This window comes from Spinacia oleracea, chromosome 1, assembly GCF_020520425.1.
Source record: "Spinacia oleracea cultivar Varoflay chromosome 1, BTI_SOV_V1, whole genome shotgun sequence".
NCBI lineage: Eukaryota > Viridiplantae > Streptophyta > Magnoliopsida > Caryophyllales > Amaranthaceae > Spinacia > Spinacia oleracea.
In genome coordinates, this window is record NC_079487.1 from 83418853 (window position 1) to 83563031 (window position 144179).

The following is a 144179-nucleotide window of genomic DNA, read 5'->3' on the forward strand; positions in this document are numbered from 1 at the left end:
AAAATAATATTGTAAGGTGAAGGACAATCAATTACACAAAACCTCACATGTTGGTTGACTCCTTGAGCATAGACGGACAAGGTGACTTCTCCAAAGGTAGTTTTTTCTTCACCACTTAACCCTACTAGGACTGTCGACATCTTGGTGACATCTTTATTTGGGTTCAGTCCCATCTCCTTAAGTGCTTCCAACATCATAACATTTGTGGAGCTTCCGTTGTTGACAAGGATTCTCCTGATCATATAGTTCCCGACGGGGATGGATATTACTAGCCTGTCATGATGTCTGTCAGAGATGTTTTTCGCGTCCGACTCATCGAAGGATATTGGGGTCACATATTCCGATGCTGCTGCTCTTGTGGGTCTATCTATTTCATTTTCTCGGGCATGCCTCTGATCTAGGGGAAAACTAAGTCGTTACTAGTCTCTCCTAATCAAACAAATTACCTAAACTAACCACTAAACACAAGTAAAGCGGTAAGCAAGGGTCGGAATCCACAAGGACTAAGGTGCGCTAATTTATGCTAATCGAACAACAAGCTAGGCCGGAATAGGGTTGGAAAAGTCAACTAACCAACTAAAACTAAACAAACTACCAAAGGACAAACATGGTCAAGGAATGGGATCAAACACCAACAATAATGAAACAAGTATACGAGCAACAATTAAGAATGATGATGAATGTAACACTCCGACAATTCTCTCTTTTCTAAAATACCCTTTTAATATAAAACGTAGAGAATTATCAAGGCATTATCGCCCGTGTGAAAACGTGTCAGCTTAATTTTGCAGCGGAAAACTTAAAAATAACTTTTGATTTATAAATAATCAACTACAGAGTTAACTCTAAAACCAATCAACGAAAACAAAGTCAATGTAGCTAATTCAACAAGTTTAAAGTCCAATTCAACAAACCAAAGTCAACTTAGCAAATCGAAACTAAATACAAGCTCTCTAGTCCCGAACCCAATGATGCATCATCTTCAAACCTGTAGATGGCAACGCTTATTGATCCTTAGAGACTGCTCACCAAAATGGGTCATCACAGGATCAATAAGGCATATCCATGATCAACACACACAAACAAAGCGCGTAATCAGCAAAGCTGAGTACTATATACTAAATTAGTGAATAAACATTCGTAGCATGATACTAATAAAACATAAGTAAAGACGACCCAAACATATTACTTGAAAACTACACTTGACTAGACTAGACCTTTATATCATTAATATTATTTTAATTGAAGTAGGCAATGGACTGAGTTGTCCAACCCAGAGGTCTTCACTAAGGAAGACGAGGTACAGGCGCGACTCCGTAACCTCAGTGACCTGCGATATCGAGGAACTTTTTGAATAAAATAGAACACGGTGTTCAATCCGGTCCCAGAAATGACCATGGGCTACCACCATGAACCCCAAATCATGTTTGTCCGTCACTTCAGACGTGCACAGTCTAAAGCTATTGCTATTCAGTTTCACTTTACATGATTTACCAATTAATACTTTGTTATGACTCGACAATCACAGAATCATAGAATCAACAAGTATTCACAACTGTTTTTATCTTGGAATTAGGTAAGCGATCACAAAGTTATTAATCAAGAACCCATTCCAATTAATTCAACCTTTCCTTTACCAATGGCTAACCACCTCTATATAGGTGTAAAGGATCAACTTACTAAACAAAGTCCTCGGCCCTCATAAAGTAGTGAAATTCTTAAAAAGGGAACAACGATCAATCGATCTAAACCAATACATGAAATAATTTAATGTTCCCAACCAACATGCTTGCATCAATCATCCACGCTAACATGTTATAATTCTCATAATAAAATCCATGTTCAACACATTCATCCAATATCATTAAACATGTAAATTTCAACATAACCAAGTTCAAAGGCATAACATAACCAAGTTCAAAGACATAACAACATGGTTTCAACATAAGCACACATCCCCAAGCACACAGGTATATACGTACCTGTGTAAACAAACTACGAGACCACTTTAATAATTCAAAAGTCGCCTACAGAGAATTCTCCGCCTAAAACAACCAAGAAGGATTCCCAATCAACTTCTAATCATTCACAACTATAATAAAGCATTTTAAATACATCCTAAACATATTTAGAACTTTCCCCAATATCAAAACTTGAATATTAAACCTCCTATCATAGTGATTATTACACTAATTATCACAAATCGTCGTAAACTCCAATAAGCATGCCCTTTACAAATTTCCAGCAATATAAGATAATTTAAAACTACTCCAAAATATATTCAACATTCTTAAAATCATAAAAATAATAACTTTAATAATCTATAATCATTCTACCATAATTTTAAAATTATTAAAACCTTAAAATTCATGTTTCAAATAATTAAAACCTTTATTTCAATCAAATTGTATAATCTGAAAATTAATAATTTAATTATGCAAAACATAAAATCTGAATTTCATAATTAACTCATAAAATCTATAATTTAATTCAAGAAAAACATGAATTATATTAATAAAATATAAATTAAAACATTGATTATTTTTAAGGGTTTGAGAAATAACCAAAAGTGAGAATGAGAGAAGAGCTGGCCGGCGGCGCAGAGGTGTGGTGGTTGCTGAACGACGGCCGAACGGCGGTAGTGCTGTGCGGAAAAGGCAAGGGAACAATTAAAAGGGGAGGAGTAAGCAGCAAGGGTCAAGAACGAAAATAAGGAAAAAGACAACGAAAAAGGAAAGGAGATACCCGACGGAGGAGGGCTGACGGCTGAGTCGCACACGATGGTGCGTGGCTGGGCGTAGGTGGCGAACTTTGGTGACTGCGCGAAAACAGAAGTACGAGTGAGGGGAGCAAGCAACGAAACAAAAGAGAGAAAAAGACGAAAGAGAGAAGGAGGAGAACAAGGAGTACCGACGGCGGAGGAGGACTGGTGGCCGTGTAGGCTGGTGGTCCGACGGCGGTCGGTGTTTGGCGGCTGCGCAGCAACAACAAGGGGAGCAGTCGAATTGTCGAGGAAAGAGGAAGGGTTTTGTTTTCTCGTTTTGTACTTTACGTGAAAGTGAAGTAGAAGGGAGCTAGGAGAGGAGAGTTGTGTTTTATTATTTTGGGCTTCACCCAATTGGGCTAGAATTAGGATTTAATTTTAGAACTTGAATCCAAAATCGATTAGGATTGTTTTCCAAGTTTGAACGTGTTTTCGTAATTCAAATTCTTTTCAACATAAAATTCCAAAATTATTTTAATTTCATAAATCGTTGAAATATTTAAAACGTATAAAAATAAATATTCGTTAATTACATATTTATTTCTAAAATTCGTAAATTCTATTTAAATATAATTAACTATACGTTGAAATATATTAATAAAATGTATAAAATTACGGGGGATTACAATCTACCCCTCTTAAAAGAAGTTTCGTCCCGAAATTTGACATGAAAATGCCCACATTTTTCAAAAGTTTTCAACTTATTCTTACAGGAGAAGTACTTGTGCCCCTCATGTGCACTTTTTTTCCAACTTAAAGTTGCTTGTGTTACTCATGAACACCTTTTTCTTGCATCAACATGTATAGTTTGCTAAAAATAAGCATAAAATGCATAAAATCACCATAAAAATAGGTAAAAAGCGCGAATTTCTATCGCATTCTACCCCTCTTAAAGAAAACGAGTTACGCCCTCGTAACTCACCTCAGAAAATAACTCTGGATATATTTCCTTCAACGAATTCTGCCCCTCAATACTATATTTTCACTCAAATCATTCTAGCAAATGAACTTCTACACTTTTTCCACACAATGCCTCAACATGTGACATCGTAATGCTCAAATGGTAACTATTGATGCACGAAAATTCAATCAAATCTAGATGGTCTCCCACTGCCCTTTAAAGTCAATAGCACAAGCTCTCAACATATCTTCCATGGTTTGGTTAGTCCTCTCAGGTTGACCATCGGTTGCAGGGTGGAAAGCAGTGCTCATTTTCAATGTGTTCTCCAAGATTCAATTGGATCTTATTGCCAAAATTTCAGACTTTTATGGTCGGTAAGGATCTTACATGTTGTCCCATAAAGATAATGTCTCCAAATCTTCAAAGCCAATCACAATTACAACTAGCTCTAGGTCATGGGTAGGGTAATTAGCCTCGTAAGGTTTCAACTAACGCGACAACAAGTTATGTTGTTGGAGCAGTGGTTCTGTCTAACATGCATAGGTCATGGGGACCTTGAGGTGCATGGTTCAAACCCTTTTAAAATCTGGAAAGCTTCTTCACACTTCTAACTTCACTCGAATTTCGATTCATTTTTCAACAAGTTGGTCATTGGTTTTGCTTTCTTCCAGCAGTCTTTCACAACCTCCTATAACGGTCATCTAGGCCTAGAAAACTTCAGATATCGTACACGTTCTAGGAATAGGTCACTCACTTACGGCTTGGATCTCACGTAGTGACCCCAAAATGCTATTTTCTCCAAGCGAAACTCACTCTTAGAAAACTTGGCATACCATTGATTCTTTATAAGCGTCTCCAATATAATCCTTAAGTTTTCAATGCTCTTTTCATTATTTGAATAAATCAGGATACCATCAATAACAACAACAAACATATTTAGGAATTCGTAGACAACCCTATTCCTCAAATCCATACTATGCCAGGTGCATTGGTTACCCAGAAGGCATTACTGCAAACCCATAATGACCATAACGAGTCCTAATGAGGTCTTAAGTATATTCTTATCAGCTATCCTCAATTGGTGATCTTCGAACAAAAATCAATTTTCGAGAACACACTCGCCCCATTCAATTGATCAAATAGGTCATATATCCTAGTCAAAGGGTACTTGTTCTTGATGGTAACATTGTTTAGCTTCCTAAAATCGATGCACAAGTCCATTCTCTTACCTTTCTCCTTAACAAACAACACCAGAGCTCCCCACGGTGATGCGCTAGGCCTAAAATAACCAGAGCATGGCGTGCTTAGATGAATCATAGGCTATAATTATCTGTTTATTTGATAAGTTGAACTCTGAAACCAAGAAATACCTCTGGACATAATAAGGATGACAACTCTTACCTTATGTTCATGAGCAAGCATCAAGCGACAAAGGAATTAGGAAATGCACACTTGTCCTTAAGGACAAGTGGGAGACTGAAGGAAATAATGCCCTTGGTCCAAATATGCATTCAATGTTAAGTCTAATAAATGCGGTTCAATATTAATTAATTATACAAGGTAATAAATTCAGTGAGATCAAGTGAACTGTATGCCTAGCTAGAGGTCGCTTCAGTTCAAGTAGAATTAATAATATTAATCCACAGCTTACTCTTGACTGAACCCGTAGGGTCACACAAATAGTACGTGAACGGATCAAGTATTTAAGTGAATTAAATACTCCATTTATGGATATTCGGAATCGACGGATCTCGGTTCTAGTGGGAGCTGAAATCGTCAAAAGGCAAATTATGAATACTCCGAAAACGATGATATTGCCGGAAACGGAAATATGGATCGTATCGGAAATATAAATATTGTCCAAGTCGTAGATGTTGCCGGAAACGGAAACATGGTACGTATCGGAAAATATTATCGGAAATGGAAATATTGTCGGAATCGGAAATATTGCCGGAAACGGAAATATTGTCGGAATTGGAAATATTATCGGAATCGGAAAATAATTACGGAATCGGAAATATTAAATATTTATTCGAAACGGAAATTAATTCTGGAATCGGAAATATTAAATATTGTTCGAATCGGAAATGAATTCCGGAATCGGAAAATTAATCGGAAGCGCGTCGTACGAAATAAACATCGGACGAGCTTGCTAGACACAAGGCCCGGCACGAAGCCAGGCCTGCGCCTAGCGAAGCTCGCGCACAGCAAGGCGAGCTAGCAGCCCGCCAAGGCACGCAAGGCCCAGCCAAGCAACACGCAAGGCCAGTCCCAGCGTGTGGCAAGGCCAGCAAGCTGGCGCGACCCTTGTGGGCTGCGTTGCAGCTGCTGGGCTGAGCCACCCCACTGCGCGCGCGGGCATGCCCTTCGTGGGTTGTTTGTGCGTGTTGGTGTGTTCGTGCAAGTTACGAGTCCTTAAGCTTCTAGGATTTATCCGATTATACTATTTTCCTAAAAATACATGATTAAAAACCACCATAAATTTTGTTAAAATTGAAAAGTTTTAAAATTTTATGACCTAGATTTGAATCCATGAAAATAATGTAATCGAAAATTAATTTGAATAATAAATTTTCGATTTTTCGCCCTAAATTTATGAAATTAATATGATTTATTAATTCGTCTATAAATTTAAATTATAAAGTTTTAATTTTTATAAAATCCGCTCACGAATCTTGCACGCACAAAGCAATGGACACTAAGTGTTACCCTTAAGGGGTGTTGTATAGTGTGGGAATGCGACGACGAGCAAGGGAGCTCGTCACCCATGCGGTACGAATGCAGCGAGTAAGCGCGTGGCACGAGAGCACAAGGCAGCAACACTGCCTTGCGTCAAGTGCTGCGACGAGTGGGCGGATGGGGCGAGAGGCAAGGCACCAAGCGAGCAAGCATGCTGCGCGCGCGGGCAGCGAGGGATGCCTCGCCCAGCGAGCGCTGCCACGCCACAGCGAGCGAGCTGCTGCTGCGCGTAGGCATGGCTCGGCTTGCTGTGTCTACGCGTGGCTGCTCGTGCCTTGCTATGTCATCAATCGAGTGGGGCGTTGCTGCTACATGGACTCGACGGGTCATGGGTGCGAGCCCATGGCCTCGTCTTGACCCGATTGGTTCGTTTTAATTTAATTTTGATTTTCAGTTGAAAAACGATTTTAATTAAATTTAAAATTCGTAATTTAATTTTTTTCTCGGAATTTAATTTTGAATAATTTAATTATTATAAATTTTATTTATACTAATTATTTTACTAAAATTAAAACCTTGATTAAATTTAAATTAATTAATTTAATTCAACGAAAATAAATTAAAGGATTTAATTAATATTTTATATGAGCTTTAAATTTTAATTAATTTTGTATGTTTCAAGTTGGACTAGGAAATACAATTTTATGTTTAAAATTAGTAAAACATGTAAAATTCTTGGTTTTAGTGGGAGCGTTTTAGTCATAAACTCTTGATTAGGTCTACATTCCTTTAAGGTTAAAACAACTCGATTAGAATTAATAAGGATTGAATAATTTGTAGATTATTAGAAGCCTTGATTAATTGCTCAAATATTTATGTGATGCATAATATTTTCTACTAACCAACTATGTGGGCCATTAATTGATAAATGAATGGGTGAATGGTATATTGTTAATGTACTGTTTTGCAGGTTATGGAAAGTGACTAGTATGGCCCAAATAGGATAGAAAATATGGTCTGCGTACCATTAATTTGAATGTAAAATTGGTCTAATGCACCAAAGTTTTTAATTTAAATATGGTCTGCTTACCATCAAATAGTTGTAATTAGTTTCAATTATAGCTTATCCTATTTGAAGAAAATGTCTCTTCCCATGGTGAAATTCAAGACGGAGTTTCCAATCCATTTTCAAGATGGAGTTTGAATTTGAAGCTTCAAGATGAAGTCGGGTCATACTAGATCACATTTATATCTTATGCATGCTTTAAGTTATTTATTGCTTTAAATATGTCTTAATTATGCATGAGATTGAGGCTTGATTATGTTACCTGATTAAGGATTTTAGTTCACTTAAAATCTAACCAACATAGTAAGAGCCTTAAGTTCCAAACTTTAAAAATTGAGTTAAAAGGTGCCATGCCAAAACAACACTTACTTGGATAACCTTTACATCAATCTTAGTAATAGTTTTCCGCCATAGCGAGGTGTTACTTATTGATCCTAAAGGGGTAAGGTACACAAATGATTGTGAGTACATGTTAGTTTTGGTGAAACTCAACGATATAAGTAAGGAGTCCTTTTATGTCGTTGCAAACGGGATAGGTTTACCTAATAAGTTCTTAGACGTACCTATCAACCAAGAGTAGTTTTTAGACTATTAGCAAAGGATTTGCTTACCTAAAATATTTTAGAATTGAGTCTAAATACATAATGTGCTTAATTCTTCAATGATTTAAGGATCTTGGAATCATTTTATTCACACCTACCGGAACAATAAATTCGAATAAAATGCCAATAACTTGTTTAAATTGCATGATTGCTTTAATTTTCAAGCTATTATATTACTCATGATAAATGTTTAGACTTTGCATGCTTCAATGTATGTTTTAAATATTGTTTATAATTAAATATCTTGCACTGCAGTAAATCCTTTTAGAAAGGTAACAGTAAATTTCCTCGATTGGTAGTGAATTCAAGAACGATTCACAGAAATGAGAAAGTGAGCAATTTAAAATGTACGTTTCTTTTAGCGACTTTTATGGTTGTTTTCGAGTATCAAAGTCGAATGGCTAACCGATTGGTTCTTATGAATTCAAAATACAATGTAGTTTTGAGATCATAAAGCATTGAGTTTAAACGCTCAGCTTTACCAATGGTAAATGACCTAATATCTTTTATCCATTTAATTCTCGAATGAGTCTAGTCCCTAGACATTCGAATAGATCGATGCTTAGAGAACTTAGAAGCTTCTGGTAAGATCATCTAGTTGAAACAAAATATTCAATATAAATGGTAAGAACCTTGTTTGAGTAACATTAAACATGTCTAACAAAGTATAAAAGTCAACACTAAAGAATGACTATAAGAAAGGGTACAAGAAATAGGAAAAACAAGGAACAAGTGAAAGGAACCAACCATTCCGTTTCTACCTATAAGTTTATGTTTAAAGAAAAGTGACCTAGCAATCAAACTTCCTTGGTATCATATACCGCCTGAGGTTCTTACTTCGATAATAACTCAAACAATGGAAGCTAGGCTACACTAATGGCCTTCAAGTGGGAAATGAAGCATGGCAATGCTACATTAGTTGTAGGGTCATCTAGTTTTTTTTAAGTCATTTCAAAGCTGGAACTTAATGGTTATTTTGTTCCATAATCAGCATACCTAAATTTCTGTTTTCAAACACAGAAAGACTCACATTCAAAAAAAACAATGTTTGTTTGTTTATTTGAATGAAATGGTCAATTACGGGTTGAGTCAATATGCTTGATTAAAACAAACAACTCTTTAACAATAAGAACTTTACTAGGTTCAAATCAATCCCTTGATTTGAGTTCCACTAACCCTTTAGCATTGTTGCTTAGACCATATCAACAAGTTAACATTCCAAAGCTCTATTTTGATGGACTTTTGAAAGTTGATTGATGTCTAGATCATTCAAGACAAAGCAAGTCTTACTTGTTGAAAGTAACAAAAGATATGAACTATTGTTAGAACCCCTAGACAATAGAGTTCAAAGCTAAAGAAAGATTTTATGACTTTATTATTTCACCTAGATTTGAGTGAATATTGGTTTATTTAGTCAATGTGATATAAGTTTGAATCTGTTTGGCTAGTTCAAAGATTCAGAAGTATAAAATCCACATGGCAAGAAATCACAAAGATCTAGGTTTGATCATGACGATGATTACTTTAAGACCAAAAATGATCATCAATGATTGTGTGTTGTAATTTCACGATCTAGCTCCATAAGATATGACATATCTAAGTTGGAATGATCGAAGTCAATTAGTCCTTGATTCGATCAATGATGAATCATAAAGACTTTTCCTATAAGTTCTAAAACAAAATGCTCAACTACCACCAAACTAAACCAAATTCGTCAAAGCTATTGAAAAGTAATTTCAGAATATCTTTTCAATAATATATATCTAAAGAGTTCCTAAACTCAGTGGGAGCTTAGTGTTTGTTATTCAACAAACTAAGGCCCAAGTATAAATATATGTTTCATTGTGATATATTCAAATGAGACACAAGGGTATTGTTTCTACAACGAATTTTTGAGAACATAATGTTTGTTTGCTCGAAATAATGTCCTTTTGGAGATTTGTTTCCAAAATGACAAGTGGGAGAAAATAGACCTCGAAAGTCTTCGAGGCAAACAACAAACATAAAACAGAGATTCCGGAGGTTTTTAGAAGTTCTTCATAAAATCCGAACACTTATTCTTTAAGGACTTTAGAAGTGGCTTTAAAGAATAGACATCTCTTAGAAGACTTTACAAGTGCTTCAAGGAGAACAGAATATTCAAAGGACTTTCAGGTGTCTGTTGATATTCTATTGTTTGATGTTCTATACCCAAGTAGACATAGAGTTCAAGTCAGTGAAACTATGAGATTCTTCTATTGGATAGTGAAGAAACATGGAGTTCAGGTCACTGAAGCTATGAGATTCTTCTATTAGATAGTGAAGAAAACTACAACTTGCAATCAAACTATTATCATGTAGATTAATGAGTTTGTGACTTGTAAGAAAGCTATGAAGAAACCTAGATTCCCTAAAATGGTTAGAGGCCATATATAGACTCAAATGTTTTAGATGGTTAAAGGCCATAAAACATAACCAATGTTTTGATGACAAAATTGAATTTTTTTTGATTTGCAAGAATAGGTTAACACCTATTGGTTGCAAATTGGTTTTAAGGATAAAAACCATCAAACATGGAATTGTGTTCACACACAAAGCTAGATTAGTTGCTAAAAGGTTACAAGCAAATTCATGGCGTGGATTGTGTTCAAACCTCATGCATAATCGTAATGCTCAAGTCTATAAATCAAGCAATGATTACTTATTGGTACATATGGCAATTGGATGACAAAACGTATTCCTGAATCAAATGTTGGAATAAACAATGTACATGGTATGTCATAGGATTTGTGGATCCAAATAAATACTTGAAAAGGAAAGCTAGCTTATGAAATCTAACTACAAATTTAAGCAAGCAATTGGGAATTGGAACTATATTTTAGTGAAGCTAATAAGTATTTTAGTTTCATAAAATGTACATGATTCTTATAGATATATAAGAAGTTTAGTGGGAGTACGTAAAACTTAATTGGTCCTATGTGTATCACACACATATCTCTCTATTGTGAAATAACATTCAAATGCTAATGACTTAGATTTGAAATTATTCATCAATGATGGACCAAGGCGAAACTTAGTACATACTGGGTATTAAGATCTATTTACAAAGATCTTATGATATCCTTTTAGATTAAGTAATGGCATTTACTAAATCAAACACGAAAGACTCCATTGGAGATATTCGACCCATGTGAATAAATCTAAGTAATGAATGTTTGAACTATGTATAAGAATTTACTAAGTTAAACATCAAAGGATCTAAGTGAGATTCTTCCCCTATATTATATGTTAAAGAATTTAGTTGGATTCAGTATCTACCGAAACTGAATGAGCTAAAGTTACATTAATAGAATTCAATTGGGAATTATTCTGCAAAAGAATTTATCATGTATGATATAATATGAGGATCGCCAAAATGTATCGTATGGCTTTAGGCATGAGGAGCACATACCAATCTCTATTGGTCTAAGTAAAGATCAACTAGATTGAGATCAAGAAAAACTTATGGTACTTGAAAAGGTACATAGGATTAGTTCTTGATTCAAGGAAATAAAGATATGCTAAATATTGATGCTATACGTATAAACACTGGCAAAGGATCAAGAAATATCCCTTTGGAGTTAACCATTGGCAAGAACGAGCTATACGCATTGTGTTTTGAAATGGCATCATGGATTAAAGACAATGAGTTGTTGCGTGGGAAATTAAATATAAATTTCTATGTTCTAAGATTCAGCTGAGAAGTCTGCCGCATGTCCGTGAACTGCTTGGATAAGTAAATCCAAACAAAGCATCACTAGCAACCTAAACAGTTGAAGTAAAAGTAATTATTGCCTAAGAAGAAATAAAACAGAGTTGTTTATGTTAAAGAGTTCTTCACTAAACTTGGGTGGATCACATGTCTGCTGACTTGATGGTTCTTCATTGCAAAATGCGTAGAACCACTATTGTAGCAAGAAAGACTAGATCACAAAATAAACATACTCAAAAGATCTTATCATCATATCTCAAAGAAAATTCGATGAAAAGGATATTAAGATTGGCAAAGCATGATAACTAAACCTATGCAACAAGTGAGAAGCAACACTCACATTGTAGCACTGGAAATCAAGCATAGCTTTGAATTCCATGAACTGTTTAAAAGATGGGTTTGAGGCCCATGGTTGTAAAACATTAGGGTTGAACATTTATCATATATGAAATGTATTTTCATATTGCATTTAATCTTGGTTTAGTATTAAATGATGAGTCCCTTCAAATTTGACGATATATTCAAGATAGACTGTCAGGACCAGTCCTGTGACTAAGAAATGTCTATCAAGTGAAATTGAATATCAAAAGTTGAAAAAGGTCCCTGGTCGGAAGATTTCTATAAAGGTGGACGCATAGAAAACGCTAGACGACTAGAATGCAAGATGACTAGTAGTTCCATTTCATGAACTATGTGGACATGGCAATGTCGCAATCATTTGCATAGATACTTACTTTGAGAAGACTAGTATCGGACAGACCTATGAAACTTTACTGTAAGAGATGAAAATATGTCATAAGTAAATTTCATTACATTATTAAACACTAATCCTCAATACCTGAGTGATTTGAGGTTACTTGTTTGAGAACTGGTTACTTTGACGTTGTCAACGGTCGCACCGTAAAAGGAGGCTATAGCGGCAACGCTCGGGTAATCACCTATCAAACTAAGTCTAACCTCAAGATCTTAAGATTGGGATTGTCCTCCCATAAATTGGGATGAGAAGCAAAAGGTGTACAAGGCCACTCGGAGAGTTAGAAACTGTAAAATGCATGGCCGTGCTCATATGAATCATAGGCTATGATTATCTGTTTGTTTGATCAGTTGAACTCTGAAACCGAGAAATACCTATGGACATAATAAGGATGACAACTCTTACCTTATGTTCATGAGCAAGAATCGAGCGACAAAGGAATTAGGAAATGCACACTTGTCCCTAAGGACAAGTGGGAGACTGAAGGAAATAATGCCCTTGGTCCAAGTATGCATTCAATGTTAAGTCTAATAAATGCGGTTCAGTATTAATTAATTATACAAGGTAATAAATTCAGTGAGATCAAGTGAACTGTATGCCTAGCTAGAGGTCGCTTCAGTTCAAGTGGAATTAATAATATTAATCCATAACTTACTCTTGACTGAACCCGTAGGGTCATACAAATAGTACGTGAACGGATCAAGTATTTAAGTGAATTAAATACTCCATTTATGGATATTCAGAATCGACGGATCTCAGTTCCACTGGGAGCTGAAATCGTCAAAAGGAAAATTATGAATACTCCGGAAACGATGATATTGCCGGAAACGGAAATATGGATCGTATCGGAAATATAAATATTATCCAAGTCGTAGATGTTGCCGGAAACGGAAACATGGTACGTGTCGGAAAATATTATCGGAAATGGAAATATTGCCGGAATCGGAAATATTACCGGAAACGGAAATATGTCGGAATCGGAAATATTATCCGAAACGGAAAATAATTCCGGAATCGGAAATATTAATATTTGTTCGAAACGGAAATTAATTTTGGAATCAGAAATATTAAATATTGTTCGAATCGGAAATGAATTATGGAATCGGAAAATTAATTGGAAGCGCGTGTACGAAATAAACATCGGACGAGCTTGCTAGACGCAAGGCCCAGCATGAAGCCAGGCCTACGCCTAGCGAAGCCCGCGCACAGCAAGGCGAGCCAGCAGCCCGCCAAGGCACGCAAGGCCCAGCCAAGCAGCACGCAAGGTCAGGCCCAGCGTGTGGCAAGGCCAGCAAGTTGGCGCCCCCCTTGTGGGCTGCGTTGCAGCTGCTGGGCCGAGCCAGCCCACCGCGCGCGCGGGCATGCCCTTCGTGGGTTGTTCGTGCGTGTTGGTGTGTTCGTGCAAGTTACGAATCCTTAAGCTTCTAGAATTTATCCGATTATACTATTTTCCTAAAACTACTAGAATTTATTGTTAAGTTAAACACTAAATTAATAGATTTAATTAGTATCTAATTCTAATAAGATTAGATAAATTGAATCCTAGTAGGTTTCTAGTTCCGATGATCCTACCCTATAAATAGGTGATGGCAATCACAATTTATAATACATCAATTCAAGTATTCATATAGTTTTAAGGTTAAAACTAAAGTTAATAATTTGCCACAAATTATAATCGAATAAATATAAAACCTTAGGCTAAATTCTAGTTAATTGAATCTAAGGCGGATCCGAACGTGCTGTGGACTATCTATAGAGGGACTACACTTGGAGTCCTAAACTTGTTCTTGTTCGGTTCGGGAGCAGCTAGGGAAGGCACGCTTTGAATGTATGCATCCTAAATTATGCTAATTGTTATGTGGCAATTAATTTGGATTTCTGGCTTTATGGTTTTTCCGCATGAAATATATGTTTTATATTTGTCATAACCTAACACATTTCTAGCATGATACTAATAAAGCATAAGTAAAGACGACCCAAACATATTAACTTGAAAACTACACTTGACTAGACTAGATCTTTATATCATTAATATTATTTTAATTGAAGTAGTCAATGGACCGAGTTGTCCAACCCAGAACTCTTCACTAAGGAAGACGAGGTACGGGCGCGACTCCCTAACCTCAGTGACCTGCGATATCGAGGAACTTTTTGAATAAAATATAACACGGTGATCAATCCGGTCCCAGAAAAGGCTATGGGCTACCACCATGAGCCCCAACTCCTGTTTGTCTGTCACTTCAGACGTGCACAGTCTAAAGCTATTGCTATTCAGTTTCACTTTACAAGATTTACCAATTAATACTTTGTTATGACTCGACAATCACAGAATCATAGAATCAACAAGTATTCACAACTGTTTTTACCTTGGAATTAGGTAAGCGATCATAAAGCTATTAATTAAGAACCCATTCCAATTAATTCAACCTTTCCTTTAACAATGGTTAACCACCTCTATATAGGTGTAAAAGATCAACTTACTAAACAAAGTCCTCGTCCCTCATAAAGTAGTGAAATGCTTAAAAACGGAAGAACGATCAATCGATCTAAACCAATATATATGAAATAATATAATGTTCCCAACCAACATGCTTGCATTAATCATCCACGCTAACATGTTATAATTCTCATAATAAAATCCATGTTCAACACGTTCATCCAACAAAATAAACATGTAATTTCAACATAACCAAGTTCAAAGGCATAACATAACCACGTTCAAAGACATAACAACATGGTTTCAACATAAGCACGCATCCCCAAGCACACAGGTATGTACGTACCTGTGTAAACAAACTGCGAGACCACTTTAATAATTCAAAAGTCGCCTACAGAGAATTCTCCGCCTAAAACAACCAACAAGGATTCCCAATCAACTTCTAATCATTCACAACTATAATAAAGCATTCTAAATACATCCTAAACATATTTAGAACATTCCCCAATATCAAAACTTGAATATTAAACCTCCTATCATAGTGATTATTACACTAATGATCACAAATCGTCGTAAACTCCAATAAGCATGCCCTTTACAAATTTCCAGCAATATAAGATAATTTAAAACTACTCCAAAATATACTCAACATGCTTAAAATCATAAAAATAATAACTTTAATACTCTATAATCATCCTACCATGATTTTAAAATTATTATAACCTTAAAATTCATGTTTCAAATAATTAAAACCTTTATTTCAATCAAATTGTATAATCTAAAAATTAATAATTTAATTATGCAAAACATAAAATCAGAATTTCATAATTAACTCATAAAATCTATAATTTAATTCAAGAAAAGCATGAATTATATTAATAAAAATATAAATTAAAACATTAATTATTTTTAAGGGTTTGAGAAATAACCAAAAGTGAGAATGAGAGAAGAGCTGGCTGGCGGCGTAGAGATGTGGTGGTTGCTGAACGACGGTCGAACGGCGGTAGTGCTGTGCGGCAAAGGCAAGGGCACGATTAAAAGGGGAGGAGTAAGCAGCAAGGATCAAGAACGAAAATAAGGAAAAAGACAACGAAACAGGAAAGGAGATACCCGGCGGAGGAGGGCTGACGACTGAGTCGCACACGGTGGTGCGTGGCTGGGCGTAGGTGGCGAACTTTGGTGGCTGCGCGAAAACAGAAGTACGAGTGAGGGGAGCAAGAAACGAAACAAAAGAGAGAAAAAGACGAAAGAGAGAAGGAGGAGAACAAGGAGTACCGACGGCGGAGGAGGACTGGTGGCCGTGTAGGCTGGTGGTCCGGCGGCGGTCGGTGTTTGGCGGCTGCGCAGCAGCAACAATGGGAGCAGTCGAATTGTCGGGGAAGGAGGAAGGGTTTTGTTTTCTTGTTTTGTACTTTACGTGAAAGTGAAGCAGAAGGGAGGAGAGGAGAGTTGTGTTTTATTATTTTGGGCTTCACCCAAATGGGCTAGAATTAGGATTTAATTTTAGAACTTGAATTCAAAACCGATTAGGATTGTTTTCCAAGTTTGAATGTGTTTTCGTAATTCAAATTCTTTTCAACATAAAATTCTACAATTATTTTAATTTCACAAATCGTTGAAATATTTAAAACGTATAAAAATAAATATTTGTTAATTACATATTTATTTCTAAAATTCGTAAATTCTATTTAAATAAAATTAACTATACGTTAACATATATTAATAAAATGTATAAAATTACGGGGGATTACACATAAGCAAAGTATGAATGATGCGTTAGTTAGAAATAGATCTCCAAATGACTCCCGCCTTGGATCAATTCTTAGAATAGTCAAATGCGAACTCCCGTCCTACACACAACTATCCTTAGGTCACGGTTAAGCAAAAACCAAACAATAGTCAACTTAAGTCATGATCCCTCGATTTTCCTAAAGTCTACTACCCCAAAATCTAAGTCATACACAAGTAGCTAATTTGCATACAACAAAGTTTGAGTATGCTTAAACAAACAATAATTTAATCATGCAACATCACCAAATTCAAACTCATTTACCCAAATCAATCATGGTTAGGTTTTTACCCAAACCCTAACCAATAAACTACTTTTTATTTTGAAGGTAAAAATTAGTTCATTGATAAAATAGTCATACGACATCTACAATAGAAATCAAAACTAACAAATACAAAACAATTTGGATAAAACAAAATTCTAATCCGGCAAAACCACGATCGTTGTAGATGAGATCTGACAATGATGACTACCCTCTTTCACATCGTTGTTTGATACAGCCTTCCACGAGGGGGTCTTTCGATCTGTTGTAGCTTTGGTATTGATTTAAATCTGATTCAATTGATTGTAGACGTAAGAATGACATCCGTTGTAACCCCACAAAAATCTTCATCAACATAAAAATATGAAATTTAAAGACTTTAATAACTAATAACATGATACTAAGCAAAAACAACAACAAATTTAAAGATTAAATTATAAAACTAAATATGAAACTAATCTAATCAAGAAACATATAAAACAATAAATAAGACAATAAATGAAGAGAGAAGAGTAAAGAAAATCTCATTGATTAAATGATGGAAATCTCCAAATCATCAAGTTCCCCATCTTTGATGCTTCAAAATTCAATTTCAACCCATGTTTCTCTCACTTTCTCTCTCCAAAAACTAATTAAAACCCTAGAAAACTAATTATCTACCTTTTTGAGTCTTGACCCAAAATTTGATATTTATATTAAAGCCTAAAATGAAACTAAAAAAAAGAAAATAAAAAATAAAAACTAAAATCTGAAAACAATTAAAAAGAAACAAGGAAATGAAAAGAAGAAAAGAAAAGGAAAAAGGAAAAGAAAAAAAAAGGATAGAATAAAAAAGGAAAATAAAATAAAAGAATAAATAAAACCAAGCAAACTCCCCCAAATTCACGAGGAATCAGGCCCCTTCCTTCTTCGTTTCGTCGTTGTTCCTCATCCCCTTCAATTCCTTCGTCTTCTTCGCTCTCCTCCTTCATAGCTCCCCTTTCGCTGCTATCTCATCAACAATCATCCTTTGCCATCGTCTCCAACCACCATCAATCATCATCGACTCCTCTTTTTTCGCCCTCACTCCTCCTGCGAACTCCCTCCTTCGCACTCCCCCACCGAACTCCTCATCATCATAAATCATCACAACCGCTGGATCTTCATCAATCAAGAACATCAACTCGCAATCGATGGCCCCAATTCGCTGCTCAAATAATCGTCCATCAAATCGCAGCGTTCAATCGAATAGAATCACGGAAGTCGAATTTCATTAATCCGTACAGAAATTTCGCGCTCGAATGTTCGACCAAACTCAATGGAGGTTCGGTCGGACCTTAGACTTGCAGGAACTCTAAATTTCGGGTTCGACCGAACTAATATACGGGTCCGACCGAACCAATAGGCTCTGCTCTTTCTCTGTTTTGCCCTGCTTTATGATCGATTTTGGTGCGATTTATGGGCTGATGTGTGGTTGGTTGGTGTTGTTTCTTGTGGTGGAGATGATGCACGGTGGCGGTGGTAGGAGGTGCAGCTCGCAACTGCCTGTTGCTTTTGGTGTTGTGTGTTGGAGGAGATGAGATGAGATGAGGAGGGAGTGAAAAGCTTGGTGTTGCGGTGAATGAGAAATGGTGGTGTATGGTGGCTGAGAGAGAAGGTGAAGGGATCGGGCATTGGTGTTGTTTCTGCTGTAGCAGAGAGGAGATGAAGATGGATGGTGAGGGTGAGACGCGTGAGTGTGGTGTAGGATAGGATAGGAGATGGTGGTGTAGGTTAAGTTGGCTTCCCTTGTTTTGTTATTCTCAAAGCCAAAGTTGACTTTGTGTTGATCATGTATAATGTAATTGGCTCGGCCTTGTATCCCAAAACAAAACACGCTCACCTTCATAATTACAATAAAATATGAGGTGACAAAATAACAACATTAAAATAATAATAAATAATAATAATAATAATAATAATAATAATAAAAATAATAATAATAATAATAAACTAGAAATAGAAAATTAATAACTAAACTAAACTAAACTAATTACTCTATAAAATTATAAAAACAAACAAGTTATGAAAAAAAGGCCTAAAATCTAATAAAAAATCGATAAAAATATTAGCTAAGCTATTAAATAATAAAATTAAAAATAAAGTCTAAAAGGGATAAAAATAGATAAAAATATAAGAAAATGACCTAGAAAGTACCTAAAACTACCCCTAGGAGTGACATAAATGTCACTCATCAAACTCCCCGAAGCTAAGCTTTTGTTTGTCCTCAAGCAAAATAAGATAAAAAAAATGGGGAGAGGATGAGATGTATTCAAACAAAACGAAAATAAAGAAAATCAAGGGTGAGAATATACACTAACTCATTGTCGTAGGAATCACGGTTGCATTTAAGCACATGCAACAAGCTCTTTAAACCCCTAAATCTCTCTAGAGGGCGAGTGAGATCTCGCAAGGGTTTCCAACAAGTTTAACCCATAACTCTTATTAAGCACAATTAAGATGTTTCGCCTAAAGTCATCTCATCAAGCATGGTTCACAAAACACGGTCGATTCAAATAATGTTTCAAAGCATAACCATCATCAAGATGCATCCATGAATTAGGAATATAGGGGATAGACCGATAGACTAATCTAAGGTGCAAGAGAATCACAATCAAAGCATCGAATCATCAATTAGGTCCACTAAGGCATCAAAAAGTCAAAAATTATTCTCAAATGGATAAATATGATCACGACCACCTAAAATGCACATTGACTCCCCCAAACTTGACTTTTGCTAAGAGAATCTTGGATTGTAAGATTAAGGAACTTGAGTAATGGGTCTAGAGTCTCGATTCTTGAGCCGCAATGACATTCATCATCACTAGGGAAAACTTTACTTAATAAATCTTCAAACTCCCACTCAATCATCTAAACTAACCCACTTTCTCAAGGACTTGTGGTATTTGCTACTTATTGACTTTTTTTTTCTTTTTGTAAACTTTAATAGGCTTATTATGCCTTGTGGGCTCATTGGCGCATTTATTGACTCGGACTTGACACTTTGGCTTTCGCCTTGTGGGCACATTGGCTCCACTTATTGGAGTTGAAACATTAAACACAATCTTTTTGTTCTTTTTACAATTCTTTTAACTCTTAGCATAGCTTATTAGAGGGAATGAAGTGCACCAAAGGGAATTAAGGTAGCAAAGAACATCCAAAAGAGAACAAAATTAACTCTTTTCAAACCAAAGATTATCAGTTAGAATCGTCGAAAACTTTTTCAAGTAGAGACACAAGCAACAAAGATTAAGCTATCCATAATCGCCCTAACTCACACATGCAAATTTCCAACGGAAATACATCTACTCCATTATCCAAATGACAAGCAAGGGAATCCACATTAAAAATCATCGAGATTCTTTCTTTGGACAAGCAAATTATTTTTAGTACTTTTATTCAATCACTTGAGAGTTTTTTTTGGATTTTCAAAACTTTTTTGGATGTTTTTCAAAAGTTTGAAAGAAAAGATAAATAAAAAAGAAAAAAGTAAAGAAAATATATTTGGATTTTGAATTTTATTAAAGAAAATAAAATAAAGAAACGAAAAAAATGAAGCCTCCCCCAAGCTAGCGAAAAGCTATCCCCCCAAGCTAGAATTAAGCATTGTCCTCAATGCTTGAAACAAAGACTCAAGGGAAGGTAGGTGGGGAAAGAAAACACGCATTCAACCAATATACATTTTTCCGCAAATCACAACACATTAGAGAAAGAGAAATGGAGGCAACCAAATCGACATTTCAACCATCCAACCTCATGCTCCAAAAAGTCATATGCCAATCAACCCATGGATTGACGAAAAAGGGAGAGGAAGGACACTACCGGATAGTAGGTGGGTGTAAATACCCGCAATTGATCCAATTTCTCCATTTGAAATCAACTTTATCCAAATTTGTGCTTTGCTTCCCTTATGCAATCGAGAATGAGTGCTTATTCCACTTAAGTACCTAAAACAAGATCAAGAATTGAAAAGAAACATAAGTAAGAACAAAAAATAAAGAAAATGAAAGCAATAAAGCACGGGTTACTTCCCGAGAAAGGCTTGTTTAAGGTCCCAAGCACTGAAGGAAATAATGCCCTTGGTCCAAGTATGCATTCTATGTTAAGTCTAATAAATGCGGTTCAGTATTAATTAACAAGTTAATAATTCAGTGAGATCAAGTGAGCTGAATGCCTAGCTAGAGGCCGCTTCAGTTCAAGTGGAATTAATGATATTAATCCACAGCTTACTCTTGACTGAACCCGTAGGGTCACACAAATAGTACGTAAACGGATCAAGTATTTAATGGCATTAAATACTCCATCTATGGATATTCAGAATCGACGGATCTTGGTTTCAGTGGGAGCTGAGATCGTCACAGGCAAGAAATGAATACTCCGGAAACGATGATATTGCCGGAAACGGAAATATGGATCGTATCGGAAATATAAATATTATCCAAGTCGTAGATGTTGCCGGAAACGGAAACATGGTACGTATCGGGAAATATTATCGGAAATGGAAATATTGCCGGAATCGGAAATATTGCCGGAAACGGAAATATTGTCAGAATCGGAAATATTATCGGAATCGGAAAATAATTCCGGAAACGGAAATATTAAATATTTGTTCGAAACGGAAATTAATTCCGGAATCGAAAATATTAAATATTGTTCGTATCGAAAATATATTCCGGAATCGGGAATTTAATCGGAAGCGTATCGTACGAATAAGCATCGGACGAGGCCTGCCGGACGAGGGCCCAGCACGAAGCCAGGCCATCGCCCAGCAAGCCAAGCACGCCACACGAACAGCCAAGGCCACGCCAGGCCCAGCGCAAGGCCAGGCCCAGCAGGCCGTGGCAGCGCGCACAGCGCGCGCAGCGCGCGCAGCTGCGAGCAGTGGGCTGCGAGCATTGCTGCAGCTCGCGTGGGCTTGTAGCTCGCGTGGGCCGTGCGGCCGTGTGGACTGTGCGCGGGCATGGCCTGCACGCTTGCGGGTCATGCTCGCGTAAGTGTTTGTGTTCGCATACGAAACCTAAAACGTGCAGAATTCGTTTAATGATTAAATTCCTAATTCTATTTGATAAATTAATTAAATAAGAGTTTTATTATAATTCTAATTTAATTAATTCGTATCCTAATAGGATTCCAATTCTCTTTCCATACCCCTATAAATATGTGGCCTGGGTTCACAATTTATATCGAGTTATTCAAGTATTCAAAGTGAGTTTTTGAGAGAAAAATTCAGTCACACATCTTGCTCAAAAGTGCCGAAAATTTATAGTACCTTAGGGGCGATTCTAGTTGGTCAATCTTAAGGCGGATCCGGACGTGCTGTGGACTATCTACGGAGGGACGACACTTGGAGTCCTAAAGACTTGTTCTTGTTCGGTTCGGGCGCAGCTAGGGAAGGCACGCAACAAAGAGTATGCATCTAAACTATGCTAAATGATTATGTGTAAATAATATGTATTCCTGGCTTAATGGTTGTTTCCGCATGATTTATGAATTGTCATATGTATCATAACCTAACAGTGGTATCACGAGCCTCTTATTATTTTCATAATCTAAATTGCATAAACATGGTTAAATATTACAAATTTGCAAGAATTAAAAGGGGTGATTAATTTTCGTAATTGTTAATTAATTGCAAATTGCGTTTATTTAATTATACGTACGCAGTATTTCGGCAGTTTCTTCGTTACTCATCCAAATCGAGTGATTTTTGTGTCAATTCCGCATGTAAAAGGCATTCTAAAATTTTGACAAAATTAGTATTTTTCTGCCGAACCCAGAATTCTCAAATTCGAAGCCTAACTATGACTTTTCGAAGGTTTTAGTTTTTCGAATGCAAAATTTCGTAAATTTAAGATGTTAAATTAAATATTTGCGATTCTTGTTGATAAATCTTGAATTTTTGATTGACCTACTGTATACGTTTAACAAGTTTGAATGCCTAGCCTTGTTAATTATGCAATCTAATTTGTAATTATGATTAATTAGTTGAAAATTAGAATAATTTAGAATTAATTTGATTTTCATAATTAATTATAATTTAATTAGAAACCTATGATTAAAAACCACCATAAAAATTGTAAATTTATGATAAATTTTAAATTTTTATGACCTAGGCTTGAATCCATGATAATCGGAAATCAATTGAATAATAAATTTTCGATTTTTCGCCCTAAAATTATGAAATTAATATTAATTTATTAATTTGTCATTAATTTTAAATATAAATTTTAAATTTTATGCGATTCGTTCATATAGCTTGCACGCAGAAAGCAATGGACGCTTCGTGTTACCCTTAAGGGGTGTTGTATAGTGCGGGAATGCGACGACGAGCAAGGGAGCTCGTCGCCCGTGCGGCACGAATGCAATGAGCAAGGGCATGGTGCACGAGCACAAGGCAGCAGCCCTGCCTTGTGTCGTGGGCCACGAGCTATGGACGAATGGGCATGGGCGAAGGCAAGGCACGGCAGTCGCGTGTGGGCAGCAAGCGAGCTGCGCCACAACGCGCACTGCCTCGCGCAAGCGCGCGCAGCCTCGCGCGCAGCGAGCGCAAGCTCGCGTGCCACGAGCGCTGCGCCCAGCGTCGATCGCGCGCAGCGAGCAATTGCTCGCGCATAGCGAGCGATGGCTCGCGCACAGCGAGCGATGGCTCGCGCACAGCGAGCGATGGCTCGCGCACAGCGAGCGATGGCTCGCGTGCATCGAGCGCTGGAGCGCGCGCAGCAAGCACTGGCAAGCGCGCACAGCGAGCGATGGCTCGCGTGCATCGAGCACTGGCGCGCGCGCAGCGAGCACCAACTTGTGCGATGGCTTGCGATGGGTAGATGCAGCAGCTATGCGACGAGCGCATGGGCTGCGCGCACATGGCCAGCGATGGCTGTGTGCGTGTGGCCCATGGGCGTGCGATGCGTAGGGTGTTTGCATTACGATTAGATCGTTTTGAATGTTTAATTTGAAATTTTCAGTTTACGTAATTTTAATTAATTTTAAAATTAATAATTTAAATTATTTTCTTGGATTTTAATTTTGAATATTGTAATTATAATAAATTTTATTTATTCTAATTATTTTACTAAAATTAAAATCATGAATTAATTTAAATACGACTGAAATCAAATTAAAATTTTTGGATTCAATTATAAATTTATATGGGCTTTAAATTTTAATTAAATTTGTATGTTTCCGGTTAGACTTGAAATACATTTTTATGTTTAAAATTAGTAAAGCATATGAATTTATTGGTTTAAGTGGGAGCGCTTTTTAGTCATAAACTCTTGATTAGGTCTACGAATCCTTAAGGTTAAAACAACTTGATTAGAATTAATAAGGACTGAATAATTGGTAGATTATTGGTGCCCTTGATTAATTGCTGCAAATGTTTACGTGATGCATAATGTGTTTTACTAACCAGCTATGTGGGCCATTCATGATAATGAATGGGTGAATGGTATATATTGTATATGTACTGTTTTGCAGGTTATGAAGTGACTAGTATGGCCCAAATAGGATAGAAAATATGGTCTGCGTACCATTAATTTGAATGTAATTGGTCTAAAGTACCAAAGTTGTTTTTCAATTCAAATATGGTCTGCGTACCATCAAATAGTTGTAATTAGTTTTAATTATAGCTTATCCTATTTGAAGAAAATGGTGCCTCCCACGGAGATTTTCAAGACGGACTTTGAAGTCAAAGCTTCAAGATGAAGTCGGGCCATACTAGATCACATTTATCTTATGCATGCTTTAAGTTATTTATTGCTTTAAATATGTCTTAATTATGCATAAGATTGTGGCTTGATTATGTTGTATGATTAAGGATTTTAGTTCACTTAAAATCTAACCAACATAGTAAGAGCCTTAAGTTCCAAACTTAAAAATTGAGTTAAAAGGTGCCATGCCAAAATATACACTTGCTTGGATATCCTTTACATCAATCTAGTAATAGTTTTCGCTCAGCGAGGTGTTACTTATTGGTCCTAAAGGGGCAAGGTACACAAATAATTGTGAGTACATGTTAGTTTTGGTGAAACTCAACGATATAAGTAAGGAGTCCTTTTATGTCGTGGCAAAATCGATAGGTTTACCTAATAAGTTCTTAGACGTACCTATCAACCAAGAATAGTTTCTAGACTATTAGGAAAAGGCTTTTGCTTACCTAAGATGTTTTAGGATTAAGTCGACAAACTGTGCTTAGTTCTTCAATGATTTTAGGATCTTGGAATCATTTTATTCACACCTGCCGGAACACATAACTTGAATAAAATGCTTAATAAACATTGAATTATGCATGTATGCTAGAATTTAAGTTTATTAAGAGAAACTGTGAATGGTTATTTATTTGTTTATTCTTTTCAATTGTAGTTTTTAATATGGCAAACAACAATTCATTCAACATTCGATCAATTCTCGAAGAGGAGAAGTTGAACGGGAAAAACTTCCTTGACTGGCAAAGGAACTTGCAAATAGTTCTTATGCAGGAAGAAAAGGAGTATGTCTTAGATGAGGCGATGCCCGAAGCCGCAGGCGACGGGGTCACTCAGGCAGCCCTCAATCGTTGGATTGATGCCAACAAGGATGTGAAATGTCTAATGCTCGCCACCATGAGTGCGGATCTGCAGAAAACGTTCATCAACTCAGATGCTTTCACAATCATCAGTGAGTTGAAGAACATGTTCCAAGATCTGGCTCGAGTCGAAAGATTCGAGACTCATAGGCAAATTCTTGAGACCAAGCTTAAGAAAGGCGAGCCCGTAAGTCCACATGTTCTCAAAATGATTGGACTCATTGAGAATATGAGTCGGCTGGATCAGCAATTTTCTCAGGAAATGGCTATAGACACCATCCTCCATTCTCTTCATAGCGGGTATGATCAGTTCAAACTGAACTACAGTATGAATAGTCTGGACAAAACGCTCACTGAGCTTCACGGTATGTTGAAGACCGCTGAAAAAACGCTCAAAAGTGATAAGCAGGATGTGCTTATGGTGCGTGGGGGCAAGTTCAAGAAATCTGGAAAGAAGAGGAATGCTAAGAAAGGTGGCAACAAGGCCAACCCAACTAAGCAAACTGGCGCCAAATCTGTAAAGAGGAAGGTCAGTCAACCCACTTCTGAATCCGAATGCTTCTACTGCAAGAAGAAGGGGCATTGGAAGAGAGATTGCTTGAAGCTAAAGGAAGATTAGAAGAACGGAACAGTCGTTCCATCTTCAGGTATTTTCGTTATAGACTGTATACTTGCTAATTCAACTTCTTGGGTATTAGATACAGGTTGTGGCTCACACTTATGTTCCAATCCACGGGGACTAAGAAGAAGTAGAAAGTTAAGCAAGGGTGAAGTCGACCTACGAGTGGGAAATGGAGCACGGATTGCTGCATTAGCTGTAGGAACTTACTTTTTGTCGTTGCCCTCCGGGCTAGTTTTGGAACTGGAAGAATGTTTCCATGTTCCAAGTCTTACTAAAAACATCATTTCAGTTTCTTGCTTAGATGCTAAGGGATTTTCCTTTTTAATAAAAGACAATAGTTGTTCGTTTTATTTTAAAGAGATGTTTTATGGATATGCTAGATTAGTCAATGGACTTTATTTATTAGATCACGACAAACAAGTATATAACATAAATACCAAAAAGGCCAAAAAGGATGATTCAGATCTCACCTATCTGTGGCATTGTCGATTAGGCCATATAAACTTGAAACGCTTAGAAAGACTTCAAAAGGAAGGAATTCTAGAACCATTTGACTTAGAGGATTATGGTAAATGCGAATCATGTTTACTTGGCAAAATGACGAAGCAACCTTTCTCTAAAGTTGGAGAAAGAGCAAATGAACTATTGGGTTTAATCCATACAGATGTATGTGGACCAATGAGTACAAATGCTAGAGGTGGTTTCAGCTACTTTATCACTTTCACTGATGACTTCAGTAGATATGGTTATGTCTACCTAATGAAGCATAAGTCTGAATCCTTTGACAAATTCAAGGAATTTCAGAGTGAAGTAGAGAATCAATTAGGCAAGAAGATTAAGGCACTGCGGTCTGATAGAGGCGGTGAATATCTGAGCTATGAATTTGATGACCATCTGAAAGAATGTGGAATTCTATCAGAATTGACTCCTCCTGGAACACCACAATGGAACGGTGTGTCGGAACGGAGGAACAGAACCTTGCTAGACATGGTCAGGTCAATGATGGGTCAAGCCGAACTTCCATTAGAATTTTGGGGACATGCACTAAATACAGCTGCACTCACTATAAATAGAGCTCCGTCTAAAGCTGTCGAAAAGACTCCATACGAATTATGGTTTGGAAAGCCTCCAAATGTGTCTTTTCTTAAGATTTGGGGATGTGAAGTATACGTCAAACGATTAATTTCAGACAAACTTCATCCAAAATCTGACAAATGTATCCTTGTGGGCTATCCAAAGGAAACAAAGGGGTATTACTTCTACAATACATCTGAGAACAAGGTTTTTGTTGCTCGAGATGGTGTCTTTTTGGAGAAAGATCACATTTCCAAAATGACAAGTGGGAGAAAAGTAGACCTCGAAGAAATTCGAGTCGAACAACAAACTCTAGAGAATGCTCAAGATGACATTCAGGATGAAGCTCAGAGATCTTTAGAAGAATCTGGTGAGAATCATGGTCAATCTAGAAATGTTACCCCGCGTAGATCGCAAAGATATAGAACTCAAGGGAAGGTAGGTGGGGAAAGAAAACACGCATTCAACCAATATACATTTTTCCGCAAATCACAACACATTAGAGAAAGAGAAATGGAGGCAACCCAATCGACATTTCAACCATCCAACCTCATGCTCCAAAAAGTCATATGCCAATCAACCCATGGATTGACGAAAAAGGGAGAGGAAGGACACTACCGGATAGTAGGTGGGTGTAAATACCCGCAATTGATCCAATTTCTCCATTTGAAATCAACTTTATCCAAATTTGTGCTTTGCTTCCCTTATGCAATCGAGAATGAGTGCTTATTCCACTTAAGTACCTAAAACAAGATCAAGAATTGAAAAGAAACATAAGTAAGAACAAAAAATAAAGAAAATGAAAGCAATAAAGCACGGGTTACTTCCCGAGAAAGGCTTGTTTAAGGTCCCAAGCACTGAAGGAAATAATGCCCTTGGTCCAAGTATGCATTCTATGTTAAGTCTAATAAATGCGGTTCAGTATTAATTAAAAAGTTAATAATTCAGTGAGATCAAGTGAGCTGAATGCCTAGCTAGAGGCCGCTTCAGTTCAAGTGGAATTAATGATATTAATCCACAGCTTACTCTTGACTGAACCCGTAGGGTCACACAAATAGTACGTAAACGGATCAAGTATTTAATGGCATTAAATACTCCATCTATGGATATTCGGAATCGACGGATCTTGGTTTCAGTGGGAGCTGAGATCGTCACAGGCAAGAAATGAATACTCCGGAAACGATGATATTGCCGGAAACGGAAATATGGATCGTATCGGAAATATAAATATTATCCAAGTCGTAGATGTTGCCGGAAACGGAAACATGGTACGTATCGGGAAATATTATCGGAAATTGAAATATTGCCGGAATCGGAAATATTGCCGGAAACGGAAATATTGTCAGAATCGGAAATATTATCGGAATCGGAAAATAATTCCGGAAACGGAAATATTAAATATTTGTTCGAAACAGAAATTAATTCCGGAATCGAAAATATTAAATATTGTTCGTATCGGAAATATATTCCGGAATCGGGAATTTAATCGGAAGCGTATCGTACGAATAAGCATCGGACGAGGCCTGCCGGACGAGGGCCCAGCACGAAGCCAGGCCATCGCCCAGCAAGCCAAGCACGCCACACGAACAGCCAAGGCCACGCCAGGCCCAGCGCAAGGCCAGGCCCAGCAGGCCGTGGCAGCGCGCACAGCGCGCGCAGCGCGTGCAGCTGCGAGCAGTGGGCTGCGAGCATTGCTGCAGCTCGCGTGGGCTTGTAGCTCGCGTGGGCCGTGCGGCCGTGTGGGCTGTGCGCGGGCATGGCCTGCACGCTTGCGGGTCATGCTCGCGTAAGTGTTTGTGTTCGCATACGAAACCTAAAACGTGCAGAATTCGTTTAATGATTAAATTCCTAATTCTATTTGATAAATTAATTAAATAAGAGTTTTATTATAATTCTAATTTAATTAATTCGTATCCTAATAGGATTCCAATTCTCTTTCCATACCCCTATAAATATGTGGCCTGGGTTCACAATTTATATCGAGTTATTCAAGTATTCAAAGTGAGTTTTTGAGAGAAAAATTCAGTCACACATCTTGCTCAAAAGTGCCGAAAATTTATAGTACCTTAGGGGCGATTCTAGTTGGTCAATCTTAAGGCGGATCCGGACGTGCTGTGGACTATCTACGGAGGGACGACACTTGGAGTCCTAAAGACTTGTTCTTGTTCGGTTCGGGCGCAGCTAGGGAAGGCACGCAACAAAGAGTATGCATCTAAACTATGCTAAATGATTATGTGTAAATAATATGTATTCCTGGCTTAATGGTTGTTTCCGCATGATTTATGAATTGTCATATGTATCATAACCTAACAAGCACGACCTTTCATTGGCACACATTTCAAGAGTTTGTCAAATTCATTGGCACACATTTCAAGGAATAAAATATATGCAATGCTTAAAAAATAGCATGCACAAAGATTAGTGTCATTCTATGCCAACAAGGAGAAGGAAGCCGAAAAGAAGTAGGATCAAAAGGGAAAACAAGAAAATAAGAAGAAGAAAAATCAAAAGAATTAGAAAAAGAAGAAATAATCGGAAAACTCTCCTCTACAAACTCTTTTTGGGGGGCAATCTCACTCTTTTCCTTAAACATAATTGAATTGGGAACTTTTAGGACAATGGAGGCAAGATTATCATCTAATGGAGATGGTTTGAGAAAAGAAAAAGGGTTTGAGATGGGAAATGAAGGGACTAGGCCAAGATTTCTTGAAAATGGGACATAAGGGGGAGGGGTAGAAACAAGGGCTTCACAAACAACTTCTCCCGCATCACAAGACTCCAAAACATAAGCTTTCCGACCAAAGGGTCCTCAATCAAGGATTTTTCCTCCAAATCACCATTATTCGCCTCAAAAACATCCTCAACCACCAAATAAGATGTCTTACTTTCACATTGACCAAAGAATTCACTCAAAGAAGAGGGGGTACGAGAGGATGGATGCTCTAAAGATAGCGGAAAGGGAGTGAAATTAAGGTCACTTGAGATAGGAATAAGAGACTCAAAAATTTGATAATCGATCAACAAAGACTCATTATTCTCTACACCATCAACTAACCAATCCCCAAAAGAGGCTACCTCACTCTCCTCAATGGCATACTCCTCATCTTCATTATCCCAACAATCATCAACAAGATTTAGACTACTATTTCCCAATGGGTTTTCATTCTCAACATTCATCAAATCATCATCCATAATATCAAAATGATCTATGGGTTTCCGAATAGAAAATAATAAATGTTTAAACCAAATGCTTACCAATTTGTGGGCCTCTAACCCCAAAATCAAGCATTTAATGTTTTACAGATATAGGTCTTTCACCCAATACTTTAAACATTCATAGAACTCAAACTTGATTCCATTTCTGCATATGAGTGTTGTATCTCATTCGATGCAGAGGTTTAGTTTATCATACTTTGCTATTCTTAGCATCATTTCTATCGAAAGCCTTTCGATGTAAGATGAAAATATCTTTGAATATGTTTGTAGAATGATCTAGTCTTTCATCGTTGTTAGAATGATTCTCATATTCAAAATAGAAAATCATCCAGATAACAGACTTGTGATCAACCTGCGTTCATTGAAGAACTCCCACTAGAAACAATTCCCTTTTATTGCTTCTTAGCCAATAATGAATTCATTTCAATCCTGTAGAGTTGCAAATGATGCTTCCCTTTTGGAATACTCCAACCAGTGCACAGAGATGTGGGAGATACATCTTTCAACTGAGAACTTGGAAACTAATAATTGATTCAGTTTCCCATGCATCACATATGGTTTATAACCTATGTTACCAACTTTTAATCACGACGCCTAATTGCCCGTGTATGTTTGTGGTTTGCCTAACAACAAGATCCAACGTTTGTTTAGGATATGCATGTAGCATCAAAACTTTAGTTCATCTTCACTTCCTCTTATCAAGTGCTTATCCTACATGTTCAAATGTGTTGGATGTTCTTGATATTATTCCAATGATCTTTGATTTAGATCAAGAGATATTGGTACAAACTCGTCACAATCCAATGTTCATGAGTTATCTTGGCGATCTTTATATCACATCATACATGATTGATTGTAATGCAAAAACCATTCGCATTTTAAAATCTATCCATGTAACTTTTAGCTTATTCTGTTTCAAGAGATACTGAATCTTGCTAAAATCTTGGCATTGCCATGTGATATAAGATGAAGGTTCCTCTTCAAGGTCCTTCATGTTTAACTTTAGTAATAACAGCCTAGCTTTATACTTAGTTAAAGCATTCATTACTTAGACTTACTCATATGGGCTGAGAGTCTCTTTTGAGTCTCCCATTTGTGTTTGATTTATTAATGACTTTTACAGAATCTAAACAACGCTTAGATCTTATCCAATAGATCTTTAACCCACTATGTTCTAAGTTTCGTCATGGTTCTAATATTGACAAATACTTTCAAATCTATCCATTTAGAATTTGAATGTCATTTTCAATTGAGAGATATGTATCTCATATGTACAACCAATAAACTTGACTTAGCTCCCACTAAACTCCTCATCTACAAGATGATCCATATTTATCATAAAGCTATGATTGCTCAACAACCTTGTTTAAAATACGGTCCAATTCCCACTTGCATGCTTTAATCTACGAATAGATTTCTTAATATTTCTCTTTTATCTAGCATCCAAAACTTTTACTTTGTGTGACATACACAATTCCTTTCTACAAGTCCAATTGAGGAAGGTGTTTTCATTTTCCAATTGCCATATCGCCATATGCAATGATTGCTAGATTTATCCAAAATAGTTCAAGCATTACGACTTGGTGAAAAAGATTTCAACATTATCAACGCCGTCAAGTTGTTTATAATCTTTAACCACCAATCTAGCTTTTCTTTTGTATGTGTATACAATATCATCTTTGTATGTTTTGAAAACATGTTTGCAACCAATGGGAGTGAACCCTTTATGCAAATCAACCAAATCAAAGACTTGATTCTTAAGATGAATATATTTCGGATTTAATGGCCTCAAACCATTTTATATGGCCTCGAACCATAATAATGTTTCTGATGGCCTCAAACCATACTTTGGAATTTTTAATTCGTCGTAGCTAACCCGTAACTCGTATATTCTTGAAGCACTTCCGAAGTCTTCATAGTCTTCATTCCTCAAGATATCTATGTATCTATCTTGGTTGAATTCTATTCCTTATATGATTTACCTAGGTTTGAACATCAAACGTTTGTGTCTATAAAGACATTACTCAAGTCCTTTGAGTATTAGGATTCTCTTGAAGTACTTCCAAAATCTTCCTGAAGCTCTTCCAAAGGCTTCTAAGTACCGAGCTAGGGGTGCAAATGAGCCGAGCCGGTCAATAAACTACTCGGGCTCGGGCTCATTTAAAGCTCGTTCATGTTTGTTCATTTATTAAACGAGCCGACCTTGAACAACATTTTAAGCTCACTTAATAAATGAGCTTGAACATGAACATAGGTATGCTCGTTCATTTAAGTTCATGAACAACTCTTTCATTTATGTTCATGAACAACTCGTTCATTTATGTTCATGAACAACTTCGTCTAGTTATGTTATGTATCATATTTTACCATATATACGTTTTTCAAATATAAATATAAATCATGTTTTTGACTTTTAAAATCTATAATAGAATAAAAATATTTTGAAATAAAATTTAATTGCTAAATTAGTGCTATTTGACTCTTTCTAAATTATTATTTTGTTTATCAAATAAAGTAATGTACTTTAATCTTTATTATTAGATATGATTATAATTTGTTAGATTTTCAAGTGGTTATACTCTAAAGCTCGTTTAAGAAAGCTCGTTCATGAAAAAACCTCGTTTATAAACTCGGCTCGATTAATAAATGAGTCGTTCACGAACAGTTCGCGAACACAAAATCTTTTAAATGAACCGAGCTTGAACAGATTTTTGAGCTCGGTTAAAAGATCGGGCTCTAGCTCGAGCTCACATAAGTTAAATGAACATGGTAAAGCTCGGCTCGGCTCGTTTTCACCCTTATACGGAGCTTTTCCAAGATTCTTAAGTATTCTACATTTGTTTGTTGCTTGACTCGAAGTGACTCGAAGTTCTTTTGAGGTCACTTCGAGGTCATTTTTCTCCCACTTGCCTTTTTGGAAATATGATGGTTTCCTAAAAGACATTATCTAGAGCAACAACCATATGTTCTCAGATTTGTGGTAGAACCAATACCTTTGTTTCTACGAGTCGCTCATAAAGAAACATATATCTATTCTTGAGTTTATTTTATGTAAACACTAACTCCCACTGGGTTTGACAACCCTAGATATATATACTGAAAAGATGTACTGAACCGAAGTTCAATCCTTATGACATCTTATCCTTAGCTTTGGCAACTTTTTTTAGTGTGATAGTCACTTGAGAGTATCATTTAGAAACCATATAAGAAAATAGTCGTGATTATCGTTAATCGAATAAATTCCGATTTCTCCATTTGGACATACCATATTCTTATGGAGATTCGATTGTTATAATGCCATATAAACAATCTTGATAATCATTCTTGGCTCATGCAAACATCACATTGAACCAGCCTAGATGTTACAAAATTCTTTCCAAGTTGATTTTATAGCCTTTTGTAAATAGCATTGAAGCATTTCACATATTTCACCTTGAGTAAATATAGCCATATTTTCTCAAATTCTTGTGAAATAGGTAAGTCATAAAATCCATCTTTTGCCCATGAACATAATTGTCTAGACTCTTCTAACAATAGTCCATTTCGATGTCATGTTCAACAAGCAAGACCCACGTGACTTAAATTAACCAACTTTCAGAAATCCATGCCATGGAATCTTAGAATGTTATCTTGTTCATATGGTCGTATAACCTTGCCAAAGATATGTGGAACACAAATCAAAATATTTGATTTGATCCTTCTGAAGTTTGAGTGTGAAGAGATTTGTTTGTTTATTAATCAATCATATGACTCAACCCTTAAATGACCATTTCATTCAAATAAACACTCAACGAATGTTTTTGTTCACTTTGAATGTGAGTCTTTCTGTTGTCCAAACAGAAATTGTTTATGATGATTAATGGAAAATAATTCCATTAAGTTCCAGCCTTTAGAAGGACTTTAAAACAAACATAATGACCCTACAGCTAATGTAGCACGACTTTGCTTCATTTCCCACTTGTAGGTCAATAACCAGACTTAGCTCCAGGAATTTGAGTTCTTAACAAGAGTTAGAGCCTCAAGCGGTAATCTAATACCATGGAGTTTATTTGCTAAGTCGTTTCTCTTTAACGCAAACTTTTAGGTAGATATTGAATCTTGAATTCATTTATTTTGTTCCCGTTTCGTATCCTTTCGAGCACTTTTGTTATAGTCCTAAAGATTTTACTCTTTGCTTGATCTTCTTACTTTGTTATGCCTACAAAGTCCCTTTATTTTATTCACTTTGAATGACCGCATCCAATGAGTCTAGTTCATTATTGAATCAAAAGAAAATTGGTTGTTAACCATTGGTGATATGAGCCTTTAACTCAATACTTCATTGTTCCAAAACTACCTAGTATTTTGAATATATGAGGTTCAATTGGTCTACCATTCAAGTTTTATCTTGAAAACAACCATGAAGATCACTATAAGAAAAATAGCACCCAAGATACCCTCTCATTCTCCTTTCCTTTGAGAATTGCTCTCAAAATTAGTTACCAATCGATCGAGGGAATATTGCAGTTCTATTATCCGAACGCAATAAGGTTGAAGACTTACAATTCTACAAAATGAACTAGCAAAGGAAACATTTATCATACTTTAATAACTTGAAATAAAAGCATTCACGCAATCATTAAAGCTATTAAACATTTCATTCATGCAATAAAACAAGGTCCATAATGAATGAAACAAATCCAAGACCCCAAAAGTCTTAAATCCTTAAGCATGCTTTGGCTTGTCTTAAGTATTTTAAGGTTCTAGGTAAGTAAAAACCAATTGCTATGAATCTCCAAATTAGTCTTGGTTAATAAATTAATACCATAATTTATCCCTTTGCCACAATATGTACCAACATTGTTTGAGTTGCAACCACAATCAACGTGCTCCTTTGGGATGTCTTACCATCTAAGTATACTAAAATAGCACCTCTCTTTGGCGGAAACCTACTACCTTAGGTCCTTAGATTTTTGTAAGTGCTTGATTTGGAAGGCAATTATAAACTCAATATTACTTTGGACCTAGTCGTTTCTATGTTGGTTTGATTATTTAGTGAACTAAATCTAATCAAACATACAAACAACATTCATGCATAATATACATTCATTCAATATATATAAGTGCATAAATAACTTTTGGTGAACTAGTATGGCCCAAAACTTGGTCTTGAAGCATCCAATCTTCCTTTCACCTTGTTAGCTTGGCATCGTGTTGAACTTCATTCAGAAGCTAACTTAAAGTTCTAAATATCCTAGAAGAACTTGAAATAATAACTTAATTACATCAAAACTTCAATGGTACACATGCCATATTTAAAACTTTACATTCGAAGATAAAACGGTACGCATACCGTATTTAACTATCCTAGATTGGCCATACTAGTCACCTTCAATACTTGCAATACATAAAATAATTTATGTGCATTCATCCTTCGTGCCCTAAAACGAATGGCCCAAATAAATATGCAAGTATTTACATGATTTATTTAAAAATCACGTTCACGTAAAACGCGTCCTAAACGATTAATCAATTCCAAATTATTAATCCTTAGAATTATTCTAATCAAAATTTAATTTAATTAAAGTAATGGTGACCTACAAAAAATAATTAGAATTAATTATTTTAAATAATTTCATTAAATGGCTCCAACTTAAACCAATATTTTAATTTGGAAAATTTGTCAGAAAGGACCTTTTAAAACACAAAAATTGTGAGAAAGGACCTTTTAAAAAAAAAGTTGTGAAAGAAGGCCCAATTGAGATTTTTTGTTGTGAATCAGGACCAAACGTGATTTTCCGGTAGTCAACCACTACTTTCCGGCGTTGACTGGCGCGTGACAAGCACGTGTTTGACTTTTTAACAATTTTTTTTTAAAAAAAAAAATCTTACCTCCAAATTTATCCCCCACCCCCAACAACTTATTAAACTTTAAAAAAAAATAAAATATCGGCTCTCTCTCTCTCTTGCTGAAAACCTGCTCTGCCTCTTCCCCCATTTTCTTCTTCCTTCCAAGCTCGAATTTCTGCTCCTCAATTGAAATTAATCAAATTCACGCAACCCAATTGTTATTCGGCCCTTTTCGTACGATGTAATACTAAAAACCCCAATTTTTTGGCTCTCATTTCTCCAATTTTTGGAATCTTGAAATTAGGGTTTTCGGGGAGGTTCCACGGTCGTGGTTCTGGCGGAGGCGGAGGGGGGAAATCGAAATTTCTTAAATAAGTGGCGTGGATTTTGTCGACTTAAATTCAGAGCGAAGATCGAACATGAGCTTTTCTCTAATTACCTCAATTTGGTTATCCACCTCGCCGCGGCGGATCGATGGCAGCGGTGGGGATCGAAACAACGCGTTGCGACGTTTGCGGTCGGCGGCGACGGAATCGAAAACAGCATCATTAGAGGAAGAAGGATTGTTGTTGTTGGAGAGTTTGGCACAACGAAGGAGGAATAGGAAGCTGTAGAGTAGCGCAGGAAAGAGAAAATCGAGTTTGTTTGTTTTTTGTTTTTTTTTTTGGTTGTTTCTGGGTAGTTAGGGTAGTAAAGGGTGGGGGGATAAATTTGGAGGGAAGATTAAAAAAAATTGTTAAAAAGTCAAACACGTGCTTGTCACGCGCCAGTCAACGCCGGAAAGTAGTGGTTGACTACCGGAAAATCACGTTTGGTCCTGATTCACAACAAAAAATCTCAATTGGGCCTTCTTTCACAACTTTTTTTTTAAAAGGTCCTTTCTCACAATTTTTGTGTTTTAAAAGGTCCTTTATGACAAATTTTCCTTTTAATTTGGACTTTATAATTTTAAGTATTTAAACCCGCGGCCCGGCCCAAGTCAAATAAAATAAAATAATCAAATATTCCATCGTTAGGCCCTTCGTGCAAAAATAAGCCCAAAGCCAAAAATTTGGGCCTTCAAATAAAACGAAGCAAAATTGCACAATCGGATGCATCGTGGGCTAGGCAAAGCACCCAACCCAATGACGCGCAGTGCAATCTCACATACGCACCAACGCCTAGGCATGAAGCCCAGCGCACATGCACGAAGGCTAGCAGCACATAGGCATGCGCCCAGCCTGCTGCTTGCTTGTATTTCCATCGCTGCGCTAAGCCCATGAAGCATCGCACAAGGCGCGCTTCTGCTCCATCGCTACACTCACCCAGCGTGCATCCCTTGCGTGTTGTATGCTACGAGCTTGCCCAGCCACTTGCACACTTCCACACACGGCAGGCAGCAAGCCAAGCCTCATGCGCGTGCCAGCGCTGGCTTGTTGCCCTGCCCTTGTCTCGTTGCCTTGTGTGTGCTCAAAGCGAGGCACGAAGCGAAGCCACACGCACACACCGCACATGGACAACAGCCATCGAGTGGCTCGCTCGTCCAATGAACATCAAAATCCAATTCAATGTTACGAAACAAATTTTGCACGATTAAATTTTCATAATTTCAACAATTCCAATTGTTTTAGATTACGAAAAATAATTAAAATGAGCGATTTATGTAATTTCAAACAATCCAATTAATGAAATATAATAAATCTAGGCTAAAAAATATTCAAATTTAACGAACGATCAATATCAACAAAAATTTGAATAATTTTGATAATCCAATCCAAAAGTTTTAAATCGTTCTAAACATTTAAATTTCAGATTTTTATCAAATTTGGTTTAGGTGATCTATTAAAATTAACGAATCCAATCAAAATTTTAATCCATGAATTTTTAATTTTGCCATTTAAACATGAAATCATATTCCCCTTTCCACCTAAATAAAATTTCACATCTAAATAATTAACAAAATCGATTTACGATCTAAAATTCATTAAATTAGGGAAAAATTAAATTAGGGTTTATACTTTATAATTATGGCCGAATGTTTTTTACCATAATTCCAAAATATACCCAAGGACAGTAGGGAAAAATTTCAATTAATTCCTAGTTGTTTAGGTCGAGTAATTAATTGAAAAAGTTTTCAAATTTGTTAATTTAATTCATTAATTAACAAAAACGCCCAAAAACTCAAACTTCGAGGACTGTTTTTGCAATTCTGTTCTCATGAATTGATCTTAAAACGCCATTTTCAATCAGATTAGGGTCAGAAAAATTGAATTTCCGACATTTTACGAATTCAGAATACTTTCTACGATCTATCAAATAATCCAGAAAATTTCGAAAAATTCACGAAAAAATCAGAAAATTTCGACATTAATCACAAACATAATAACATGCCAATAAGTACTTTAAATACATGTTTCTCATGATACAACTATAGGGATTTACAGTTAAATACATTAACATAGCAGAATAATCCCCAAAGCCAGGAATCATGTATAAAGTACAGATCAAGCAGACTTACATTTGTAGCGTGTCCCTAGATTCAACGTATCATGAACACGAACAAGAACTCCAGATGTCGTTCCTCTACTTGGTTCACCGACACGTTCAGATCCGTCTTGAGATCGATGGCTTAGAATTGAAGTCACTCAAGATATTTGTTTTTTTGGAAGAACACTCTAATGGAGGCACAGAGAGAATTAGGGTTTCTCTCTTGCCTTAGGTTAGAATAATCTAGTTTCATTGGGTTAGGAAAACATCTAGAATAGGTTATTAAAATAACCTTTCTAATGGACCAAGCTAACCGGCCAAGCACAAGGCTCAACCGACCAGCAAGGCCCACGAGGAGTGCGAGCAAACGCAGCTAGCTTGCTGCTGGGCCGCGGGCCACAACGCAGCAGCTGCTGCCCTTTTGTGCACGCATCCAAGTAGCCAAGGCCATGGGCCAGCGCTGCATTCATGCGTGTTGCGCCCATGGGCCTTACGCCTCATTTGCTTGGCCCGTGGGTTTGCTTTCGTGTTTGCGATTAAATTATCCTTCGACAATTTATTTATCTTTTCGTACTTGACGATCCATCATCTTACGATACGATTATTCGTTTCGCCTAGCTTACGAATATACGCAACACGATATACGATTTCACAATCCAATGTTAAATCGTATAATTATGTTTTCCGAACTAATTTTCTGAAAAGCTATTAAATGAATTTCCGATTCATTTAATCCGGTGATCTGTTACATGCCAATGCTGTGACCTTATAGGTTCAGTCAAGAGTAAGATGTGAGCCTAATTAGGATTAGAACTCACTGATCGGAAGCATTGCTCCAGCCAGCTGTTCCGATCACTTGATCTCGCTGAATTAATTGTTCGTAATTAATCTGAATCTTGGTATTAGACTAATGCACGTTGAGTGAAGGACATATTTCCTTCATTGTCAACCCGTGCCTATATGTGTTCTCTTTCCCCAAATGAATCTATGTTAGATCTGAAACATATATATAGAACTTATATTTTGGAATGTTATATGAGAATATCATAAAGTAAATTATATAACCTTGAAATATTGCTGCTATGGCTTTCACCTCGAGTTATGAATTTCTTATGAATATGTATTATGTATTTGAACTGTTTGCGAGGATATTATGAAGCAACGTTATATGACTTTGGCAATGTTGTGGTAATAACTTTCACATTGAGTTATGGTTTTATATGTATCACGAGTTTCACCCTGTGTTATAAATTATGATTTGGGATAACTAACATTTGGAGAAATGCTTGAGTCATTGTTATGAGTAATTGTCGGATAAGGTTATGGTTTAACATGATTAAGAGGATGAAGATAATTAGATGATTGTGAGTTAAATTATGTTGATGTGATTGTGAATTTGGATATTTGTGAGATAATTTAGTAAGTAAGGTCTCAGGTTATCACAAATAATGTTATGTTATATTGTTTCTTAAATTATTGTTTGAACGATAAGGATTTCATTTTCAAAAGAATTACAAATGCTTTATCATGTAACTGTTTTCCAAGTGTGTTGAATACGTGAAGTTGCTTTTAAAGCAAAACATCAAAACAAAAACTAAAGTTATTTTGAGCCATCTATCAAATGTATTTTAGGTTGGATAATGTGTACTCAGATTTTTGTTGATTTTGTTCTTTGAACCTGTCCTCGTGCGGGCAGAGATATATCTTGCAGGATTAGATGATACAGTTTAAGTTAGATGATACAGTTTAAGTTAATAGCTAGACGATGCTGAGTTGTTAATGCGCTGCTTATTTGCTTCAAGGAGTAGGTTGCTTAGAAGATGTGTCTTGTTATTTAAGGTTCGCTATTTAAGTGGGCTGTAATTTATATTCCTTTGAGAAGTTCACATGTTATTGTTATGGTCCCGTAATTCTTGTTATTACACATTTAGGTTGTGGGTTGTTGGTTTGAGTTGAGTTTGATTAATTAAAGGCTAAGTGTGATAAGCAAGTAGCTCGTTTAGAGCGGGCTATTACATTATTTACCTACATGACCAATATATGTTAATTGAGTTGGTGGATAACACATCTTATGACTTGGAGATCATATGAGAGCCTCATCAAGTGTGAAATACTTGGGGCTATAATTTGTTCGAAAATATGCTAAATATTTTAGGTAATAATAAGGATAAATTGTTTTTTATACCACCTAAAAATATCGAAAAATTATTTTTTACTACCTAAAAAACTAAAACTTATATTTTACCACATAAAAAAAAAGTGTAACGCTAAAAGCCGCCCCATATTACTCAAACCTGCCCTACTATTTACTCATATACCCTCCTTTATTTACCTCCTCATTCAACATTTACCCTATTTCCTTCCCACCCCAATTCGGACCACCACCAGCCAACACCCCCGTCCACCGCCGCCGCCACGTCGCCAGCAACAAAATGCATAGTAATGTTTACATGGCCGAGTCTAACAACGGAACGTCGAATTGACAAGAGTTGTTTTTTTTTTGTCCGGAAATTTTTTAGAAATTTATGCATTTTTTTAGCTTGTACCATGTACAGGCCTATGAATTTTAAGCTTGTACCATGGTACGCTTATGAGTTTTTAGCTTCAACCATGGTATAGACTTATGCTGTTTAAGCTCGTACCATGGACAGAGCTTAAAATTCAAAAGTCTACGCCATAGTACGAGCTTAAACTGCATAAGTCTATACCATTTTCGAAGCTAAAAATTCATAAGTCTATAAATTCTTTATCCCAGTAGATTAAATCAAATTCAACAAGAAATCAAAACCTTAAATAATATAGAATTATGCATATTAAGCTCACACCATGGCGTAGACTTATGAATTTTAAGCTCCGTCTATGGTACGAGCTTAAACTGCATAAGTCTATACAATGGTCGAAGTTAAAAGCTCATAAATCTAGTCTGTACCATAGTTAAAAAAGCATAAGTTTCTGAAATTTTTTCCGGAAAAAAAAGTCGACGTTCCACCGGTAGACTCGGCCATGTAAACATTACTACGCATTTTTTTGCCGGTAATGTGGTGGAGACGGTGGTGGCGGTGGTGCTTGTCGTCGGTGGTCGACGGAGGTGGTAAGGCAAGAGGGTAAATGAGGATAGTAAATGTTGAATGGGGTAAATAAAGGAGGGTATATGAGTAAAATAGTGAGACGGTTTTTAGTAATATGAGGCGGTAAATAGTAAGCCCCCCAAAAAAATTAAGACTTGTTTTTACCACCCGAAAACAGAAAAATAGATGAAACCTTTATGTGGGACACACTAATTCAATATTCCTCCATTTTTAACACTCCCTCTTCCAATTTCATTTACTCCTTCACCTTTCTCTCTTATTGTTATTCAATTTTGTCAATTTTGTGAATTAGTTGAAGGAAAAATTATGTGAATTAATGGAAAATGAGGAAACAGGGAAAGTGAAGTAAGTTAAATAAATGAAATCATGGAATAAGAGAAAATATCAAATATATTACCCCTATTACTCCCTGCGTCCTGGAATACTTGACCTGTTTTCCTTATCGGGCCGTCCCTTAATACTTGACCTGTTTCTAAAAATGGAAATATTCTAACAATATTATATTATTTCTCACTCCACCCCTATTAACCCACCTACCCCCTACTCCATACAAAAAATAATTAAAAATTCAACCCCTACTCTCCCCAACCCCACCTCTTAACCCACCTCCCACTAACTACATTAAAATAATACTCCACTATTAACTATTACCTATTAAATTAAATAAGTCAATTCAAGTCCTTTAAACTTTGTGCCTGTCAAACCGGGTCGAGTATTCCGGGACGGAGGGAGTAGTAAATAAAACGCTAAGTAGTGGTTCTTGAGTCGATGAGATTGACTCATCTATTCAATGTTTGTAAAGTCTCCAAGAAGATCATGACATTATCTCAAATTTAGACTCGTAATAGTCTTTTTAGAATATACTGTGTAATATTTCATCTAAATTTTCATAATTTAGACTCGTAATAGTCTTTTTAGAGTATGTCCAATCACATAATAATTTCATCTAAATTTTCATTTTCAGGTAATAAAAAGTAAGTTTTAATATTTTTAGATTAAATACAAGTTTTATTTAGTTAGATGGTACTCAGTACAAAAATAATTTTTTAGTTAGTAAAAAATAATTTTTCGAAATGAATTTGACAGAAGAAAAAAAATACTTCGTTGATGATTGCTTCGTCAACACGCATACAGCACCAAGAAAGATGACATGTAGCAGGTGAATGGGGTTTAACAAAGACATACACGTGGCCGTATTTACATGCACTCTCTCAATATTACCACGTCATCATAATAAACTATTTTACTAAATTCCACGTGGCACTCAATTGTATGCGAGGCGCTTATTTTCTTCTTTGAAAACCTTAGTGGCATTCCAGTAATATCTACTTTCTTTCAGAGGCAATTAAATCACCCAAAAAAGAAAAAGATAAATAAAAACTTTCCCAAAAATGCATAGTTTTAATTTCTAAAAATATCAATATTTCAGCTAACTACTCCATAAAACATTTCCATCAAAACAAAAAAAAACTATTCTATAAAACGTGTCCCCACTTTTTTATTTAAATCACTGCCGTTCGTTGTTTTCTCTCTCCAATCGCCTGATGAAGAATCAGGCGGTTCATATTTTTTTTAGTCAATTTCATTTCCAAAAAAAGCACAATTTTTTTATTTTTTATTTCCAAATCTAAACCCCCAATTTACTTTCTCCCTCCTACTTTCATTTTCCCTCTTTCTCTCTCCTATGTGACCCAAAATGAAACCCTAGCTACGTTGTATCTTGAAAAGAAAAAAAATCCCTAATTTCTTGCTAAATTCGTTAAATCAAATTGGGGCTTCCGCCGGAAAAAAGCTTAGATTTAAACCCTAATTCAACAATAACGTTGATCGCTGGAGATTTTATCAAGTGTGAAATGAATTTTAAGGTACGATGTTGTTAATTTTTGTTGTAAAATCTTCGCATGCGGTTGTTTTTGTCTGATTTTTCGTATAATTAGGTTTTTTAAAGGGCTAGATCTCAACTTGGAATTTGTTTGATATTTTTTTTTTTGAAATGTTGATAGTTTAATTTAATTTGATGATGATGGTAATGGTGTTGCATATTTTTGGTGAAAATTTGTGGTCTCAGATCTGATTAGTTTGTACGGACATGAATGGTGGACATGTAGGTTGGGGATTTTGGGTTATAAATAGTAGACTGATTGCATGTTAATGGAAGATAGAGCAGAAAAGGTTCATGGTACTGAAAATGCTGAGAAGTCTATGTCATTGGATGTGCAAAGGGTATATAATCAGAGGCCCTGGGTTTCCGCTGGTAAAAAGCGTGGTTCCGGAAATGGGGGTGGTAGTAGTGGTAGTGGTTTGAAACGTAAGCTTGATCCTGATGATCAAAATGAAACTAGGAAAAAGAGTAAAAAGGAGGTGTTGTTGAGTAGTTTGTCGCCTGGGAAGAAGAATAAGAAGAGTGCCGGGGAAGTTTGTAAGAGTCGCTTGAACTCTGCTTCTGTTGACTCGGGCAAGCCGGAGTCACGGGAGGGTTCGAGAGTGGATGGTGGCAGTGTTAGTTATGGTGGTATTTCTCTTAACTTGAATGGTAATGTTAATATACCCAAGCGCCCTCGAGATTTGGTTCGGAGAAAGAAGGTTGAGGTTGATCTTGTGTCGAAGCAGGGGGGGACATCAAGTAGTAAAGCGAGTTCTGCTGAAAGAGAAGGCAAGTTAAATGGCAATGCAGGTGGTACCTTATTACAAAATGGCATTGCTAATGGGAATTTTGCTCAGAATGGTGAATGTGAGGGTACTTCCAATGGTAGTGTCACAGAAAAGGTGAAAAGAAAAAATAATTCTCATGATCATAAAGAAAACAGGTCTAGCAGTCCTGACTTGCTTTGTAATTTGAAAAGAGATGATTCTCATTCCTCTCTAGGTAATGGAAATTCAGTGACTAGGAAAGCTAGAAGGGATCATAAGAAAAATAAAGATTCCAGAACTAGAAGTCCTGGGTTGACAGTTGAAGCTAAGCCATCATTGGATGAGCCTAGTAGGATCTGTGACGATTCTCTGGATGATGAAGAGAATCTTGAGGCAAATGCAGCGAGGATGCTTTCATCTCGCTTTGATCCAAGCTGCACGGGGTTTTCTACTGGAGGCAAGAGCTCTAAATTGCCTTCTGCAAATGGTCTCTCAGCGTTGATCTCTTCCAGTGCAGATTTGGTTACTGCACATTCTAACTCTAGAGATGAGTCAGATATTGAATCTAGTGATGCTGAAGCCAGGGTTCTACGACCGAGGGAGCAGCAGAAAGGTAAGGGGCTCTCAAGAAAACGACGCCATTTTTATGAAGTCTTTTGTAGGGATTTTGATTCTTATTGGGTACTCAACCGAAGGATTAAGGTGTTCTGGCCATTGGACCAGAGATGGTATTTCGGTCATGTCTTTGATTATGATCTAGAGAAAAAACTTCATCATGTTAAATATGATGATCGTGATGAAGAATGGATTGACCTTCAACACGAGAGGTTCAAGCTCTTACTACTACCAAGTGAGGTGCCTGGAAAAGGTGGGCGAAAAAGATCAAGAGCACATTCAAGGAAGAGGAAGCCTGTTGTTGATACTGCTGATATAAAGGAGAAGGCTAATAGCAGCTGTATGGAGTCTGAGCCTATTATTTCATGGTTGGCTCGAGCTAGTAACCACAAATCACCACCCATAAGGAAAAGAAAGAGAACCTTGCTCGGATCTGCAAATTCTCCATCACCTGCCACCTCTGAAGGGAAATTGGAGCCACGGGGAAGCCTGGAAGTGGGTTTTTCTGGGCGTGATGCTGATGACTTTGCTTGTAGTTCTGGGTTGCCAAACAAATTAGGTGATTCCTCAAGTGAGAGAAAGCCGATTGCAGAGAACATTCTTTCTAATAATGGTAGAGCTCCAATAGTTTATTTTAGGAGGCGGTTCCACAGAAGAGAACAGCCATCTATTTCTCTTGAAGGGGGCTTGTGCCAATCATCAGAGAAGCCTCAAGTATTTGGCAATGCATCTGATTTTGTTGCTGACATGTCACTGTCAGTTGGTGAATGTAGTCACCTTGCCTATAGATTGAGCAATGACGAGCTCATTTGGGACATTGGTTGTTCAGGGTTGCTGAAGCTGATTACTACAGTCACAAGTTTAAAGGTGTTAAACTTTGATATTAGCTTCCCTTTGCCAGTTTTGTTCAGCAACATTGTTGGATGGCAGAACTACACGTTCATGCTTCAACGTGGTACTTTGATCTCCACCTGGCCTCTGGTCAATTTGGAGATACTGTTCGTAGACAATGCTGCCGGTCTGCGGTTTCTCTTGTTTGAAGGTTGCATGAAGCAGGCAGTCTCATTTGTTTTCTTGGTCTTGGCTGTATTTTGTGCATCCGAGCAGAAAGAAAGGCATGATGATCAGCAGCTTCCAGTGACATCAGTCAGGTTCCGGTTTTCTGGCTTGCAGTATCTTGAAAAGCAGCTTGTATTTACACTCTATAACTTCAGTGAGATAACAAATTTCAAGTGGTTGTACCTTGACAGAAAGCTGAAGAAGCACTGTATGCTTTCCAAGCAACTGCCACCATCTGAATGCACTTATGATAACATTAAGTTACTCCGATATGGTTCAAATCAGTGGAAATTGACCAATGTTCCCCGGAAACCCTCTTCAGTGATGGTAAGGACTCTTTTGATCCTTCCTCCTGTTTTAATTTACTCTTTCGTACCATACCAATTTATGTACATTATTTTTTTTGCTCTAGGCTGTGCAAACTTGCATGGCTTACATTAGTTTATGTCATCATGTTTCCGGCTCATACAAATAGCACTAAAAATAGTCGACAGTTGAAGTAAAGAATTGTCAATGTGATTATTTTACAAGTGCTAGTCCTTTTTTATTTTTTTTATACGTTAAACAGAATCCTATTTAAACACTTGCGGGAGGGAGTACATATTAAAAGCATTTTATCAATTACTCCCAACGTATTTATTTAAGGGATACACTTGGCTGGGCACGGGTATTAAGAAGAAGAATTGAATGAAATAAAATAATAAAGCAAGTGGGGTTGGGTAGATATTTTAATCAGTAAACAAGTGGGGATCATGTCATTTTGGGGGGTGGAATGTGGGGTGAGTTTCTGAAATTATTTGTTTAATAGGATGGTGGGTCATAGGGTAAATTAGATGTATTATTTAATTAGATGGTGGGGTTGATAAATTACTAAAAATGGCAAGTGTATCTCTTAAATAAATACAGCCGGAAAAGGCAAGTGTATCCCTTAAATAAATACGGAGGGAGTAATATGGTTTTTATTTGTTTATTTTTTGTTGTAAGTGGTGGTGGGATGGAGTGGGAAATATGAAACAAAATACCAGAATGGTATTAACTATTACCTCTGTTCCTGAAATTTCTTCACGCTTTTTGTTTTAGTTTGTTCATAGAAGTTCTTTACATTCTATTTATTCCATATTGGCATAACATACAACTTATAATATTTTATTATTTGAGTCCACCACAACTTACCCACTCACAATACTTTAATATTAATTTTGGCTCACTTGCATTGTTGGGCAATTTATAGCCACTCATTATCCACTTGTTAACCTCACCTTCACATGCTCATCAAAGTTCCTTAATTAATGTGCAAATAGTAAGCATAAAGATCATCCGGGAACGGAGGTAGTATTAAGCAAAGGGTTTAGTCCCCTCCAAAAACAAAGAAAAGTAAAGGGTTTAGCCTATGACTGACCTGTTTCGATTTCAGTTTGGGTGTTGTATGCCACTTTGTAGGCCTTACTTGAATACTAATGAAGTCTGAGGGAATATACTGATATCAAGAAATAATTTTTCTCCTTTTCTGATTTTTGTTTCCTTCAATTCTTCGATGGCTCAGTTCTTATCTCTGTTAAATGTACGCTTGTACGCCGATGCTTCACAAATTGATGGAGAATTAGAAGAATCCACTGCAGTTTCTAATTTCCCATTGAAAAAAAATCAGTTTTGCATCTTTGAGACTCTTTAGCATTCCCACGTGTTAATAGGTCAACTATTATAGCGTATTTGGTTTTGGGGGGGGGGGGGGGTAAATAGCGGGTGTGCAAATTGAAGACGTAAAGCCTTAATTTCCATGTTTGTTTTATGGGAGTAGGATTTTACCAGGGGTTGGAATTTGACGTACCGTTGTTGTGGTGTGGTGTGTGCGTGTGGGGGGGGGGGGGTTCTTGTTGATAGAACCTGGAATTGGTCTTCCTCTAGTGGAGGATCAAATTGTCCCTAAATTCACAACTATTCTTCTTCTCATCTTCTACCTTCATGCAGTATTCAATAATGGATGCCATGGTTTCTGGCTCTTTCTGATCGCTTATCTCTTCTCCCCTCTCTGTTTACAGTCAATTACATATCTATTTGTCGTACTCCTCCTTTTCAATATTTTTGCACCATGTATTTTTGCACATGAATGTAGGTAGTGGGTAAAAGCAAGAAGACAAAAATACAAACTTACCCATGTGATAGCAATCATTAAACAACAAGTGAAGATGTAAGAGTATATTGGATATTTGTAGTGTAAAACAACTACTTCCTCCATTTTTTATTATTGCACCATCTACATTGGGCACAAGAATTAAGAAAGGAAGTAAAAAGTGAGAGATTGACAAAAATACCCATGTGATTAAGTACAAATTTTTATGTAAAGAACAAGTGGGGTTTGGTCCCCACCACCCATAAGGATAGAAATGTCATTTCATGTAGGTAAACTTACTAAAAAAGGAAATGGTGCAGTTAATATGCAACTTCCGAAAAAGGAAAACGGTGCAATAATAAAAAAAATGGAGGAAGTATTTATTTCCTAAAATGCAAATGATGTAAAACTTCCTTAAAAGGTAAATAGTGCAATAATATTGGAACAGAGGAAGTATAAAACTTCAATTTTTTGCATTTCTGCACTTGGCAAGAGAACAAGGAGGGAGCACTAAATTTTTTCCTAGGTTCATTTTTGTCTTCTTACTTTGGAAGTCTTTTTAGGAAATAGGAACATGTGGTGTGAAGTTACATTTTGGAAAGGTATTTTACTATCTGAAAGTGGGTGACCCTGTGGGGAGGAGCAAGAAAGAGACAACAGGTTGAATTAAGATGAGAGAAGCTATTAGGAGTTAAAGAGGGTATTTTTAGTACTGTTAAATGTGAATACAGTTCTACATTTTACTAGCTTGTCCCAGTTACCTTTCTTATTTCCTTGAATAGGTTAGATCCATCAATTGTAATTGTTTTCTATACCCACCTCAAACAATTGTCTCCGACTTCATAACTACTCTGTACTCACTACTTTATTATTCGTACCTTTTTCTATAGAGCCCCACCAAATACATTTCTCCTAAATCTATGTGCCCATAAGAAACGGGAAAGACTTTGTGGACAGAAGGAGTACATACTAATCCCCTTCCTTCATACCCACTTTTAAATAAACCACTGGATTCATATGATTATAAGAGCCATAGGGATACATTACCTTCACTGAAGGGGAGAGATTGAGAGGTAAAATTCGATTTAGAAATTTGCATCCAAATATCCAATCTACACAAAAATGGTGGAGCTTCTTACCAAAAGTTTGTGAATTGGAAAATAGTACATGAATGATTATTTACCATATTTTCCTTACGGTATGCCATGGGAATGTAAGAAATGAACTGACTGGTGTCTTTAAATTGCAACCATCAAGATTTTCATATTTTTGTCTTTTCCAATTTCAATAATGGATGGGTTGAACATATTTCATTTTTTTTTTTGATAGGTTGAACATATTTCATTTGTGAAAAGTAGATCAGGTGTTTTTGTATGACTATACTGGTTATGCTGGTCTTTCTTCTGTTGTTGCATGTTTTCTTTATGTATTTCCACAAGCTGTGGTATTATGCTTACCTTAACATTTTTTATAGTTCTTGCTATTAACCCGTCCCCTTTCCTTATCTCAGTATAAGAGCTATTGTTTTTTTTTGGGTTGACAAGGCTATGCTGGTTACTTATCTGTTTTAATATGCAAACGAGACTATATTGCTTACTTACTGGTGCCTGTTCTAATATGTGGATCTTGTTATCTAATTAGAATCTAAAGAAAAGATCTAAACAGCGTGGAACAAGATTTTCTTCTAGGCAGACTGCTTGTGTCAAGCTGAGCCGACTAGCTTTTGATAGTGACGAAAAACATGGAAGACCTCCTGCTTTTGCTCTTTCATTTGCTGCTGCACCTTCATTCTTTCTTAATCTGCATTTGAGGCTACTAATGGAGCGCAGCATTCCTTCCTCCAGCTTTAGGGAGCAAGATCCTTTATATTTGATGGATCATCCTGATAACGAGGATGGATTAGTGGGTGTTGACAGGTTTCCAGTTAATGACAATTCTGTGTTGTCTTCACTTACAGTGGGGAGTAATTCACATGTCTTGTCAAATGGTAGAGTTGAGTTAGATTCTTGTCCAAACGTTGATCTTGGGGTCAATAATTTCTCTGTGGATCTTGCTGAAGGAATGGCTGCTAATTCTTCGCACAGCTCTTTGGTTTCTCCAGAGAATGAGGCTGATAGCATGCTTCAGCCGGAAAAAGGGAAAGCTCAGCTAATTGAAAGTAAGCAAAGTCTATTATCATCACAGCCATTAGATGCCAAGCATCTATATACAGTTGACAACAAGGTGAAAGGCGGTCCGCTGAATGGCATGGCCGTTGACATTCAATCATCTGTTTCGGTCGAAAGGAATACTGATGCTGATATTCAAAATATTCAAAACTCTATCGATTTACCTTTGGATACCAATGATGGGATATGCAGTCCAAACCTTAGTGCTTCTCAACTTATGTGGAATAAGAGTAGAATTGGTAATTCATGTTCTTCAGCTTCTGCAAGTCATTCCCCAGGCTGGATTGACAGGAAACAAGACTTTCTCCGCAGTGGTTTTGGCAATGGACCTAAGAAGCCACGAACTCAAGTTTCATATTCTCTGCCATTTGGAGGACAGGATTATAACTCTAAGAACAAATTTCATCAGTCAAAAGGTTTTTCTCATAAACGCATCAGAAGAGCTAGTGAGAAAAAAACATCTGAAGCCTTTGGGACTTCTCAAAAGAATATGGAATTGTGTTCTTGTGAGGCAAATGTTTTGGTTATTGTGGGAGATCGAGGGTGGAGAGAATATGGGGCAAGGATTATGCTTGAGCTTTTTGATCACAATGAGTGGAGGCTTGGTGTTAAAATTTCAGGGGATACCAGATATTCTTACAAAGCGCATCAGTTTGTGCAACCTGGAACAACAAACCGCTACACTCATGCTATGATGTGGAAAGGAGGAAAGGATTGGACTCTGGAATTTCCTGACCGTTCTCAGTGGGCTTTTTTTAAGGAGATGCATGAAGAATGCTATAATAGGAATTTCCGTGCTGCTTCTGTGAAAAATATTCCCATTCCAGGGGTTCGTCTGGTTGAAGAAAATGATGATAATGTACCTGAAGCACCGTATGTTCGACCTTCTCCGAAATACTACCGACAGGTGGAAACTGATATTGACATTGCTATGGATCCATCCCGTGTTTTATATGACATGGACAGTGATGATGAGCGGTGGATCTTGGAACAAAGAGCCTTAGATTTTAATGGAAGCGGCTGTTGGGATGTCTCTGATGAAATGTTTGAGAAGACTATTGATGTACTTGAGAAACTTGCATGTGCTAAACAACGTGATGACTTCAGCTTGGATGAATTGGAGGAGGCAACGACTGAGGTTGGGCCAATAGAAGCAATTAAAATCATTTATAAGCACTGGAGTGAGAAACGACGGAGAAAGGGAATGCCTTTGGTCCGCCATTTACAGGTATATTCTTCTTGGCTGTAACTGTACTGTTAAATGCCCTCTTATGTATTTAATGGAGAATGAACCCTCCCTCGGCCCCAAGAGAATATTCCATTTCTGTGTTCTTGGTAATCATTATGTATGGATGGTTTGAACAGGTAACCTTGCGCTGTTATTTAATGTCACTTTTTAATTTTGCTTGCAAAGAAGCAATAGGTGGTTGTAGGTCTTTCTCTCATTCCGTGTGCTGAAGATAATTTGCTATCTTGTCTGCCTGCTTTTTTATTAATTATTACGAGGGAGAAGGAAGTTCTTCTAAAGCTAGAGAGGGGGAAAATGAAGAGGACTAGAGTTTCTGAGCTAGAGAAGCAATTAGAATTTACTTAATAAAGAATCAAGGAGACGACTAGAGTGCTGAAGTGTGCATATTTTTTCTTCAGTTGTTGCTGGGTGAACCTGTTATATCCTGCACATTTTTCTGGAAAACCTTTAAGGCCTATTGTAGGTGTGAAGTTACTGGAATACGTGAACCATTTCAAGTACATTCTATATAGAGTTGTTGACATAGATCAATGGATGTACAGGGTGATGGGAAAATGTGAAAGGTCTAAATTTGAAATTTATTAGTGAGAGGCTTTCCCAGTTGTCCTCCATGGTGAAGTCTAGTTCTTACCAGTTGAGATTTCTGTGATTGTGATACACATTTGGGAAATCTTTTCTGAAATTTCTCTTGGCTGCGAAGCTGCCTGTTGAGAACTTTAGTCGATTATGAAGTTTTAGAAAAATGCAAAAAAAAAGAGAGCAAGAATCTGAAGCCACGTTCTTTATCCTCTGCTATGCTCTATGTCTAATTGTTTAGGTCTATCCAAGACACTGCTGATATGTTACTCTTGGCTAGAGAATACGTGTTTGTTTTCTCCATACTTACCAGCCTACCCTGCTCTGAAAATTTTGAAATTGCATGTGTTTCCTGTAGCCTCCACTCTGGGAAAAGTATCAGCAGCAAGTAAAAGAATGGGAGCAATTGATGGCAAAGAGTAACCTGGCCCTCACCAGTGGATGCCAAGAAAAACCCTTGACTATTGAGAAACCTCCAATGTTTGCATTCTGTTTGAAACCGCGAGGATTGGAATTGCCGAATAGGGGGACAAAACAGAGGTCACAAAAGAGACTTCCAGTTGGTGCACTGAGCAATGGAATTCCAGGAGACGCTGATGCTTTTCATTCTATGGGTATCATTTACTCGTTCTCTTTCCTTTAATTTAACTAGAACTTGCTATTTTGGCTTTCAAACTGATTTGTTTGATGTGAATATTTTCAGTTGGACGCAGATCAAATGGGTTTGCTTTAGGGGATGACAGATCTGTCTACAGTGCTTATAATCAAGGGCTATCTGACTCTTCTCCTGTCCTCCAGGGATCAACAAGGATGTTCTCTCCCAGGGATTCCGGGACTGGGGGGTACTTTTCATTGAGTAGTGATGGGTATGAGAGAAATCATTACCCGAAACTCTATAGAAACAAGTCCAAGAAGTTGTGCTTCATACCATCCTCTAGTGATCATCAGCCATTTTCTTCCTACAGCCAGAGAACTCCAGGCAAGAGAAGTTCAGTTCAATTATGGAATTCTCCTGAGTGGCCCAGTCAAATGCATTTCCACCCAGATGAGTTTCCCAGGCACAACTTCGAGCAACTGGATCCGTCGGAGCTGGATGAGTTTAGATTGCGAGATGCAGCAAGTGCTGCTCGACATGCCGCCACCGTAGCAAAGATGAAGAGGGAAAATGCTCAAAGAATGCTTTGTAGAGCTGATCTGGCTATGCACAAAGCAGTGGCTGCTATCATGACTGCTGAGGCAGTTAAAGCTTCATGCGGGGAGGAAAATATTGATGCTCAGATGAGTGGGTGAAGCCTTTTCTGATTTGCAGAGCTCTTTTTTCACACGGGATTTCGACTCCCAAATGTATCAGGAGATGTACTTGATGGTTGCGAAAAAGATCTGGCTTTGTTCTCCTGATAACTGGAATTTGTAGATACAGAAGTCCTCTAACGTGCTAAAAGCTGACTCAGTGGGGTGCATGAAACTTCTCTTTTTTCCCAGAGACGCCAGGCTTTTCAGCTCACTAGATTTTTACCGAGGTGGTATCATTGAGTGGTTTGCTGTTAGTTTGCCTGAAAAGTCTGAAACCCCCCTCTTGTTTGAGCAGGTAATGGGTGCATGAAATTTTTGTTGCCGTTGTACAGAAATTTTCTTTTCTTTTCTATTTCTTTCTATAACCTTTAGTTTAGCATTAAAGGAGCGTGCTAAATAATAGAATACACTCCTTGAGATGTTGTTAGAACATCTGATTGGTTTCCATCAGCGGTTGTCTTATTATCCAGAGCACTATATAGGAAAATTATATCCAGAGGATAGAGAATTGTAAGTAAATGCTTCGAAAGTTGAAAAATATATGAGAGGCCAAGTATCCATTGCTTCTCTTTTCATATTCTTCACTTGGCAGGTTATAGTGTTGTGCTGTCTTTCTTCTTTTTTTCTTTCATTTTCTCCTGTTCCTAGTTAATTTCAGAGCAAAAAGTGCTTGTGTCTGTGTGCGTGTGTGAATCACTCCTTGAAACAGACATAGCTGCTCGGATTCCATTTTCCTTTTTTGGGTGGGTGCTTATTTTCCTGTCAGAAAAAGTTGGTTCACTCCATGGAATACATTCAGGTAATGTTAGAATTGCATATCTATTGAACTTCTCATTTTCTCTCTTTTTATCTTGCTTCCAGTTCCGCAGCATTACCTCCACCCCTTTCCTATTTTTTTCCCCCTCAGTGTTTTTTATGTGAAAACAACCGTGTGGATGGTGTGATATGTAGATGCTTTTAATGCTGCTTAAGCCTATTTTTGTTTCAGATATGGCTTGTTGGATGCTGTGTGTTTATGCAGTTTGCGGGGAGAGGAGGGTATGGGGGTGTTTTATGAGATTGAAACTTGAAAGAAATATAGTTCACCTGTTGCTGGAATTTTGGTGCCTTCATAAAACACAAAATGGTTGCAGGAGTTGACTTGGTATAGTGCTCTGTATATTTGATCACCCTGTTTTAGTTCAGGCTGTTTCAGTTGTCTTCTAGGCTGTATAATATAGATCTTTTAAGATTTGTAATCCAATCCCCCTTTCCCCTTCAATTTGCATCCGGTGAGAATGCGTTGGTATGATATGAAAAGGCACCGTTCTTTTTCTGAGCACCTGAACAGCTGGAACAGTCTTATTGTTCTGAAGGTGTTGTCTGTGTGGGCAGCTGAATTTTTCTCATGAGCTTGCTGTGATCACACTCGATTTTGATATTTATTTGGTTGGTTTTGTAGATTTTTGTTCTTTTTGATGTTTCACCATGGTGAAGATATATTGCGTATGGTGTTTCATTTGTCTTTGTTTGTGGTGATGCGATGAACTTTTCTGAAGTATAGTCATGGAATGGGTTGGTGAAGATTTTAGGTTTCTTAGCTTTGTGGATCTTTTGTTCTTCAAGAATTTGGCAGTTGTGTTTCAGTAATAATCTTGTGAAGCCATGGAGTTGTGTTTCTGTATTGCGACCAACTTTTATCAAAATTTATTACCTATGTATGAAAACGACTTTTATTGTTGGGTTTATCTTAATGTACTTTTTTATATTATCAACTTTTTTAACTTTGTTTGTGATATGCTCTGTCTGCTCCGAAATAATGGTTAAAATTTGATTTTTGATGCTATTCACAAATTTCAAAAACATAGTTATGCGAGATCTTGTTTGATTCGTCTGATATGTACTTTAAGAATATGAACTTTTTATAATTTTGACGAAACAATAAAATCGACGGGGGGTACTTTATATTCCATATCTAAGGTATTGATATTTTGGTACAAATTATCCACAAGGAGGGGCCTTGATCAGGCCGGGATCGGAAAATAGTCTGAAATATTTAATTTAACATCATAAAAATTACAAATTTTGCATTTGCAAAACTAAAACCTCCAAAAAGTCATAGTTAGGCTTCGAATTTGGGGATTCTGGTTCGGCATTAAATCTTTGATTTTTGTCAAAATTTTAAAACGTCGTTTACATGCGAAATTCACTCTAAAAACATAAGATTGCGACCATTATTGACAAAACTGCCGAATAATCCTACGAACATGTAACCAAATAATCGCACGAATTTGCAATCAATTACAAACACGAAATTAATCACCCATTTAATTCATTGCAAATTTATGAAATTTAATCCATGTTAACTATAATTTATTATGGAATTAATTAAAGGCTTGTGATACCACTGTTAGGATATGAATAATGCAATAATATAATTCATGCGGAAAAATCATAAAGCCAGAATCCAAATTAAATGCCACATAGTTAATTAGCATAATTTAGGTTACGTACAATGTGATGCGTGCCTTCCCCAGCTGTTCCCGAACCGAACAAGAACATGTTCGGATCCGCCTTAGGTTTAACCAACTAGGATTTTACTTAAGGTTTTATGTATCCGGGTTAGGATATATTATGTTCTACCTTGAACACAATGAGAATAAAGAATATGATTTTCAATGTAATTTATGTATATAATTATGAGGGCCTAGCTTCATATTTATAGGGTAGGAAATAAGGAATTTGAGTCTTACTAGGAATAGAATTACCAACCCTTTTAGGATTGAAATTCTTATTCAATTAGCATTGCAACATTAATTAAACTCTTAATTAAGTCAATTCCAGTAGGACTAGGAATACTTAATCCAAGGTTACTTGGGAATTAAGCAATCGGACCTTTCTTGGAGCCCAAGACGAAACAACCCAACTCAGCCACAACGGGCTACGTTGGTGCGCGTGCCTGCCTATGCCTAGCCACAGCCGCAGCTGGCCGAAGGCCCAGCGCGCTGCGGCCTTGCCTTGGCAGGCCTGCACTGCTTTGCTCGCTGGCTTGGCGCGGCCCATGGAGCTGCTGCCTTGCTCGCTTGCTTGGCGCGGCCCATGGAGCTGCTGCCTTGCTCGCTGGCTTGGCGCGGTCCATTGGCGCTGTTGCCTTGCTCGCTGGCTTGGCGTGGCCCATTGGCCCTGCTGCCTTGCTTGCTTGTCGAGCGATGGGCCGGCTCGCTTGCCGGCTTGTCGCTCGTCGAGCTTCCGTTTCGTTTTCCGATTCCGGAATCCGTTTCCGTTTCAAACAAATATTTACGTTTCCGTTAATATTTCCGATTCCGGAAATAATTTCCTTTTTCGACAACATTTCCGTTTCCGACAATATATATTTCCGATTCCGGCAATATTTCTATTTCTGATAATATTTTCCGATACGAACCATGTTTCCGTTTCCGGCAACATGTACGACTTGGATAATATTTATATTTTCGTCATGAACATATTTCCGTTTTCCGGCAATATCATCATTTCCAGAGTATTCTTTATTTTTCCTTTTGACAATTTCAGCTCCCACTGGAACTGAGATCCGTCGTTTCCGAATGTTCATAAATAGAGTACTTAATGAATAATATATTCACTTAAATACTTGATCCGTCCACGTACTATTTGTGTGACCCTACGGGTTCAGTCAAGAGTAAGTTGTGGATTAATATTATTAATTCCACTTGAATTAAAGCGGCCTCTAGCTAGGCACTCAGTTCACTTGATCTCACTGAATTATTAACTTGTTAATTAATACTGAACTGCATTTATTAGACTTAGCATTAAATGCATACTTGGACCAAGGGCATTATTTCCTTCACTTAAAGGGGCGTTTGGTTCACAAACTGGTATGGGGTTGGAATCAGGAATGATACTAAGGTGGTATGAGGTTGGAACTTGATTCTTAATATCATCTGTATGGTTTGATTTGGGGATGAACTTTTTCCTTTTGTTTGATACATGTAGTAAAGGTTTGAGCTATACCCACCTACCGCCCTAGGTTTCTAAACCTCATTACCTTGGGGGTTTGAGGTATCGGTTTAAATCTCTTAAGGGTCATTTGGTTCACATGGGGGAAAAGGGATTGGAATCAAAAAAGGGTTTGGAAAGGAATGGAAGGAATTCCCTACATTATCACAAGTTGTTTGGTTTGCAAAAACAAAAGGAAACCCATTCTTTGCACCACCCCTTCTCTCAATCTTTTCAGGTTGTCCTGTTTTCCTGTCAACTCCATCGCCACCCCACTCCACCGCCTCCCCACCCACTGCGCCGCCCATTCCAGATTTTTTGCCGCCCTGCGATTCTGGGCCGACCCATTCCTCCGGCCGCTGCTGCCTTGCGCCCTTCCCCTATTTCTATCTCCTCTATTTTTCATCTCTTTTAGATCTAATTTTTGGCGAGATTAGGGTTTGTTTTGGGTAGTTGGGGTCAATTTCGTGGGTTGGATGCTTGGTTTTTGTGTTGGGTAAGATGATTTTGGTGTTATTAGGGTTGTTTTGGTTGTGGTATGGTGGTTTAAGTGGCTGTAGAGTGGTGTTGGGTGGTGGTATGGTGGTTTTATGGTGGTTTCGGTGGCTGTGGAGTGGTGTTGGATGGTGGTTCAGTGATTGTAAGGAGGTTCATCGGGTTTTGGTGGGGGCGGCGCAGATGGTTGGGACATTGGACAAGTGGTGGTATGGTGGTAAAAGATGGTCAAAGTGGTAGTTAAGTTAGTTGGCTGAAGAGGAGTTCGGGGGTTAGGGTGATTCCTTAAGTGGTTCGGGAATCATGGTAGAGAGATGTTGGGGAATCAAGTGGGTAAAGGGAATAATTGAGTTGGTCTAACAAACAACAAGAAAGGGAATGGAGATAGTTGAATACTTTTCCATTTCCTGAAAACCCCTAACCAAACACCCCCTTAAAATTTCCAACCAAACACCCCCTTAAAATTTCCAACCAGCCACTTTGTATGGGTTTAGAATAGAGCTGGCAAAATTTGACCTAACCCACCAACCCAACCCGAACCCAACCCAATAATAAAGGGTTGGGTCAAGATTTTCAACCCGTTTAATTAAATGGGTCAACCCAACCCAACCCGTTTAATTAAATGGGTTGGGTCAGGTTGAAATGTTCGACCCGGAAACAACCCGCCTAACCCGTTTAAGTTCAAGCAAGTATGTAATATAGATCTATTGAATGTTATTTGAAAGATTTTATTTCTCATTTTCCCTTCAACATTGAACAATTATTTGAAGTTTTGATTCATGTCAAATACATATTGAAGTATTATTTTTTGCTATGAGATATACCACAAAAATATCACCTCACAATTCTATAGTCAAGTCAATTTACACTTAAAAGTGGAAAATAAATTTAAACGGGTCAATTTCAGGTCAACCCGTTTATTGTTGGGTTGGGTTGGGTTGAAAATCTCAACCCGTTTAATTAAACAGGTCGGGTTGGGTTGGGAAAATCTCAACCCGTTTATAAATGGGTCGACCTGATTTCGACCCAACCCAACCCATTGCCAGCTCTAGTTTAGAATTAGACAATTCTAAGGGGGCGTTTGGTTCGCAGAGGGTAAAGGAAATGGAATCAACAAAGGGAAAGAAAGAGAATGGGAATGAATCCCTTTGATTTAGAATATTGTTTGGGGGAAAAAAGAGAATGGGAAGAAAGCACGGTAGAAAAAACCAGAGAAAGAAAAAAGGAAGCCAGAGAAGAAGGAGACACCGGCATCGGAGGAGAACCTCCATACGCCGCCGCCTATACTCCCTCGCCGCAGCATCTTCTCCCCGGTAGACATGGCCTCCGCCGCCACATCTCCCCCGCAGACCAAGCCGCCGCCGCCTTCCCCTTCCTTTTCTCATATTTTCATGGTCAAATTTGAGGTTTTAATGGTCTAATTCGACCTTGAAAACACCAGATCTGGAGTTTTTATGGTCGAATTTGACTATTTAAAGCCATGATTAAGAGGTTATGTGGATGAGGCTCGAAGTCGCCATTAATGGTGAAGCTTGAGCGGCGATGGTGAAGCTCGAGCGCGACGGAGGTGGTGGAGTGTCCGGATGATGAAGCCGAATCGGCAACGGAAGGTAGACGTCTGGAGGCGGCGGCGACGGAGGCAGTGGACGGTTTGGTGGCGACGGTGGATGGTCTTGGTCCGAGTTGTGGGTTGAAGTGGGTTAGAGGAGGGAGAGAGGGTGTGGGGGAAGTGAAGGAGGGAATGGAATGGGAAAGTGGGGGGTGGGGAATGAGTGTAAAAGGTTTTGGGGTAAACGCAATAATGAAAATGGGTAAAGAAAATGAAGAAATAGGCATAACAAACAACAACAAAGGAATGATATCCTCCCATTCCCATTTCCATTCCCATTCCCATTCCCATTCCCCTTGATTATTACCCCAACCAAACGCCCCCTATAGTCTACTCTAAACACATACGGAGTACCTTATATCTGAAATCCGTGAACCAAACTCATTTTAGCGTTCGACCCTCAAATCCTTTCTAAAAATAACTGTCTGGCCATCACTGATGTTCTGCTATGGTGCTACCCAAAATGGCTTCTTACACCGCAAATTCGGCGAAGCCTTCACCTTATCTTCATCATCTCCAGATTATTCCACCTCTCAATTTCTCTTCCCCTGGTAAGAACTCTTCAACAAAAAAATCCCTTTTCTCTAATTCTATTTCATGCTAAATTGTTTATTTTTGGTTTAAAACTGACATTATTTTCAATGCTTGGAGATTTTTCCTGTGTTACCCATGTGAATGATTTTGATATTTATGCTGATCATTTTTAAGGGTAGCTAAATTCCGATATTTCATTGAAAATTTGCCTTTTTTTTTTTTTGGGGGATATGATAGTGGGGGAGTTTATACAATATGGGAAAATCCAAGGAAGAGGGCAAGATAGAGAAGATAATTCGTGGATTATTGAAACTCCCAGAAAATCGACGATGCATCAATTGCAACAGCTTGGTAATGCCTTTTCCATTTCTAATTTGTTTGAATTTTTATAATATCACGCGGTAATGGGTGTTATTAATGAGAATTGTTTAATATTTCTACTTTTATCTTGGTGTAAGTAGCACTCATCATTTCCCTTTGAATTTGTAAAACTATTAAGGTGATAGATTGAACGGAAATGAGGTATCTTGGACTTGCAATGGGACCATATTTTTTTAATTTCCAACCATTGAATTGTATTTTTACACATTATTGTACCAAATGTCACAAAGATACTGTATTGATGGTATTTGATGAACAAAAGATGTTAATGTGGTGGTTTTCTTTTGGGAGTTTTCCAAGTTAATGGCCGGGGTTTCTTTGTCTGTTTGGTACTTGGGGTCCCCTTATCTCGCCCCTACCTAAATGAGGTTGTGCCTGCTATGGCCGGTAAAATTGTTAATAATTTATTTTTAATATTCAAATTATGTTCATGTTATTTAATGTTTATTGTTCAACTTCAGTGATGCCATGCCCCAAGCTTTTAGAGGATTCAATGTAAATTTATAGAGTTGGGTTTTAATTGTTCAAGGGGAACTTTTACTTCAATTATACTACCTCCGTTTCAGAAAGTTCTTTACGCTTAGGAAAATGTGTCCAAAGTATAAAAACTTTGACAGTAAATTCTCACCATTATATACATCAAAACGTTACTGGTAAGATCTTGTTAGATTGGTCTCGGTATATATTTTCAGAATATCAAATTTTTATAATTTTTTCATACACGAAATTTGATACATAAGTAGTTAAATATTGCATTGGAGTCCGTGCAAATAGTAACCGTAAAGATCTTTTTGAAACGGAGGTAGTATGCATGAAAGTATTGCCACATGCCCGTACTCGTGTAGAGCTTACAATGCTTTAGGATGGAACTTAGAGAATGCTCATACTGCAAACTGTTGTTTTCTTTCTTCATCGTTCCTGATGCTACAATTGCTATTTTCCTAATTCCTATCAATGAACGGACTCTTGGAGTCGATCTGACCATTATCCCACACCAATCATCTATATGATTGCATGAATGACGATACAATAATTTAATGTTGGCGAATTGGTCTGTTCCTTCAAACAAAAATATGCTGGCGGATCGGTCTGGAATTCCTATCTGAACGTAATTTTTACTGTTGGGACTATAGTTTTCTCTTATAATCTTATACAAGTACTAGTCTTTGACTCGGGCTAAGCTTGGAATATCATTTGTAAGATGTCTTTTTTTGTTTTCTGGGTTGAATTTGCATAATTTAATATATTAAATCTTAATCAAAATCAGTTTAGAATGGTTATCTGAGATTTTTCAGTTTAAGGAAGACGTGCTTTTACAACTCTAGCTCTAGCAAATGACATTTTGCAGAAGAATTTGTTTCCCTTAAAGAGAATACTCATATTTCATAAAAGTCGTAGACTGGAAATTCTTTCAGGAGAGAATAAGAGATTGTCAATTGTCATGCTTGATTACTGTGTTAGTCACAAGTAAATGGTACACCATTAGCTTGTATTTGAAGTGACGCAATATTGTTTCTTTGCCTTGATCCTGAACATATGCCTTATCTTTAACCAGGGACCACAATATGTTTGCACGAATTTCTGGACATATGTGTGTACAAATTGTTGTGGTGTGCAGTAAGTATCTCTACTTCTCCGTGTACTTTTTTCTAACACAAATTGTTGGACCTTTATTGTGCACTTGTCCAGATTGGTTTGGTTTTTTTTCTTTTTCTTTTTTTCCATCAATGAATATCTATTCATCATGGCACCTTAGATATAGAATCATGAGTGGCCTTTTGAATTTATATTTCCAGCCGAGAGTTCACTCATCGTGTGAAATCTGTATCGATGGCCAAATTCTCCATGGAAGAAGTTAGTGCTCTTCAAGCAGGAGGAAATGAGGTGTGTACTTGTATATATTCACATGTTTATATGAAATGGATCTCTCTCAGTGTAAGGTCTATAACCTACTTGTAATTTCTTAGAAAGCAAGGCAGATTTATTTCAAAACATGGAATCCACACCGTGATGTTTTCCCAGAAAATAGGTTAGTGCTTTTATGAGTTTATTATAAAATATGTTAACTGCAGAAAGCAATATTAAACTGTTTTCTGGTACATTTGTTTGGTTGCAGTAATATTCATAAAATTCGTGATTTTATCAAGCATGTCTATGTGGATAGAAAGTTTACTGTTGAGACTCAACCTGCTTTGGTTCAAAGGTCACCCAATGTAAGCAATTGAGCATCGTCTTATTCTATTCCTCCTCGTTTAGGGATAATTTTTTTATTTTCGGAGAATCCAAATCCCGTCTCACACTGTCCACCAGCTTTTTTTCAAATATTGAAGAACATTAATCAATAAGATAAAGTGGCCCACAACAATGATATGCAACTTGTTGGACCATTTGGATTCTGCGCGCAAAATATATTCTGAAATTGATAAAAATTACTGAACTGGCTACATTTTGCAATAGTTTTTTCTTTGAGTTAGAATGTTTTCCCTTGTAACCTATATTCATTAACCACTTAACCAGAGTGGACTGCACGAGCCTTTTGAACACAATGGAGCACATAACGGTGAAAATTCTACTTTCCACGGAAAAACTATTAACAGTTATAGTAGATATTCATACGACGAAGGCAGAAGTCCGCAGTACTCAAAGGAAAACTCAACATATGGCCGTCATCGGGCTATTTCTCCACATTCTGAGGGAGAAAACTCCAGATATAGGGGTTCCAGGGAAGATGCTTCTCATTTTGAATATACAGATGGTCGTTATCAAGTGGATGACACTAGAATTTCCGGGCGGGCTGCCACCCAGATGTTTACCACTGAAGACATTAGGCCCAGAAGGAGGTGTCCTGATCGTCAGCAGAGTAGTGATGTGAAGAATCCTACTGTATATCATGTGAAGGAGATCCTTGGAGAAAACTCTCATGCTTTACGTGTTGCTAATCGGCCTAAATTTGCTGATAGGAGACGTGATAAAGCTACTGCAAATGCTCAAGTGAGTTCTATGATGGGTCTTCAGTTAATTGCATGTTTGTGAAATGCTGCTGATTCTAGTTTCATGTAAAAAGTAGTTCTATGATATGTGCAGCAGGAACGTGATCATCATAAAGATAGGAACAGAAGTGGTGATCATGATGAAACAGCTCATCAAAGAACTGTTTCGGCCTATGCTCAGGTGAGCTATTTTTCGGAACTTTCTGTAAATTGGGTTGAACAACTACCGTATGCAGTTTCTTCAACTTTCAGTTGCTCCTAGGTTACATTGTTGTTCTATATGCCACAGTCATTGTTAAGCTTCAACTAGCAGACATTTTATCTCCAGCAAACTATGTTTTGTATTTATTCAAGAAATCTGGAATCTTTTCCGTGGAGAGGTTTGTCTGCTGCAACTTATCATCAGATCTTAATTAGTTCCTGCTAAATATTCCTGATATCTGATTGAAGGCATATCTTCTTAGTATGGAAAGCTTTATGGCCTTGGTTCGTTGAAGTCTTGATAGTAGATATGGGGGTGGTATGGGTTAGGGTATTTGTTTTTTACCCAAGTTAATACATGATGTTCGGTTTGTTAGAACGCTGCAGAATCTGGCAGTGAATCACTGAAACCCAAAAGTGGAAGTGTTGGATCACTAGATGCCTTTACAGAATTTTCTCCTCAATCTGATCTATCTGTTCAGACTTCAGAGTCTTGATCCACAAACAAATATTGCCTTGAAGCCACCACCAGTGAAGGAAAACGCTTGCCATGCTCTTCCTAGGAACAATTTGGAATTCTTGCTATTTGATTTATTTACTCGTGCCAAAATGGCCCCAAGTGATCAGTCTGAAATCCCCTGTCAGGAAAATGCCGTGTCAAGTCTATCTTCAAGCAATCTATCAGCCGGGCGTCATATATCAGCACCATCCACAAGTGGTAATCATTTTTCTGAACCCCCAACACTTAAACTGCCAATAATGCCTAGTGGCACTGAGGAATGTCCACATGTTGCAGCAGATCAAGCAATAACTGATAAACGTGCTTCATCTTCAGTTGTTGCTGGTACCACATCAAATACTTTATCCACGTCAACTGATGCAGATATTCCAAAAGTGGCTACTTCTCAGATGGTGCCAGTCCTGCCAGATCTACTTGGTGATGATGGTGTGTTTGCTACTGAACAAATTGGCAGAGAGCAGTCTCCAAGTACCCAGGATCTTGGGCATTTGAATAACCTTATTTGGGATACTTGCTCCACTTCTATTCAAACCAGTTGTTTGAATGAAGTTGCAAATAATCAGGTAAACACTTTAATGTACTCAATTCCTGTAACGTGGTGGAGAAAATTGGTAATTTTAGTAGAATTGTCTCTTTTTTTTTGGTAATTGACAAAGGAGCATATTGCTATTGAAAACAAGTAGTCTGTTGAAGACAACTAGTCCAGGGTAACTCTCCAAGTTGGTGTTTTTGCGTGAACAGTTCACTATTCCTTCTCCAAAATGTATACTTCTATGCATGTCTTATGTCTATAGCCACCAATTCCCTGGGGCTCCGGGATTAATCACTCGAAAGAGCCCAATCTATGTAGTACTACTGTAAGAATGAGCTAAAGTTCTATTTCTCTTTCTATCAGGCCTAAAACTTTCAGTCCTCTTAAGTACTATTACCATTACGATAATTACTTGCAATCAGGTTGGTAACTGTGGGCTAAAAAGTGATGAGAAAGAAGGTTAGAGAGGACAAGCTAGGGAAACCTCCCCTGAGGCTCTTACTCCTCCCTGGTTTTGACCCTCAAAACCTCTCTGGACCGTCCCTGGTCCTGATCTGTAAAAATTTGTATGGAAGTTTCAAGATGCACTTTTCAACAATATTTGATGTATGGTGAGCAAATTTGCTCCTAACTTTCCATCTTAGATATGTTTCCCATTGGATAAGGTAGACCGTCTGCTTTCAGATTTATCAGATATGGAAAAATACACGAGTGGTTGCAGTCTTGCTTTATTTCACAAAGGCTGGATATGAATGAACCAGTAACATTTCTTCTATACTTTGCAGCCAACAACTTTATCCCCAGCATCGTCTCAGCCTCCTCAAGGTCCAACCGGAGAAACGCAACTATTAATCGGAGTGCAGCCTTCTCTTGCAGACACAAATGCTGGTGGAAGAAAAGAGCTTCCTGCAGTAAATACTAGTTAAATCTTGTTAAATATTGGTTCCTTTTTGTGAATTCCTCAAAGTAAGAACTTGTCTTCTCTGCAGGACCTTTTTGCTTCTCCTTACCAATTAAGTTCAGTGACAGCCGCAGGGAGGCCAGCCGGTTCGAATTATGGTGCGGGATTTAGCATGCATTATTACCCTCTTCAGATGGTAATTTTTTTGTTTTTTGAATGAACTCTGAAGGAAAGTGTTAATCTTCTCCTTGAGAAATTTCTCCAATATGTTGATGAATAGAACGATTGATTGTAAAGGAAGTTTGATGATATCTTTGAATCCTAAGTGTTTTCAAATTTGCGTTTTCACGCTATCTCTCTGATTTGTAATTCTGGATTTTGTATTTCAGCAAGTACTGCCATCTCAAAATGTGGCCAAGTCAAGCAACCCGTTTGACACGAATGACAACACTGCTCAACCTCATATGTTCAACACGGTATAGTTAAATATTAATTTTTGTGATTCATTGAACTTGACTGAACATTTATTTAATCTTATGTTTGAATTTGAAATCACCTTAATGCTGTCGTATATCACCCTTGTAGTAGTAGAAGTCTAGAAGATGATGTTTATTTGCCTAGCTTGCTACTGTATAGTGGAGCTAGGATGTGTCATTTTGAAAAGAAAAGTAATGTTATCACGCTGTGATACTTGGGAGAACATGAACCAAGTTTGCTCTTTTCCTTCTTTTTTTCCTCTTAGCATGGAAATGGAGTTGATAGGTACATATGAGCATTCCCTGTCATTATTTTGTGCACCCAAAAGCATGTTGTGCTTATGCTTCCGGTGAATGTTCTTTTCTTTACACTTACATGTCTATTTATCATACTTTCATGTCCTATTTTGAACTATGCTCTTGTTATTGTATGTTCTTTTTATACAAACTGTATGTTCTTATATTATAGTATGAACGAAGATGAGATAGGTTTCTTATGAGAGAAATATGAGATATGTTTTTTTTAACTTCAAACCTATGTTCTTTTAGCATAAAATAATTTCTTGTCCAACAAGTCACCCTGTATGAAATGAAATACAAATCAATGCCGTTGTAACCTATGCTTGACGTGATGCAGTTTGCCTCAACGGGATTCCCGCAAGGAGGATCGGGTCACATGTTCATTCCATCAGGCATGTCACATACCTCAAGTTTTGAATCACACCTTTCGGGTTCTGCATCAACTGGTTCACCTATTTATTTGTCTAATGTGCATCATCAATCACCAAATGTTCCAGCTGGTTCTTCACAAAGTATTTGTTTGTACACTGCCAAATTTATCCAACTTATCTCCAAAACAGGCTCGTTTTGCTTATATGTAAATTCAAATGTTTCAGGTGCATATATGGAGCAATCTTCTTTCCAAAACAAGCTGCCAACCAGGTATTCGACGCTCAGTCTTTTTGGCCAAATGTAGGATGGCAGATTTGGTGATTGAATCACAAAAATAATGAACTGACTTTATAGATTAAAACTGCACCTTTTTCTTACTTTTATCTTCTTCTCTTTGTGGATCTGTGGATTTTGATGATTGCGTTTTGACTCGTGAGCACGATAAGCTTAACGCCTGTTTGTATTTTATGTCCTATACAATAGTGTGCTCCTCTCTATTTTCTTCTTTTGGTCAATTAACTCAGTCAGGGAATGACTCCACTTGGTGCTTAATCCCAAATTAAAAGTTTTTGCAAGGTTTTGTTGGTTCAGTACGTATGATTCTGAATTCTGTTGTACAGGCTATGAATTGCTTAACTCTTGTCTGTCTTAGGGGGGAAGAGAGGGTAGGGGGAGGGGGTTAGTCTAATACTCACGAGGCTTTGTTATTCACAATTCAAATTTCACAATTCAATTTATGGAAAGAAGTGGGCAACATTCAGAGGGTATTTGTTTTCGCGGAAAACATTTTCCTGGGAATAATAACTTTAAATTCCACTTCTTTCCTAACCTTAATTTATCATGAGCTTTATCTGCTTTTGCATTCATTTCTTATGTCAATATTATTGTGCAGCATACAAGGAACAAGTGGTTTTGGGAGTGAAGTTGAATCAACAGCATTGTTATATTCAAATCAACAGATTCCATATAGATATCCAGACCAGAGTTCATTTTCTATGGGTGCAGGAAATCCATTTGGGTAAATGATGAGCCGAAAGCATGTCAGATTACAATATTTTCTAATCGCTCAAACCAGAATGCAAGTATGGTTGAAGATTGTGATGTAATTGAATTAATACGTTTCGACTTATTGATGATCAAACCAAGGAATGTAAGCCAGCAAGTGACGGTGGAACGGTTTAACGACGAGCAAGAATCAGCTGTGAAAAATGCGAAAGCAGATATCTGTAAATCCCATTTTGGTTATCTGTTATGTATTTGACATGATACTTATAAGCTTGTACAAATGCTCTTTCTAGTGAATTTTTTAACCTTTAATAAAGCAACAACCTCTTGTTTCTGGTTAATGCGACTCACTGTTTGCCTGTGAAGATTGGCAACTTCAGTTGATTTGAGGAAAAGTTATCTTGCCAGTGTTTCCAAATAAAAAAAGAATGCGGCTAAATGATATCCTGGTCCAGTGGTTAAGTGTGATGCCCTGTGTGTGAAAGGTCACTAGTTTGAATCCCCTTTCTTCTATCTTTACTGTATAGGGGGCTTACCCCCAACTTTCGCTTTTTTCTTTTATCAGAGCAACTACAGACTGTAAAAGCCAGCTGTAGTCACTCTGAGGGGGCTAGTTGTACGGGTAGCCCTACCGGCATACCGGTAGGACAACCCATAACAGCTGTATCATAGACATATACTCACAAGAAGCACCAAAGGTGCAGTCGGCATCCAGGGTTTACAATCCCAGTCGGCATTGCTCTGACATCATCTACCTATCAGAGCCGAAAGGGAGGATCCGGAACCAACGGGTAATAACCCGGGTCCTCCGTACAAATAACCCGTCTATATATACGGACCCCCATCAATGCCAAAGGTACGCAATTCCAGCCCAATCATTCTTATAAGCATTTATTACAGAGCTACCAGCATAATCTGACTTAAGCATCGGAGGGGTAATTCTCGGATCACCCCCGAGGCTAGTTAACGGTTTCACTGTGCAGGATCTAGTCAGCAATCTCAGTCGGAAGTCAGTCATCCCTTTCCTGTTCCAAGTCCGCTACCGGAACAATTGGTGCTAGAAGGAGGGGACCCCCACTTGTAAGCAGAACCCACAGCCAGGCACACACAAAAAAAAAAAAACCCCGGATCATCAAAAATCACCCTTGAAAATGGAGAGTACGCAGTCGGATTCGTACAAGAGAAGCAAAAAGCAGGCCTCGAAAGCAACCCCACAGAGTACACAGACGACAAAAACAACAACCCCATTGAAACCCACGCTGTTCTCGGTAGAACCAATAATAACACCCGTCAATGACCAACCCACCCCCCAGCTAGGGAGCCAGTCGGTAGTCAGCAAAACTACGACTGCAGCAACACCCTTACATGTCCTGGGATACTCAGTCGAGGACGACGACTCAGACGGAGAGCCCGAAAGCCCAGCCCAGGATGATACACAAATGCCGTCTGAACTCGCCAGTCAGTTCTCGGAGGAACAGTTGGCTACGGCAAGAGCGGTGATGGCCGCGTTGTCGGCCCTGAAGCCAGCGAGAAAAGCAAACACAGAACCCGCACCCAGGACAGTCATACACCAGACTACGGAAACACCAGTCGGCGAAAAACGGAAGAGACTGCCGATAAGAAACCTATTCGGAGAGCAGATCCTAGTGCAACAAGAACAACACCCCAATACAAACCAGGCGATTGCTCTGCGCAGTCGGCCAGAACCCATGGTCATCGAAGAGACAAGAGAAGCACCCTAGAGATACGCGCCGCGCCGTTACACCATCCAACCTGCAAACTCCCCCCTGTGCGCGGACATTCTGGAGGAACCAATGGAGAAATTGAAGTTCCCACTCTGCAAGTATGACGGATCCACAGATCCGGAGGTCCATTGCAACACATTTGAGCAACATATGATGCTGTATACAGATTCCGACGCCATGTGGTGCAAGGTATTTCCCTCAACGCTGCTGGGAGTGGCATCCGGCTGGTATAAGGGACTACCAAAGGGGTCGGTACATAATTATCGACAGTTAGAAGCAGAGTTCATGCTACGGTTCATCAGTCGGCAGCAGAGAAAGAAAACGTCAGGAGAACTGATGGCAGTCACCCAAAGAAGCGGAGAGTCCTTTACAGATTACCTCACCAGATTCAACAACGAGTCCACCAGCATACCAAACTTGCAACAAGAGATAGCTGTGGTGGCCCTGATGAGAGGAATGAACCACTGCGAGTTCAAAAAATACTTGGGAAGGAAATCCTTCACCGATCTGGGAAGCGCACTGATGAAGGCCCACGAATACATCAAAAGCGGCGAGCTGATGACAATCCCAAATCACTATCAGTCGACACCGACTAGAAATGCCGCACCAAGGCCGGTTCAGCCGGCGCAACAAAGTCAGAACAGGGGGTTCAGAAAGGATGAACAGAGGAAGGACCCAAGAGGGAGAGATTACCAGAAACAGTCAACCAGCATATACCCCACATTCCATGAATACACCCCATTGAACGCCCCAAGAGCCGCAATTTACAATATCAACAAGAACGAAAACTGGAAGAGGCCTCCACCAATGAGCGACAAACCCCGACCATAGTCGAAGTACTGTGCATTCCATGATGACTGTGGACACTATACGGAAGACTGCAGAGACTTGAAAGATAACATCGAGGATATGATCAGGAGAGGCTACCTGACACAATATAAAGCCCAACAGAACAACAACAACCAACAGAATAACAGTCGGCAAAGCAATAGCACAAACAACAGATTACCATCCACCCAAACACCACTCCGAATAGAGCAGAAGGCACCAGAAACCAGTCGGAGTGGGGAGGCTAGAAACAATGGCCAGAAGGGGCCGACAGTATGGGTCATATCCGGAGGACCGTGCCATGGAGGAACAATCAGTGGAGCCGGCAGAAGTCTGGGCGAACACCGCCACCTGATAAACTACCATAGCACCAGAAAATGGCCGGCACCCCAAGTCATGCCAAATATCTCATTCACCCCAGCCGACTGTCGCGGAATTATATACCCTCATGACGACCCACTGGTTTTGGGCCTCGAAATAGCAAACTTCCCAGTGAAACGAATACTGGTGGATGGAGGGAGTTTAGCGAACATTATCTTTTGGGAAGCCTTCGTTCAGCTGAAAATAGACGAGAAAGAGCTCACACGAGTCAACTATCCTGTGATAGGATTCTCCGGAGCCACAATCTTCCCGGAAGGTAGCATCAGGCTACCAGTGCAGATTGGAGAGGGAAGGACCGCAAGGGACCTAATGGTAGACTTCTTAGTATTCAAAGTGCCGGCTGCATACAACGTCATAGTGGGTCGGCCATTCATCCACGATGCACAGGCAGTGGTATCAACATACCATCTAACCATGATATACATGTCTAACTTTGAGAAGGCTGAGAGAATCCGAGGCAGTCAAGAGTCAGCAAGATCATGCTACTTGACGGCATTAAAAACACCAGGCCGACTGACCCCATCCAGGAATATAACAAGAGAGGCAGCAATGAAAAGACCGGCAAAAGGCCAAACTCCAAGATCGGAGGGCGAGCAATCTCTTTTGCTCAAGAAGGAGAAAAGGCAGAAAAAGGAGTCACCCACAATCGAAAGCATCGAAAAGGGGACTACTCTACCTAGGGTAGAGGCCGGAGGAGAATCGGAAGAAGTCGAGCTGGTAGAAGGAGAAACTGGCAGAACAGTGAAGATAGGAACCGACATTGACCCCCAGTTGCGGGTAAACATGATCGGTCTGTTGAGAGAACACGCGGATGTGTTCGCATTTTTCGCAGACGAAATGCCAGGTATAAGCCCAGAGGTAATCGAGCACCGACTGAATGTCGACAGAGCAGTCAGGCCGGTAAAACAAAAGGAAAGAAACTTCTCAACAGAAAAAAAATCAAGCAATACAGGAAGAGGTAGAAAAGTTGCTGGCAGCGGGATTTATTGAACCATGCGACTACCCAGAGTGGTTGGCCAACATCGTAATGGTTAAGAAGTCAAACGGCTCGTGGAGAATGTGCGTAGATTTCACAAACCTTAATAGAGCATGCCCGAAGGACTGCTACCCACTGCCAAGAATCGACAGGCTAGTCGACTCCACATCTGGCCATGCGCTGCTCAGTTTCCTTGACGCATTCTCCGGGTACCACCAAGTCAGCCTTGCAAAGGCCGGCAGGAGAAAAGCAGCATTCATCACTGAGGGGGGAGTATTCTGTTACAAGGCTATGCCGTTTGGGTTAAAGAACGCTGGGGCAACGTACCAAAAACTGGTCGACAGAGTGTTCGCAAACCAAAAAGGCCGCAACATTGAAGTATACGTCGACGACTCCATAGTGAAAAGCAAATTGGAGACCGACCATTTAGACGACCTCAGGGAAACGTTTGAAACTCTGCGCCGTTACCAAATGAAGCTGAACCCCAAGAAATGTGTGTTCGGAGTGAAATCGGGAAAATTCTTGGGTTTCCTTGTCAGCGAGAGAGGCATAGACGCAAACCCAGATAAGGTAGAAGCAATACTCAGTCTGCCCTAACCAAAAAGCATCAAAGATGTACAAAGGCTGACAGGAAGAATGGCAGCTCTGACAAGATTTGTTAGCAAATCAGCCGACAGGTCGATCCCATTTTTTAACACTCTTAAGCAGAACGAAAAATTCCGGTGGGGAGAAACTGAGGAAAGGGCCTTTGAGAAGGTAAAAGACCATCTTCGTGCTTTACCGACGATAGCCAGGCCGGAAGAGGGCGACAAGCTACAGTTGTATGTGTCCGCTTCAGCCCAAACCGTTGCTGCCGTACTAATCAGTGAAAAAGACAAAGTCTAGCAGCCGATATACTTTGTCAGCCACATTTTGAATCCGGCAGAAGCGAGATACTCGCTGATAGAGAAAGTGGCCTATGCAGTCCTGATAGCCGCCAGAAAGCTCAGACCATATTTTGATGCACATACCATACAAATTCTGACGAACTTCCCACTAGAGAAGTCTTTGCAAAAAATGGATACAGCCGGCAGGCTGTTGCGATGGGCAATAGAGCTGTCGGAGTACGATCTTGAGTTTCACCCGCGCAATGCAATAAAAGCACAAGCCTTGGCCGACTTCGTAGTTGAAGCATCCTATCAAGAGGATGAAACCAAAGCAGAATCCTGGGAAGTATCAGTAGACGGGTCAGCCGCTCAGTCGGGAGCGGGAGCCGGCGTTGTCATGACCTCTCCGACAGGAGGTAAGTTCGAATACGCAATCAGATTCACTTTCGCAGCTTCGAACAACGAAGCAGAATATGAAGCAGCCATTGCAGGGGTACAACTATGTTTGTTGGCAGACGCCAAGAGGATAGTAATGACAACAGATTCTCAGTTGGTGGCAAATCAGTTTTCGGGAGAGTATGAAACAAAAGAGCCGTCAATGCGGCGGTATCAAGAAAAACTGAAGACGCTGACAGCGAAATTAGAGGCTTTTGAGATCAAATTGGTCCCCATAGCGTTGAACATTGACGCAGACAGCCTAGCAAAACTGGCCAGTTCGAAAGCAATCGAGCTCAGCCGATCAGTAATGATAGAAATCATGCACAGAAGGAGTACGGAAGAAAAAAGAAAAGAAATAATGGTCATCATGGCAAACAAAGAGTGGTACGACGATATCTGGACGTACAAGACGACTGGAGTGCTCCCGGCCGATATCAGGGAGGCAAAGAAAATCAAAAAAGACATTTGCTGGTACGTCATATATCAGGGACAACTCTATAAAAGAGCATTCAGCCTCCCCCTGCTGCGGTGTTTGACGGCATACGAATCCGCAAGATTAATCGAAGAAATGCATGAAGGAATATGCGGAAACCATGTAGGAGGAAAAACACTCGCTTTGATCTGCCAAAGACAAGGTTACTACTGGCCAACCATGCTCGAAGACGCACAGAGCTACGTCAAGAAATGTGAAAAATGCCAGCTGTTTGCCCCAGTAATACGTATGCCAGCAAACGACTTGATGCCCATTCTGAATCCAATTCCATTCGCCCAGTGGGGAATGGATATTGTAGGACCCTTCACAACAGCCTCAGGAGGCAGGAAGTTCTTGATTGTTGCCGTCGATTAATTCACAAAATGGATTGAGGCCGAGCCGGTAGCAAAGATAACAGCCAACCAGGTACGGAAGTTCATCTGGAAAAACATCATAACAAGGTTTGGAATACCGACAACAATAGTATTCGACCATGGATGCCAGTTCGACTGCGAACCTATACGAGCATTCTTGGCAGACTACCGGATCAAGTTCGCATACGCTTCAGTCTGCCACCCACAGAGCAACGGGCAAGCCGAGGCTGCAAACAAACAAATACTCGTAGCCCTTAAGAAAAAGCTGGATGAGTTCAAGGGCAAGTGGGCAGACACAGTCCCAGAGGTTCTATGGGGTAACAGAACGACGGTTAAAGAAGCAACGGGAGAGAGCCCTTTCAAACTATGCTTCGGATCAGAAGCAGTCATACCAGCTGAAGTAGCACTACTCACCTTCCGCATCCAGCATTATGAAGAACAGGGAAACGACAGCTTACTCAGACACCAGCTGGATTTCTTACCAGAGGTCAGACTGCAGGCGGAAATTAAGTCGGCCGCATACAAGAACAGAATGAGCAGGGCCTACAACAAGCGAGTAAAGCATAGGAATCTAGAGGTAGGCAACCTTGTACTTCGCCGGACGGCAGCAACCGGCAAAGCTCAAAAACAAGGAAAACTGACTACAAATTGGGAAGGGCCCTACCAGATATGGGAAGAAGTGGTAGCTGGATCATACAGACTAATGGAGATGGATGGAACACCGCTGAAGAACTCATGGAACGCAGATGCTTTAAGAAAATTCCATGTATGAAGTTGTATGAAAACATGATGTAGTAGGGCCGACAGTGCCATATTTTGAAATCTAATATATGAGCTACAAGTATATTCCAGGTAAACTATACGGCATAAACAAAACAAAATAAAAGGTTGAGCACATTGGCTCAGTCAGCAATGTTGCAAGATACGACAAAACGAAATAAAAGGTTGAGCACATTGGCTCAGTCAGCAATGTTGCAAGATACGACAAAACGAAATAAAAGGTTGAGCACATTGGCTCAGTCAGCAATGTTGCAAGATACGACAAAACGAAATAAAAGGTTGAGCACATTGGCTCAGTCAGCAATGTGGCAAGATACGACAAAACGAAATCGAAGGTTGAGCACATTTGCTCAGTCAGCAATGTTGCAAGATACGACAAAACGAAATAAAAGGTTGAGCACATTGGCTCAGTCAGCAATGATGCAAGATACGATATAAACTAAATCGAAGGTTGAGCACATTGGCTCAGTCAGCAATGATGCAAGATACGATATAAACTAAATCGAAGGTTGAGCACATTGGCTCAGTCAGCAATGATGCAAGATACGATATAAATTAAATCGAAGGTTGAGCACATTGGCTCAGTCAGCAATGATGCAAGATACGATATAAATGAAATCTAAGGGTGAGCACATTGGCTCAGTCAGCAACGAGGCAAAATACGACATAAACAAATGCAAAGGTTGAACACATGGGCCCAGTCGACAAAGAGGCAAGATGCGATATATAATAAAATCAAAGGCAAGAAGACGCCACTACGTGACAAATTGAATAAAATAAAACAAGTGAATAATCCATCAAGTGCATCACATAAATGTTAAACAAACACAGGGACGACAACCACCACCCAAAAATAACTAAATGCGGAGTGAGTAGCTGCTAAAAGGCACAAACATACGCCTCAGACGGCGCAGTCAAGACGAAAATAACGTTCTTGAAACAGTTAATACACGGCAAAAGACAAAGTGCCACAAACAGCTAAGAGGTACCAAAAAAGGAAATTGTTTATAAATTACATCCGCTAAATGATATTCAAAAACTACCAACAGACATTAGCAAGTATGAGGCCGGAAAAAACTGTTGGAAGAGCCACAGGAAGAGCCTGGTGATGACTGCCAAGACCGTCAAGCTGAGCCGTCTGCATCACTCCAGTAAGCAGACTCAGGAATCTCTCTGTCTGGCAGAAGGCGAGGGTCAGCATTTTGAATGACGATGTCTGGGAAGGTCTGGGTCTCCATGCCAGTCGGATCAACATGGCCACCCTCTTCATAGGATCCCTCCACCTTACCTCAGGCAGCCTCAGTCAGCGTCAAGGCTTTGACGGCACAACGATGGGCTGCAGTCCACCCACCATTGTAGCGCCCCTTCATTTCCTCGCAGTAGAAGTCAGACTTCATAAATTTCTGCACAGATTTCAGCGCCACAGCCTTGCGATCATCCTTAGCAGCTTTTTCAGCATCCTGAGCCGCCTGCAGCGCCGCATCCAGCTTAATCTGCAGCTCAGCCGTCTTCTGCTCTTCGGCCGTCAACTTGGCTGGAAGAAGCTCTAGTTCAGCTTTCCTCTTGCCTGCTGCAATAACATCCAGCTCAAGTCTCGCAATCTCCTTCCGGCAGTCACCTTCAGTCTTGACCGATTCAACAAGGTCAGTCTGAAGCTTCTCTTTCTCAGCTTGCGATCGTTTTAAACGACGCTGATAGCTCCGATAGCACTCCACAAGCTCGGTAGCAGATTGCGTCACCTGAAAGAAAAAATCGCTCAGAGCCGAAAATAAAAGCAAGTATAAAAAACAAGCAAGTCAGAGAGGAAAGTAAAATACCGAGTACAGGTCATGCATCAACTGTGCAGCCGGCGTCTCAATCTCCTGGGGTATACCATCGGCGGGTGTAACAACTTGGCGCAGAGACCGGTAGCCCAGTGTACCTCCGTCTTTGGGACGGTCAAAAAGGATGGACTCACCCCTTAGAACATCACTCTGCGGCTGCCAGTGCTCTTCAGCATGACCGGGAGCAACAGCTAGACCGGCAAGAGTATCCGGAGACAGCACAACAGTTTTGTCCTCAATAAACCCCCCAGAACGAACTATAACCCCATACTTAGAGGCCGAACTGGCAGACCGGTTCATGGAAGGACTATGCCTCGACACAGGCACAGGATGGATCGGATCGCTAATCAAATCGCTCAACACCTGCTTCCGGTTCAGTTTGGACAACAGGTCGACATCCAAAATCTCAACCGACTGAGCAGGCTGTTCAGCGATCTTCGTTCCAGCGCCAGATGTCTGCAAGGGCTTGTCGACGCTGGCGTAGACGTCTTTCACCTTCTCCTGCGCTGTCTTCGCAGCGTCATTTTTCGACCGTTTGGGAGAATTGGCCTTCGCTTGGCTTGAAGACCTCTTCCGCGTAGCATGTCCCCCACGACCGGTAGGAAGAGAAGCAAACCTGCCAGTAGTCATTTCGTCTTGGTCGGAGGATGTAGCTTGGTCAGCTGCCGGAACCTTTGTTCGAACAACGCGAGGAACAACACCTCGGTCCACAACGGCAGAAGGAGTCACAAAGCTGGCTGGCCGACCACGACAAGCTTTCGCGCAGAAGGTAGCAACAGTGTAATACTTCTCTGCAGGAGCCGCCAGACACTTTTCAACAACCCTCCAATTCTTATCAAGGCCGAGTGAAGCCTTGTTTAAAAGATGGTGCCCTGAGAAAAAAGAATGAGGAAGTCAGGAAAAAATTTAACAAACGCAAAACGACACAACAGAGATCCAAGAAGTATAAACAAGTACAACAGATAAAGAGTGCAAGCAAACGACTGCATTTACCAAGGGGATGTGTAGGTGCAAGACCGACTGCACCCAATGCGGCAGGACTAAGAATATAACCGACAGGAGGAAGCCAGAAAGCCGGCAAGGTTTTAGGCTTAGACAGCCCAACGTCGACATAATCAACCAGCAGCCTGTCGTACGCACGTTGCTCTTGGGGCCCAAGGTCGGCTTGGTAAAATTGTTCCATCCTAGGTTTAGGCTGGTAGAAAGTACGCCGAAGGGGGTAGTCTTCGGGAACAGCCATGAAATAGAAGTGGTCCTTCCAGTCCTTGCAGCTGGAGAGTCGGGGACTCACAGTCTGACGCTGACTCTTGGTAAAGATCGTCCACCAGGCGGTATCTTTCCCATCACGCTTCAGCCAGTGCAGTTTTTTGAAAAGGTTGAGGGTCAAGGGCCACTGTTTGAATGAAAACAGCCAGGTGTACGCAACCAGATTGCGAATAACTATGGGTGATAACTGAACGAGGCCGACATTCTAGGCCCGCAGAACCTTCTCAATGAATGGGTGCAAGGGAAAGCGCAACCCATAGTCGAACATTTTCGTGTACACAACGACATGGCCTTCAGGGCAGTCGGCCACCGTTTGCCCTTCTTTCGGCACAGTCAGCCTGTAGCCCTCAAGTAAACCCAAAAAACGACCACCAACCTCAGAATGCCGGTTGGCAATGGCCTCTTTTACAAAGTCACCATCTATCTCAGCGGTGAGGGCAGCAGAATCATTAGGGGGAGGGGCCGGAACCAAGAACGCAGCGGCCTCACCTTCAAAATTCACATCGGCGTCCAAGGCCTCTTCTTCAAACACTTGCTGCAAGATCGCAGCATCCTCCTCATCTTCATCAGAGTCGGCAATGGGCGGCGCCCTTAACCCAGGAGACCCAGACTCAGAAGACTCCAGTATGGAGTCGCCAGGGGTGGAAGGCACATCACCACTACCGGCGGAATTAGCCTCACCCGCATCATGGACGGCAGGCTCCTTCCCGGCCCGTCGATTACTTGTAGACGGTTCGGCGTCTGACGGCATGGCCCTAGAAACATATATATTGCCGATGTTAGTACCGTACTCCCCAAGACCAGAGCCGCCAGGCTGAGTAAATTCCCGATAATCCCGCAAATGGTACCTAACCGAAATCGGATCTACGTCTAAAATCGGCTCCCCAGCCGGCACGTTATGCTCATTCGGCCTAAGCTCTCTCTCCATTCGTGCCCGCAGGCCATGTAACTGTTGTGAGCGAGTAAACTGATCCGCAGTCATGGGTATAAAAGGGTCGGTAACAGGATTCCCACCCATAAACTGCGCAAAAGGAGGTGGCGTGTTCGATTTTATCCCCCACCCAGTATTCTTAGCATTACTACCGGCCGTATTCCCGTCCATATTCAGTTCTATGCCAGAATCGCTACTTGTGTCTGACAGGTCTATCACGTTACCAACCCCAACCCTACCAGTCATATTTTGGCTACCCCCACTCAAAACGCATGCAAGCAAAAACAGAAACACCCGACAAAAAGAGAAAGTAAGGCCAGAAACCGTACCTAATTCTGGAAATTCACTCTCAAACAGCTGCAAGGTCCCTCAAACAACCCAACTGAAAGAACAACATGAGAAAGTCAGACAGCCAAACCCTAATAAAACAACGGACAACCTAAAAAACCAGACCAAGTTCGAAACTTACCAAGAGAAACAACCAAAACCCAACGGAGAAGTACGGCAGGAAGAGACGGACACAAATTAGTAAGAAAAACAAGAGAGAGAAAGAGAGCAAATTGGCAGCGCGAGAAAGTTTGCAAAGGAAAATGAGAAGGAGCGGAAATGAAGAGAAAAGAAGAAACGGTTACTTAAAGGAGCGAAAGGAAGTTGAAACGACAAGAAGCAGATCTGGGCGGTTGAAAATATCACAACTCCCCACACTTGCCGGATGGCCGACACATGTCCAAAACACTTTTCAAATCTCCCGCCACGCGTATAAGGAAAAATGAACCGTCGCCACGTGTCAGTCAAAGGGGGCTAGTCGGCCTAAAAAGTTAAGGGGGCTAGTCAGCCTAAAAACTCAAGGGGGCTAGTCAGCCTAAAAAGCCAAGGGGGCTAGTCAGCCTAAAAAGCCAAGGGGGCTAGTCAGCCTAGAAACTCAAGGGGGCTAGTCAGCCTAAAAAAAAAAAAAAAAAAAAAAAAAAAAAAAAACTCAAGGGGGCTGGTCATTCAAAGAAATCAAAGATAACAGGCAGCCAAGAGAATCAAACACAAACATGGGCAGCCGACATACAGAAAACTATCCACTTAAAGCGATCAATCCTTGTCCTAATGGGGGCTAGTCGTGACATCAGAACAAGTATCGAGCTAAAAACCGCATTGTAAAACGGCCATCTACAAGACAATCACACCCATGGGGTGTTGATCGTCCCCAAGGGGGCTAGTTGTATAGGGGGCTTACCCCCAACTTTCGCTTTTTTCTTTTATCAGAGCAACTACAGACTGTAAAAGCCAGCTGTAGTCACTCTGAGGGGGCTAGTTGTACGGGTAGCCCTACCGGCATACCGGTAGGACAACCCATAACAGCTGTATCATAGACATATACTCACAAGAAGCACCAAAGGTGCAGTCGGCATCCAGGGTTTACAATCCCAGTCGGCATTGCTCTGACATCATCTACCTATCAGAGCCGAAAGGGAGGATCCGGAACCAACGGGTAATAACCCGGGTCCTCCGTACAAATAACCCGTCTATATATACGGACCCCCATCAATGCCAAAGGTACGCAATTCCAGCCCAATCATTCTTATAAGCATTTATTACAGAGCTACCAGCATAATCTGACTTAAGCATCGGAGGGGTAATTCTCGGATCACCCCCGAGGCTAGTTAACGGTTTCACTGTGCAGGATCCAGTCAGCAATCTCAGTCGGAAGTCAGTCATCCCTTTCCTGTTCCAAGTCCACTACCGGAACAATTACTAATAACGTATATGTGCCACATGAAACTCTTTTCTTCACTAGAACATGCTATGTCATCTCCTTATCAAAGGATATGTACAACCAAAAGTTCTTATAATAGGATTTGAATATGAGACCTGTCACATTCAAAGTAGTTGTCTTACTATCTTAGCCAACCATGAGATATTTTTTTTTCCACATAAATATATGTAACTTGAAACGTCAAATTGTATAGTTTACACTATTAATTTACCTATTACACACCACAATATATGATATTCTAAGTAGTAAACATCGTCCGGGGCTAAACACTAGTTTGTAATTTATAATACGCTTAGTGGCTCATTCGCAACTACAAGAAACACACGGGGTAATGACAACCGTTTTCTCAGTAGGGATTAATTAATGCTAATGTTAGCGTGAGCTAATAAACCAACCCACCAATTGTTTCACATGGCCAAACACCTAAATGGTTCACATGTGACTCTATAGTACTAGTATATTATAGCGGCCTTGGCCCTTAGTCCCCTCACCCAATAGTTCATTGCCTTTTAAGTTTTAACCTCAAAGCCATCAAGAGAAAGAGAGAGAAGCTAAGAAGATGAACTTCAAGAAAACAAAATCCTTAATTACCTCATTATTGTTGCTAATCATGGGGTTTAGCATAATGGCAAGAAAATGCAATGCAACAACATTCCAAGAGTGTTATATACCATGTTACATACTTTGTGCTATTCAACCAACTCACACTCTTTCTTATTGTGCCTTTGAGTGTCTTAGGGATTGTATTATCCCTACTAACAATACTCATGTCACTTCCTTCCATTTTTGCAATCTTGGGTGTGCTTCTTCTCATTGCACCAATATTAGCACCCTCAAAAAACCAGGTATATACTTTTTTTACTTTAAAGTCGGGTTTTTTCTTTTTTATTTGGTACGTGTTATAAACACTGAAAGAAAAATAACGTTAATGTCCCCATAATAAATGAGAATTGACCTTTAATCATATAGACACGTAGTAGTTAAAGTAAGGGGTTTTTGAATTAAGGGTTCCTTATTTAGTGTTCGAGCTGTGTTTTTTCTTCGATCTTCTTCCGTGGTAGTGATTATGGACTTATATCGTATGTTTTTCTGTTATTATGGGACATGCGGTATGTTTTTGTTTCCAATCGAGTCTAAGTAATGTCAATAGGTACATTTTTTTTAATTTTATTTTGTGGGATGGATATCTAACCAAATAGCGTTTTGATTGAACTTACAGGTGGAAAGGAAGTAGAAGGCTGTGTTAGATCTTGCAACGGAGTTTGTGAGAAGAACTACTTGAATAACGTGACTCCATAAGTCAATAACAAGTCTTTTCTTGATGCTTATAATTAATTCATTTTGCTTAATTTATCTATTTTTTTTCCCTTTTTATAGAAAATGGAAAAGGGTAAGAATTTAACGTTGGATTTGGGTAGTGTGTGACTGTTGCTCGTGATTCTATAATTAAATGTAACGCAACTGTTGTTATTTTGTCAACGTAACTTCTTGAGTTACTTAATTTCTATGATTAAGTGGAAATTTAAGTATTCTCTCCGTCTCTTTTTGTTCTTTTTGTTTGGTAATTTTCACGTGTTTTAACAATTAATTAATTTGCATCGAGATTCCCCAATGCTTTTATTTAACAAGATAAATTACATTTATTTATAATGTTTTCACTTTTATCAAAATTCTTATATTGGGAAATGAGAAAAATTTAATGCCCCAATGGAAAAATGTGAAATATTAAATGACCTAATAAATTTAATTGGTTAAAATAATAATTGGACACAAATTTTGAGAGAATACTAAGTCATTTATGTGATAATATAAAAGGAAATGTAAAGAACATTTTGAAATACCCAAAATGAAAAACGTAAAGAACAAAAAGAGACGGAAGGAATACGTACAAACTTTCTCCTACAATTGTTCCATGGATGATGTTGTGTTACTGTTACACTAAAACAAGATCGCTCTATGACCAATGGCATTTAAAAAAACATAGCATAAAGAATCAATTAACTTGTTTATCTAAGATTTGTATTATAAAGTCCCATGTATAATATATATGTAAAAATCATGTTCTAAAACATTACCTATAAGCAAAGATTATTGATCTTTGCAAGCACCGTAGAGATCTTCGAAAAACATCTCGTAAAGAATCAATTTCAATTCATAGCTAATTTATAATCCATTGCACTAAAAATAATTGTGTTATTTTGCGCGTAACGAAGTTCTAAACTGGAGTACTAAATAGAAGCAAGGATTGTTGATCTTAATTTGTGATATACTTATATTATGGTAGATTAGCCTTAGCGTACAAATATTTGGTAATTACAAGGGGATCACATAAAAGAGACAAATAAAAGTACAATGTGTGAAATATAAAGGATTTGTTTACATGTGGGTGTTAGACCCGTGATGAAAGAATGATAGTGCATTTTTGTTTTGTAATGTTTTATAATTCTAAGTTTCCTATTTCGGGGAAAGGAAAAGCAGTCACGGGCGGGCGCATACAATTTGACAGAATGATCCATAGATACACAAATTAAGCTTTCTACCAATTGAGGTTGACAATAGTGGTTAAGGGACTCTTGTTCTTTAACTAAGGTCTTGGGTTCGAGGCTTGGGAATGGAAAAATTCTCAACTGGGAGGGATGCTGCTAGAGCTGTCAAAACAGGTTATCGGGTCGGGTTTGGGTAAGGTCATCTCGGGTCTCGGGTCATGATCAGGTTGGATCGTGCCGGGTCAATATTTCATTCGGGTTGAGTTCGGGTTCGGTCGGGTTGATTTCAGGTCGGGTCATAACTGATTTTTTCCTATCCCGGGTTCAGGTCGGGTTCGGGTCGGGTTACATTTCGATCAGGTTTTATTTCGGGTTCAGGTCTTATCGGGTCGGGTTTAAGTCGGTTTGTAGCAGATAATTTCGGGTTCGGGTTTTATCGAGTCGGGTTTAAGTCGGTTTGCAACACAATTATTTTCGGGTTCGGGTCTTAGTTTGGATCGGATAATAATCAGATCAAATAGAATTCAGATCGGGTCACTCTGAGGGACGTGTCAAACTCGGGTGTGATAATTAACCTATACATTTTAATTATTTTATATTCTAAAAAAATTTGTTTAACTTATTTTAGAGTTAAAATTTTCAATATCTAGCAATAAATAATTAAAATAGATTTATCAATGAAGTTAATATTTGGTCGTGTCATTGATAACTCGGGTAAATCGGGTAGCGGGTTGTCACAGGTCGGGTCAATAGCAGGTTTCATCGAGTTACAATCGATTTCGGGTTGACATCGGGTCGGGTATCGAATCGGGTTCGGGTCATTGTTCGGTCGGGTCAGTTCGGTTATCGGTCATTTTCGGGTCGGGTGTCGGGTTCGCGTTCGGGTGCTACAACATCGGGTTAAAATCGGTTATCGATTTTTTCGGGTCGGGTACAGGTCGGGTTTCGGGTTACATGTTTTACCGTAATTTCGGGTCATGGTCGGTTACGAGTTCGGTCGGTTCAGGTCGAGTTTTCAGGTCGGGTCAGTTTTTGACAGCTCTAGATGCTGCCCATCGAGGTACCCATGCAAACTCCCACGGGAGATTACTTCGCCGAAGGCGGTGGGAACTCCTCGTAGTAGAACCAAAAAAAACAAATTAAGCTTTCTTCTTCAATAGGAATATTGTTGAGTAATGAGGTTTTGATGATTGTAAACTAATGATGATTATCTATTTAACATGTGTGTCAAGATGCGCGCAGGATGAACAAGTTATGATTGAAACAAGAAACAAGTAACACGAGCAATGAGAAGTTATTGTTCACTAAAGTGAAGATGGCTACGTCATACATGCTGTTTATATGTAAATTAGCATTTATATTGGTAAACTTCATGTGGTAAGTACAGTGACAAAGGAAAAACGAAATGATACTTTATATGGTCCAGCATGAACAACCAGAAAGAGATCAGAAACTGTTTATCAGAGTTCCTAGTTGTCTGACTGTTCCTGTTCCTAGTCACATGTACGACATGTACTTGTATGCGTTAATAGAGTTTATGAGTGCATATAATACTTTCATATTTGCATCCTAATATGTTTGTTATATTGTAGGTAAGAGTCCATATTGGGAAGTTGTTTATTAGACGTAGGATTTTGCATTAGTCTAGGTCTCTCATATTATCCTATCATAAGTACATATAGTTGTATGTGCTTAGGACTCTTCATATAGTTAGATATGCATTAGGAGTCTTCTAGGAATGCATATCATAGCTGGTGTCATTTATCATATATTATGATGTATTGTAGACGGTTCAGGAGTCTAAGAGTTTTAGTTTGCATAAGCATTTTAGGAAAGATTAAATGCTTAGAGTTTAAGCTTTCATAATTAGTATTATGCATAATATAGGATTGTTTAGATTCACTGTATTTTAGGTATTTGAGTCACATAATATTTGCCATACATATTAAAGTTCTTATTAGGGTAGGAATATTATTTATGTATTAATATATTATATTCCATATTATCCTATGTGTATTTTAGTCAAGTAAATATTATAATATATGATTTATGCATATCTATCATACTTGACTCAATATCTAACGTGGTTTATTATGCATGCAAAGAAATGATAAATGACGTGTGTAGGTAAGACTTTGAAGAAGACCCAAAGACTTACAGGAAGAACGAGGATTCAAGAGTTAGAGAATCCAAGAGAAGAGAAACTTGGACTCGAGGAGAATTAAGAGTACAAGTACAGAGAAAGAGAAGAGAAGAAAATCTAGTAGCATTAGTGTGCTTAATAGATTTGTTTTAGAAACTGAAAGTTCGGAGCTGGTGGAACAACGTACGTGGAACGATGTCAATGACGAGGGTACTGATCCTAGTCTGCACGTAGTATATAGGATTGCATGAGTATAGTATTTTGATCACGTTACCTTAGAGTTAATTTGTGTCCTAATAGAAGTCTAAACATAATAATACTAAGTCATGTACTAAGGAGTTTTAGAAATAGTTAGGATTATGTGTTTGATAGTAATTAGGATTGCATTAGTTAATGGTTAAATAATGTTTATCTTATTTAAGAGTCATGATAGGAAAGGAGTGTCGTTTAGATAGAGTTTTCATTAATATATCTACTGCATAAAGAGTTATTATTCGATCATATGTTTGTTAGAGTCTTAGGATAAAAGTCTATCATGATAGAGTTCTATTAGGTCTAGGATTCCTAAATAAAAGATAAACATAAAATATATCTTCTAGGGTTAATAGGTAACATGCATCACTATATATACTGCATTCATAAGTCTAGGAAAAATTGTCTGACTTAGTGGTGTTACGTGCTTAAGTTAAATCTACATTATAACCCACGTCAGTACCGCCAGTTCCTGTTCCACATACGTAGTTCCTGCTCCAGCAGAATTCCAGATTCTATTTGTTATTCTATCTTTTATACTTGAGAGTTGAGAAGGGGTTTGAGTGAACCTTGTAATTGAGAGAATCAGCTTGAGTCGAGCTGAAGAGTTGAGAGAGAAGATCTCTAGAGAGATCATTGAGAAGGAACGGTTGAGGGACTGTTCCTAAGGGAGTTGAGTTTAGGGAACTGTGATTTTCCTAATTAGTAAAAGGGTTTAAGTCCCTACGGGGCCGTGGTTTTTCCTCTCTATTAGGGTAGAGAGGTTTCCACGCTAAAATCTCTCTTGCAATCTCTTAATGTTTTTAATTCCGCGAAAAAGTAGATCCAACATCTACAAACACTAATTCACCCCCCCTCTTGTGTTGTTCATCTAAACTAACAAATATTACACAAATTAAGCACTATATTTACAAGCTTTATACGTGAAATCACCTTGTTAGATTAATGCCCAGCTCGTGCCCTCCACACTCGTGATTAGAGCTGTCAAAACAGGTCATCGGGTCGGGTTTGAGTCGGGTCATGATAAGGTCGGGTCGTGTCGGGTCAATATTCCATCCGAGTTGAGTTCGAGTTCGGTCGGGTTGATTTCAGGTCGGGTCATGTCGGGTTTTCCTATCTCGGGTTCAGTTCGGGTCGGGTCACATTTCGGTCAGGTTTTAATTTTGGGTTTTGGGTCTTATCGGGTCGGGTTTAAGTCGGTTTGTAGCAGGTAATTTCGGGTTCGAGTCTTATCGAGTCGGGCTTAAGTCGGTTTGCAACGTAGTTATTTTCGGGTCTTGGTTTGGATCGGATAATAATCGGATTAGATAGAATTCAGGTCGGGTCACTCTCGGGGACGGGTCAAACTCGGGTCTGATAATTAAGCTATACATTTTAATTATTTTATATTGTAAAAAATATTGTTTAACTTATTTTAGAGTTAAATTTTATATAGACCAAATAATCGCGTGTTTTTGTCAAGTCAAAACATATATAAAGTAAATATGGAATACGAACCAATGATCGATTTGGTCATCTAAAAATGTGAAAGTGAAAAACATTTACTCCCGCAACTCGAATTTCAATTTTTGGAATGAGGGATAAGTGAGTGGGTCTCGAGCCAATGCGAGTCTCCTTTATGATAGTGTAGCCCTTTTTTTTTCGTTGTTGAGCATATTGACATAGGTCGCGCAGACAAAGAGAAAGACGGTCAGTTAGGATGTTAGATTCAATTCTTACCTTTTGCAAAAAATAACTCAAAATTATTTGTAAAAACAAAACAAGTTTTACTTTAACTTTGTTTATTTATATTAAAAACGTTAAGTTGTTCAACACGTTTTAATTTTTCGCGTCTTAATTATTCAGTATCTTGTAATAAATAAGTAAAATAGATTTTTCGTTGAAGTTAATATTTGGTCGTGTCAATGATAAGTCGGGTTATCAACAGGTCGGGTAAATCGGGTAGCGGGTTGGCTATTGATATTAGAGACCATATATAGTTTCTATGACAAAAAAATACATCGGGATTGAATTTCTTTGGTAAAAAAATCAATTCACCAACTGCTTGCGATTTCTTTGCACCCCTAACATTCCAACTCATAATTTTGATTTAAAAAATAAGAGATATGTAGAAAATGCCACCAAAGAGCAGTAATTTGAGTTGAATTTTCATACAAAGGTCGAACATTTGGCAGGGATAAACAATATCCGGTCAAGCATCGAATGATGCGGGCAAGGAAAATTGGCATTCCCAAGTTAGATACAACAAAGCAGCTTGAAAAATGAGATGTATCCAAATACAAATTAGCATTAGACAAGACAATTATCATCGTTGAGTAAATATTGCCAAATAGTCTATGGATTACAAAGACATGAGAATATAGACAATAAAATTCAAGTAATATCCATTGAAAGTATAGACTATTACATTGAAGTGTGTATTCACATATATTTAATTACCAGTTTGCTGAGTAAATATTGACGAAAAAAAGTTGTATTATATGAGAAAATCCTGAAAGTCCAAATATGTATGTATAAAGAAATTACGAAGTAAGCAGATATAAGTAAGAAAAAAAAATCCAGAAACTCGAAATACGAAGCAACTGGTCGGAGTAGAAATAGACAGAATGCAACGCTGTGTAGAGAAATATTGAATGACGACAGATAGACTGAGAACGCAATAGGGTGTGAGAATAATTAATAGAAACTGAGTCATAATCGAAATAATAGATAATATACAATACATATACCTTAAAATTAAGTATAAGGATCGAATAGTGAGAGAGAGCAATATAATTAATAACCTTAAGGGAGGAATAACTATCCAATTGAAATCAGAATTGCAAATAAAAGTAGCAAATATTCTGAAGAGAACATAATGCATACGATAGCAAAGAATTATCAAATTTGAAGCAAGCAACATAATGCAAAAAAGGCATACAATTTGGCTAATTTGAACAAGGTAGGTTGTTCCGACTTCCGAGCATGGATATGAAACCTCGATAGGTTTGATCTTATCTATTGTCCTCGACCAATGAGCACCTTCAATACCCTCACCCTCACCCTCACCCTCACCCTCACCCTCACCCTCGGGGGTGATTGAAGGATTCCTCATCTGATGTTAAAGTCTTGATGGACAGGTAAATGCTATGATGATATGTGTTTGTGTTTGTGTTGCTTTGACAGTAAATAAAGGTCCTTATATGTACACAGGTTATCCACACAGACAAATAGCTAGTGGTGAATGGTGATTAATCTTCAGAATTCAGAATTCAGAATTCAGAATTCAGAATTCAGATACAGATATGTTGGCAAGGCCCATCATATAGATATATTCAAGTATTATATCTATATGGGTGAAAGCCTCATGTACGTAGTATTCATTTTTGTTTTATTTCTTCTGCCCCCTTAAATTATTCTTCAATAACTCATCTTCAGGGTTTGCCATCCTATTAAGTGTAGCTATATGCATATAACGCCGAGTTTAATAAAATGGTGTTACGGGCTTAACAATGAGATATCCGTACAGATTTAAATACACCAAATTATTATGTTAAAATATATGGCTAGAAAAACAAAAAAAAAAACAAGTAAGATATTTTTGGTAATTCATAGTAATCTATTTCATTTTGTAAGAAAATCTACAAAAAAAAGTTGATATTAAAATTTTTGGTGGATTTTGAGGACACGAAATAGAAGCATCTGGAACAAAAGCAATGCTCTATAAATTCTGCTCATTCAAAATTTCCTCTCTCATTCATTACTGCTTCTCCTCTTCATTCCTCATTTTCCGTTCTGTGAAACTTCGACTTCGCGATAAACAAAAGGGGGCAAATTCAACGGTCAACGGTCGCCATCTGAGAAAACCCTAATCATCCATCGAAAGTTCATCGTTGTAATCATAATTTTAGCTGCTTCCTCTTTAATCTTTCCTCAATTTTCACTTTGATTGCTTTAATTTTTGCATCTGATTGAATCGAATTGGGACTTCATTTGTTCTTAAACTTGCTGAGAACAGGTAGGTTTTAGTGGTCTATGATCAAAGATTAAAAAATTTCAGTTTTGGTTTTATAGGAAATTAAAAAAATTGGGAAATAGTTTAGGGTTTGATTATGAAATGTATGCTAGGGATCAGAGTGTGATTTAGGCAATCATGACACTTCCTGGAAATTAGGGTTGCAAAATTATGGCGTAAAAATAGTTATTATGTACTGAAGTCTAAAGTTTAGCAAAATTGTGCTGATCGTCTATTTACCTAAGGGTTGGTACATATTATTACTGGGTTTGCAATGATTAGCTATTTCTTTGTGTTTGATTTGATCTGCTTATCTGTATTGTAAAGAATTGAAAAATACTGCACACATTTACTAATTAAATTTTTTTATTCTGTTGTGTATTGTACTAGTTTTGTTCGCTATATTTGAGACGGAAATGTCATGTCATTCGTGTTTGTAGAAGTGATAAGCTCTCCTCTTATATATTGGAGGAGGGTTGGGGACTGGGGTGGGCTAACGCGAGAATTGAGTGAATGAGTGATGGTTCAAATGGGGTATTTAGTTGTAGTTCACGGCAGTTTTTATTGTGCGGTTGCTATCTAAATGCTTCATTTTCCTACTGAAAATTAGAGAGTTCATGAGAGATAGTGTACTGTCAGTCAGATATTTCCGCTTAGTCTCCCGAACCTCTTTCATGAGAACTATGAAGCTTGCTGTTCCAGCATTGGTAGTTTGAGTTACGGGCCTGTGTAACCAACATTTGAAGTTCTTTGAATTTAAACTTGCTAAGTAGGATTACACCTGAATCCATGAATAAAAACTTCTATGTTGAGATTTCTATCCCCATTTAGTTTTATTACTTAATCCGAGCAAGGTCAAATAACTCCAAAATGGAAGCATTCTACATGTGTCGTGATGCATAGTCCGATTTCTTCTCTTGCCTCTTCAGATGCTCCTTTGGATATGTTAACTTCTTAGGATAAGATCTCATGACTCTTGAGATATAACAAATATGGCCCTTTCTCTGAAACTCAACAAATCTCTTTCATGCGTTTACAGTCATCACGGCTTCATATTCCTTGAAGCACCTTCTTTGGTTTGTCTTCTCTTTGTAGGTTGTTAGCTACTTCATATCTTTTTCATATAATTCTTTTGATAATCTGATTTTCGACCCTGCTATGCGTTTTCTGGGTATAATTTCAATCGTTAGATGGCCAAGAAATGAAGGATTATTTGGCATGATATCTCAAACTGATAGAAACACTAAGAATACTCTGACACACTCCGTATTGTTTAACATGGTTGACGCCGTGAGGAATTCAAGCGACCCTGACTTGGTCCCTACTCAATCGCAAACCAAGTGTCAGAATGGTTTCAATGAAGGTGCTTTGGACTTTGAAGCATATTTCATATTGGACCGCACAATTGAAGCATATACGCATGCTTCTAGAATCGTTTCTGTTAGGCCTAAAGTTTCTGTTCTAGGGATTTTCTGAGAATTAAGGAGACCTCAATGTTGCATGATGTGAAATGGATCAACGTTCCAAAAGTGGGTTACATGAAGATCAGGTTTTAGTGTTCAGGTTAAAATTTGAAACTGAAGGTGTTTCCCCTCAAAATCGTGGATCAAGGTAGGCATGTTGATAGACCATCAACGCACAACTCTCACACATTTTCCCTACATGGTTGATTTCGTTTTAGACGAGAATTGATTTGTGTGATCTACTGCTCTTACCATAGGTTGAGGCTTGTATCGTTCATCTCCAATTTAGTTGGACTCCCTTTTTGGACCTTCAAGGCATCAAGATACTTGATACACTGTTGATTACTTCCCAAAGCACGACGCTATGGAGTTGCTGAAAATCCTAGTTTTGTAGTGGGATTTATGTAGATCTTTTTGATCTGCTCTCTTCTGGGAGTTGTGTCGATTGGAGCTGTGCAGATTTGCTTCAATTATCTTCTTGCTGATGTCATTACTCTGCAGCTGTGTAGAAGAAAGCAAGGATATTTACCTGGGTGCCTTGGTTGCTTAGTATACCTTTTTGGGTTGTAGGATTACCCCTAAACAATACTCTCAATGCAGGTATTTTAGCTTGCTTTAAGAAGCTTAGTCACTATAAGATCCATTATGGAAGCAACCATGAACCAACACGAGTCGACGAAGTGCCACTCGGGTGGCAAAGTCTCTGTAGATATCTCTGATCATGCAGAGAATCTGCTGGAGAGAGGTTGCAAGGAGTATGGGTATGTGATATGTTCATTATTTCACTCAGGTGTCCGTTTTTAATCTTTTCACTATACAGCCATTACAACTTTAATTCTCATGCCAGATGTCAGCATTACCGACGAAGATGTCGAATTAGAGCACCATGCTGTAACGAGATATTTGATTGTCGCCATTGTCATAATGAAGCAATGGTAAGTCTCCTAACAACTATGTACCTATGATGCTAGGTTTGGATATGTGTGGGTTTTGGTAGTCAATTTATGTCCAGGTAGAATTAGTATATTTGAGTTATGCATTTTATATGTTATAACTTCACCCTGAAGTCCTGAACTCGTCCTGGGAGCTCCTGACATGTTTGTGTGCTGGCATACACCTACAATGCCTGTTTGACCATCATTTAAGTGATGATTCTCTTCATTTCAACAATGTATTAAATTGGTGAATGATATTTCGTGAATGGTACTTGTGCTGAAGTAATTAATTAGAGTTTGTTGTTTTACCATTTACATTGACAGAAATCTTTGTAGCATGATACCGGTGATCCTTGCTTTACTGCTTGCATTCCTTGTTTGTGTTGAACTATTGATTGTGACTTGAGTGCTAGGCAGGATATAGGACCTCTAATGAGTTTTAGCCCTTATAGGAATCTCTTTACTTTTGGGTGGAAGGTGTTTTGGGAATTGCTGACCAAGGCAGAGGTCTTTGTGATTTTAGAGAAAACATTTTGTTTCCTCTGGTAGGGAGTTTTCATCATGATATGTACAGCCCATTTGGTAGGCGGTAATAAATGGTGGAAGTGCAACTTCATCTCAAAAATATGTTTTTCTTGCCATTGCAGATAGATTCTTGTAATTTTGTAAGCAAAAAATCCTTGTCATCGTACATGGTAATGGAACTTCGTCTCAGACATGTGTTCTTCATAAATTTTCATTATCTCTTAATAAAGTAGTTGGATGACAATGGAAATTTATGAAGAAAAAGAGAAATTTGGGGGCGGACAAACATTGCCGTGGACATTGGCATGGGACTCTAATTATAAAATTACGTATAAATTTATCATTATTACCACCAATAATCCATCATTTAGTAACATATCAAGCAGGCCGATGAGGTTCATACCTAGATAATATTATAATAAATTAATAAGTACTTGCTATGTCCTGAAAAGAAATTTACAGCTACTTTTGGCTGTTTATTAAGAACCTCCACCTTGCGTTTCTGATTTTTTGGCAATAACTCAAATGTTGTTTTCCCTTTTCTCATCAACCATTAACCCTTTTTCTCTATCCTTCCCTACACTAACTCTTCTTATACAAATACAAACTTCACAAATATTTTAATCGTTGAGGAAAGCTCAAGTGTGAAGTTCTTTTTGGGATGGAAGGAGCTCTGTTTTTCTTATCTGGGTTTATTAAGTCTGAAAGATAGACAATTTTTCATTGTTTTTTGCAACATGAAATTTTCAGGTTTCCTAGCGCTTTCCCTGATCCTGGCACTATATTTTTCTCCATTCTCCTTTGGTTTTTACTTCGATTGTGCTTTATGATTAATATGCAGAACAATATTAAGCTTGAAAAGACAAAGAGGCATGACATTCCACGACTTCAACTTCAGCAGGTAAATCAGTTCTGAAAATTTATGCTCCTTTATTCTATCATGTAACGAGCATATTTATGCTGATATTAGGTGTTACAAGTGTCTGACAGTGTTTCCGCTATGTTGAAAACAGGTGATTTGTTCTCTCTGTGGTACTGAACAAGAGGTATTTCTGGTCTTTAATTTTGGAGTTTGCTGGTCCAACCTGTCAATCTTTATATAGGTTGTTAACATGGAACTTCAATTCAATTCTAACTTTCGTTGGATGATGTCTATCCAGGTTCGGCAAGTGTGCATCAACTGTGGTGTTTGCATGGGAAAATATTTTTGTGAGTTCTGCAAGCTATATGATGATGATGTGAGTAGCTTTTCTTCCTATACCAATCCTCCACAACATATCTTCAATTCCACGGTATTTCAGTTATGAATGGGATAAATACTTTCTTTCCATTCCCATCAAAAGATAATAATAAATATTTGCTTCCAAGTTTCAAGTCAAGCTTAACCCTACAATGACATGATAGGGGGTCGGGGAACGTGAACTGTTATGAAGAGAGTCGCGGCAGGTTTGTGGCTGGCAGCGTAAAATCTTAGTCGCATGACTCACATCCTATGGACATGAGTCAAGCTGAACCGTCCGACCAAGAATTGCAATATGTTCAAATTCAACAAATGAAGCTGGATATTGGCGTGCCATAAGGGGTTTTTGTACTGTTAATAGGAACCAAAAGGAACTGAATGATGATTTGAAGTTATGGATTCTGCTTAATTAATAGAAAATTAGAAACTATGATTGTGTAGATCACTTGGCACAATAGCCTTGTAATGTCTTGCCATAACACATGGTTTCGATGTTTCTGCAGATATCTAAGAAGCAGTACCACTGTGAGGGATGTGGAATCTGCAGGTATGACATAGTGGATGTTGAATCATTTCGTGGGAATTTCATCCTAACTTAACTTGTTCCCGTTTCGTAGTTGAAATGTCTCACATGTCAGTCTCTTATGATGGAAAATTTGTAATGATTATTTCAAATATTGTGACATTAGCCATTAGGAGCATATATCTAATGCTTTTGCCCTATTGTGTTGATTTTTATGTGCTGTGATGATCGTCTCGTGTAAACTTAATTACAAATTTTGACTTGTTACAGAATTGGAGGACGTGAAAATTTCTTCCACTGTTACAAATGCGGTTGTTGCTACTCCATGGTCCTGAAAAATAGCCATCCTTGTGTAGAAGGGGCAATGCATCATGACTGTCCCGTATGCTTTGAGGTGTGGACTGCATTTTTTATGGTATGGAGCCATTTGCAATGTAAGCAACTTGAGAAGCTAATAATTTGTTTCTGTTTCCAGTTTCTGTTCGAGTCCAGAAATGACGTCACAGTATTGCCATGTGGACACACGATCCACAAAAACTGCTTGAAGGAAATGCAGGAGCACTACCAGTGAGTGTTTTTGACTGCGTTGCTACGTATTTTCATTAATTGCAGTTTCTATGGAAATATGGAATGGGCTGTTAATGGACCATTGTATGATCTCATGTTGCAGGTATGCTTGCCCCCTATGCTCAAAATCAGTTTGTGACATGTCTAAGGTATGGGAGATATTTGACATGGAAATTGCTGCAACACCAATGCCAGAGCCTTACCAGAGCAAGATGGTCAGTAATATTCTGAGCTTGCCATCTCAAATTGTGACTACTGGTCCTATTTTTTGAAACTAAAGTCGTCCCGCGTATAGTACAAACTGATATTCTTAAAGGGGGAAAGAGAGCATTAATCGTTATCTTTTAAGCGCAGGTCTCTATCCTTTGCAACGACTGCGGGTCAAAATCTTGCGTCCAGTACCATGTGTTGGCTCAAAAATGCCCCAACTGCAGATCTTACAACACTCGCCAATTAGGTTGAAATGTAGCTTTATTTCAGGAGCTAAGATACGTGCTTTTGCGCTTTAACCATACCCACACGTAGCTAGTTGCATCAGAAATGAAGCTCCTCAACTTCCATGTCTAGGCTATTCTTGGGTCGCTGCAACTTTCATCTTCCATTATTATTACAGGTCTTTTCTTCAATTTCTTTTAGCAGAATCCTATGTTTAGTTTAAGTTTAGTTTGATAGTCATTCCCTTCAAGTTTACCAAGATGTATCTTCTTTTGTGTTTTGAAGTAGAGCTCCAGGTTACCTGTAGAGCTCATTAAACTTTGATTTGTCGTTGATTACCTCTCATTCGATAATTTTAATTATTCAACCTAGAGAAATTGTGTCAATAAGATTGGGGTCTACTTTATCTTGTACAAGTAAACAGAACCAAAAAAAACACCACTTGCTGCTCTTTTTCACCAGCACCTCTCATGAGTTCAAGGAGGTTCTGGAGAAAGGTTAGCTCAATCGCCGAGAAGTTTGCTAATATAATGACAATGCGACTATATGGTCGCTTGCTTATGAGGGGTTCTATGTTATCCGATTAACTTCAGTTAGGTTTCAACTAAAGGTGACTTTCTGGTTGACAGTTTGACACTTACCAGTTACCCCTACCAGTACATTGACAATACAACGTAGAAGAGGTAAGTACTGAGGACACACTAAGGGAAAAGAAGAATAATAAACATACTTTTTCAAGAGATTGTGATGTTGAAGCTTCAAAGGTTTCATGTCATACTCAACAGTCAACACACACCCCTCAATATGACTTGTAATTGTAGTAACTCACAATTTTTCTAGACTCAGGTCTTTACAACAATCATGTTGCACGTACAAGTTAAGAAAACTTCCCCTTACAATAAAAGAAATCTAATAAGTATTTCAAATTGTAGTTCACCAATAAAACCAACGAGCTTTTCATCTCTTTCCCCTTACTAGAGAAGAAATCGAATAAATACTTCGTATTATACTTCACCAATAAAACCAACGAGGTCTTCATCTATTGATTAAGGTTGAAGGCTTACCTACTATAGGTTACAGGTTCGGATTTTCATTTTCCCATATGTTTTTATCTCACCTGTGCAATTCATTTGCACCGGTGAAGTTGTTCTCTCCCTCCTTGCTAACTTTTAACCAAGAGGTTAATTATTATGATTGTTAACGGTAACTACAAGTTCAAAACTTCAAATACGCACGATAACATCCGAGGGGTCATCTCTGAAATGGGAACTTTTTATTAAAAAACTGTCGAAACATGAGTATGAGGGCGCACGTGCAGCTCAAACTACAGAAAGTTCCCCACAACAAGGTTCTAAAACTGACTTTATGACTAATTTACTCTTAACATGGAACATAATTTAAGAGAGCTCATTTTCAGTTTTGATTGTTTATTAAAACAGGGGGGGGGGGGGGGGGGGGGGTTTAGATAGGAGAGGAATAAGCCTTAGAATCGTGAACGATATGGCATTCCTTCGTCAAATAGGAAATAGTGGATTTTATAGCCGATAATAAATGACGGTCAACTGGTATGTGAAATGTCTCGAGTATTCGAGTTAATGACCATTTTTGTTACCTTAACATTGATCAAAGATTATTAACATGGAAAAACTACAAAATGAGTGAAAGAAGAGCTTCAGCGCCATCCATAGTGTCACGGTCCGAATGTTCCGGATCGTGTGCGCATTTTTGCTATTTGGTGACAAGGGCACAACCGCACAAGAGGAAGAGGAAGGTTGAAGTCTAACACATAAGACCTAAAGAGTTAAGAATTACTGCAAAACGCATCAATATATTTGTAAGTCCTAGATTATGCAATGAATTGCATGGTCATGAAAGTATGCATTTATCTGTCATACATATTAATTCACAACTGACAAACTGTACTACCCTGATTCCCTCACCTATGCAAATATGGTAAACCTGAGGCTGGGACCCAATTAAACAAACTCTCACACACTAAAAGTGCCATAAGCCATACCCTTCTATTTGCTAAAGGCCAAAGGAAATTCTCAACTGATGAACTTTTTTACAACTATCAAAAAGCATAAAACAAACATCTCAACAACTATGAAAAAGATTGTTGTGAAATTAATGAAACATGGGAGTATGTGATCCTTATTTCCACCAACTACGGTAAACTGGTAATGAAAATCAGGTAACGTCGAGAATTTGGGTTTTTAACACCATCTTTTAAGCCAAAAACCCAAAACAACCGGGAAAATGTAACTGAAAAACTGGTTATGATCCAAAAGCAACTCGAACACCAACGCATTTTACATGTCAAAGGACAAACTCAACCAAAAGCTTAAGCTGATGGTTGAAGTCCCAAGATTAATTTTATACTCTATCACGCCCCCTCACATGAAAACCCATTGGGCTTGAAGTGTGAATGCAACATAAATATTCCACTTTGAAAGGAGGGGGTGGATGAGATTTGAACCCGTGAACTTTGCGTCACGCTGGCTCCGATACCATGTCAAAGGACCAACTCAACCAAAAGCTTAAGCTGATGGTTAAAGTCCCAAGATTATGGTTGAAGTCCCAAGATTAGTTTTATACTCTATCATTACAGGCCCGAGTCAAAGGTTGTGCATCTCCCTTGGAAGTGAAACAAAATTAAAAACAGATGCCAGCTATTGGATATATCAATATATCATATACAACACCTCAGACATTAACATGAGGCTAATTGAGATCATCCCACAATCATATGACAAAGATATGATGATGATAATGCATCAAACAACAATCTGTGATTACATAATAAGAATCATATTTCAACAAAATATTCAAGGTTTTATATCCAAAAAAAAAAAAAAAACTATTTTATATATTAATGTCAATAATTTGTTCAGATGGGAGGCTTATACATCAACTCCTTTCAAAATGGTAAACCAAAAAAGAAGGAACAAAAAAAAGAGTTCTTTTTTTTAATGGTTTTTCACAGTTCCAGATGAAGGAAGATATTAGCAGAAATGGTAAAACAAGCCATTCTCAGCTTTTATAACTAAGGTCAAAATCATAAGAATCTAGCCGATTAGCTTTCCAAGAGTCGTTAGAACCATAAGAGATGAATTGAAATAAGAGGTCCTACTAAACATGCCATGAAATGACCACCTGAGCTGAGGCTGCTAATAGATACACAAAAGACACAGCTCTTTATTATCAGATGATCAAACTCAGGCAATTTCATCAATCACGGGCATAATGACTTAAGGGAAAGCAATTGATAAATTTTCTCTATATAGCAACGAACATGCTTTTCTCAAAAATGTCGTCACCGTTTTCGGATTTGGGAGATTCTGTGGGAGCCTCGGTCATGTTAGTCTCCTGCTTCTCCTCAATGGAAATCTCCTCCAAACGGCAATCCCAACTGCAGAAAGCTTTCTCACCTCTGCAACAAGGTTAAAATAAACATAAACAGTTAAACCACAATGCAGCAATGTAGAAGAAGGTTAGATGAAAGTAAGTAAGACCCTCGAACAAACGAACGAACCTATACATGTATATGTCTTTGCCCTCTACCAGCTTCTGCTTGCAAAAGTAGCAGCAACTCAAGAAATCATTTGAAGGATATGGTGATGATACACAGTTTTCCATACAAGGCAATCTAGTCTCTCCCTTATTTCCAGGATCAATTCCATTAGGGTGACTTTTCAAAACACAGTCACCAAAAATATGAGTAGTTCTGGGGTTGGGACCATGTGAAATTACACATGTATAGTCCTCTGAGAGCTCAATCTCTTCAGGTGTGAGAGATCGAGTTATTTCATTCCCCGACATTGTACCTGTAGTCGGCTTATTCAGACCTCCTCCGATCAAATCAAAACTCAAGCTCTTCTCAATTGTCTCGTTCTCAAAACAAGAATGCCTGATCCTTGACTCTACATTGCGATTGCTCAACCTCGACCCTATCCTCTTGGAATCCAAAGAAAAAGACTGGATTTTCCCAAATTGGTCAGACTCTAAAGGGTCTCCTCCAATCTCAAATAAAACATCAGAGCTACCCTTTTGAAGATTAGAAGGCCTTGTCAACCTAGCATGGGGGAAAACTGCATAGTTTTTAGGCAACGACTTAGGCGCCTCACAAAACTCGGCACAGGTGGGCGAATTCAGGGTGCCTTTACTCCTAATCTGAGACCCAAACAGTATAGTCTTACTATTACTATTAGATGAAGGGATAACTTTATCTTTCTCAGGTAAGTTCCTGTCATCATCATCAAGAGAATCAACAATACTCCCAAGTCCAACCTTGGGACAATCCCAACACTTTTGGTGCACCTCTAAAGAGGATTTAGGGAACCTAAAGGAAGTGCCCAAATTACAGAACAACTTAAAGTCAAGAGGTGAAGTTGGGCTTCTAACTGAGTCACAATCTGAGGCAACTTTTGGGGTTAATCCTACAAACAGACCAGGAACATTAAAAAAAGAGTTGGTCTTTTGCCTTTGCCCTAAAAAATCACATTGTAAACCTGATTCAGAACCATCATCTGATGTTACTGGACCCATGTTTTGTTGTTCTTGCGCAATTGATCTACTTCTTTTCTTCAACATCATCATAAAAATTCCCACAATCTGTATTATATTGCACAGAAAAAATCTAATCAAAATTGGGTTAAAAATCATAGTTTAGATCAATAAACCCAGAAAATTTATATTTCACAATCAAACAACAAAAAAAGGAGGGAAATAAGAACATGCAAATCTAGGAACTGAAAGTAGGAGTAAACAAAACCCAGAAAATTTCAAGCAAATGCAGATTAAATTCGCAAAAAATCCCAGTTTGAAGAAAACACCAGATCATTGAATGTGTTGCCCAGATTATAACATTTCCCAAGGTGACTATTACTTTAAATAATTTTTGAAATAAACCCATCACAATAATCCCATAAATTCAAGAAAAGTACATGAAAATCACCCAAAAAATGCATCCATCAGCTCAACCACCAATCAAATTGCAGATTAAACCGGAAATCACAAAAAAAAACCAGATGGGTTTTTCAAAAAACACAGAAATTAAAGAAAAATGATGATTAAAAGCTCTTAATCTTAACATTTTAGCTCTAATCATCAGCTAAAGTAAAGTGGAAAAAAATCATAGGAGAGAGAAAGAGTACATACCTTTTGATTTGATTTTTTGATTTTTTTTTTTTGGATTTTATAAAAAACCCCAAAAAATTAGAAGAAGACCCCCAGGAAATTAAGAACAAAACTAACAAAATGGGGGAGTTGGGTGAAGAAAAGGGGAAAAAACAAAGGATGAACAAAAAAAGACTTGTACTCCACTCCTTCTCTCTCTAGTTTTCTCTCTCTAGTTCTTCTTCTTTGTTACAGTGAAATGCATCAAAATCAGCGAAGCATAGTTAGTGAGTGAAGAGAGAGAGCTTCTGAAATACTCTTCTTTCTCTCTCTGTTTTCTTTCTCTCTCTCTACTGTGTATTTAAAGGAGAGAGAAGACGAGAGGAAAGAGAAAGATGGACTCCGTGGTCATTGACGGTCAGGATCATTTCTGGAAAGTGCTTTTTTTATTAAAAAATAAAATTAAAGTTTATAAAAATAAAATTGCTACTCCGTAAATCCAAGCATTTGCCACGTCACTTGTACAAATGGACTTGTGACGATTTTTTTGTGTGTGTTTATAATTCTTGACTTCTGGAATTTTATGGAGTTGGACTAGATCAGCTTGACCAAAAAGAAAATTTACTCCTTTCTTAAAAAAAATTAAAAAACAACTCCTTGTAATAATTTTTACGTATAATCGGTTGTAGTTTTAAAAGTTATGGATAAGTAGGGTAATTTCGATTTCTAATAAGGGTTAGTAGAGGGTTAATGAGTCAGAGCCTGCTCATGAGCTACACGATGCTCGGCTCGACAAAGCTCGGTTAAAGCTCGGTTAAAGCTCGGTTAAAGCTCGGTTCGAGCGGGCTCAAGTCGAGCTCGAGTTCGGCTCGAGAACTTAAACCTCGGTTCGAGCTGGCTCAACTCGAGCTCGAGTTCGGCTCGAGAATTTAACGAGCTAAGCTTGGGCTATTAATGGCTAGGCTCGAAAGCCCGTGAACAAACTCGAGTTCTTTTTAATATATGTACTTTCTATAAAATAATTTTTTGAATAAATTAATTTAACAGATATTTATTTTTAACATATAAAACATGAAAAAATTGATAAACATGTTTCTTTATTAAACATTTGATGAGCAACCTCGAGCGAGCCTATCGAGCGTCAACGACCTTATCGAGCGTCAACGAGCTTATCGAGCTTCGAGCCGAATTGAGTTCCGTTTTAATGTTTCAAGCTCGAGCTCGAGTCCAATTTCCCAGGTTCGGCGAGCTTCGAGCTCGAGCTGAGCCTGTGTTCATGAGTTTCGAGCTCGAGCCGAGCCTTTATCGACTCATTAACACCACTATGCCAACAATGAAAATCATGATCAATTGAAACTCTTACTATAATTTCACGATTTTCCGCAACATAAAATTAAGCAGATAATCAACTACAAATAATTGAAAGAATAGAATGTGTCATTATTGATTTTAAACTTTTCTTCTGCAAATATCCCCGGGATTCGGCTATATCTTCACAATTTTAATGAATCAAATGAGATCGTTTCTTCTTCGATAAGTTTAAAATCTGGTAGTTCTACAAATTACTGAAATGTGTCATCAGTTTGTATGATATCTTAAGTGATTCGATTTTTTTCGTATGAAACAAGTCAGTTACCATATAAGTTATAAGACTAAATCAAGTATATTTGCATAGAGTAATGAGGAATCCATGCTATGCATTCTGCACAATGCTTTCATAATCCTAGCATAGCTTTTGTACCCATTCATTGCAAATTAAACTAAAAGTCACCCTTGGTTCATATCAACTTTTTTTTTTTTTTTTTTTTGTTTAGGGTGCGTTCTGTTCAACTTATTTGACCTGAACTTATCTGAACTTATTTGAACTTATTGGAACTTATTGGACCTTATTGGAACTTATCTGAACTTATTGGAACTTATTACTATTAATAAATAATAAATAATAAATAATAATAATAATAATAATAATAAATAATATTAATTATTAAATATAAATAATAATAAAAAATAATATTATTATTACTATTGAAAGTTATTGGAACTTATTGAAACTTATTGGAACTTATCTGGACTTATTGGAACTTATCTGGACTAAGGCTGCGTTCTATTCACCTGATTTTCACTTATTTTTTCTGAACTTATCTTATCTGAACTTAACTGAACTTAACTGAACTTATCTGAACTTATCTGAACTTATTAAAACTTATCAAAACTTATTTTAGTTATAAATTGTACTTGGTCAACCCTTATTTTTCCTGAACTTATCTTATCTGAACTTATCTGAACTTAACTGAACTTATTTCTCCTGAAATAAGTGAAAATAAGGTGAACAGAACAAGGCCTTATTGAAACTTATCTGAACATATTGTACCTGAAACTTATTTTTTTTAAGGTGAACAAAACGCACCCTTAATGGGAGGTTCATATCAACTTATTGTATAACCTATATTGTTCCCATTCTCTAATCTTTGAGCTAATGTGTCATGCTATTAACATTAACTATGTTAAAAAAACACGATAAATTCAAGCATGCGTCACTAATACATTAATGTTCAAAGAAAATTTCATGAAAATTTTAATTTTAAACTTTTCCAACATATATAATTGGTTAAAGAACAATCTTATAAAACTGACATTTTACATGTAAAGGCATATATATATTGTGACCATAAACTTTTACATAGATGGTCCTTTCAAGTTTCAACTTGAGCTAAATGACCGAATTTTATATTGCTCGAGACATGAATAATATGTACCATATACTCAACACTAGCTAGCTCACTAAAAAAGTATTTAACTCTCATCTCACAACATAAAATGTATGCGATATTTACAAAAATGATACATAGTATGATTATGAATTAAACAAAAACAAATTCATAGTACACAACATATGAAATTGAATAAAGTGTCGCTTTACCTTTAGAGGCACATTGTGGCCATAAGCTTGTGCATATATGGTCCTTTCCACTTGATCTAAATAACTAATCTTGATATAGTTCCAAATATCTTGGTAAGTAGTCTCCATTTTCATGATTTAATAATAGGCCCCCAATACTGATCAACACTCACTGAAATAGTATACATCTCATAGCATCTTCCAGTATTATAGTTTGTTATTTCACTGATACCAAATTTAGATGATTATGAACTACGTATTACTGAAAGAATACATTAGTATATATAGAGTTTAACATTTTTGTTATGCCAATATCTTTGGGGATTCGTTTATATCTTCACAATCTAATAAATCAAATGTGATCTTTTCTTACTCGGTAAGTTTAATCTTTAACATTTCGGTAAATTATTAAACGTGTCAGCTTGCATGCTAAGGGGAGTCTCTTAGATGATTCTTAAGAAGAGAAAAAAAATAAGAGCTAGATCTTAGGTGTGTAGTGGGAGTCTTTTATTTGGAGATTGTAAGAGAAATTTTTGAAATAAGAGTTAGTGCCACATCATTTTTTTTGTATATAAAAAAAAAGGGGTAAGAGGTAATAAAAGCTAGTATTAAGAGTTAGTCCATTTCCACAAGTTTTAAGAGGAGACTCTTATTTGGAGTTGGTGTTTAGGTGGTCATAAGAAATAGAATAAGAGTCCCCTAAATAAGAATCTCCCCTTATTGTTGCTCTTAGCTTTTTTTCTCTAAATAAGTCAATTGTAGCCTTAGAAGGTCACAGCAACAATAGTGGAAGGCTTTTAGGTGCCTCTTAAGAAGAGAGAGAACTTAAGAGTTCCTTTTAGGTGAGAAATTAGTATAGAATCCGTGCGATGCACGATTTATAATCTAAAAATAAATTTGTATGAAATCTGGTAGACAATTATCATCAAATTAAATAGAATTTATAAATATTCTTTAGATAAAAAAATTAATGATAAATAAATTTGTTATTGCTCATTCAGTGTTTTACTTATTAAAACAATTTAAACAAATAAGGGTACATAGATAAAATTATTTTCATTCTCATTCACCACTTATGTCAAACATAAAGTTATCTTACCCGCCCTTCAATTCGGTAGTAACACCCACTTAATACTACCACAGTCACCCCGTCAATCTCATGACCCGACCACTTAACCCCTCTCTAGACCATTTACTTTATTGAGTTAGAGATGAGTTTGAGGCGGGGGAGGGCCTAGACACCCGCAACCGCCTACAATTCTCATCTTCACCCCCTCCATCCACGATAGCAACAATATCCACCCATCTCAACCCCATCTCGAGAGGTAAAAAATAAAATTCTTCCCCTCTTCATCACCTCTCTTCCATGTATTCACACCCACCCCTATACTCGACTTTTTTTTTTGGTAAAAGAGTTTGGAATTTTAAAATTCTATTATATACAGCCTCTGAAAATTCATTTGTTTGATTAGAGTTATTGAGTAAATAAACAAACAAAACAAATATGTAAGTTAATAGTAATTTTTTTATATATATTCATAATCAATGAGATGAAGGATTAACGACTCAGGCGGGTCCAATCTAAATCCATATTCACCCCTTCACCCGCGACGAATACATTTTTTAACCCTATCACCCAATAAACTTTCCTCCATCGCCACCCACTTGGGGCTGATGCGCAGAGGGATCTTCCAAAAAACCCACCTCACTAACAAATCTGACATCTCTATATTCGATAAATAATTCAATTTTCCTTTCAACTAAATTTTAAATATACTGACATAATTTTATTACGAAATATCAAAATTGATTGTATAATTGTATTATCTATAATATTGAAAAAGTATTTAAAAGTGACAATAATAATTAGGATTGGGTGAGTGTTCTCAAATCCGATCAATTCAAACTCGCCCCATCATCAAGGTGAGTATATGTTATCCTTATACCCATCTATAGCTAGCAATGGGTTGGGTTGGGTCGAAATCTGGTTGACCCATTTATAAATGGGTTGAGATTTTCCCCACCCAATCCGACTTGTTTAATTAAACGGGTTGAGAGTTTCAACCCAACCCAACTATAAACGAGTTGACATGAAGTTGAGCCGTTTAATTTTTTAATTTTCCACTTTTAAGTGTAAATTAACTTGACTATAATATTCTCCATAGAGCCATTCCCACGCGCCACAACATTGGTCGAAGGGGCATAATCATTGACCAAATGTGCCCGTTATGCAACCTTCATTCTGAAACCCAAGACCATTTATTTCGGACATGTCACATATCGCAAAGGGTTTGGATTAGCGTGGAACAATGGCTTATGAACTTCCTTAATCTGTTTTTAACCAAGACGGCGAGGACCAAGGGAGGGTGGTTCAGTTCATGGCAATTATTTGGGCCATATGGCTCCATAGAAACGAAATCGTGTTCAGAAGCATGAGGGTAAGTGCTGAGGTGATTCTTAACCTTGCCCAGTCACATGTTCAGAGATGGTATAGAGCTCAAGAGCTAAGGGAAACCAGGGAGAAAAAGCAAGGCAATATAGAGCGTTCGCCAATCGTTCCTTCTCCTCAAATCTTCAGGTCAGGTACGTGCACTTCTAGTGGTTTTATCTCGGTGATTGTAGACGCAGCATCAAAGCCAAGAGGTAAGGCAGGTGCTAGGCACTGGACGATGGCGGTTGGATGGGTTGAAGAAACTCCTCTACATCCCAGGATCAAAGGGGCTAGAAGTATTTTTGCACAGGATCCTCTACAAGCGGAATGCTATGTGATTTGGTGGGGGTATTTCCCAAGCTACTGGCCATTCCATGAATGTCATCATTAAGAGGATTGCCTTCAAGCTGTGTTAGCACTTTCCAAACCGAATTTGGCACCTACAAATGTGGTTGACATTGTGAAGGAAATCCTCTCTTTGATTAGCTCTTTTAGTTACTTTGTTTGTATTAAAGTCAGTAGAAACTAGTAACTAAAGCCCATTTCCTTGCACAACAAGAAAGGAAGGGGAACTGATGGCCTTGGTTTTGTCATAGCTGTCAAAAAAAAAAAAAAAACTTGACTATAGAATTGCGAGGTGATTTTTTTTGTGGCATATCTCATAGCAAAAAGTAATACTTCAATATGTATTTGACATGAATCAAAATGTCAGATAAATATTCAATGTTGATGGAAAAATGAGAAATTAAATCTTTCAAATAACATTCTACAGATCTATATTACATACTTGCTTGAACTTAAACGAGTTAGACGGGTTATTTACGGGTTAAAAATTTCAACATGACCCAACCCATTTAATTAAACGGGTTGGGTTGACCCATTTAATTAAACGGGTTGAAAATCTTGACCCAACCTTTTATCATTGGGTTGAGTTCGGTTTGGGTTGGTGGGTTGGGTGAATTTTTGCTAGCTCTATACCCATCCACCAAAATCTTTTTTTGTTAGTCAATCATCTATGTTTCACTTTTTCGACAGACCAATTTAAAATCTAAACTCGCCCTATCATCACGTGTGATTCACCATTTACATATAAATTTTATTTTGCACGGAATTTTAAAGTTATTGCAATCATTTACATTAATTTATATAAAAAATTTGATCGCCAACATATTAATAATAAGGAAACTTAATCATCTAGATCATATGACTTTGGACATAGTTGATTACGATATATTAGTCAAAATTTCAATCAACATGCTCTTAAGACTTCAATATATAATATGAGCGAATAAATTATTATCCGTGCTCCGTATAAAAATGTTATGATAATTAGAATGTGGTAAAAGTTATTTTTGATATTTAAGATTAAGGATTTTTTGCCAAAAAGGACCTTTTATAAACGGTTTTTTGCGAGAAAGGACCTTTTATGACAAAATTGGTGAAATGGGACCTAAAACATAAAATTTTTTGTTGATTGGGACCTTTTACCGGTTTTTTGGAGTTGACCCAAGATTCCGGCAACGACTTTGACACGTGGCAACCGGAGAGTGCCACGTGTCCATTTAATGATTAAAAAATAAAAAAAAAATTGCCCAAAAAAAAAAAAATTGCCCAAAAAAAAAATAAAAAATTTATCGATTTTTTTTTTTTGCCCCAATTTTGCGAAGAACCCTAACTTTTTCGACGCAAAATTAGAACAATTGAGGAGGATTTTGAGGGGAAAAAATAGCAAACCTCATTCGTGTGGCTATGAATAACAATTCGTGGCAGACAATTTTAGTGACAAACTTTAAGGCAATTGGGATTTTGGAGGGAGAATTGGAGCAAAAAAAAAAATCGATTTGGGGCAAAAAAAAAAAATCGATTTGGGGCAAAAAAAAAAAAAAATCGATTTGGGGCAAAAAAAAAAAATCGATTTGGGGCAAAAAATCGATTTCGGGCAAAAAAAATCGATAATTTTTTTTTTTTTTGGGGGGATTTTTTTTTTTTTGGGGGGCAAACTTTTTTTTTCTTTTTTTTAATCATTAAATGGACACGTGGCCTTCTCCGGTTGCCACGTGTCAAAGTCGTTGCCGGAATCTTGGGTCAACTCCAAGAAACCGGTAAAAGGTCCCAATCAACAAAAAAAATTATGTTTTAGGTCCCATTTCACCAATTTCGTCATAAAAGGTCCTTTCTCGCAAAAAAACGTTTATAAAAGGTCTTTTTTGGCAAAAAAACCTAAGATTAAGTATAAGCTTCGTGCTAAAGAGATTATATGGCTAGGGGGCTCATTTTGTTAATTAGTTAACAAAGGGCCTATAAAATGTTTGAGACAACCTTGTTAAATACATTAAATCAATAGTTATCTTTTGTTATGCATATCCGTATTCATTATATGCCACAAACTCTTAAATAGTTGATAGAATAATAATAATATAATTGATAGTCCAAGTCAAACTATTATAAGATTTCTATATCGGTTATTAGAATTGTATGCAAAAAAAAAATTCATTAGATTACAAATAATAAACGATCAAAGGAACTTCCAACATATCACTACTCGGTATATGACAATTTCTAAACGAAACTTGATAGTACTTACAATTAGTCATTATTTATGTGCGTAGTATAATCTATTATTAGCATACGTAATTAGAACATTTTAGGTAAAATTTACACAAAGTATATTAATTATTTTAACATAGGTTAGTTACCAATATTATAAAAGAGACAAATAAGAGCGGCATTGTCAGCTCCACATCATTTTGCCTCTCTTTTAGTATAGTGCTCCGTATACAAATGTTTGTTAAAAGTCGACTAAAATATAAGTCAATTGTTTAGCCTAAAATATTTGGAAGAGATTTTTTACGTAGAGAGGACTACGTGTTAGTCGCGCATCATTTTTCTTGTTTACTACTTCTTCCATTTTTTTGGATAAACCGCTTTATTTTCACGATTATTAGTAAGTAACTTCAATTATAAATATCTTAAATTATCAATTAGTAAACATTATTAAAAAAAAATGGTAGTACTATGTAAGTATTTAGACAATCCACCAAAATGCTACAGAGTACATGACTATGTTCATCATAGAGTATTACTAATCACAAAAAAACAGAAAAAATAGAGGTATGTGTGAATATAATAATCAGTGCAAAAATCAAATAGTTGCATCTAAAAAATTTAGGAATTACATAGTAATGTAGTAGATATTAGATTACACAAGTTTTGCTCATGTTTAAAGAAGTTACATAATTTTCTTAAAGTAGTAAAATATTACTATTGATGGTGATGATAATTATAGAATTTAGTTGTTAAATATACTACGTATAAAATAGTACAATCGATGACAGTTATAATTTTCTCATTTAATTTCTAAATATACTACGTATAAAATGGTAATATAGATGGCTTTTTATAATTATAGCATTTAGCTTTTAAAATATTATAGAGTACTATTGCAATTTTTTATACACTCTTATGCATATTTGATTGATTTTCTAACTTATTTGTGTTTGAATTATGTAAGTACGAAATACAAATAAGTAGACTAGTCTTGAAAATTTATAAAAATCATACTACGTACTCGGTATAATGCATGTATTAAGTTTTTATAAAAAGATAATCTTATATTGGTTATATTTGTTACCAAATATAGAAAATAAATATAATTCTAAAAAATATTCCGTATGTATAGAATGATTTTTTTTTATTTTGAGCAAAAGAGAATCAAATAAATTTTTGAGGTAAATTTTAACAAAATAATTATAGAATCAAGTATTTTATTTTATTTTTATATTAATTTTTATATCTATAACAGAGGCCAATCAATGAGTGACATTTGTCATCACCACATTGATTTCCTCTCTTTTAGTATAATATATAGAAGATTGTAATTTTTTTAAATACATTCTTATTCATACTTGATTGATTTTCTAATTTATTTGTATTCAAATTATATAAGTACGAAATTCAAATAAATAGAATACTTTTAATTTTTTTATAAAAGTCATACTGCGTACTCCGTACAATGGATTACATTTTTATAAAAATATAATCTTATATTGGTTATATTTGTTAACAAATATAAAAAAGATAATCTTATTATTCTTATATTGGTTATATTTGTTACCAAATATAAGAAAAGATTTATAATTTTAAAAAATATTCTCTATATGTAGATTGAAATATTTTTTATTTTAAGGAAAAGAGAATCAAATATTTTTTCGAGGTAAAAGTTAACAAAATAATTATAGCATCAAGTATTTTATTTATTTTTTAATTTTTTTTTAATATCTATAAGAGAGGCCAATCATTGAGTGACATTTGTCATCATCACATTGATTTCCTCTCTTTTAGTATATTATATAGATAGATGAGAGACTCTTAATTAGAGTTTGTAAGAGAAAATTCTGAAATAAATGCTAGATCCAATAAATAAGAGCTAGTGCCATGTCAACATTTTTTGCAATGGGAAAAAAAAAGGTAAGAGAGAATAAAGTTAGTGCATTTCAACAATTTTTGAGAGGGGATCTTATTTGGAGTTGGAGATTATGTGGCATAGGAGAGAGAGAGATTAAGAGTCGTCAAAATAAGAGTCTTCCCTTATTGTTGCTCTATACGACTAAATCAAGTATACTTTTGTATACTGTGGTGAAGAATTCATCTTTTGAAGACACAATGTTTTCATCCGTTTGTACCCTAAAGTCTGAATTTTTACATTTTCACTTTTCAAAACTTATACATTTTTCACCTTTTGGGACTTCAAACTAACTTTCCGATGACTTAACCCGGCCATAAGCTAACTCACCACAACAACAATATTTTTCTTAAAATAATGTATTTAATTGTAATTAAGTCCAAACAGAAATTAAATAAAAGGAAATAAAAACAAAAATCTCCAAATTAACGCTCAATGTCATGCTCCATGATATTGATCCCCCATTTCCAACTTTCATATAAAACCCACACCTTATGCGCAAACACCACAATTTTTTGTAAAAAGTGCAAAAGCGGAAGAAACCCATGTTTAAGTACTACTATTTGGTGGAAATAATTTTGTCCCATATTGGTTGAAAAAGAAGGTTTTCACTTGTTTAAATATGGGTTTATGACATTTATACTTTGAAATACTTTCCCTGGTGGTTTAACTAGAAGAGGACATCCCTACACTCGGGTCGTGTTCGTAACACGTTCGTGGTGTGCTTGCCTTTTTAGGCCAAGTCTGTAAACGGGTGCCAATTAATGGGACTCGTCGATTGCAGAAGTTATCCCACAAGTTTTGTAGCCGTTCCTTGATTTTCAAAATTAAACTAATATCCAAAATTGATTTTCTTGTCAATGACGATTTGCTTTGAGATTTTAAAAGGGAAGCTTTGGGGTTGTTCAAATTACGCAGATATATTCTTCTTCTTCCTCTTCCCTTTTTTTTCTACAACCGTTGTTCTGGTCATGTTATGAGTTCCTAATTCGTTTTATTTGAGTGCACACTAAGAAAGATCATTGTGTTAAATCTTGTGGGGTAACGACTATTTTTTATCGATTGTACCATAGTCGAGGTGAACTTTGTTTCTAAGACAATGTTCATCAACACGTCACACCTTCACATACAAATCAAATATTTAGCCCACATTTAATTTATATAAATGTTTTTGGATTTTGCAGTATTATTTCTTACACGACTATCAAACAATCAAAACCCTAATTCCTTTTAGGACCATCAAACCACTTAAACTCCTTAGTCGATGGATTCCAAACAATATGAAAATAATTTCAACCAAAACAAACCAAACCATTTACAACACTGAGTTTCTTAAACCAATATTGTTAACACCCCCATATGATAAACTTATAAAATAAAATGAATGAAAGAAGGATCATCAAGAAATTGACCAAGATTAACCGCGCGATACCACAACAAAAACACGACAAAGGTCGTGGTGGTGGACGCAGAAATAGAGACAGGGGCAAGAACCGGGGTTGACGGGAAGATTATGAGCAAGTAAAGGTCGGGGAAACGCAGTGGAAAGGAGGGAAAACAAAATGGAGTATGGGTTCAAGAGAAGAGAAGCTTTTACGCCATTGTTGAGTGGTTTGATTTGAGCTTCTTGTAGAATCCATCGATCTCCATGTTTTTTTTGAAGCTTTTTGTCTATAGGGTTAATTTAATTTGTTTGTGGTAAGCTTGTACCGAGAAGAGAGGAGAGAAAATATTATTTAATTATATTATTCATTCATCTAATTTATGTAACTGCACAAACAAATGACATGTCGCCACGTGTACTTAACTAATTAAAGGGAATAAACATCTAACCCAATTGACTAATCTTTTGTGTTGCTTTGATTATTTTTGGCCTGAAAATGAATAGTAAGTACTAAAAGGTGGAAAAAAAGTTGTTGGACGCCCAAACAGTGAAAAAATATGAAAAGGCTAGACCTCAAATATTTACTTAACTCCACTTTTGATCCATATCAACTTCTTTTAAAATCTCCAAAAAGGCGAAACTCTTGCCCCCATCCCCATTGTTCCAATTCACTAATATTCGAACTAATGTATGGTGATATTCACATAAACCACTATAATCGGTTTAATATCTCTTACTGTGATTACAAAATTTTACATAATGGATTGAATTAGGAAAATATATAACTAATATAATCAAACAAAATTTTATTCTAGCAATTAATAAATATACGACCATAGGATATTAAAAATTAATTCATATTGTCTTTCATATTCTTATGTAAAAAAAATGATACGGATGGAGGATATAGAATATTATATTTGATTTTCACGAAGATTAACTATCGAGAACAACCATATTAAAAACACAATAACTAGAAAGAAATTCTCTTTAACCTCCCCTCAAAATATCTATCCACTAACCTTGACTGGGTTGACTAAATATTAATTCCGAATTGATAAAACTCCTATCTTACCTAGCTAAAAAAGGAAGTGTTATTCTTGCGTGGATTTGGTTCACAATAATATTATTGTGGACCCAAAACAAACATTTTATTCTACCACCTTTCTTTCATACATGTTAACCTTTATTGTTCACATAGTAACTACAAAAAATTAAACACCAATTTTCTTAGAAATTTTTTTTGAGCTTAAATTTTCTTAGATATATTAACCATTTTTTAAAATCAAAGTAATAATCCTATATATTTAAAAGAAAACCGTGACTCAAAATCATATTATTCAAGCACAACATGTATCAAAGACATTAATGTGATATTTTATCCTTTTAAAAATCACTGACCTAAAAAAAACCATTAGCAAATAGCAATACAATTGAAAATAAATAAATTCTCCTATCAAAATAAATAAAAATAAATAAATTCTCTCATGCCCTGAGAACAGACAATAAGTCCGAATCGCTCGTTTCTTTGGGCTGTGATTGTCTTTAAGTCCGAATCTAGCCTAGTCGCCGCCGTCTCGTTGTGTCGAAAAACGCCGATCTTGACGGTAAAGGTAAAGATTAGGGTAGGGATTCCTAAATTAGCCGTGTCGCCGTCGTCTTGTAGTGTCGGAAAACGCCGACCTTGATGATAAAGGTAATCATTGGGCTAGGGTTTCTGTTTTTGGTCTTAAATTCGTTGTTGGTTTGGATTTGATCTCTTTAATTGTTGTCTCCTCGCTTTTGATTATGGAGGTTAGCTTAGTTGTTAGTGTTGTTTGGCTTTTATGTGTTTCTCTTTTAGTTATGTTATGTGATTGTAGTGTAGTATGGATAGTTGTTTGGTCTCTTTGTGGTTTTGGTGTGTACCTTTTGAAGTTTGTTGATGTTATTGGTAAGCAATTGTGGTTTTTGTTGTTGTGGTTTGAAATTGGAGATGGTATGATAGTGAAGAAATTGGGTTTAGTTTATAGCCTCTGGGGGGTAGGGGGGAGTGATGTTCTTTCCTTTTCTGAAGTAGGGATGCTGAAGTTTGAAAGGAGAGGAAGGTTGTATGTGTTGCAAGTCACTCTGGTCTTTGTTAGTTTCTTTGGAGACAAGTTGTTACGTAGTTTGGCAGGGGAAGGAGTTTGGGTAAGGAAGGGTCAATGTTCTCAGGTTCTAGTTGTCAGTTGGTTATTGGGATTAACTTTTGTTAATTTTCAATTTAGGTTAGTGTGGAGCTTTGTACTCTATGCTTTCAAAATCTTCAATTCAAACGCTGCTTTCCCATTTTTTGGGATTTATAGCATGCTTTTCGAGTCTCATTTTGTGGCTCAAGATGCTTGTGAATCGATCACAAGGTCTTTCCAACTAGCTTGTGGTATTGTCAAACTTCCACTTCTTTCTTTGTCCTCCAAGGTTAACAGGTTAGCAAGGATGCCTCACAGTGGTTACCATTCCAATATTCGCTATATCTCCTATAAAACAAAAACTACAGCCAACGGTGGATTTGGCACGCTAATTTCCAGTGGGTCGCTGGGTTGTGCAAGCAAGTTCATCTCGACAAACAAAGGGCCGACACCGAAAGAGCCTACTATCCTCTCGGCGATCAATGCTTTGTATTTTTGTTGTACTAATGTTGTATTAGTTTCTAAAGACCCTAGTGTTCTAGTTTAGTTTGTTGTACTTTCTTTCATAATGCAAATTTATCCTATGTAAAAAAAAAAAAAAAAAAAAAGAGAACAGACAATAAGTAGAGTAATTTATTTTCCTTTTCCTTCATTTTTCTTGTTTAATTCCGTAAGATTAATCACAAATTCTTATTTACAATGGGTGTACAATAAATATTGTACATCGGAGTAAAAGTTGACTCAAAATGCTTAAAAGTTACATTTATATATGTAAAAGTTATCTATTTTTTAATGATAAATTTTTTCATTTGAATAAAAATTATTTCATCAAAATCACTAATAATGTATAAATTAAACATTTAACCCTTTAAAATGTTTATCTATCAACTTTTTAATTTTATAATATAAAAGTTACAAAAAAATAGGTTAAAGTTACGAAAAACTGCATAAAAGTTATCTTGGTGTACAATAAATTTATTGAAAACCTTGTGCGCGCAAGACCTTTTGAAGATTAATTTATTTTACTACTCGGTCCGTAAACAAAAACCGACAAGAAAATGCCTGCTTTTTATTTATTTGTATTTATTTGCTTGACACTGACAAACCAGACGTTCGCGGGTTTTAACCATGGGTGTTAGTCATAATTTAATTAAGGTATTAATTCTTTAATTTAGCTTAATTTAAATGTTGCAATTCAGCAATTCCCACTTTATGTCACTTTTGGCTTTAATTAAGATATTAAATTACCAATTCAGGATCACGGGCTTTCTTTTTTAAGCATGTATCAACCTAAGTTGTCACCTCGTTAGATTTCTCTTAACTTTAGATTGTCAATACAAATCCTTTATTTGATGCAATTAGTAAGGGGTAATTGTAATTCTAATTAAATAAGTGATTCCAAGTTAGATAGAGCATACAGTGATACATTAATCTCACCCAGACTTCATTTATCACTGGTATTAAATTAAAATCAGTATGCGGCCCACGCGATGCCCCAGTTATTATATTAAATAGTTAAAATTTTAGATTTTTCTTTGAGCTTTATATTTGACCAAAATACTTGTATTTCATAGAGTAAAAAAATTCATTAACTTCATCAACTATACAAACACACTATGTCATTTATCATGCTAAATATTTTTTTAATGGATCATCTTATAATTTGAATAATTTGTTTTCTCGTGGAATTAAATGATTTAAATTAATAAATACCAAATTAGATATATATGCAGCTATGCAGGACAATCTTATAGTTGATGATTATGAGACTTATGACATCATGTTTCTTAATGGTTGTCCGGATGCTTTAATTTTTTTTTTTTCCAAAATAGTCTATAAAAATTTAGTTGTTTTAGACTTCATGGTAACATTTATTTATAAATCAATGTGCAGAGATAAACCACAATTGGTGGCTGGTTAAGATGACAATTACACTACAAAAATTTGTATCTTTTACGACAACCTAATTACGACGGGTAAAAAATCCCGTCGCAAAAGCCTTTTGCGACGGGGCTAACAACCAAACAATGACGGGAATAACCGTCACAAATGTCTTTTACGACGGGTTTACAACGGGTTTATGACGGGATTTTCTATTAACGACGGCCCCCTTTTATGACGGGTTCGCGACAGGAAATCCCGTCGTTAATCAACAATTATTGGCCTTTCGCGACGGGATTTCCCGTCGTTAATAGTTGTGAGGGGGTCGAAAAAGCGCGAGGCTAATGCGTGACCTGTCCCTCGTGGGTGTGACGATTCTTTTTATTCAATCAAGTGTAATTTGATTTCCTGTGAGTATACACCCAATTGACTAGTAATATAGGAGTCGCCATTCAGTTTTTAACGACAATGAGAAAAACTGACAAAACCCGGTTATCGTGACATAAAGGGAGTGCAATTATGTTTGACCACGACGGCCGGTAGGTTCCCTTGTGATCCCTGGTGTGGGGATCTCTCAATATACACCCGCAAGGTAGAGATTGAGGGTTCGGGGGACTGTAACTACCGAGAGGAGTAATTCGCTCGTCGATAACTCCAGAGGCAGGATATCCTTACTAGCTCAGCATAAATAATTGAAGGGACATGCGTTAACTATTAAACTAATCTGAATTGATTTTAGCAATATGCAACATATAATACTAATTTGATCGTGATTATCTGATTTAAATAACATTAAGGGACCTAGCATGATAATCCGATTTCCCAAAAATATTATATTTATTAGGCGTGATAGAACAATCATATTAGGTTAGTTTAACAGTTCATAAAAAGGGCGAGGAAAGCAGTTAAATCATCGAAAAGGGACACATTACGACGCACCCTTGAGAGGTGCGTCACGGTTCTCAGAAAACTAACCACTTTGACTTTGCTATTTCTCCTTTTTATTTAACGAATCTCGATTATGGGACAGGATACGTTCTGTTTGATTTATGGATCGATTGCGACAGAACGCGTGAACAGTTTCGCAGCGTGAGGCTTAGGTTAAGGGTTGGAGTCAATACTCAGAATATAATTGTGTGTTGTGTGTCTTGTTTCACGTCGAAACTAGGGGCCTATTTATAGGGAAGAGTTCGTGGAAAGATAGAATTGCAGAGTTCTAATCCGCAAAGAATTAGGAAAAGAAACGTACCCAGGTATTTTCAGCGCCCATGCCTGGGCGCCGAAGATTTCGGCGCCCAGAGCCAGGCGTTGAAAATAGGGTCTGGGCAGTTTTTGTTTAGTCAGATTCGGATTCTAAAATCCGTAGAGTTTGAGATTAATTTGAGTCTTTTAGCGCGTATCAATTTGTGACGGAATGCGTCTGGGCCCGTTACAAACTCTAGGCTCGTTAGGATTTTAATTAATACGTAACTCTTATTTCTGAATCCTATTAGGAATAGGATTCTCGCAGTTTTCTATCTCATTTAGGATTTATGTTGGAATGAAACACCTAATTCTGACAGGTTTCTATCTTTTATGATTTGCCACTTTTAGACGCTACCTTTTACAGCAGTTACTATTTTTAGCAGGTTTCCATAAATAGCAGGTTTCGGGTGAAATGAAACGGGGAATCGAGATTCGTTTATTTTATAGGAGATGCGTTGTCAAGTGGAGTTTTTATGCTTTCATCATCGAGCCTTTCCCTTGCGGGAACGGGGACAAAAGTAGGTGTCTACAATAGTACAATTTCTTGTAGTGCAATGAGAGTTTTATCCACACTTGAGGTCTGGTGTTCGAACCTCATTGTATTAATTTTTGGTTTCCATGTCATGACTACATAACATTTGGTGAGTGGATAATGTGATATAATGGAGACTTGAAGATAGTACCACATGGCACATAAACATTTTTCGCAATGCCTTTAACATATTACTCCGTAGTATAAAAGTATATATATTTTGTCTTGTAGATGCCAAGTTGATTTTAGAAGTACGAGTAATATGTAGCTTTCGTGTAGACATTTTGAGTTATTAGACATTCTTTTCTAATGAAAGTTTAATTAATCAGTTTGGGGTAGGAATTTAATTTTATATTATTTTTTTTGACCGAATTTTATATTAAATTATACTAGTGGAGATAATTAATTTCACTATGTTTTTTTCTTCATTAGCAGTAACCTATATAATATATACTAAAAGAGAGGAAATCAATATGGTGATGACAAATGTCATTCATTGATTCACCCCTCTTTAATATAAATAATTAAAATAAAAACATTTTATTTACTATATTTGTACGTTTAAGATTCTTTTTAATTTATTGACCTGGTATGTAAATAAAATCATTGTAATCTCAAAAGTAGTCATAGTTATATACATACTCAAATTTAAAGATAAAGCAATTCCTAAATATAATACTCCCTCCGTCTCTTTTTGTTCTTTACGTTTAATATTTTTCACGCGTTTTAACAATTAATTAATTTGCATCGAGATTCCTCAATTTTTTTTATTTAAACAAGATAATTTACGTTTATTTATAATGTTTTCACTCTTATCAAAATTTTGATATTGGAAAATGGGAAAAATTTAATGTCCAAATGGAAAAGTGTGAGATATTAAATGACCCAATGAATTTAATTGGTTAAAATAATAATTGGACACAAATTTTGATAGAATACTAAGTCATTTATGTGATGATATAAAAGGAAATGTAAAGAACATTTTGAAATACCAAAAAAGAAAACGTAAAAAACAAAAAGAGACGGAGGGAGTAGTTTCTTTAATTAAACATTAAACTATTATTCTGCATTAGCGCACCGAGTAATTTCTAAAAGTTAATACAATTTAATTTCTAAAGAAAATACGCTTAACGGTAAAATTTATTTTCTAGAGTCAAACAATTCATAACCGTTGTACTCCGAAATATCCTTAAACTTGATTAATTAGGTCCCGTGCATGCACGAATATTATAAAAATTATTGGATCAAATTTTTCTATAATCAGTAATATATTCAACTGAAATATTTCTCTCCCTAAAGTTGTTGCATAATTAATAAATCTTGAACATAATTCATTTAATCATCTAATACAAAGTATTCAATTTTTGTCCTAACACATATTAGTGTTTTATATCTTTGATACACTAATTTGACCAAAATATTCAATATATTAATATGTTGATTTGACCAAAACATTCGATATACTATTATGCTACATTGACAAAAAATATTGAGTAAATATATTTTTCATTGTTAAAACTGCATACGATTTGACTAAAATATTCTCAAAACTATGTTTAGCAAATTACTATTATGTGGCATACATTATTTGCACAATGTAAAAATAAATGTTTTTTTCCCGTACATAAACAGTTAATAAAAAAGGATAGATTTTTTGTAAAATAAAATTTTAAGAAAAAAATTTTGGCTGGAAAATTTGCACTAGGAAGTGACACGTGTCTTTTCTGGTGTCTGTTTTAGTATAATGTAATAGATTTATAAGGAGTACTATATTTTTTTAATCCCTTTAAAGTCATGCAATTAAGATATCAAGCTTGGACTCCAATTTATATCAAGCATTATACTTCTACCTTCATTAAAATATATATATATACTACCTTCAAAATTACCACCCTGTGAAGTCCATTTTTACAAACTTACTAACTTATAAAATTTTATTTAAAAATTACCACCTTATAGAACCACAAACCTTTAAAGTTACCACCACTTAACGAAAACTGTTAAGTTTTCCGTGGGGGTCCAATGTTTCGTTTTCTTTTATTTTTCCTCCATTTTTTCCACGTTTCTTCCTCCTTCCTTCTTCATCTTTCATTTTCTTCTTTCACCCAAAATGAATCATTTACACAACCGAATAAGGAAGAAGCATATGGGTGAAAAGGCCAGATCGTGTTTTACCGTTTAAGCATCGAATGTTGTGAATCATCACCCGATTACCCTTTTATCGGACAATGATTTTTCCAATGAAATATTTACCGCATTAATGTAGATATGCAACTACAATAGTATATATGTTATCATACTTTTTCTCATAAAAATATTATACTATGTACTTATTTACGATAATATCGACTTTATATCTATATTTCAACGCTGGTTTATCAAGAATATGCAAGAAAAACACTTTGAATTGTTACCTTTTCAGATTTATCTAACTTGAAAATAGGAATTGATAAATCAAGTGAATATACTGTTTTTTTTGTTAAGAACATAATTAGTGACACTTATAGATATGATTTTAACAGTTATAGTGAATTATATAACAAAGAGATCTCCCCTCAAAAAATAATATAACAAAGATATTTTTGGGGGATTATAAATTACAGCAATATCAATCGCCTAATTGATTAACTAAACAATGTTGTATTATGCATAGGTAGTATTATTCTCAGTTTTACCAAACATAACTACTATCAAATCAAATACATGACAAAGATTGATATCCTACATCTAATATTACCTAAAATCAAAGTCTTCCTAAGACAAAAAAATAAATAAATTAAAGGAGCAAAAAGACACTCATGAATATCCCTCCCCCCTCCCACTCTCTCAAACCATAGCCTCCTTTAGCAAATTTTGAGGGGATTTTATCAATTTTTATCAGTGGATAACCTCAATCTTTGTTACTTTGTTGGTTTATTCCTTTAATTTTGTTTGTCTTTAAGATATAATAATGCTTCCTCCTTGTGCGAGGAAATTTTCTCCCTTGAAAGTCAAGGTTTTTCCTTCGAGGAATTTTTTTTCTTCGAATATTTCGTAGATCTATGTGTATGAGAGAAGAATATTATTGTTTAAATATCAAGAACGTCAAGATGTAAATCATATTTCAATTGCTAACATCAGACATTAAAGATGTTGAGTCATAGAAAGTCGATTATGGTTGGAGTACTACCATATCTTGGATGAAGAATTTCATATTGATGTTTTAGATTATATGTTTGCTTGGTTAAATTTATCAATGATACTTTTCAGATTTTAATTGCTAACATCAGACATTAAAGATGTAGAGTCATCGAAAGTCGATTATGGCCGGAATCTTGGATGAAGAATTTTATATTGATGTTTTAGATTATATGTTTGTTTGGTTAATATTGTTGTAGATGCCGTATGATGATTCACACACACACACGGACAAACACACGCGTGTGCGCGCACACACACGCACGCACGTAAACGCACACACATGCACGCACGCGCACGCACCTACACACACGCAAACGCGCGCACACACACGCACACGCATTCTTAAATAAATAAATACAAATTCAAGTATAAAAGGAAAATCTATATACACAGTGTACCTCAATGTGGTGTTGACACGTGGATTTTTGTTTTTACTTTTTATTATATAAATGTCTAAATATATATCATTTGTATTACTTACTAAATACACAATCTATATTATTGAATATACGGTATAAAATAATCCCTATTTACTAAATTAATGAAACTATTTACTTTAAAAGATACTATTAACATCTATTGTTTATCACACACATATTATGTAAATTCAAATATTATTGACAGAATGTATATAAAACTAGTTTTGTATGCACGCGATGCGTGCGAATATAAGAAACAGATTTGTGTTATTACATTTAAACCTGGAATAACATGTAAAAAATATAATATAAATGCGATGCGTGCGAATATAAGAAACATATAAGTTAGATAGAGCCGAACGCATATACGGAGTAAACAAATTAATTAAAATGGTAAGAATTTATTTAAGGGGCTAGATTGATTAAAATGTTTCTTTATTATAATCTCTATTATATAAGTGTGGAGGGTATTTTAGTAATCCAAGGAGACACCAAAAGTGAATTTACTAAAATAAACTCAACTCTTCTCTTATAGAATAGAGATACCAGAATAATATACTCATTATTTGACATCTTTTATACGGTAACTAACAAGATACACAACAAAAACTTATGACTAAATCAATTTATGAAATACATATGCTCCGTATTAGAATTCATGTATATTTGGTTGCTTAAAAATCACATTTCTTATTTTTTTACTTAACACAGGGTGCGTTCGGCAGTAGCGTTTGAGGTAGCGGGTAGCGTTTTGACCTAGTCAAGACGCTACTTGTAAAATTTGTAAGCGTTCGGCAAGGTAGCGTTTTAGGTAGAGGTTAGTTGTAGAGGTAGCGTTTGGGTACCTTTTGTCAAACGTTAAAATTAGTAGCTTTTAAGGTAGCGAGTAGCTTTTGACAAATTTATAATAAAGTTTAAAACAATATTCTACCTTTTATTTTATTTTAGAATATCAACCGCTGTAGACACCTACTTTTGTCCCCATTCCCGAAAGGGAAGGTTCGATGATGAGAACATAAATCTCCACTTGGCAACGCATCTCCTATAAAATAACGAATCTCAAATCACCCTTTCATTTCAGCCAAAGCTTCCATTTATAGAAACCTGCTAAAAATAGTAGCTGCCGTAAAAGGTAATTGCTAAAAGTAGTAAGAATAAAAAGATAGAAACCTGTCAGAAATAGGTGTTGCACTCCAACATAAATCCTAAAAGAGATAGAAATTGTAAAAGGAATTCTATTCCTATCGCAATTCGATAAAAGAGTTAACGAATTAATTAAACTCATAACGAACCTAGAGTTCGTAAAGGGCCCAGACGCATTCCGTCGTAAATTGATACGCACCAAATAACTCGGATTAAGTCTCTTAATGGACCCCGTACTCTAGAGTCCAATCTGACAAAGAATTCTGCCCAGATCCTATTTTCAACGCCCAGCCCTGGGCGCCGAAATCTTTGACGCCCAGTGCTGGGCGCCGAAAATACCTGGAACGGATTCTTTTCCTAATCCGTTTCGTATTCATATTCCTGAAAATCTATCTTTCTACGCCACTTTTTCCTATAAATAGACCCCCAAAGCCGACGTGAAAAGGACACACGACACACAATTCGATAATGTGATGAGTATTGACTCCAACCTTAAGCCTAAGCCTTACGCTGCGAAATTGATCCCGCGTTCTGTCGCAATCGACCCAGAAGTCGAACAGAACGTATCCTGTCTCTTGTAGCTTGAAGAATTAAGCCTAAATACCGGAACATTGCTTGGAAACCCGAGATTCGTTAAATAAAAGGAGAAATAGCAAAGCCAAAGTGGTTAGTTTTATGAGAACCAAAACGCACCTCTCAAGGGTGCGTTGTAATGTGTCCCTTCATATGATTTAATCGCTTTCATCGCCCTTTTATAAAATTGTTAAACTATTAATTTGATTGATCTATCACGCCTAATAAGATAATACCTTGGACAATTGAATTATCATGCTAGGCACCTTAAATCAATCTAAATAAGATAATCACGATCGATTTAGTATTACGTGTTGCATATTGCTAAAATCAATTCAGAATAGTGTAATAGTTTAAACGCATGTCCCTTCAATTATTTATGCTGAGCTAGTAAGGATAACCTGCCTCTGGAGTTATCGATGAGCACTCCTCTCGGTAGTTACAGTCCCCCGAACTCTCAATCTCTGCCCTGCGGGTGTACGTTGAGCGATCCCCACACCAGGGATCACAAGGGAACCTATGGCCGTCGTGGTCGAACATAATTGCACTCCCTTTATGTCACGATAATCGGGTTTCGTCAGTTTTCTCATTGTCGTTAAAAACTGAATGGCGACTCCTATATTACTAGTCGATTGGGTGTAAACTCACAGGAAATCTAACTACACTTGATCTGACGACGTCACGCCCACGAGGGACAAGGTCATGCATTAGCCTCGTGCTTTTTCGACCCCCTCACAGTGGCGACTTCGCTGGGGAGCGTTAATGAAATACTCGTGCTCGTAGGTAATCAAAATAGCCGAAGGGTGAAACGATCCTACTCCGCGTTTATTTCCTTATCAAGTTGGGACGACCTGAAAATCAGCATATTAATGTGAACGGACAGAACCGCATAACGAATCTCGGCTCCCTTGGCATGTTTCATCTCGGGAGTTGGGACCAAGGATACCCATCGCCGACCGGGGGGTTCATACGCTTCGAATGTTGTCCACTCGGCACTTTTCTCTAGTAGTACACCCGTCCCAAACCCAATCGCTCGCCCGCTAAGGTTCCTCTCATTGGTGCATTCCCCCTTGGCTTACATCGTGATTGGCCTCTTGGGACGAAATTCGTCTGTTGAATGCACTACCTCGACCGGGGCATGTGTTGGATCTACGATAGAAGCGGTACCAAGCCGGCGCAAATATTACCTATAGAAGCCTATCATAAACTACGTGACATATTATTTTTTGCTTCATGTTGTAATGCTAGTTAAGTGTAGCGAATTAGGTGATTGTGTGTGACAAACAATACTAGAAAACCAACGACCCTAAAAATTGCCCAAACATTCATAAACACCAATTGGCCAAAGAGTTATACCAAAATACGTGTTCCGTAGCCCCGGGCGATCGCCACAAAAATAAGCGACGCCGAGGACAGCCTTAAAGGATCCCACAACGCTGCACAATGCGTAAAGGACGTTATTAGGCGAGCACGCAAAATTAAGTCGTATATACGAAAAAAGGATACGCGAACAGAATACGAGTACCAGTCAGGGATGCATTTTCAGCGCCCATGGCTGGGCGCCAATCATTTTCAACGCCTAGAGCTGGGCGCTGAAGTTGCTGCCTGGCCTTTTGGTCAGCAGCCTCGGTGCCCGCGCATAAAATACACGTAGCAATAAAAAAGGTTCGCAACAAATTTGCTACGAGGACGTATGATAAGAGTGGGAAACATGCGCGGCGTATGTACCCCCCTATTGGCGAAAAAGGTATCCTTAGTCCCAACTCCCGAGGGAGCCGAGATTCGTTATGATGTTCTGCCCGTTCACATTAATATGCTGATTTTCAGGTCGTCCCAACTTGATGGGGAAATAAACGCGGGGTAGGATCGTTTCACCCTTCGGCTATTTTGATTACCTACAAGCACGAGTATTTCCTTCACTATCCCCAGCGGAGTCGCCACTGTGAGGGGGTCAAAAAAGCGCGAGGCTAATGCGTGACCTGTCCCTCGTGGGTGTGACGATTCTTTTTATTCAATCAAGTGTAATTGGATTTCCTGTGAGTATACACCCAATTGACTAGTAATATAGGAGTCGCCATTCAGTTTTTAACGACAATGAGAAAAACTGACAAAACCCGGTTATCGTGACATAAAGGGAGTGCAATTATGTTTGACCACGACGGCCGTAGGTTCCCTTGTGATCCCTGGTGTGGGGATCTCTCAATATACACCCGCAAGGTAGAGATTGCGGGTTCGGGGGACTGTAACTACCGAGAGGAGTAATTCGCTCATCGATAACTCCAGAGGCAGGATATCCTTACTAACTCAGCATAAATAATTGAAGGGACATGCGTTAACTATTAAACTAATCTGAATTGATTTTAGCAATATGCAACATATAATACTAATTCGATCGTGATTATCTGATTTAAATAACATTAAGGGACCTAGCATGATAATCCGATTTCCCAAAAATATTATATTTATTAGGCGTGATAGAACAATCATATTAGGTTAGTTTAACAGTTCATAAAAAGGGCGAGGAAAGCAGTTAAATCATCGAAAAGGGACACATTACGACGCACCCTTGAGAGGTGCGTCACGGTTCTCAGAAAACTAACCACTTTGACTTTGCTATTTCTCCTTTTTATTTAACGAATCTCGATTATGGGACAGGATACGTTCTGTTCGATTTATGGATCGATTGCGACAGAACGCGTGAACAGTTTCGCAGCGTGAGGCTTAGGCTAAGGGTTGGAGTCAATACTCAGAATATAATTGTGTGTTGTGTGTCTTGTTTCACGTCGAAACTAGGGGCCTATTTATAGGGAAGAGTTTGTGGAAAGATAGAATTGCAGAGTTCTAATCCGCAAAGAATTAGGAAAAGAAACGTACCCAGGTATTTTCAGCGCCAGGCCTGTCTTCGGCGCCCAGAGCCAGGCGTTGAAAATAGGGTATGGGCAGTTTTTGTTTAGTCAGATTCGGATTCTAAAATCCGTAGAGTTTGAGATTAATTTGAGTCTTTTAGCGCGTATCAATTTGTGACGGAATGCGTCTGGGCCCGTTACGAACTCTAGGCTCGTTAGGATTTTAATTAATACGTAACTCTTATTTCCGAATCCTATCAGGAATAGGATTCTCGCGGTTTTCTATCTCATTTAGGATTTATGTTGGAGTGCAACACCTAATTCTGACAGGTTTCTATCTTTTATGATTTGCCACTTTTAGACGCTACCTTTTACGGCAGTTACTATTTTTAGCAGGTTTCCATAAATAGCAGGTTTCGGGTGAAATGAAATAGGGAATCGAGATTCGTTTATTTTATAGGAGATGCGTTGTCAAATGGAGTTTTTATGCTTTCATCATCGAACCTTTCCCTTGCGGGAATGGAAACAAAAGTAGGTGTCTACAGTTAGCCCCCACTTTGACTGAGTCTTGGAGTAAGACGATGGTCAAAGTATTAGACGGAGTGCGTCACACAAGCCATGGTGTATGTGACCTGTTTTGCGAGGGTCTCACGAGCCCCCGAGTGATAATATTTGACTTAAGGGTCATCACTTGAAGTGTCGACATATCCCTCACGTGTCATTGGGATTTGTCAACTGATAGTATAGAAACTTCCTCACTTTGTCATTGAAAGGATCTAAAGGTGCGTAGAAACTCCCTCACTTTGTCATTGGGAGTAACTACAGATGTTTTCGAAATTAAAGCTGTAAAGTGTAATTGGGCCTGGCCAAGCCCAATCACGAGGTAAAATGTTTTTAAAGATTCTCATTTTCAGGGCTGGCTAAACGAGAAAACCCCCTTGTTTTTATAGGATGTAAAACGAAGGAAAATCCAGTACCCTTGTTTTTATAGGAAGTAAAACGAAGGAAAATCCAGTAAAAGTTATCGCTGCAGCGACTAAGGACCTGCGCTGTTAGTGACGCAGACCCCGCCCGCTGAAGTTGGGCGAGCCTGTCATCTGAGGGGGACCCCCCGTCCGATAGAAGTGGACGAATCTGTTTGATGTTTTTGAAAATAAGGACCTACGCGGTTTGTGACGTAGACCCCGCCCGCTGAAGGTGGTGAACCTTGTCCGCTGAGGGTGGACACCCCGTCCGATAGAAGTGGACGAATCTGTTTGAAATTTTTTTTGAAAATAAGGACCTACGCGGTTTGTGACGTAGACCCCGCCCGCTGAAGGTGGCGAACCTTGTCCGCTGAGGGTGGACACCCCGTCCGATAGAAGTGGACGAATCTGTTTTGAAATTTTTATTTTGTTTGTTTTTTTTTTGAAAATAAGTGAAGGAAATAATGCCCTTGGTCCAAGTATGCATTCTATGTTAAGTCTAATAAATGCGGTTCAGTATTAATTAACAAGTTAATAATTCAGTGAGATCAAGTGAGCTGAATGCCTAGCTAGAGGCCGCTTCAGTTCAAGTGGAATTAATGATATTAATCCACAGCTTACTCTTGACTGAACCCGTAGGGTCACACAAATAGTACGTAAACGGATCAAGTATTTAATGGCATTAAATACTCCATCTATGAATATTCGGAACCGACGGATCTTGGTTTCAGTGGGAGCTGAGATCGTCACAGGCAAGAAATGAATACTCCGGAAACGATGATATTGCCGGAAACGGAAATATGGATCGTATCGGAAATATAAATATTATCCAAGTCGTAGATGTTTCCGGAAACGGAAACATGGTACGTATCGGAAAATATTATCGGAAATGGAAATATTGCCAGAATCGGAAATATTGCCGGAAACGGAAATATTGTCAGAATCGGAAATATTACCGGAATCGGAAAATAATTCCGGAAACGGAAATATTAAATATTTGTTCGAAACGGAAATTAATTCCGGAATCGGAAATATTAAATATTGTTCGTATCGGAAATGAATTCCGGAATCGGAAAATTTAATCGGAAGCGCATCGTACGAATAAGCATCGGACGAGGCCTGCCGGACGAGGCCCAGCACGAAGCCAGGCCATCGCCCAGCAAGCCAAGCGCGCCGCACAAACAGCCACGCCAGGCCCAGCGCAAGGCCAGGCCCAGCAGGCTGCGCAGCACGCGCAGCGCGCAGCGCGCGCGGGCGCTGCGTGGGCTGCTGCTCGCGTGCACGCATGGGGGCCCATCGTGGCTGCCGTGCGTGTGTGTGCAAGTGTTTGTGTTCGTGCACGTTTCCTAAAACATGCAGAGTTCGGTTAATGATTAAATTCCTAATTCTATTTGATAAATGAATTAAATTAGAGTTCTTGTAGGATTCTAGGTTTAATTAATTTGTATCTGAATAGGATTTCGATTCCCTTTCCATACCCCTATAAATATGAGGCTAGGGCTCACAATTTATAACAAGTTTCAAAGTATTCAAAAGTGAGTTTTTTGAGAGAAAATTAAAACACACATCTTGCTCATAAAGTGCCGAAATTTTCTAGTACCTTAAGGGCGATTCTAGTTGGTCAATCTTAAGGCGGATCCGGACGTGCTGTGGACTATCTACGGAGGGACGACACTTGGAGTCCTAAAGACTTGTTCTTGTTCGGTTCGGGCGCAGCTAGGGAGGGCACGCAACAAAGATTATGCATCTAAATTATGCTATATGATTATGTGTAAATAATATGTTGTCCTGGGTTAATGGTTGTTTCCGCATGATCTATGTAATGTCATATGTATCATAACCTAACAATAAGGACCTACGTGGTTTGCGCCATAGACCCCGCCGGCTGAAGATGGCGAGCCTATTTTAAATTTGAAGACTTTATTTTTCGAAAACTGAGGACCTGTGCGGCTAGTGACGCAGACCCTGCCCGCTGAGGGTGGGCAAGCCCATTTTGAATTTTCTTATTTTGCCTATGTAGAAGGGCTTTTGGTGATTACAACCTGTTGGTGGGTCGTAATATTTCCTGATTAGATGTGTCCTATAAGTGGGTTCACATTGTGTATATTTTTGTTTAACAATATTTTTTGAGATATCCAAACATGTTATGGTGCGTGGCGCAGTCTGGGAATGTGATTTTGATTGGCGCTCCCTGTTGGAGTCCGCTTTTCGCGAGCCCCCAAGTGTTGGGGCTTGTCGGTTGTTTTTCGCGTCTTGTAGTCATGTTTGGGGTCATGCTCGTATGTGCGAGCGACCTCCTATAGTAGTGTGCTATTTTAGTGAAGCCGTGGAGTGCGACTTTAGCTTTCAGGCGACATCCGGTTTTGGCTTGGCCCGGATTATCCCTTTGACAGACAGACATTTTCTATTTGGAAAACCAATGACTTGACGACACATATTTTTTGGGTGTTTCGAAGAATGACCATGATATTTAACTTGCTTTTTTTTGAAAAGTGTACATGAGCGTTTTCTGAGATGAGTCTAAGTTTCGACCAAGTTTCAATGTTATTATTATTTTTTTGCTTATTTGGCAGCTAAAGGTGTTTTGGGCTTGATCTTATTTGTAATAGGGCCTCGTGTTTTAGCAACACGGTCTTAAGTCCTTTCCTATTCCGTGTTTTTGTGAAATCTGGGCCTTGGGCTGCATTTTCAGCGCCCAAGCTCAGGCGTTAAAAATTTCGGCGCCCAGAGGTGGGCGGTGAAAGTTCTTTCCTGGTAATATTTGATTTTCGGATTTCTAAACACGTTTCCGAATGGGATCAAGATGTTTATTGGGTGCGTTCAGCTATATATAGGGGCTAGGCACGTCCTTATTTTCCACCACTCTCAAATTCTTTCTTTCTTTTTTGCTGTGCTCTACTTATTTACTGCTTTTGCCATGTCGATCCCTACTTTCTCACTCCAACGGACTGTTAGGCGTTGGCTACGAGCCCTTACTCCCACAGAAAAAGCTTTGTTAAAAGAATACCACTTAGAGGCACTTTTAGGTTTACAACAAATTAATATTGATTATAATTTTCTGCATGCTGCCCTAAACTTTTGGGACTCCGATCATCATGTGTTTTCCTTTCGGGGCAATGAAATATGTCCTTTGCCTGATGAATTTGCTGCGATCCTTGGTTATCCTACTAATGCTACTCCTGTTACCCCTGGCACTATTGAAGAGGTTAAAACAATCATAAGGGCTTTCCTAGGGCTAGATGATAACATGTTTGCTGAACTTGTTGTAGACGATAAGGTTAACTTGGCAAAACTCGTAAAACATCATTTTAGGCCTAGTAAGAATATGACCGAACAAAACTTGAACATTCGAGCCCTTGTATTTTGCTTGTTGAATCATTATTTGCTGTCGAATAATAATGGTGAGTTCGGTGACATAAGGCTGATCCCCTTGATTAGCCAGATGGAAAGTTGCTATTCTATTATGCCGTTGGTTGTTGCTGAGACTTTGCTGAGTGCGGATGAGAGCTGAAGAAGGATGCCAAATCCGAAATTTTTAAGGGAAGCCCCCTATTAATGCAGGTGATCTATTTTTTCCTTTGCGCACACATACGCCATTTTTACATATTTCTTTTTGCCTGGGGCTGAGTTTCAGCGCCCAGGGCTGGGCGCTAGAATATTCGGCGCCTGGTCCTGGGCGTTGAAACTGCGCCCCAGGAACCTTTTTTCTTTCTTTTCATTCTTTTGATTCGATCGTACCTGTTTTTGCTGATTTGGCTTGCGGAACGGCTTAGACTTTTGGAAGCTCTTGCCGATCCTAAACATTATCGCCCTATAGCTTTGGGTAACCGAAAATACTTGCACCAAGGCCAGGACGAGGCCGAATGGACCTCCTTTTTTACTTATGGCATTTGTTCTATTAAGTGGGTGGTACCATGGTGGGGTTTGACTACTATGACAGGGGGGGTCTGATGTATCGGTTTATATTTCTTTGTTGGGGCTATCCTGTCCCATTTATATTTTCCCTTATCGAGTCATGCGTCAATATGGTTTAAGGCAGACTATCCCCTTTTCTGATACGGTACCACCTAAGGTAGCGACTTTTGCACAAACACGGGTCTTAGCGTGGGCTAGGTATTATGATGGTCTCCCGCGTTGGGCTGTAGCTACAAATGGGTTTGTGGGTCTTTCTGAAAACTATAAGTTGTGGATGGTTCCGATGACAAGGATGTGAGGACCGAGGCTCGTAATGGGGAGCCGGCTGAGCTTTTGATACCTCGTATTCGTGTTAAGTATGAGGGTCCTGATTCTGCCAAACCTCGTACCTATAGTTTTAAGACTGTGAAAGCTCGTCCTGATTGAAAGCGAAAGGAAGTTCTTCCCCGTTCCAGTGTCATGCCTAAAAAGGTGCCTAACATGAAGGGGCCTGCTGTTGTTAAAAGAAATGCAAGCTCTCGCGGAGATCGTCGCCGGAACAATGTATGGGTTAGGAAGGCTCAGCCGCCTGTAGAAACAGTGGCTAGTCCAGTTGATAATAGTAATCCTTCTCCCACCACTGTTTGTGCCCTTGAGGTTGAGCGGGCTATAACTGAGAATGTTTCTAAAGCTTTGGCATCTTTGGAAGTTAGTGTCCAGGAGCCAGTTCTTATGGAGATTGATATTGGGGCAGCGCAGAAGACTATGGGGGTGGATCCTGCGAACATTGCTCTCTTCAAGACTTTATTTGATGATCCGGAAGAACTAGAGTCGTGTAGTTCTTTGTTAGGGTGTAGGTGCCCTCTATTTATTTCAGTTGTGTTTGTTTTTATTCCTAGCACTTTGTTTTCCTTCTTATTATATTTTAACAAAGGCGTATTTTTAGTTCCCATTCAATTTTGTTTATATGTATAACACTTTTTTACACAAAGAATATAATTTTTTATTATTATTTGGACCGAATCCTTGGTAAGGATTGCCTACGTATCTTGTCAGAATCAGGTCGCGCGTAGTTCTTAGCTTTAGTATGCCGGATTTCGGTAGATATGTCCTGAAGTGGAAACATATTACTTAATCGGTCAAATGAGTGAAGTATTTGCCATTTATTTTCATCTGCCGTTTTCCATAGGTTGCGTAAAATTCGACCAATTTGTTGGTAAAATTTGTTGGTAAAATTTGTTGGTAAACCTATTTGGATACGTACTGTACCCCCCAAGTGTTCGTTATTTTTCCGTTGTGTGCGGATAAAATGACGAGCACTTTTCGAAAAAAGGAAAACTTTTGGCAGGCAGAGAGTTTCAACGCCCAGGCTGGGGCGTCAGAAATTTCGGCGCCCAGCCCTGGGCGCTGAAAATAACTTGGGCGGTCAATTTTGACGTTTTTGCTTCACATGTTCTTGCGTTTATTTCTATTTCGTTTTTTGTGCCTTGATATATTGCTTCGTAGTTAAAGTTAATTTTGAGGCTATTTTGGAGGCTTTTTTGACTGTTAGCGTGAAACGCATTTTTGTCCAGATTAATTTTTTCTATTGGTGACTCAAAATAGTTTTGAAAATGGAGTTAGGGTGCGGAACTTATGAAGATCTTTGTGGAGGGTATGATGGAATCTATGTGAAAGCTGTTGGTGGATTCTACATTTTATGAATTTATTTTTTTTGGTAACATTTGCATTTGTTTTAAATTTTTGATTTCTTTTAATTTTGATTTTGGGTTGCATGGATTGGCTCTTATGATGACATTGGTTGGCTTTTTGGGTTTTGAGGATGGGATAGTGTGGTTTATTTTGTGGGTTTCGGGAACTGGTTCACATGGCATTATTTCAAAACCGAGTGGGCTTTGTTTGTTGGGCCTATAGTGGGCCGCTTTTATTATTATTATTATTATTTTTTATTTTGCAAGTACATTTGGTGTTTATTTAGTGTTAGAATAAAATTTTTAGGAAAAATATTACGCCTTTATTGATTTGGAAAGTAAGGAAAACACACTGAAATAAAACTGACCCATATTCTAAAGGGCCTTAGGACCATCTAAAGTCTCTATTTTTTTTTATCAATCTAAAGAACTACTAGGCGCTTTTTACTAATGGTGCTCTATGTGGCTCAAGCCTGGGGTTTAGTCTCATAAAACTTTGGTCCTTCACCGGTACTCATCTTGAATTCTATTCCTTTTGCATTGACCCACTGACATGTCTTCACCCATCCGTTCTCGACCTCTTCTAGTGTTGATGCAGGAGAGATTAACCGGGTTGGATCGAAACCTTCATCTTGTAAAGCTAGGGTAGTCATCACAGTCTCGTTCTCCATAGGCCTCGATTCGTTAAACAATGTCCATAGAGCCTGGTTGTCCAATATTTCAGCTGTCTTAGTTTTGGTGAGGTGGGGTGCCTCATCCAAGGTGTGGCAGTCGTGGAAAATTTCAAATCCGGGTTTTAGCAAGCCATCCTGAACGAAGGGTTCAGGGAAATCACAGCATGGGTGTTCTTCTCCTTCCCGAACAAACATCCCGTTAAGGGTCCTTTGATATGGGGGAAGGAGGGTGGTTTGTTTGGCTTTGTTAAGGCGTAGCCTAGATAGGCGGTCAGCAATATCTTCCTCCGTTGGTTCATAACTCAAGCCAAAGGGAGTAGACTTGTCGGGAAAAGGATGGAATGTGCATTCCTTCTTCCTTATGCCCAATGGGGTTCCTGGGAATACCCTTGAGCCAACAGCATTCTAGGGATGACTCGGGATGCATGCGGGTCTAGGAATGCTGGATCATAATCTTCGATGAACTGGATTGCTTCTTCCATTTGAAACCCATAAAGGTCATCTGCAGTTTCGGCCGTTCCAACCATAGTACAACTCACGTCGAGAGGAGGGGCGCGGATTTCTAGTATTACCCCGTTATGGTTAAGTTTAACCATTTGGTGCAAGGTTGAAGCCACACCTCCTAAGTCATGGAGCCAAGGTCGCCCCAAGAGGAGGTTGAAAGTGGGCTTGATGTCGATTATTTGAAACTCCGTGGTGCGTGCCACAGGCCCAGTTTGTATGGTAAGGTTGATTCACTAGTGGAAAAAGGGTCATTTGCATCGCACTTTTAAGCATATTTGCGTCGCACATCGTGCGTGGCAAAAGCTCTCGACGCAAATGACTAAAAGTCATTTGCGTCGCACATTTGTGCGACGCAAATAACCTTATTTGCGTCGCACAATTAGCAAATGTGCGACGCAAATAACTTTTCAACATGATGCCTGAAAAGTCATTTGCAACGCACATTAGCTAAATGTGCGACGCAAATAAGGTTCATTTGCGTCGCACATTTAGCTAATGTGCGTTGCAAATGACTTTTCAGGCACCATGTTGAAAAGTTATTTGCAACGCACATTAGATAAATGTGCGACGCAAATGACTTTTAGGCGCAAAAAAAAAAAGTCATTTGCCACGCACAATAGCTTAATGTGCGACGCAAATGACAATTTTAGCGCCAAAAAATTAAGTCATTTGCCTCGCACATTGAGCTAACGTGCGTTGCAAATGACTTATTTTTTTTAAAAAAAATATTCGTTTTTTAATATTTTAGTTGGAAATTCCGACATGATCGTCTTTGAAATTAGACGGTTCATTCCCAATACCGGGAATACATTTATAATTAATACCTGTCACAAAAGTTTACAACGTAATTAACGTTCCCAATAAAAGGCAATTAAATTCGTCATAGATCGATCAACCAACATGTTACAACAAACATAAAATTATTACAACAAAGGTACGTAGCTAGCTAGAGATCAAGTTCATATTACAAATTAAGCTAAAAATTCGACATTGTTCATGAAGTAATCTGCCCAAAAATCTTTCACCTCATTAATCTCCTCCGCTGAATAAGGCAATGTTCTTGAAAAATCCTAAAAAAGTGTAAATAATTCAATTTATCAACGATTGATCAATATAATAGTTTTGTGTACTTCAATTTATTATATAAAGTACGTAGTTTATGAGAACATACCTTAGTAAGATCTTGACTATTACCATGATTCATTATTATGTCGTACATAAAACGCATGACGTAGTAGCCACAATCTAGTGATCCCGGTTGTTGAGCACACTAAATGCATTAAAATAAATAACACAATTAAATTTCTATCACATTGTATGTTATAATTTTGAAAAACTTATTTCTTAGGTAAATAATAAACTAATTATATATATATATATATACCTGTGCTGGAATCCATGTTAATTTAGTTCCCTTAGATTGTCCACCTAGTCTCTTGTAACTCCGAAAAGCACTACACATTCGATAAAATATGCAATTATATATACTTTGTTTACACATGTAAATGCAAAGAATATTTTACATGTAAGTGCAATTATATACTTTGTTTACACATGTAAATGCAATTATATACGTAGTAGTCACATTTAAGGCTAATTGGGTCGTACGTTCTAGGTCATTTTTAGGCAAAAATGATGTTTTCGAACCCAACTTTGAACCAAAGAACCTAAGGAATGTTTTCAAACTTATTACACGTCTCATATGCATAGTTATAACTTTGTAAGGCCCTTTACAATCTATTATTTCACATTTAAGGCTATTTGGGTCGTCCTAGGTTATTTTTAGGCAAAAATGATGTTTTCGAACCCAACTTTGAACCAAAGAACCTAAGGAATGTTTTCAAACTTATTACACGTCTCATATGCATAGTTATAACTTTGTAAGGCCCTTTACAATCTATTATTTCACATTTAAGGCTATTTGGGTCGTCCTAGGTCATTTTTAGGCAAAAATGATGTTTTCGAACCCAACTTTGAACCAAAGAACCTAAGGAATGTTTTCAAACTTATTACACGTCTCATATGAATAGTTATAACTTTGTAAGGCCCTTTACAATCTATTATTTCACATTTAAGGCTATTTGGGTCGTCCTAGGTCATTTTTAGGCAAAAATGATGTTTTCGAACCCAACTTTGAACCAAAGAACCTAAGGAATGTTTTCAAACTTATTACACGTCTCATATGCATAGTTATAACTTTGTAAGGCCCTTTACAATCTATTATTTCACATTTAAGGCTATTTGGGTCGTCCTAGGTCATTTTTAGGCAAAAATGATGTTTTCGAACCCAACTTTGAACCAAAGAACCTAAGGAATGTTTTCAAACTTATTACACGTCTCATATGCATAGTTATAACTTTCTAAGGCCCTTTACAATCTATTATTTCACATTTAAGGCTATTTGGGTCGTCCTAGGTCATTTTTAGGCAAAAATGATGTTTTCGAGCCCAACTTTGAACCAAAGAACCTAAGGAATGTTTTCAAACTTATTACACGTCTCATATGAATAGTTATAACTTTGTAAGGCCCTTTACAATCTATTATTTCACATTTAAGGCTATTTGGGTCGTCCTAGGTCATTTTTAGGCAAAAATGATGTTTTCGAACCCAACTTTGAACCAAAGAACCTAAGGAATGTTTTCAAACTTATTACACGTCTCATATGCATAGTTATAACTTTCTAAGTCCCTTTACAATCTATTATTTCACATTTAAGGCTATCTGGGTCGTCCTAGGTCATTTTTAGGCAAAAATGATGTTTTCGAACCCAACTTTGAACCAAAGAACCTAAGGAATGTTTTCAAACTTATTACACGTCTCATATGCATAGTTATAACTTTCTAAGTCCCTTTACAATCTATTATTTCACATTTAAGGCTAATTGGGTCGTCCTAGGTCATTTTTAGGCAAAAATGATGTTTTCGAACCCAACTTTGAACCAAAGAACCTAAGGAATGTTTTCAAACTTATTACACGTCTCATATGCATAGTTATAACTTTCTAAGGCCCTTTACAATCTATTATTTCACATTTAAGGCTATTTGGGTCGTCCTAGGTCATTTTTAGGCAAAAATGATGTTTTCGAACCCAACTTTGAACCAAAGAACCTAAGGAATGTTTTAAAACTTATTACACGTCTCATATGCATAGTTATAACTTTCTAAGTCCCTTTACAATCTATTATTTCACATTTAAGGCTAATTGGGTCGTCCTAGGTCATTTTTAGGCAAAAATGATGTTTTCGAACCCAACTTTGAACCAAAGAACCTAAGGAATGTTTTCAAACTTATTACACGTCTCATATGCATAGTTATAACTTTCTAAGTCCCTTTACAATCTATTATTTCACATTTAAGGCTAATTGGGTCGTCCTAGGTCATTTTTAGGCAAAAATGATGTTTTCGAACCCAACTTTGAACTAAAGAACCTAAGGCAAAAATTTAGGCAAAAATGGCATTTTCATATGCATACTTTACTTACTTGTTTAGTGGCTCCTTAATCATCAAATTTCTCTTCTTCTGTTGAGAATCAAATATGTAGACCTCACGTTTAGACAAGCAAAGAACTAAAAGCATCCAGTGACTCCTACATACAAACAATAAACGTATGTAGTTAGAAAAAAAAAAGTTAAATTTATAACAATCAATTAAAAACGAAGTTCAAAGTAATTTTCATACTTTTCGTAGTATGGACATAAGATGAATGTCTTAGAACTAAGTGCACTCATGGACCTCGTCATGTACAATAGAATTTGATCTGCATCGGACTTTAACATGGTGGCCGAGATCATCTCCGGGCACATGAATCCAATACTATTGGGGTGACAATCATCGTGAAAACACAACTCACTCAAAGCCCTATAATATAGAGTGTAAGAATGTTAAGACAATCATAAAAATCAAATTTAGGGGAAAAATATGAATTTAGGTAACTCACGTAGCAAAAACTTGTATTATTGATATATTGAGCCATGCTCCCGAGAGAAGTTGATCGGTGTCTTCAACGGTGACACTAATTTCAAAGTCCTTTTCCATATTGAATGTCCTTTTAGTGCAATGTACCTTAACATGCTCCCCTTCTTTTAATCCCAACATCATAGTTTTCATCACATTTCACTTACCACTCAAATTTTGCACTTTATAATTTTCAAGGAAATAGGTTTTTGATTTAGTGTTGGACGCTTTTGTTCCACTTCCCCCAACCACTATCTCTTTCCCTTTGTTCCCTTTCCCTTTAGGCTCTTTACTTGTAGGCTTGTTTACCTGAGGTATGATTTTCAAATAACGATATACATATTAGTGAGCATACATGGTATAATAGTTCTACTTCAAATTATCATGCATATGTTAGTTACCTCCTCATTCGTAAGCGACACCAAATGCTTTGGCCACTGAGTGAAGGTACCATGAGCTTGAGCAAGTTTCTTAATATATTGAGAAGGCACGGGGACGGGAGCTTCTTTGTACGCGGGCTCAAAATCATCAACGCTCACTTTCACGTTATCGGACGTGACGTCGTTGTGGTGATCAAGGAGCAACTCTGGACATATGGTACCATAGGCAACAAAGACTTTCTCCGAGCCTATGTTCAGGTATAGATGGCACGGGACAGGTTCCTTATTATTTATTTTGAACAATAACGCAAATACAATGTAACATGTTAGAAAAGTTCAATAGAATTAACTAGAAACAAAGTACTTGAAAAACACAAATTATCATACCGTAATGTCGGCAAATGGATCTAAACCCCCGGAACGACAACTACTATGAACATTTGCGTCTATCCTCATATGGCTTGGTATTTGGACACCAAGTTCTTTAGCAAATGTGATAAATTTCTCCATGACCATGGCATCCATCTTGGAGTTCATCTCTTGTATTGTCTAATCTTTGACCCTTTTGGTCACTCTTGCTTCCATTTCCTCCATCTCCGCATCTCCATACCGTCGAAAGCTACGCCGCTCTCCGGTCCCCCACACAGCTTTGATGCCTACTCCACCACCAAATGTTAGTGGTCTCCCTTCTTTAGTCTTACCAAGTGCACGAGATAAGACATCATCTCGTGCACTTTTGGGAACAAATTCCCCTTCATCTTGTTTCCTTTTCCATTCATCCTACATGAAATCAAATGGTTTTGAGAAAAGTTCAACACTTGGTTTCATATTTAAGAACATATATGAAATTAGAGGAATCACAACATTACGCAAAATTGTTAAATGAACTTACAATATTTTCTTTGACCTTTTGTGTGCCCTCATCCGGCAAGTAAGGATTTCCTTTCTCATCTGGTACCGATCTTGCAAGAAGCCATAAACATGTCCTACTCGGCAAATTTGAAGAAATTGTAGACGCAGAGGAACCTTCAGATGACGAAGAAACTGAGGGAATGTACCCTTTTCTCTGCCATTCACTTGTCATTTCAGCATATGATTTCTGTCCCATATGATGAGGATATATGTTGAAAGATTGACTTTGTCTTGCTTTCTCACTTATTTCCTAATTTTAGGGGGGTAAAAGAAATTATTACAACAAAATAAAACTTAGATTATAACAAGACTTTAAATAAGAATAATTTTTATACCTCAGCTTCTTCGGAGGTACGTATCTTCACAAATTCCTTCCATATATCCTTAGTTATATAACTATACAAATCATATGGCATCTTTTCATCTTTTGGCCTTTTCCTTGTACCCCGGATCCAACCAGTCGTCAATCTTGATTTGAATTCCCTCCAACGCTTATCACAACTCTTTAAGACAACTTCTTTCTTAGTTTCATCTGTGATATGAAATTCTCTCTAAATGAAAGAAAAAGAAAAGGAACAAGAAAGTCTTTTAGCACATGAAAAAGACACGTAGATATGTACAACTGAATTTCCAAAATAAAACCGGTTACCTTGACGTCTTCCCACAAAGTGTCTTTTATTCCTTGTGAAACATCTTCCCAGGTTCTGATCAATATTGAAACCTTTGCGCGACTTATCTCGCCAATGTGATTCTTGTAATCCGTTGCCCATTTCCCTGTGGGTCGGTCCAAGTGATCCCATTCAATTTTTCTTGGAACCCCGGGCATGGATTTTATTCCTTTTGTAGGGCCTCTTGGCTTCTTTTTTTGCTTTTGGGGCACTTGATTTGGTGATTTGTTAGAAGGACCTGAATTTGCGTGTTGATCTTCATCCATGCCTGACGCTACTGCATTGGAAAATCATCAAAATTACATACCTTCAAAAGCAGGATTTTAAAATAAAAATAAAGAACTGACCAGTTCTGTGCACTGATCTGCACAGCTCAGATCAGAACTGTGCAGATCAGTGCACAGAACTGGTCAGAACTGATCAGTTCTGTGCACTGATCTGCACAGCTCAGATCAGAACTGTGCAGATCAGTGCACAGAACTGATCAGAGCTGATCAGTTCTGTGCACTGATCTGCACAGCTCAGATCAGAACTGTGCAGATCAGTGCACAGAACTGGTCAGAGCTGATCAGTTCTGTGCACTGATCTGCACAGCTCAGATCAGAACTGTGCAGATCAGTGCACAGAACTGATCAGAGCTGACCAGTTCTGTGCACTGATCTGCACAGCTCAGATCAGAACTGTGCAGATCAGTGCACAGAACTGATCAGAGCTGATCAGTTCTGTGCACTGATCTGCACAGCTCAGATCAGAACTGTGCAGATCAGTGCACAGAACTGATAAGAACTGACCAGTTCTGTGCACTGATCTGCACAGCTCAGATCAGAACTATGTAGATCAGTGCACAGAACTGATCAGTTCTGACCAGTTCTGTGCACTGATCTACACAGTTCTGATCTGAGTTGTGCAGATCAGTGCATAGAACTGGGCAGTTCTGATCAGTTCTGTACAAATGCTGGGGAATGAATTTGAATATGCAAAATTTTGGTCCACAAACCCACCCAAAAACAGACTGTTCTTTAAAGATTAAGCAACAAAGAAAGCACAACCAAGCTCCTGAAATAACCTTCAGATACTAACAACCAGCAATTAGATGGTACACAGGAACTTAGCAGACACTTAAATGCAAATAAGATGTTTTTTTTCCGGGTTGGGAGGTAGTTTGGGAGTGCAAACATGGATGACATAATATCCAGCTCCATGAGCATAATATAGAGACCAGTTGCATAAGAATTCAAGGAGTATGGAAATTCCCTGAATAAAGAAGTATCAGGTGTAACCATCCATCATCCTTTGAACAACCACCACTATCCTAAAGCCTCGTACTAATCTATTATTCCACATTTAAGGGTAATTGGGTCGTTATAGTACATATTTAGGCAAAAATGACATTTTCGAACCCAACTTTGAACCAAAGAACCTAAGGAATGTTTTCAAACTTATTACATGTCTCATATGCATAGTTATAACTTTCTAAGCCTCGTAATAATCTATTATTCCACATTTAAGGGTAATTGGGTCGTTATAGTACATATTTAGGCAAAAATGACGTTTTCGAACCCAACTTTGAACCAAAGAACCTAAGGAATGTTTTCAAACTTATTACATGTCTCATATGCATAGTTATAACTTTCTAAGCCTCGTAATAATCTATTATTCCACATTGAAGGGTAATTGGGTCGTTATAGTACATATTTAGGCAAAAATGACATTTTCGAACCCAACTTTGAACCAAAGAACCTAAGGAATGTTTTCAAACTTATTACATGTCTCATATGCATAGTTATAACTTTCTAAGCCTCGTAATAATCTATTATTCCACATTTAAGGGTAATTGGGTCGTTATAGTACATATTTAGGCAAAAATGACATTTTCGAACCCAAGTTTGAACCAAAGAACCTAAGGAATGTTTTCAAACTTATTACATGTCTCATATGCATAGTTATAACTTTCTAAGCCTCGTACTAATCTATTATTCCACATTTAAGGGTAATTGGGTCGTTATAGTACATATTTAGGCAAAAATGACATTTTCGAACCCAACTTTGAACCAAAGAACCTAAGGAATGTTTTCAAACTTATTACATGTCTCATATGCATAGTTATAACTTTCTAAGCCTCGTAATAATCTATTATTCCACATTTAAGGGTAATTGGGTCGTTATAATACATATTTAGGCAAAAATGACATTTTCGAACCCAACTTTGAACCAAAGAACCTAAGGAATGTTTTCAAACTTATTACATGTCTCATATGCATAGTTATAACTTTCTAAGCCTCATAATAATCTATTATTCCACATTTAAGGGTAATTGGGTCGTTATAGTACATATTTAGGCAAAAATGACATTTTCGAACCCAACTTTTAACTAATCTACAAATTAACTTGGTGAAAAAATAGTTGCCAAAATAGTACCTATCTCACTATTTCTCTTTTTCAACATAAAATCCTTCATCATGATCTCGGCGTGTATAACTCATGTCAACATCGTCAATCATTTGAGGGATATGCTAGGAGGAAGGTGGAATCTCATTAAACTGCTCATCATACTCTTCTTCATCATCTACATCCTCAACGCCAAGTATTCTTCTTTTGCCTTCCAGAACAACTGACCAACTACGATCGGCAGGGTCAACCATGTAAAAGATTTGTTTTGCCTGTGATGCTAATATGAAAGGATCTGCAAGATTCCCAACTCGACTAAAGTTTACAAGTGTCAGGTACCCATGTTCATCCTTTTTGACACCGCGACTAATATCAACCCACTTGCACCGGAATAGAGGAATCTTAAAATACTTATATTCCAACTCTAATATTTCTTCAATGACTCCATAGTAAGAGTTCGTCTTATCTACAAGTGTTCTATCTTTTACACTAGCATACTCTGAAGACAAACATATTGCCGTAACACCACTATTTTGCATCGTCGTTTTGTCATCTTGTCGCTTCGTGTAAAAAGAATAGCCATTGATGTTGTACCCCTCATAAGATATGACTTGACATTTAGGACCATATGCCAACCATCTCACCATGTCAGATACCTCATTAGGCGTGTCGGAAAATTGATCCATCACTCGACGCTTGAACCATGTGAGGAATGAACGATTATGCTCTTTTATCAGTTGAGGACCATTTTTTGAAGGATATTGCTCTCTAAGAAAGTTCATGTGCTCAGCCACGTATGGATGGACTTCACTAAGACTTTGCACCACAAACAGCTCAACCTTACACATCATTTCAGAACTGATTGATATCCTTTTCTTGCCAATTGTACCTTGACCCCCCAAGTCTCCCATCATGTCTAGACTTTGGTACTCCGACTTCTTTCAAACGTGCCATATATTGAGAAACCCATGCAGCAACTTCCTCCGCGACGGTTCGTTGGACAATACTAGCTTCAGGTTTGGCCGGATTCATCACTCTATTTTTCAAGGTACCCATTTCCCGTTCAAAGGGATACATGTACCTCATACAAACTGGCCCACAAAGCTTAATTTCACGAACAAGATGAATAATCAAATGAGGCATCATGTCAAAGAATGATGGCGGAAAATACTTTTCAAACCGACACATGGTCTCAAGTACATCAGCCTGCAAATCATCCAGTATTGTTGGATTGATCACCTTGCTACAAATTGTGTTGAAAAAGAAACACAATCTTGTAATGGTATACCTCACTTGTGGCGGCAATATCCCTCGAATTGCAACCGGCAGAAATTGTTGCATCAACACGTGACAATCATGAGATTTCATTCCAACTAATTTCAAGTCAGACATGGACACAAGTCTACGAAAATTTGAAGAGTAACCGGCAGGGACCTTTAAGCCATGCAAAGACTCACAAAAGCTAACTTTCTCCTTTTTAGACAAGGTGAAACAAGCTGGGGGAAGGTACCAGCGTTTTCCCCTTTCTTGAGGTGCCAACTCGGAGCGACCCATAGCAGCCATATCTTGTCTAACTTTAGGCCCATCCTTCGTTTTCCCTTGCATATTCAACAATGTCCCAACAATGGCATCACAAACATTTTTCTCAATATGCATTAGATCCAAACAATGCCTAACTTCCAAATCTCTCCAATATGGGAGATCCCAAAAGATAGACCTCTTCTTGTAACCACCACTTGGCTGACCTTTATAAGGCTTACCAAACTCTGTCTCAATGTCTTTAACCCGTTCATAAACCTCACACGCACATAAGGGGGCAGAAGCTTCTCTCATCTCCAATTCTCCATTAAAAGCTTCATTCTCTTTTCGAAATGGATGATCTTCAGGAAGATACATCCGGTAATCCATGTACACATCTTTCCCACAAAATTTTAGGCGCCTCGAGACCAAATCATCATGACAAACTGGACATGCCTTCTTTCCCTTTACAGAATACCCTGACAAATTTCCATAAGCCGGGAAATCATTTATCGTACAAAAAATCATGGCACGTAAAGTGAAATTGGTTTTGGTGTATGCATCAAACATCAACACCCCTTCATCCCACAACAATTTCAAATCTTCAATGAGTGGCTCTAGATACACATCTATGTCATTTCCGGGTTGTTTAGGCCCAGAGATTAAGAGCGACAACATGATGTATCTACGCTTCATGCATAACCAAGGAGGCAAATTGTATATGGTGAGAAGAACCGGCCAATTGCTATATTGGGTACTAAGTGTCCCAAATGGGTTCATTCCATCCGTGCAAAGACCAAGCCTGAGATTCCGAACTTCTTCCCTAAAGACCTTGTACTTTCGATCAATGTTCCTCCATTGTGGAGAATCAGCAGGATGCCTCATTAACCCATCTTTCTTCCTCCCTTCGGCATGCCACCTCAAGAGTTTTGCAGTTTTCTCTTCTGAGAAAAGGCGCTTAAATCTTGGTATAATTGGAAGATACCAAAGCACCTTAGCCGGAGAAGGTTTCTTCTTAGTTGATGTTGCATCATTCTCCACGATCTTGTAACGGGACAATCCGCATCTTGGACACTCATGCAGATTTGCATACTGCTTTCGATACAACACGCAATCATTTGGACACGCGTGTATCTTCTCATAATCCATACCCAAAGGACACATAAGCTTCTGGGCCTCATAGTTAGACCTTGGAAGTTTGTTTCCTTCAGGAAGATTACCAGACGTGGCCTCCAAAAACTGTGAAAAACTCTTGTTGGTCCAACCGTTTTCCACCTTTAAGTTGAAATATTCGATGACGGCACCAAGTAC

The 144179-nt window shown here is 37.7% G+C and overlaps 8 protein-coding genes across 10 annotated transcripts; 6 read left to right on the plus strand and 2 right to left on the minus strand.

Moving 5' to 3' along the window:
• Positions 1–43462: 43462 nt before the first annotated feature.
• On the plus strand, positions 43463–54136 carry LOC110801655 (uncharacterized). 2 transcript variants are annotated; one of them, XM_022007037.2, is made up of 5 exons: positions 43463–43723; positions 43927–46490; positions 49915–51669; positions 52625–52880; positions 52970–54136. In XM_022007037.2, the coding sequence occupies exons 2-5, from the start codon at positions 44004–44006 to the stop codon at positions 53554–53556; spliced, it is 5085 nt and encodes a 1694-aa protein (XP_021862729.1). In that variant the 5' UTR covers positions 43463–43723; positions 43927–44003; the 3' UTR covers positions 53557–54136. The 2 variants fall into 2 exon arrangements, with proteins under 2 accessions (XP_021862729.1, XP_021862730.1); XM_022007038.2 differs by having other exon boundaries at positions 43491–43723; positions 43967–46490.
• A 5881-nt stretch (positions 54137–60017) lies between these two features.
• Positions 60018–68191, plus strand: LOC110801654 (uncharacterized). Its single transcript, XM_022007030.2, has 16 exons — positions 60018–60189; positions 60410–60523; positions 62109–62170; positions 62350–62437; positions 62521–62582; positions 62670–62766; positions 63071–63544; positions 63638–63724; positions 64390–64462; positions 64541–64827; positions 65582–65707; positions 65786–65893; positions 66087–66173; positions 66811–66985; positions 67070–67115; positions 67738–68191. The coding sequence occupies exons 2-16, from the start codon at positions 60428–60430 to the stop codon at positions 67865–67867; spliced, it is 1998 nt and encodes a 665-aa protein (XP_021862722.1). The 5' UTR covers positions 60018–60189; positions 60410–60427; the 3' UTR covers positions 67868–68191.
• Positions 68192–69664: 1473 nt separating this feature from the next.
• LOC130465482 (uncharacterized) lies at positions 69665–70426 on the plus strand. The gene has a single exon (XM_056834256.1). The coding sequence runs from the start codon at positions 69665–69667 to the stop codon at positions 70424–70426; it is 762 nt and encodes a 253-aa protein (XP_056690234.1).
• A 2410-nt stretch (positions 70427–72836) lies between these two features.
• LOC130465483 (uncharacterized) lies at positions 72837–74702 on the plus strand. The gene is made up of 2 exons (XM_056834257.1): positions 72837–73899; positions 74095–74702. The coding sequence occupies exons 1-2, from the start codon at positions 72837–72839 to the stop codon at positions 74700–74702; spliced, it is 1671 nt and encodes a 556-aa protein (XP_056690235.1).
• A 6270-nt stretch (positions 74703–80972) lies between these two features.
• LOC110801658 (thionin-like protein 2) lies at positions 80973–82022 on the plus strand. The gene is made up of 2 exons (XM_056834747.1): positions 80973–81340; positions 81715–82022. Exons 1-2 carry the CDS (start codon positions 81055–81057, stop codon positions 81792–81794), a joined length of 366 nt encoding a protein of 121 aa, XP_056690725.1. The 5' UTR covers positions 80973–81054; the 3' UTR covers positions 81795–82022.
• A 6979-nt stretch (positions 82023–89001) lies between these two features.
• On the plus strand, positions 89002–95435 carry LOC110801652 (probable E3 ubiquitin-protein ligase RZFP34). 2 transcript variants are annotated; one of them, XM_022007027.2, is made up of 11 exons: positions 89004–90981; positions 91091–91594; positions 91681–91768; positions 93135–93194; positions 93307–93339; positions 93454–93531; positions 94037–94080; positions 94327–94450; positions 94532–94623; positions 94727–94838; positions 94978–95435. In XM_022007027.2, the coding sequence occupies exons 2-11, from the start codon at positions 91479–91481 to the stop codon at positions 95083–95085; spliced, it is 855 nt and encodes a 284-aa protein (XP_021862719.1). In that variant the 5' UTR covers positions 89004–90981; positions 91091–91478; the 3' UTR covers positions 95086–95435. The 2 variants fall into 2 exon arrangements, with proteins under 2 accessions (XP_021862720.1, XP_021862719.1); XM_022007028.2 differs by lacking the exon at positions 93307–93339 and having other exon boundaries at positions 89002–90981.
• Positions 95436–97906: 2471 nt separating this feature from the next.
• On the minus strand, positions 97907–100536 carry LOC110801660 (FCS-Like Zinc finger 11). Its single transcript, XM_022007044.2, has 3 exons — positions 100219–100536; positions 98594–99672; positions 97907–98491 (listed from the first exon to the last, which is right to left on the minus strand). Exons 2-3 carry the CDS (start codon positions 99655–99657, stop codon positions 98338–98340), a joined length of 1218 nt encoding a protein of 405 aa, XP_021862736.2. The 5' UTR covers positions 99658–99672; positions 100219–100536; the 3' UTR covers positions 97907–98337.
• Positions 100537–133835: 33299 nt separating this feature from the next.
• LOC110797503 (ubiquitin-like-specific protease 1) lies at positions 133836–138105 on the minus strand. The gene is made up of 8 exons (XM_056834748.1): positions 137770–138105; positions 137404–137664; positions 136986–137311; positions 136727–136906; positions 136530–136634; positions 134434–134503; positions 134221–134319; positions 133836–134119 (listed from the first exon to the last, which is right to left on the minus strand). The coding sequence occupies exons 3-8, from the start codon at positions 137153–137155 to the stop codon at positions 134021–134023; spliced, it is 723 nt and encodes a 240-aa protein (XP_056690726.1). The 5' UTR covers positions 137156–137311; positions 137404–137664; positions 137770–138105; the 3' UTR covers positions 133836–134020.
• Between the last annotated feature and the right edge of the window lie 6074 nt (positions 138106–144179).

Bases quoted from the DNA above. Each gene is read 5' to 3' on its own strand.
- LOC110801660 (XM_022007044.2), bottom strand. From the start codon at position 99,657: ATGATGATGTTGAAGAAAAGAAGTAGATCAATTGCGCAAGAACAACAA. The intron at 98,492-98,593 runs GTTCGTTCGTTT...ACCTTGTTGCAG, and splicing joins AAAGACATATACATGTATAG to AGGTGAGAAAGCTTTCTGCA.
- LOC110801654 (XM_022007030.2), top strand. From the start codon at position 60,428: ATGGGAAAATCCAAGGAAGAGGGCAAGATAGAGAAGATAATTCGTGGA. The intron at 62,583-62,669 runs GTTAGTGCTTTT...GTTTGGTTGCAG, and splicing joins GATGTTTTCCCAGAAAATAG to TAATATTCATAAAATTCGTG. The intron at 64,828-65,581 runs GTAAACACTTTA...TATACTTTGCAG, and splicing joins ATGAAGTTGCAAATAATCAG to CCAACAACTTTATCCCCAGC.
- LOC130465482 (XM_056834256.1), top strand. From the start codon at position 69,665: ATGGAGAAATTGAAGTTCCCACTCTGCAAGTATGACGGATCCACAGAT.
- LOC110801655 (XM_022007037.2), top strand. From the start codon at position 44,004: ATGTTAATGGAAGATAGAGCAGAAAAGGTTCATGGTACTGAAAATGCT. The intron at 46,491-49,914 runs GTAAGGACTCTT...TTATCTAATTAG, and splicing joins GGAAACCCTCTTCAGTGATG to AATCTAAAGAAAAGATCTAA. The intron at 51,670-52,624 runs GTATATTCTTCT...TGTTTCCTGTAG, and splicing joins CTTTGGTCCGCCATTTACAG to CCTCCACTCTGGGAAAAGTA.
- LOC110801658 (XM_056834747.1), top strand. From the start codon at position 81,055: ATGAACTTCAAGAAAACAAAATCCTTAATTACCTCATTATTGTTGCTA. The intron at 81,341-81,714 runs GTATATACTTTT...TTGAACTTACAG, and splicing joins TAGCACCCTCAAAAAACCAG to GTGGAAAGGAAGTAGAAGGC.
- LOC130465483 (XM_056834257.1), top strand. From the start codon at position 72,837: ATGGATACAGCCGGCAGGCTGTTGCGATGGGCAATAGAGCTGTCGGAG. The intron at 73,900-74,094 runs GCAGGAAGTTCT...CATTCTTGGCAG, and splicing joins CTTCACAACAGCCTCAGGAG to ACTACCGGATCAAGTTCGCA.
- LOC110797503 (XM_056834748.1), bottom strand. From the start codon at position 137,155: ATGAAAACTATGATGTTGGGATTAAAAGAAGGGGAGCATGTTAAGGTA. The intron at 134,504-136,529 runs GTAAGTAAAGTA...TCGAATGTGTAG, and splicing joins ATTAAGGAGCCACTAAACAA to TGCTTTTCGGAGTTACAAGA. The intron at 134,120-134,220 runs GTATGTTCTCAT...ACACTTTTTTAG, and splicing joins ATAGTCAAGATCTTACTAAG to GATTTTTCAAGAACATTGCC.
- LOC110801652 (XM_022007027.2), top strand. From the start codon at position 91,479: ATGGAAGCAACCATGAACCAACACGAGTCGACGAAGTGCCACTCGGGT. The intron at 93,340-93,453 runs GTATTTCTGGTC...ATGTCTATCCAG, and splicing joins TCTGTGGTACTGAACAAGAG to GTTCGGCAAGTGTGCATCAA. The intron at 94,081-94,326 runs GTATGACATAGT...GACTTGTTACAG, and splicing joins GAGGGATGTGGAATCTGCAG to AATTGGAGGACGTGAAAATT.